Here is a 144,179-nt window from a genome sequence, read left to right as displayed (position 1 = left end):
GACTCGGAGTTGTTCATGTCATCCATAGCCCTGAACTGTTCCTCACATCTAGAGCTCTGAGATTACAACCTTCAGTCATTCATGTTATCCACAGTCTAGAGCGATTCATAACATCTAAAGCCCTAACCTCACAACCTAGACTCGTTCATGTCATCCACAACCCTTAGCTATTCATAGCATTTAAAGGCCTAAGCTCACAGGATCCTAAGTCATTTATATCATCCAGAACTCCGAGTTGTTCACAAAATCTAGAGCCCTGAGCTATTCATAGCATCTTGAGCCCTAAGCTCATGATCTTTAGTCATTCATGTCATCCAAAGCCCTGAGTTACTCATGACCAAGAATCGTTCATATCATCCACATCCTTGAACTCATAGGATCCTGAGTCGTTCATATCATTCATAACGTCAAGCAGTTCATAGCATTCAAATCCATGAGCTCACAATGTGGAGCAACTCATTTCATCCATAGGTCTATGCTATTCATAGCATCTAGAGCCCTAAGCTCACAACCCGGAGTTTTTCATGTCAACCATATACTTGATCTGTTTATATCATCTAGAGCCCTAAGATCACAACTTTGAGTAGTTCATGTCCTCTACAACCCTGAGTTGTTCATACCATTTAGTGACTTGTGTTCAAAACCAAGAATCGTTCATATCATCCAAAGCCCTAAGTTGTTCATAGCGTCTAGAGGCCTGAGCTTATGGGATCCCGAATTGTTCATATCATCCACAACTTTGACTTATTCATAGCATCTAGAGGCCTGAGCTCACAACACGACATCGTTTATGTCATCCACATCCTTGAACTGTTCATAGCATTTAGAGTCTTAAACTCATGACTTGGAATCGTTTAGGTCATCCATAGCCTTGAGCTTTTTTATAGTATAGTTTATGCCATCTATAACCATAGCATGATTGAATCCGTAATATTGCATAAACGATTGAGTATAATATTGTAGTAAAATTAGTCATTATTCCTACGATCGAGAAAGGGCTTGTCAACTTGTGTGCCAAGTTGATCAAGAAAGGGCTTGTCAACTTGTTCAATATCGTACCAAATGGCCTCACATGAAAATTATGGATCTTAAAGTCTCATTGTTCATGCCATACCGGGTCTCCTCAAGGACTGTAAGTGTTGCCTCATTGTGTCCTTTGTCGATCTATAATTTATGTCACACTTACAAATGTGTATATAAGAGGTGGAAATGACTACAACTCATTTATAGTCGCAGGAAAGGTGGCTGATGGGAAAACTTTTGATATAAAATGCACGTACTCATATTAAAAAAGGTAAGTTGATTATATTCGTATAGTTAATATCAAGTTTTGTTCATTTTAATCAGAATAATTTACCTATATTTTTTTTGCTTATCTATGCTTGAACCCCCTTAAGCATCTAGAGCCCTAAGCTCATGACATTGAGTCATTCATGTCATCTACAACCCATAGTTTATGATATCAAGGTTTAAGAAAATGACTTTAGGTTTATGTGATTCTTGCATTCAACTATGATTCTTGTTACACTGTGCCCTTGCATTCCTCAACCACAGAAAGAGTCATTTTTGGAGTAGACTAACTGGTGATGAGACATTATTTTTAATAAAACATACAACTCAATTTTGGCTTTGGTGTAGACCAAACCTATACAAACTATCACGTCATTGTCTTGTCTAGTTTTAATCGTAGACCGCACCTGGTCCGATTGCCTATGATAACTTAGTTTCATTTTCGACGTAAATCGCACCTATACGACCAGTCACGTCATTGTCTTGTTAGTTTTCATCACAGACTACACCCTAATCAGATAGGTCCCGACAATTCAATTTTGGTTTCAACATAAACTAGACCTATACAATCGTTGTTCTATTTTGTTTTTGTCATAGACTGTACTCAGTCCGATCGATCAGACAACTTAATTTCATTTTTAGCATTGACCATACCTGTACGATCAGTCACATCATTATATTATCAGGTTTTGGTCATAAACTACACCTGGTTCGATCGGTCTTGATAGTTCAATATCATTTTCAATGTAGACTGCACTTGTACATCCAGTCACATCATTATCCTATCTAGTTTTTGTCACAGACAGCACCCAATTCAATCGATCACGACAACCTAGTTTCATTTTTAGCGTAGGTCGCACCCAATCTAATTGGTTGCAACAACCTAGTTTTGTTTTCAACATAGGTCACACCTGTACAATCGATCATGTCGTTTTCTTGTCTAGTTTTCGTAATAGACCATACCTGGTTTGTTAGGTCCCGACAACTCAATTTCAATTTCAGCATAAACACTACTATACGAATTGTCACATCATTGTCCTGTTTGATTTTAATCACAACTGCATCCGGTTCGATAAGTCACGATAGCTCTTTTTTTTTTTTGGCATAGACAACACATTTATGATCGATCATGCTATTGTCCTGTCTAGTTTTCCTCACAAATCACACCCGGTTAGATAGGTCTCAATAGTTTAGTTTTGGTTTTTGTGTAGATTAGACGTATATGATCGATCACATTGTTGTCTTGTCGTGTTTTTGTCACAGACCGTACCTGGTCCAATCGATCATGACAACTGCATTTTCGTCATAGACCGCATCTATACAATCAATCACGTAGTTGTCCTATCTGGTTTTCATCACAATTGACATTCGATCTGATTAGTCATGATAGATTGTACCTTTATGATCTATAACATCGTTGTCATGTCCAATTTTCATCATAAACAACATCTGATCAACTAGGTCCTGATAGTTTAGTTTCAGTTTTGGCATAGACCAAACCTATACAATAAGTCATATCATTCTCATGTCTGTTTTTCATCACAAACTATACTGGGTATGATTGGTCATGATAGCTCAATTTTGTTTTCGACATAGAATGCACCTATATGATCGATCACATCGATGTCTACTCTTGTTTTCATTATACACTACACCTAGTCCAATTGGTCACAATAGTTCATTATTGTTTTCAGCATAAATTGCACCTATACGATCAGTCATGTCATTGTCCTATCTATTTTTCATCATAGACAACACCTAATCAAATAGTTCCGACAGTTCAGTTTCGATTTTGGCATAGACCAAAGTTATACGATCAGATACGCCATTCTCTTGTCTGGTTTTTGTCATAGACCATACCTGGTCTGATCGGTAACAACAACTCAGTTTCATTTTCAGCTTAGACCGCATCTATAACATTAATCACGTAGTTAGCCTATCTTTTTTTTTTCGTAACTTTAAACACCCAATCCTATCGATCATGATAGTTCAGTATCATTTTCAATGTAGACCGCACTTATACAATTGGTCACATTGTTGTTCAGTCATGTTTTCGTCACAAATTGCACTTGGTCCCATCGGTCAAACAATTCATAATTGTTTTCAACGTAGATTGCACTTATACGATTGGTCACGTTGTTATCCTGTCCTATTTTCATCACATACCACATTCGGTCATATAGGTTTCTATAGTTTAGTTTCGTTTTTTACGTAGACCAAACCTATAGATTAGTTTCATCGTTGTCTTATATGGTTTTCATCACAAATCACACATGATCCGATCAAATACTATAACTCAGTTTCCTTTTCAGCGTAGATCGCACTTGTACAATCGACCATGTCGTTGTCCTATCTGGTCTTCGCAATAGACTGCACCCTATTTGATAGGTTTTGATAGTTTAGTTTTGATTTTGACATAGACCCTGTATGATTGGTCATGTCATTGTCTAGACCGATTTTTGTCATAGACCATACCCTATTTGATTGGTCACAATAGCTAAGTTTCATTTTCATCGTAGATTGCATTTGTACCATTAGTCACATTGTTGGCACATCTTATTTTTGTAACTGTTGACACTTGATTCGATCGGTCACGGTAGTTCAGTATTGTTTTCGACATAGACCACATCTATATGATTGATCACATTGTTGTCTTCTCTTATTTTCATCACAAACTACACTCGATCCCATCGGTCATGACTGTTCATTATTGTTTTTGGCGTAGATCGCACATGTACGATCAGTCATGTCATTGTCCTATCTGGTTTTCATCACAGACCGTACCCAGTCAGATAGGTCTTGATAGTTCAGTTTTGGTTTCAGCGTAAACTAGGCCTATACATTGGTCTCATCGTTGTCCTGTCTAATTTTCATCATAGACCGTACATAATATGATCAATCATGGAAATTGAGTTTCATTTTCATTGTAGATCACATCTATACCATCAATCACATTATTATCCTATCTGGTTTTGGTTATAGACTACACCTGATTCGATCAGTCATGATAGTTCATTATCATTTTCGATGTAGATTGCACCTGTATGATGGCCCACATTGTTGTCTTGTCTGGTTTTCATCACAGACTACACCTAGTCAGATAGGTCCCAACAGTTCAGTTTTGGTTTCGGCATAGACTAGACTTATACGATCGATCATGTCATTGTCCTATCTAGTTTTTGTCACAGGCCTTTCCCTGTTAGATCGAACACAACAACTCAGTTTCATTTTTGGGTGTACACTACACCTATACGATCGGTCATTTCATTGCGCTATCTAGTCTTCGTAATAGACCACACCCTGTTCGATAGGTCTTGATAGTTCTATTTTGATTTCAGCATTGACCAAACCTATATGATCAATCACATCGTTTTTCTAACTAGTTTCTATCATAGACCGCACCCGGTCCGACCAGTCATGAAAGCTCAATTTCGTTTTCAGCATAAATCGCATATATACAATCAGTCACATCATTGTTATGTTTGGTTTTCATCACAGACCGCACTTGATCCGATCGGTCACAACAATTCAATATCATTTTTTACGTAGACGACACTTATATGATCGGTCACGTCATTGTCCTTTCTAATTTTCATCACAAACTACACCTAGTTTGATCGGTCATGATGGTTCATTATCGTTTTCACTGCAGATCGCACGTGTATGATCAGGCACGTTGTAGTCCTAGTTTCATCACAAATCGCACTCGATCAAATAGGACATGACAGTTTAGTTTCGGTTTCGATATAGACCAAACTTATATGATCAGTCACGTTGTTGTCCAATCTGGTTTTCACCATAAACTACACCTATACGATTGATCATGTCATTGTCCTATCTGGTTTTCATAACAGACTACACCCAATTTGATAGGTCTCGACAGCTCAGTTTCAATTTCGACGTAGATCAGACTAGTATGATTAGTCACATTATTGTCTTGTCTTATTTTAATCAAAGATCGCACCTAGTCTGATGGGTCATGACAGTTTAATATTGTTTTTAGCGTAGACCACACCTATATAATTTGTTACATCATTGTCTTGTGTGGTTTTCCTTATAGACTACACTCGATCCAATCAGTCACGATAGTTCATTATCGTTTATGACATAGATTGTACCTGTACGATCAGTCACATCTTTGTCCTGTTTGGCTTTTATCATAAACCGCACTCAGTTCAACAGGTCCCAAGAGTTTAGTTTTGGTCTCGACATAGACCAGACCTATATGATCGATCATATTGTTGTCCTGTCTTATTTTTGTCACAAATTGCACTCAGTTTGATTGGACACAGCAACTCAGTTACATTTTCGGCATAGATCGCACTTGTATGTTTGGTCATGTCATTGTCCTGTCTAGTTTTCATCATAGTCAATGCCTGATTACTGCTCAAAAAGTGTTATTTGATAGCTTATAATTAATCCTTTTAAACACTTTTGAGTAGTAGTTTTGGCCTTTTAACTCAATTGGCATGTTAAGGACCCTTGAAAGCAATTTTAATCACTTTGTGTAAGTTTTGGTGTTTTTTTTTAGTAATTTGATCACCAAAGCAATTCAAGTTTGAGGAGAATTTTGAGGAATCTTGGGCAAAGCTTGGAAGTCATTTGCCAAGAGTAAATCCGGAATGCAAGGAGAAAAAGTAAAGAGAATCTGCCATGAAGCATATTCTTGATGACAGTCGTAGTAGCCACTTTTGGAGCACTTTCTGGAGTCTAATTGATGCATGCTATATACCATTTCAAATCTCAAAGAAGTCAACAATCCAATGCTTTAAACGGTGCACAATTCGGAGTTGAAACAAAGAAGTTGCAGCCATTGCAAGCCAATCACTCCAAGCTGAAGGAAGCATTTTGCAAAGTGTTGCGAAATCACCCTTTTGTTGCGAAGTGATTTCGTAGCCTTTTTGTACAGTAGGGTGTATTTCCTTCTGAAGTTGCCCGATATATGCCGCAAGCTGGGAGCTGAGAACCTTAAGATGGAAGTCAACTTCGCAGCCTTGCGAGAATAGCTTTTTGTTGCGAAGTGATTTCACAGCCCTTCTTGAGTGTCTGCGAAATCTCGCAGACACCATTTTCTCTTGCGAAATGGTTCTTGGAGCATCCCGATATTTGCTACCGACATTTGGAGATATTTTCTATTAGATTTTTGTTGTCTAAATCCCAAAATACTCCTTGTAAGCCACCAATTACAAGATTCCTTAGCTTTTAAGTTAGTAAAAAGAGAAAATATCTATGTAATAATTAGTTTTATATTATGTTCATATAAATACCTCTCGGGAGCCTGTTCTCAGAGAGGAGATCCTTTTGTAAAGTTTTGGGTAAGCAAGTAAAGTTCAGTTCTTTGTATTGCCTTACCTTCTCACTTTGTATTTTTATTTTCTTACTAAGTTATGAACTCTCTGAGGAGTTTTTCCTAGAGAATGAGTAACTAAACCTCTAATTCCTTGGAGCTAAGGTTGCCGGGGAAGGTTCCAAGTGCAAGAATGCAAAGCTTTGTGGTTTTAGCCAGTAATGAAGAGGAAGTGAAATCCTTTAGTGATTTCTATGTTTTTAGTTAACTTAAAACACCTTAGAGTCACCTGGGCCAACACTTGGTAAGGCAAGTGATTTCCAACCATGGAAATGCACTAGTTTACCCCTTGCGAGCCTCTGGGAGGTGACTTTAAGGTAGGATTTTCTGGAATTGCCAACACTTGGTAAGCTTTTGGACTCCAAGGAGACATCCATTAGTTATCTCTTGCGAGCTTGAGAAGGGAAGTCCAAGGTTAAAGATCACCTTGAATGGTTAAGGCTTAGTGAGAGGCTTGAACCATTGCAAGTTGCATTAGTGAGAGAATTAAAGTTGAAATCTAATTAAAGGATGTATCTGTACAAAACCGGTTAGAGAATTGACTATATGTTGAATCTCTAACGCGAGGAAATGAACCATCTGACCGGAGCTATGTCTTTTGCATGAGGAACCACCCCAGTGAACCTAACTCTCCAAGGAATGTTTTTCTTCCTAAGTTATTCCGATTACTTGTTGTGTTAGTTAGTTTAAGTCTAAATCTTTACCAATCAAAGTTTGTGTTTTATTTCTTAAGCTAACCTTGAAATGAAACAAGACCAATTCACTTTGAATTGGTATCATTGATAGCTTGTTAATCCTTCCCAGTGAACGATCCTAGAGCCACTATACTATAGTAGCTTTTTCTTTGCTACCCTAGTATATGGTGTTATAGGTTATAAATTTTGTTGATTACTCCCTCAATCAAGGAGTACCAGTTGGACACGAATCAGCTGAGACACCAATTGGGCACGAATCAAATGGCGCAGTTGCCAGGAAAGGTGTCAAGTTTATAGTGATACCATTTTTGAGCACTTGTGGTTTTCATCACAAGTTGGTAACGTTTCTTTCACTTTACTAATTCTCATTCTTTATTTATTTATTCATAATCCAAGTTTATCTTTTAAAATTTAGCCTAGTTTAATTTTGTTGTTGTAGCCCTGTTTCTGTTGTTGTCCTTTATTTTCATTTAAGTTGCAGATAGATACTAGTTGTGTATGCTAAGGTGGATACGAGACAGTGGAGGAAGGCTTGTTAAGTGTGATACACCTCATAACAAAGAATTCGAATTAAGCTTGAATATCATGGAAGCTACACCTGAAGATCAGTATAGTCACCAAGGTCGTCAAGACAACCTTAATGAATTCAGATCAATGAGGGACCGCATGCATCCACCTCATATGAGTGCACCATCATGTATAGTGCCCCCTACAGAGCAGCTAGTGATTAGACCGTATCTTGTTCCACTTCTACCAACTTTCCATGGGATCGAAAGTGAGAATCCGTATGCACACATGAAGGAATTTGAAGATGTTTGTAATACATTCTAAGAGGGAAGAACTTCAATTGATTTGATGAGGCTTAAGTTATTTCCTTTTACTTTAAAGGATAAGGCCAAAATTTGGCTTAATTCTTTAAGGCCAAGGAGTATCCGTTCTTGGACTGACTTACAAGCTGAATTCCTCAAGAAATTTTTTCCCACTCATAGAACAAATGGCTTGAAAAGGCAAATTTCAAACTTCTCAGCTAAAGAGAATGAAAAATTCTATGAGTGTTGGGAAAGATATATGGAAGCTATAAATTCTTGCCCTCACCATGGCTTTGATACTTGGCTATTGGTGAGCTATTTTTATGATGGTATGTCCTCCTCAATGAAGCAACTCCTCGAGACAATGTGTGGAGGAGATTTCATGAGCAAAAATCCAGAGGAAGCTATGGATTTCTTGAGCTATGTGGCTGAAGTTTCAAGGGGATGGGATGAACCAACCAAAGGAGAAGTGGGTAAGATGAAGTCTCAACTGAATGCTTTCAATGCAAAGGCTAGGATGTATACCTTGAAAGAAGATGATGATATGAAAGCAAAGTTGGCAGCTATGACAAGAAGATTGGAGGAGCTGGAGCTGAAAAGAATTCATGAAGTGCAAGCTATTGCTGAAGCACCAGTGCAAGTGAAGCTGTGTCCTAATTGTCAATCATATGAACATTTGGTGGAGGAATGCCCTGCAATTTCAGTTGAAAGGGAAATGTTTATAGATCAAGCAAATGTTGTTGGACAATTTAAGCCCAATAACAATGCGCCTTATGGAAATACCTACAACTCAAGTTGGAGGAATCATCCAAATTTCTCATGGAAGGCCAGAGCAACTCAATACCAACAGCCAGATCCACCATCTCAACAATCTTCAAGTCTTGAACAAGCAATGACTAATCTCAGCAAGGTAGTGGGAGATTTTGTTGGAAACCAAGAAGCCACCAATGCTCAAATCAATCAAAGAATTGACAGAGTGGAGAGTACTTTGAATAAAAGGATGGATGGAATGCAAAATGATATGAACCAAAAGTTTGATAACATCCAATATTCAATTTCAAGGCTTACAAATTTGAATACATTGCAAGAAAAGGGAAGATTTCCTTCTCAACCCCACCAGAACCCCAAAGGTGTCCATGAAGTGGAAAGCCAAGAGGGAGAATCATCACAGACGAAAGATGTCAAAGCCTTGATCACTCTAAAGAGTGGTAAAAAAATTGAGAAGCCAACACCCGAGCCACATGTTGAGAAAGAAGAAGAGATAAAGGAAGGGAAGGAAATGGAAGATAAAGAGAGTGAGATCAGTGAAGAAATGAAGGACTCTGATTCAACAATGAATGCAATTCCAGATAAGGAACTTATGAAGGAAGAAATGGTGAAGAAATCAACTTCTCCACCTTTTCCTCAAGCATTACATGGGAAAAAGGGGATTAGAAATGCAGCTGAAATCCTTGAAGTATTGAGACAAGTGAAAGTCAATATTCCACTGCTGGATATGATTAAACAAGTTCCAACGTATGCAAAATTCCTAAAGGACTTATGTATTATCAAAAGAGGGTTGACTGTAAACAAGAAAGCCTTCTTGACTGAGCAAGTAAGTGCAATCTTACAATGTAAGTCTCCTTTGAAGTACAAAGACCCGGAAAGTCCTACCATTTCAATCATGATTGGAGGAAAGGTAGTGGAGAAAGCCTTGTTAGACTTGGGAGCAAGTGTGAATTTGCTTCCATATTCCGTCTACAAGCAATTGGGACTTGGGGAATTGAAGCCAACAACAATCACTCTATCTCTAGCAGATAGATCAGTAAAAATTCCAAGGGGGGTAGTTGAGGATGTCTTGGTTCAAGTGGATAATTTCTACTATCCAGTAGATTTTATTGTTCTTGATACAGATCCTACTGTAAAGGAAGCTAATTTAGTTCCTATCATCCTTGGAAGGCCATTTCTTGCTACCTCAAATGCAATCATCAATTGTAGGAATGGGCTGATGCAACTCACTTTTGGCAAAATGACACTGGATCTCAATATTTTCTATATGTCTAAAAAGCAAATCACTCCGAAAGAAGAAGAAGGTCCAGAAGAGCTGTGCATTATTGATACTTTGGTGGAGGAGCACTGTAATCAAAATATGCAAGACAGGTTGAATGAAAGTCTTGTGGATTTTGAGGAAGGTTTGTCTAAATCTCCTACTGTGCTTGCTACTCTACAAAGTTGGAGAAAGATAGAAGAAATTCTACCTTTGTTCAATAAAGAAGAAGAGGTAGCTGCTGAAAAAGAAATTCCAAAACTCAATCTGAAACCTCTACCTATGGAGCTGAAATATACATATCTTGAAGAAAATAATCAATGTCCTGTTGTGATATCTTCATCTCTGACCAGTCATCAAGAGAATTGTTTAATAGAAGTTCTCAAGAGGTGTAAGAAGGCAATAGGATGGCAAATATCCGACTTGAAAGGCATTAGTCCTTTAGTTTGTACTCATCATATATATATGGAGGAGGAAGCAAAGCCAATTCATCAACTTCAAAGAAGATTGAATCCTCATCTACAAGAGGTGGTGCGAGCTAAGGTGCTGAAGCTACTTCAAGCAGGAATCATTTACCCTATATCTGATAGCCCTTGGGTGAGTCCTACTCAAGTGGTACCAAAGAAGTCAGGGATCACAGTGGTTCAGAATGAAAAAGGAGAAGAAATTACTACACGCCTCATTTCAGGTTGGAGGGTGTGTATTGATTATAGAAAGTTGAATGCTGTAACCAGGAAAGATCATTTTCCATTGCCATTTATTGACCAAGTGCTGGAGAAAGTCTCTGGACATCCGTTCTATTGCTTCTTGGATGGGTATTCAGGGTATTTTCAGATTGAAATTGATGTGGCAGATCAGGAAAAGACCACTTTTACATGTCCATTTGGAACATATGCTTATAGGAGAATGCCTTTTGGTTTATGCAATGCACCGGCTACATTTCAAAGATGTATGTTGAGTATTTTCAGTGATATGGTGGAGCGAATTATGGAGGTTTTCATGGATGACATCACCGTATATGGAGGTACATTTGAGGAATGCTTAGTTAATTTGGAAGCAGTTCTTCACAGATGCATTGAAAAAGACCTGGTGCTCAACTGGGAGAAATGTCATTTTATGATACGTCAAGGAATTGTCCTTGGCCATATCATCTCTAAAAAAGGCATTGAAGTTGATAAAGCAAAGGTGGAGCTTATTGTCAAATTGCCATTCCCAACAACTATAAAAGGAGTAAGGTAGTTCCTTGGCCATGCAGGGTTCTATAGGAGATTTATAAAAGGTTTTTCAAGTCTTTCAAAACCTCTTTGTGAGCTGTTAGCTAAGGATGCTAAATTTATATGGGATGAAAGGTGTCAAAATAGCTTTGATCAACTGAAGAAATTTTTAACAACAACTCCAATAGTGAGAGCCCTTAACTGGCAATTACCTTTTGAACTGATGTGTGATGCTAGTGACTTTGCTATAGGAGCTGTGCTTGGCCAAAGGGAAGATGGGAAGCCCTATGTGATTTACTATGCAAGTAAAACACTGAATGAAGCTCAAAGGAACTACACAACTACAGAGAAAGAATTGTTAGCTGTGGTATTTGCTTTGGACAAATTTCGTGCTTATTTAGCGGGGTCTTTCATCATTGTCTTCACTGACCATTCAGCCTTGAAGTATTTATTGACAAAGCAAGATGCAAAAGCAAGGTTGATTAGATGGATTCTTTTGTTACAAGAATTCGATCTCCAAATCAAAGATAAGAAAGAAGTGGAGAATGTGGTAGCTGACCACATTTCAAGGTTAGTTATAGCACATAATTCCCATCCCTTGCCTATTAATGATGATTTTCCTGAAGAATCACTCATGTTCCTAGTGAAAACTCCTTGGTATGCTCATATTGCTAATTATTTAGTAACTGGTGAAATTCCAAGTGAGTGGAATGCACAGGACAGGAAACACTTCTTTGCCAAAATTCATGCTTATTATTGGGAAGAGCCCTTTCTTTTTAAGTATTGTACAGATCAGATCATAAGGAAATGTGTCCCTGAAGATGAGCAGCAAGGGATTCTATCTCATTGTCATGAGAATGCATGTGGAGGCCACTTTGCCTCTCAGAAAACAGCTATGAAGGTGTTGCAATCAGGGTTTACCTGGCCATCTCTTTTCAAAGATGCCCACATCATGTGTAGGAGTTGTGATAGATGCCAACGGCTTGGAAAGTTAACAAAAAGAAATCAAATGCCTATGAACCCCATTCTAATAGTTGAGCTATTTGATGTATGGGGCATTGACTTCATGGGACCTTTCCCAATGTCTTTTGGTAATTCTTACATCTTGGTGAGGGTGGATTATGTTTCTAAATGGGTTGAGGCAATCCCCTGTAAACAAAATGATCACAGGGTGGTTCTCAAGTTTCTTAAAGAGAACATTTTCTCAAGATTTGGGGTGCCCAAAGCCATAATCAGTGATGGAGGTGCTCACTTTTGCAACAAACCTTTTGAAGCTCTGTTATCTAAGTATGGAGTGAAGCATAAGGTGGCTACACCTTATCATCCTTAAACTTCCGGGCAAGTTGAGCTAGCTAACAGGGAAATAAAGAATATATTGATGAAAGTAGTGAACTCTAGCAGAAAGGATTGGTCTATTAAGCTTCATGATTCATTGTAGGCATATAGAACAGCTTATAAGACTATTCTTGGCATGTCTCCCTATCGTCTAGTCTATGGTAAAGCATGTCATCTCCCTGTGGAAGTTGAATACAAAGCTTGGTAGGCAATAAAGAAGCTGAACATGGACTTGATCAGAGCCGAAGAAAAGAGATATCTAGACCTTAATGAGATGGAGGAATTAAGAAATAATGCTTATATCAATTCCAAAGTTGCAAAACAGAGGATGAAGAAGTGGCATGATCAACTCATCTCCAACAAGGAATTTCAGGAAGGGCAAAGAGTTTTACTGTATGACAGAAGACTCCATATCTTTCCTGGGAAGCTCAAGTCAAGGTGGATAGGCCCGTTCATTATTCACCGAGTATATTCCAATGGAGTGGTGGAATTATTGAATTCAAATGGCAAGGATAGCTTTAGAGTCAATGGATATCGTCTCAAGCCATTCATGGAGCCATTCAAACCAGAAAAGGAGGAAATCAACCTCCTTGAGCCTCAAAAAGCCTAAGCAAAGAAGGGTTTGATGGACGTGGTTTTACCACAGTCCAAAATTTTTGTAAATTTTGTAAATTTTCAAGTTTTTTCCATACTTTTGATCTTAGTTTTTGATCTTAAATCATGTTTTTATATGTGTTTTAATCTTTTTGAATGATCCCAGGTGGAAGAAATTACAAAGAAATTGAAAGAAAAAAAAATCGGATCGAAATCAGAGCGAGAACAGAGTAAAAACAGAGCTCTGCGAGATTTCACAGCCTAAAGAAAACTTCTGCGAAATGAGCATTTTGTTGCCAAACCAGTCCGCAATACTTTGGGTTTCTCTGCGAGAATTTTCGCAGCTGCGAAGGCGAGTTTGGCACACGAGTGCCACTTCGCAGCACAGGAGCCCTCATTTCGCAGCTGCGAAACGGCTGCGAAGCGGTAAAGCCCAGATTTCTCAACAAAAGTCCCATTCCGCAGGGTATTTCGCAATTGCGAAAGCGATTTTGGCACACGTGTGCCACTTCGCAGAACAGTTACATTCATTTCGCAGCTGCGAAACGCATTGCGAAGTGGCTGCGAAAATGGGGTTTTGCTGAGAAATTGGCATTTTTCTGCGAAACTCAAATTGACCCTTAGTCTTCCGTTATTACTATATATACCGGTCATTTGAGCTGTGAAAAGGGTTTCAAAATCAGAACACGCCATTCTCGCAAGCTGTTCATCTCCTTCCTCAAGCCTCACCGCGCAAGCCTCCGGTCATCTTCTCCGACCATCCGTTCCGGCCAAATTTCGGCAACCCGAAATGGCGCGAACCAGAGGGGCCAAGTCTTCCTCTCCTTCAAGCCGCAAGAAAAGCCTGCGAAAGGAGTCAGTTCCAGATCCCGTTTCTGAGCCTCCGCAGCCAAGAGCAATTTCTCCTCCAGTGAAGCCCGCGCCGCCAAAGCCTCCGGCGAGGCGTTACCTTACCAGGTCAGGGGGTTGGCCGCTGCAGAAGAGACCAAGGGTTGAAAGCTCAGAACCCATTGACTTGACGGAGCAATCTCCAAAGCCATCGTCGGTTCCAACTCCAGTTCTCTCACCAGTTCTCTCGCCAGTTCCATCTTAGGTGCCATCTCCGGCGCCGCAAGCAAAACCACAGGAGCCTCAGCCGCCACTTCCCGAGCCCCAAATTCCAGCTGAAATAGCTTCGGAAGAAGTAATCAGGCTGCCAATGCTAACTCAACCCCCAATTGAGGGAAATTTGGATTGTAGAGCTCGGCCATTCCACTCCGAGCTATGCTTTGACATAGCCACATTCCGATTGCAGCCAGAGCTTGCACAGTCATTCAACCTGCTGAGGAGATACCACATGGAGCACCTATTGACTCCGAGAGACTTTTTCTACCCCAGGATAGCCATGGATTTCTATCAATCCATGACAACCAAACAAGTCAGGGATCCAACTTTAATTCATTTCACTATTGATGGGAGGCATGGCATATTGGGAGCATGCCATATAGCTGAAGCCTTGCAAATTCCCTACGAGCCAAGCCAATTCGATAATTTTAAAGCTTGGACCAGTCATACTGAGCTGGAGATGGTGCACACCCTGTCCAGAGGAGCTGCCACGCGATCACATCTGTTGAGGGGGGAGCTTCCTCCAATCATGTTTCTGATTGATGCATTTTTGCGTCATAACCTCTACCCATTGCATCATTGGACTCAAATAAGAGGAGTCCTCTTAGAAGCCCTGTACAAGATGTCTGAGGGATTTTTCTTTGGGCCTCATCATCTAATTCTGGCAGCCCTTCTCTATTTCGAAGAGAAGGTACACAAAAAGAAGCTTCAGAGGGCTGATACCATTCCCCTCCTCTTTCCAAGGCTGCTTTGCCACATTCTGGAGCACTTGGGGTATCCTTCTGAGCCTCAGCTGGAGCGCAAACGCATTTGCCGTGAGCTATTTACTCTCAAAAAATGGAACAACATGACAGCTTATAGAGTTGACCAGCCTGAGCGCCCACAGCCAGCTGCTAGGAGAGCATCCCCACGACACATACTTGAGGGTATAACAGTTGCTGCTCCTGCCATTCCCAAAGCTCCACCAGCTGCTCCAGCTTCATCTCAGCCATCCACTTCAGCTGAACCGAGGATGGCCATTCCCATTTCTGAATACAGAGAGTTGTGTCGTTCATTGGAGACCCTCATAGCATCTCAGAGCAGTCTTGCTCAAGAGATGGCAACCATTAGAGCATGCCAAGAGCAGATGTTGGCCACTCAGGCTCAACACACTGCCATCTTAAGGCAGCTCCAGCTTCATTTCGACCTGCCACCAGCTGTTAAGCCCTCCACTTCTACCACAACAGTGCCACACTCTCATCAGCAGAGCCTCAGGCCCCATCTGAAGCACCAGCTGAAGAGGCAGACCCATCTGCCTAGCCCCAGCACCACCCACTCATCAGAATATATATATATATATATATATATATATATATATATATATATATATATATATATATATATATTGCTTTTCTTTTATGTATTTCATTTTTTTTAGTTGGAAAGAAATCCCATTATTTTGGTACTATATTTGGGATTGCTTGTATTGCTTTTCTTTTACATTGTACTCAAATGGATTCAAAGTAATACAAGTTTAATATTTCTTGTTAACCTTTAGCATTAAGTTATCCTTATTTCCTTTTCTCACATATTCTATTCTTTTTGAAACATGTGGTTTCTCCAATCAGTATTCGAATTTGATATCACTCAGGAGGTACCACTTTCTCCCTTTAATTACAATCACTCATATCACATTGAGGACAATGCTCAGTTCAGTTGGGGGGGGATGAGGAAGGAAGTATGCTAAGTTAAAGGAAGTGTGCTAAGCCTTTTTAGTAATGCAATTATTTTGGTAAATTAGTTGTAGTTTTTGTTTTTTACTCTTTTTTACTCTATTCTCCATGAATCTTGAGGAAAAATTTCAAATTAAAACAGGAGAAATTGAACTGTTGTTTTTCACTTGACTTAGAGTATGGATTATGCTCACTAAAGTGGTTCAATTGTTGAAGCTTCTATTGAAATTGAATTTAGTTCTCCCACTTTAAGCTATTCACACACTGTGCACATTAGATTCCGTTTATAAGATGAAAAGCTATTTCCTTCTTGACTTAGGATAATTTTGGGACTTGGTACATTTGACCTCATTTGATAAAGTTGAAACACCCTGCAAAAGGCCAATGAGCCTTTGAAATAAAGAAAGTTGTTTGCTTGCCTTAAAACCCGAGCAAGGTCTGAGGGGTATATGGTGAAAATCTTTGAAGCCTGGTGCCCTAAGCCTTAATTGGTTGGGAGTCACCAACCTCAATGCTTGTTACAAGGGTGGATAGGTGGAGTTAGCATGTGATAGGTGCTTGGGTATTAGAAATTCATTCTCAAAAGTCCGGGGAAAAATCTGAGGAGTTAGTGGTTGAAAGATCCTTAAAACTTGATGCCCTAAACCTTAATTGGTTGGGAGTCATCGATGGACCCCCATTACATGGACAATACAGAAAGAGTACCCCATAAACCTTCTAAAAAAAAAAAAAAAAGAAAGTGTGTTCTTTCTTTATTGATTTTGGTCAGTTTGCTAAGTGTTGAAAAGAGATAGGTTGGGGGGAGAGATTAGTTTAGCATATTATTTTCGGAAGCTAAGGAACCTATACACATAGATTTTTGAGGAAGAATAAAGTTTAGTTCTTTGAAAGTGGAAATGATTTTAAAACTTTAGTTTGCATAATGCATTCCCTTGATTGACAGTGTTTAGCATAGTTTGTTATAACTCTTGTTGAAATTTGTTTTTATATTTCTTTAATGTTTCATGAGAGAATTAGATCATCATGCTATTTGAAAATTGTTTTTCAGCATGATGTTGTAAATTATAGGTTAGTTTGCTTTTTATTTTCAATTTTTCTCTCCTATATTGCTAAGGGACTAGTAATATGTCGGTTGGGGGGAGTGATTACTACTCAAAAAGTGCTACTTGATAGTTTATAATTAATCCTTTTAAACACTTTTGAGTAGTAGTTTTGGCCTTTTAACTCAATTGGCATGTTAAGGACCCTTGAAAGCAATTTTAATCACTTTGTGTAAGTTTTGGTGTTTTTGTTAGTAATTTGATCACCAAAGCAATTCAAGTTTGAGGAGAATTTTGAGGAATCTTGGGCAAAGCTTGGAAGTCATTTTCCAAGAGTAAATCCGGAATGCAAGGAGAAAAAGTAAAGAGAATTTGCCATGAAGCATATTCTTGATGACAGTCGTAGCAGCCACTTTTGGAGCACTTTATGGAGTCCAATTGATGCATGCTATATACCATTTCAAAGCTCAAGAAGTCAACAATCCAATGCTTTAAACAGTGCACAATTCGGAGTTGAAATGAAGAAGTTTCAGCCATTGCAAGCCAATCACTCCAAGCTGAAGGAAGCATTTTGCAAAGTGTTGCGAAATCAACCTTTTGTTGCGAAGTGATTTCGCAGCCTTTTTGTACAGTAGGGTGTATTTCCTTCTGAAGTTGCCCGATATATGCCGCAAGCTGGGAGCTGAGAACCTCAAGATGGAAGCCAACTTCGCAGCCCTGCGAGAATAGCTTTTTGTTGCGAAGTGATTTCCCAGCCCTTCTTGAGTGTCTGCGAAATCTCGCAGACACCATTTTCTCTTGCGAAATGGTTCCTGGAGCATCCCGATATTTGCTACCGACATTTGGAGATATTTTCTATTAGATTTTTGTTGTCTAAATCCCAAAATACTCCTTGTAAGCCACCAATTACAAGATTCCTTAGCTTTTAAGTTAGTAAAAAGAGAAAATATCTATGTAATAATTAGTTTTATATTATATTCATATAAATACCTCTCGGGAGCCTGTTCTCAGAGAGAAGATCCTTTTGTAAAGTTTTGGGTAAGCAAGTAAAGTTCAGTTCTTTGTATTGCCTTACCTTCTTACTTTGTATTTTTATTTTCTTACTAAGTTATGAAATCTCTGAGGAGTTTTTCCTAGAGAATGAGTAACTAAACCTCTAATTCCTTGGAGCTAAGGTTGCCGGGGAAGGTTCCAAGTGCAAGAATGCAAAGCTTTGTGGTTTCATCCAGTAATGAAGAGGAAGTGAAATCCTTTAGTGATTTCTATGTTTTTAGTTAACTTAAAACACCTTAGAGTCACCTGGGCCAACACTTGGTAAGGCAAGTGATTTCCAACCATGGAAATCCACTAGTTTACCCCTTGCGAGCCTCTGGGAGGTGACTTTAAGGTAGGATTTTCTGGAATTGCCAACACTTGGTAAGCTTTTGGACTCCAAGGAGACATCCGTTAGTTATCTCTTGCGAGCTTGAGAAGGGAAGTCCAAGGTTAAAGATCACCTTGAATGGTTAAGGCTTAGTGAGAGGCTTGAACCATTGCAAGTTGCATCAGTGAGAGAATTAAAGTTGAAATCTAATTAAAGGATGTATCTGTACAAAACCGGTTAGAGAATTGACTATATGTTGAATCTCTAACGCGAGGAAATGAACCATCTGACCGGAGCTATGTCTTTTGCATGAGGAACCACCCCAGTGAACCTAACTCTCCAAGGAATGTTTTTCTTCCTAAGTTATTCCGATTACTTATTGTGTTAGTTAGTTTAAGTCTAAATCTTTACCAATCAAAGTTTGTGTTTTATTTCTTAAGCTAACCTTGAAATGAAACAAGACCAATTCACTTTGAATTGGTATCATTGATAGCTTGTTAATCCTTCCCAGTGAACGATCCTAGAGCCACTATACTATAGTAGCTTTTTCTTTGCTACCCTAGTATATGGTGTTATAGGTTATAAATTTTGTTGATTACTCCCTCAATCAAGGAGCACCAGCTGGACACGAATCAGCTGAGACACCAATTGGGCACGAATCAATGCCTGATCCAATCGAACACGAAAGTTCAATATCATTTTTGGAGTAAATTGTACCTAAATGATCAACCACATCGTTGTCCTATCTGGTTTTCATCACAAACCATACCCGATTAGATAGGTCACAATAGTTTAGTATATGTTTTCATAATATACCAAGCCTATACGATCTGTCACGTCGTTGTTCTATCTGATTTTCATCATTGACCAAACCTATGTTTCATTTTCGGTGTAGATCTTACTTGTGTGATCAGCCATATTATTGTCTTGTTTGTTTTCATCACAGACAACACCCGGTCAGATAGGTTCCAATAGTTCAATTTTGGTTTCGGTGTAGACTAGACCTTGGTCTCGTCGTTGTCTTGTCTATATTTCATCATAGACTCTTCTCGGGTACTCACCTGGACAATTTTTCGATATTCGCACAGATTCAACCTTTTTTTGATACTCGCTCGGATTCTATCATTTTTCTGTACTCACACTTATTCGACCATTTTCCAGTACTCGCCCGGACAATTTTTCGATGCTCACACAGATTCTGCCTTTTTCCAATACTCGCTCAGATTATATTATTTTTCGGTACTCACACTTATTCAACTCTTTTCGGGTACTCGCCTGGACAGTTTTTCGATGCTCGAACGGATTCTACCTTTTTCCGATACTGGCTCAGATTATATCATTTTTCGTTATTCAAACTTATTCGACTCTTTTCGGGTACTCGCCCGGACAGTTTTTCGATATTCGCAAGGATTCTGCCTTTTTTCGATACTCGCCCGGATTCTATCATTTTTCAGTACTCACACTTATTCAACCCTATTCCGGTACTCACCGGGACAGTTTTTCGATCCTCGCACGGATTCTGTATTTTTCCGATACTCGCTAGGATTATATCATTTTTCGGTACTCACACTTATTCGACTTTTTTCGGGTACTCACTCTGACTGTTTTTTGATACTCACACGGATTTCGCCATTTTTCGGTACTCGCCATGATTCTATCATTTTTAAGTAGTCACACAAATTCGCCCTTTTCCTGTACTGGCCCAGACAGCTTTTTGATACTCACACGGATTCTGCCTTTTTTCGATACTCGCTCGGATTATATCATTTTTCGGTACTCACACTTATTCGACTCTTTTCGGGTACTCGCTCGAACTGTTTTTTGATAATCACACGGATTCTGCCATTTTTCGGTACTCGTCAGGATTCTATCATTTTTCAGTACTCACACTTATTCGACCCTTTTCCTGTACTCGCTCGGACAGTTTTTCGATGCTCGCACTGATTCTGCCTTTTTCCGATACTCGCTCGGATTATATCTTTTTTCGGTACTCACACTTATTCGACTCTTCTCGGGTACTCACCTGGACAGTGTTTCGATATTCGCACAGATTCAACCTTTTTTTTATACTCGCTCGGATTCTATCATTTTTCCGTACTCACACTTATTCGACCATTTTCCAGTACTCGCCCGGACAATTTTTCGATGCTCACACAGATTCTGCCTTTTTCCAATACTCGCTCAGATTATATTATTTTTCGGTACTCACACTTATTCAACTCTTTTCGGGTACTCGCTCGGACAGTTTTTCGATGCTCGAACGGATTCTGCCTTTTTCCGATACTGTCTCGGATTATATCATTTTTCGGTATTCAAACTTATTCGACTCTTTTCGGGTACTCGCCCGGACAGTTTTTCGATATTCGCAAGGATTCTGCCTTTTTTCGGTACTCGCCCGGATTTTATCATTTTTCAGTACTCACACTTATTCGACCCTATTCCGGTACTCGCCTGGATAGTTTTTCGATCCTCGCACGAATTCTGTATTTTTCCAATAATCGCTAGGATTATATCATTTTCCGGTACTCACACTTATTTGACTTTTTTCGGGGACTCGCTCGGACTGTTTTTTGATACTCACACGGATTCTGCCATTTTTCGGTACTCGCCATGATTCTATCATTTTTCAGTACTCAAACTTATTCGCCCTTTTCCGGTACTGGCCCAGACAGCTTTTCGATACTCGCACGGATTCTGCCTTTTTCCGATACTCGCTCAGATTTTATCATTTTTCGGTACTCACACTTATTCGACTCTTTTCGGGTACTCGCCCGGACAATTTTTCGATACTCACACGGATTCTGCCATTTTTCGGTACTCGCCCGGATTCCATCATTTTTCGGTACTCACACTTATTCGACTGTATTCGGGTACTCGCCCGGACAGTTTTTCGATACTCACACGTATTCTGCCATTTTTTGGTGCTCACCCGGATTCTATCCTTTTTCAGTACTCACACTTATTCGACCCTTTTCCGGTACTCGCCTGGACAGTTTTTCGATGCTCACACGGATTCTGGCTTTTTCCGATACTCGCTCGGATTATATCATTTTTCAATACTCACACTTATTCGACTCTTTTCATGTACTCGCCCGGACAGTTTTTCGATACTCACACGGATTCTTTCATTTTTCGGTACTGACCCGGATTCTATCATTTTTCAGTACTCACACTTATTCGACCCTTTTCCGGTACTCGCCTGGACAGTTTTTCGATGCTCACACGGATTCTGGCTTTTTCCGATACTCGCTCGGATTATATCATTTTTCAATACTCACACTTATTCGACTCTTTTCATGTACTCGCCCATACAGTTTTTCGATACTCGCACGGATTCTGACTTTTTCCAATACTCTCTCGAATTATATCAATTTTCGGTACTCACACTTATTCGACTCTTTTCGGGCACTCGCTCGGACAGTTTTTCGACATTCACACGGATTCTGTCTTTTTTCGGTACTCGCCCGGATTCTATCATTTTTCAGTACTCACACTTATTCAATGCTTTTCCGGTACTCGCCCGGACAGTTTTTCGATACTCGCACAGATTCTGCCTTTTTTCGATACTCCCTCGGATTATATCTTTTTGCGGTAGTCACACTGATTCGACTCTTTTCTGGTACTCGCCCGGACAGTTTTTCGATAATCACACGGATTATGCCAATTTTCGGTACTCACCGAGATTCTATCATTTTTTAGTACTCACACTTATTCGACCCTTTTCCGATAGTCGCTCCGACAGTTTTTCGATACTCGCACGGATTCTGCCTTTTTCCTGTACTCGTTTGGATTATATCATTTTTCAGTACTCACACTTATGCGACTCTTTTCGGGTACTCGCCCGGACAGTTTTTCAATGCTCTCATGGATTCTGCCTTTTTCGAATAATCGCTCGGATTATATCATTTTACGGTACTCAAACTTATTCGACTTTTTTCAGGCACTCGCCCGAACAGTTTTTCGGCATTCGCACGGATTCTGCCTTTTTTCGGTACTTGCCATGATTCTGTCATTTTTCAGTACTCACACTTATTCGACGCTTTTCCAGTACTCGCCCGGACAGTTTTTCGATACTCGCACGGATTCTCCCTTTTTTCGATAGTCGCTCAGATTATATCATTTTTCGGTACTCACACAGATTCGACTCTTTTCTGGTACTTGCCAGGACAGTTTTTCGATAATCACACGGATTCTGCCATTTTTCGGTACTCGCCCAGATTCTATCATTTTTCAATACTCACACTTATTCGACCCTTTTCCGGTAGTCCCTCGGAAAGTTTTTTGATAATCACACATATCTGCCATTTTTCCGGTACTCGCCTGGACAGTTTTTCGATACTCACACATATTCCGCCATTTTCGGTACTCGCCCGAATTCTATCTTTTTTCCATAGTCAAACTTATTCGACACTTTTCCGGTACTCGCCCGGATAGTTTTTCATACTCGCACAGATTCTGCCTTTTTCCGATACTCGCTCGGATTATATCATTTTTCAGTACTCACACTTATTCGATGCTTTTCCGATACTCGCCCGGACAGTTTTTTGATGCTCGCACGGATTCTAACTTTTTATGATACTCGTTCGGATTATATCATTTTTCGGTACTCACACTTATTCCACTCTTTTCGAGTACTCGCCCGGACAGTTTTTCGATGCTCGCACGGATTCTGCCTTTTTCCGATAATCGCTCGGATTCTATCATTTTTCGGTACTCACACTTATTCGAATCTTTTGGGGTACTCGCCCGGACAGTTTTTCGATGCTCTCATGGATTCTGCCTTTTTCCGAAACTCGCTCGGATTATATCATTTTTCGGTACTCACACTTCTTCGACTCTTTTGGGGTACTTTCCCGGACAGTTTTTCATACTCGCACAGATTCTGCCTTTTTCCAATCCTCGCTCGGATTATATCATTTTTCGGTACTCATACTTATTCGACTCTTTTCGGGTACTCGCCCGAACAGTTTTTCGATACTCACACGTGTTCTGCCATATGTCGGTACTCACCCGGATTCCATCATTTTTCAGTACTCACACTTATTCGAAGCTTTTCCGGTGCTTGCCCGGACAGTTTTTCGATGCTCTCATGGATTCTGCCTTTGTCCGATACTCGCTCGGATTATATCATTTTTCGGTACTCGCACTTATTCGACTCTTTTAGGGTACTCGCCCGGACAGTTTTTCGATACTCACAAGGATTCTGCCATTTTTCGGTACGCGCCTGGATTCTATCATTTTTCAGTACTCACACTTATTCGACGCTTTTCCCGTACTCGCCCGGACAGTTTTTCCATACTCTAACGGATTCTCCCTTTTTACGATACTCGCTCGGATTATATCATTTTTCAGTACTCACACTTATTCGACTCTTTTGGGGTACTCGCCCGAACAGTTGTTCGATACTCGCACGGATTCTGACTCTTTTCGAAACTCGCTTGGATTATATCATTTTTCGGTACTCACACCTATTCGATTTTTTTCGGGTACTCGCCCGGAAAGTTTTTCGATACTCACACGTATTCTGCCATTTTTCGGTACTCGCCCGTATTCCATCATTTTTCAGTACTCACAATTATTCGACGCTTTTCCGGTGCTTGCTCGGACAGTTTTTCCATACTCGCACGGATTCTGCCTTTTTCCGATCCTCGCTCGGATTATATCATTTTTCGGTATTCGAACTTATTCGACTCTTTTGGGGTACTCCCCCGAACAGTTTTTCGATACTCGCATGGATTCTGACTTTTTCCGATACTCGCTTGGATTATATCATTTTTCGGTACTCACAGTTATTCGACTCTTTTCAGGTACTCGCCCGGACAGTTTTTCGATACTCACACGGATTCTGCCATTTTTCGGTACTCGCCTGGATTCTATCATTTTTCAGTACTCACACTTATTCGACGCTTTTCCCGTACTCGCCCGGATAGTTTTTCCATACTCTAACGGATTCTGCCTTTTTACGATACTCGGTCGGATTATATCATTTTTCAGTACTCACACTTATTCGACGCTTTTCCGGTGCTTGCCCGGACAGTTTTTCCATACTCGCACGGATTCTGCCTTTTTCCGATCCTCGCTTGGATTATATCATTTTTCGGTACTCACACTTATTCGACTCTTTTAGGGTACTCGCCGGAACAGTTGTTCGATACTCACATGGATTCTGATTCTTTCCGAAACTCGCTTGGATTATATCATTTTTCGGTACTCACACTTATTCGACTTTTTTCGGGTACTCGCCCGGAAAGTTTTTCGATACTCACACGTATTCTGCCATTTTTCGGTACTCGCCCGTATTCCATCATTTTTCCGTACTCACACTTATTCGACGCTTTTCCGGTGCTTGCCCGTACAATTTTTCCATAGTCGCACGGATTCTGCCTTTTTCCGATCCTTGCTCGGACTATATCATTTTTCGGTACTCACACTTATTCGACTCTTTTCGGGTTTTCGCCCGGACAGTTTTTCGATATTCACACGTATTCTACCATCTTTCGATACTCGCCCGGATTCTATCATTTTTCAGTACTCACACTTATTCGACCCTTTTCCGGTACTCGCCCGGACAGTTTTTCGATGCTCTCATGGATTCTGCCTTTTTCCGAAACTCGCTCGGATTATATCATTTTTCGGTACTCACACTTATTCGACTCTTTTGGGGTACTTTCCCGGACAGTTTTTCATACTCGCACAGATTCTGCCTTTTTCCAATCCTCGCTCGGATTATATCATTTTTCGGTACTCATACTTATTCGACTCTTTTCGGGTACTCGCCCGGACAATTTTTCGATACTCACACGTGTTCTGCCATATGTCGGTACTCGCCCGGATTCCATCATTTTTCAGTACTCACACTTATTCGAAGCTTTTCCGGTGCTTGCCCGGACAATTTTTCGATGCTCTCATGGATTCTGCCTTTGTCCGATACTCGCTCGGATTATATCATTTTTCGGTACTCGCACTTATTCGACTCTTTTAGGGTACTCGCCCGGACAGTTTTTCGATACTCACAAGTATTCTGCCATTTTTCGGTACGCGCCTGGATTCTATCATTTTTCAGTACTCACACTTATTCGACGCTTTTCCCGTACTCGCCCGGACAGTTTTTCCATACTCTAACGGATTCTCCATTTTTACGATACTCGCTCGGATTATATCATTTTTCAGTACTCACACTTATTCGACTCTTTTGGGGTACTCGCCCGAACAGTTGTTCGATACTCGCACGGATTCTGACTCTTTTCGAAACTCGCTTGGATTATATCATTTTTCGGTACTCACACTTATTCGACTTTTTTCGGGTACTCGCCCGGAAAGTTTTTCGATACTCACACGTATTCTGCCATTTTTCGGTACTCGCCCGTATTCCATCATTTTTCAGTACTCACACTTATTCGACGCTTTTCCGGTGCTTGCTCGGACAGTTTTTCCATACTCGCACGGATTCTGCCTTTTTCCGATACTCGCTCGGATTATATCATTTTTCGGTACTCACACTTATTCGACTCTTTTGTGGTACTCTCCCGAACAGTTTTTCGATACTCACAAGGATTCTTACTTTTTCTGATACTCGCTCGAATTATATCATTTTTTGGTACTCACACTTATTCGACTCTTTTCGGGTACTCTCCCGGACAGTGTTTCCATAGTAGCACGAATTGTGCCTTTTTCCTATACTCGCTCGGATTATATAATTTTTCGGTACTCACACATATTCGACTCTTTTCGGGTACTCGCCCGGACAGTTTTTCGATACTCACACGTATTTTGCCATATTTCGGTACTCGCCCGGATTCTATCCTTTGTCAGTACTTACACTTATTTGAACCTTTTCCGGTACTCACCCGGACAATTTCTCGATGCTCTCACGGATTCTGCCTTTTTCCGATACTAGCTCGGATTATATCATTTTTCGGTACTCACACTTATTCGACTCTTTTGTGGTACTCTCCCAAACAGTTTTTCGATACTCGCAAGGATTCTGACTTTTTCTGATACTCGCTCGAATTATATCATTTTTCGGTACTCACACTTATTCGACTCTTTTCGGGTACTCTCCCGGATAGTTTTTCCATAGTCGCACGAATTGTGCCTTTTTCCGATACTCGCTCGGATTATATAATTTTTCGGTACTCACACATATTCGACTCTTTTCGGGTACTCGCCCGGACAGTTTTTCGATACTCACACGTATTTTGCCATATTTCGGTACTCGCCCGGATTCTATCATTTGTCAGTACTTACACTTATTTGAACCTTTTCCGGTACTCACCCGGACAATTTCTCGATGCTCTCACGAATTCTACCTTTTTCCCATACTCGCTCGGATTATATCATTTTTCGGTACTCACACTTATTCGACTCTTTTGGGGTACTCGCCCGAACAGTTTTTCGATACTCGCACGGATTCTGACTTTTTTCGATACTCGCTTGGATTATATCATTTTTCGGTACTCACAGTTATTCGACTCTTTTCGGGTACTCACCCGGACAGTTTTTCAATACTCACACGGATTCTACCATTTTCCGGTACTCGCCCGGATTCCATCATTTTTCAGTACTCACACTTATTCGATGCTTTTTCGGTGCTTGCCCGGACAGTTTTTCCATACTCGCACGGATTCTGCCTATTTCCGATCCTCGCTCGGATTATATCATTTTTCCGTACTCACACTTATTCGACTTTTTTCGGGTACTCGCCCAGACAGTTTTTCGATACACACACGTATTTTGCCATATTTCGGTACTCGCCCGGATTCTATCATTTTTCAGTACTTACACTTATTTGACCCTTTTCCGGTACTCGTCCGGACAGTTTTTCGATTGTCTCACGGATTCTGCCTTTCTCCGATACTCGCTCGGATTATATCATTTTTCGGTACTCACACTTATTCGACTCTTTTAGGGTGCTCGCCCGGACAGTTGTTCGATACTCACACGGATTCTGCCATTTTTCGATACTCGCCTGGATTCTATCATTTTTCTGTACTCACACTTATTCGACGCTTTTCCCGTACTGGCCCGGACAATTTTTCTATACTCTCACGGATTCTGCCTTTTTCCGATCCTCGCTCGGATTATATCATTTTTCAGTACTCACACTTATTCGACTCTTTCGGGGTACTCGCCCGAACAGTTTTTCGATACTCGCACGGATTCTGACTTTTTCCGATACTCGCTTGGATTATATCATTTTTCGGTACTCACAGTTATTCGACTCTTTTCGGGTACTCGCCCGGACAGTTTTTCCATACTCACACGGATTCTACCATTTTCCGGTACTCGCCCGGATTCCATCATTTTTCAGTACTCACACTTATTCGATGCTTTTCCGGTGCTTGCCCGGACAGTTTTTCCATACTCGCACGGATTCTGCCTATTTCCGATCCTCGCTCGGATTATATCATTTTTCCGTACTCACACTTATTCGACTTTTTTCGGGTACTCGCCCAGACAGTATTTCGATACACACACGTATTTTGCCATATTTCGGTACTCACCCGGATTCTATCATTTTTCAGTACATACACTTATTTGACCCTTTTCCGGTACTCGTCCGGACAGTTTTTCGATTGTCTCACGGGTTCTGCCTTTTTCCGATACTCGCTCGGATTATATCATTTTTCGGTACTCACACTTATTCGACTCTTTTAGGGTGCTCGCCCGGACAGTTTTTCGATACTCACACGGATTCTGCCATTTTTCGATACTCGCCTGGATTCTATCATTTTTCTGTACTCACACTTATTCGATGCTTTTCATGTACTGGCCCGGACAGTTTTTCTATACTCTCACGGATTCTGCCTTTTTCCGATCCTCGCTCGGATTATATCATTTTTCAGTACTCACACTTATTCGACTCTTTCGGGGTACTCGCCCGAACAGTTTTTCGATACTCGCACGGATTCTGACTTTTTCCGATACTCGCTTGGATTATATCATTTTTCGGTACTCAGAGTTATTCGACTCTTTTCGGGTACTCGCCCGGACAATTTTTCCATACTCACACGGATTCTACCATTTTCCGGTACTCGCCCGGATTCCATCATTTTTCAGTACTCACACTTATTCGATGCTTTTCCGGTGCTTGCCCGGACAGTTTTTCCATACTCGCACGGATTCTGCCTATTTCCGATCCTCGCTCGGATTATATCATTTTTCCGTACTCACACTTATTCGACTTTTTTCGGGTACTTGACCAGACAGTTTTTCGATACACACACGTATTTTGCCATATTTCAGTACTCGCCCGGATTCTATCATTTTTCAGTACTTACACTTATTTGACCCTTTTCCGGTACTCGTCCGGACAGTTTTTCGATTGTCTCACGGATTCTGCCTTTTTCCGATACTCGCTCGGATTATATCATTTTTCGGTACTCACACTTATTCGACTCTTTTAGGGTGCTCGCCCGGACAGTTTTTCGATACTCACACGGATTCTGCCATTTTTCGATACTCGCCTGGATTCTATCATTTTTCTGTACTCACACTTATTCGACGCTTTTCCCGTACTGGCCCGGACAATTTTTCTATACTCTCACGGATTCTGCCTATTTCCGATCCTCGCTCGGATTATATCATTTTTCCGTACTCACACTTATTCGACTTTTTTCGGGTACTCGCCCAGACAGTTTTTCGATACACACACGTATTTTGCCATATTTCGGTACTCGCCCGGATTCTATCATTTTTCAGTACTTACACTTATTTGACCCTTTTCCGGTACTCGTCCGGACAGTTTTTCGATTGTCTCACGGATTCTGCCTTTTTCCGATACTCGCTCGGATTATATCATTTTTCGTTACTCACACTTATTCGACTCTTTTAGGGTGCTCGCCCGGACAGTTTTTCGATACTCACACGGATTCTGCCATTTTTCGATACTCGCCTGGATTCTATCATTTTTCTGTACTCACACTTATTCGACGCTTTTCCCGTACTGGCCCGGACAATTTTTCTATACTCTCACGGATTCTGCCTATTTCCGATCCTCGCTCGGATTATATCATTTTTCCGTACTCACACTTATTCGACTTTTTTCGGGTACTCGCCCAGACAGTTTTTCGATACACACACGTATTTTGCCATATTTCGGTACTCGCCCGGATTCTATCATTTTTCAGTACTTACACTTATTTGACCCTTTTCCGGTACTCGTCCGGACAGTTTTTCGATTGTCTCACGGATTCTGCCTTTTTCCGATACTCGCTCGGATTATATCATTTTTCGTTACTCACACTTATTCGACTCTTTTAGGGTGCTCGCCCGGACAGTTTTTCGATACTCACACGGATTCTGCCATTTTTCGATACTCGCCTGGATTCTATCATTTTTCTGTACTCACACTTATTCGACGCTTTTCCCGTACTGGCCCGGACAATTTTTCTATACTCTCACGGATTCTGCCTTTTTCCGATACTCGCTCGGATTATATCATTTTTCGGTACTCACACTTATTCGACTCTTTTAGGGTGCTCGCCCGGACAGTTGTTCGATACTCACACGGATTCTGCCATTTTTCGATACTCGCCTGGATTCTATCATTTTTCTGTACTCACACTTATTCGACGCTTTTCCCGTACTGGCCCGGACAATTTTTCTATACTCTCACGGATTCTGCCTTTTTCCGATCCTCGCTCGGATTATATCATTTTTCAGTACTCACACTTATTCGACTCTTTCGGGGTACTCGCCCGAACAGTTTTTCGATACTCGCACGGATTCTGACTTTTTCCGATACTCGCTTGGATTATATCATTTTTCGGTACTCACAGTTATTCGACTCTTTTCGGGTACTCGCCCGGACAGTTTTTCCATACTCACACGGATTCTACCATTTTCCGGTACTCGCCCGGATTCCATCATTTTTCAGTACTCACACTTATTCGATGCTTTTCCGGTGCTTGCCCGGACAGTTTTTCCATACTCGCACGGATTCTGCCTATTTCCGATCCTCGCTCGGATTATATCATTTTTCCGTACTCACACTTATTCGACTTTTTTCGGGTACTTGACCAGACAGTTTTTCGATACACACACGTATTTTGCCATATTTCGGTACTCGCCCGGATTCTATCATTTTTCAGTACATACACTTATTTGACCCTTTTCCGGTACTCGTCCGGACAGTTTTTCGATTGTCTCACGGGTTCTGCCTTTTTCCGATACTCGCTCGGATTATATCATTTTTCGGTACTCACACTTATTCGACTCTTTTAGGGTGCTCGCCCGGACAGTTTTTCGATACTCACACGGATTCTGCCATTTTTCGATACTCGCCTGGATTCTATCATTTTTCTGTACTCACACTTATTCGATGCTTTTCATGTACTGGCCCGGACAGTTTTTCTATACTCTCACGGATTCTGCCTTTTTCCGATCCTCGCTCGGATTATATCATTTTTCAGTACTCACACTTATTCGACTCTTTCGGGGTACTCGCCCGAACAGTTTTTCGATACTCGCACGGATTCTGACTTTTTCCGATACTCGCTTGGATTATATCATTTTTCGGTACTCAGAGTTATTCGACTCTTTTCGGGTACTCGCCCGGACAATTTTTCCATACTCACACGGATTCTACCATTTTCCGGTACTCGCCCGGATTCCATCATTTTTCAGTACTCACACTTATTCGATGCTTTTCCGGTGCTTGCCCGGACAGTTTTTCCATACTCGCACGGATTCTGCCTATTTCCGATCCTCGCTCGGATTATATCATTTTTCCGTACTCACACTTATTCGACTTTTTTCGGGTACTTGACCAGACAGTTTTTCGATACACACACGTATTTTGCCATATTTCAGTACTCGCCCGGATTCTATCATTTTTCAGTACATACACTTATTTGACCCTTTTCCGGTACTCGTCCGGACAGTTTTTCGATTGTCTCACGGATTCTGCCTTTTTCCGATACTCGCTCGGATTATATCATTTTTCGGTACTCACACTTATTCGACTCTTTTAGGGTGCTCGCCCGAACAGTTTTTCGATACTCACACGGATTCTGCCATTTTTCGATACTCGCCTGGATTCTATCATTTTTCTGTACTCACACTTATTCGACGCTTTTCCCGTACTGGCCCGGACAATTTTTCTATACTCTCACGGATTCTGCCTATTTCCGATCCTCGCTCGGATTATATCATTTTTCCGTACTCACACTTATTCGACTTTTTTCGGGTACTCGCCCAGACAGTTTTTCGATACACACACGTATTTTGCCATATTTCGGTACTCGCCCGGATTCTATCATTTTTCAGTACTTACACTTATTTGACCCTTTTCCGGTACTCGTCCGGACAGTTTTTCGATTGTCTCACGGATTCTGCCTTTTTCCGATACTCGCTCGGATTATATCATTTTTCGTTACTCACACTTATTCGACTCTTTTAGGGTGCTCGCCCGGACAGTTTTTCGATACTCACACGGATTCTGCCATTTTTCGATACTCGCCTGGATTCTATCATTTTTCTGTACTCACACTTATTCGACGCTTTTCCCGTACTGGCCCGGACAATTTTTCTATACTCTCACGGATTCTGCCTATTTCCGATCCTCGCTCGGATTATATCATTTTTCCGTACTCACACTTATTCGACTTTTTTCGGGTACTCGCCCAGACAGTTTTTCGATACACACACGTATTTTGCCATATTTCGGTACTCGCCCGGATTCTATCATTTTTCAGTACTTACACTTATTTGACCCTTTTCCGGTACTCGTCCGGACAGTTTTTCGACTGTCTCACGGATTCTGCCTTTTTTCGATACTCGCTCGGATTATATCATTTTTCGTTACTCACACTTATTCGACTCTTTTAAGGTGCTCGCCCGGACAGTTTTTCGATACTCACACGGATTCTGCCATTTTTCGATACTCGCCTGGATTCTATCATTTTTCTGTACTCACACTTATTCGACGCTTTTCCCGTACTGGCCCGGACAATTTTTCTATACTCTCACGGATTCTGCCTTTTTCCGATACTCGCTCGGATTATATCATTTTTCGGTACTCACACTTATTCGACTCTTTTAGGGTGCTCGCCCGGACAGTTGTTCGATACTCACACGGATTCTGCCATTTTTCGATACTCGCCTGGATTCTATCATTTTTCTATACTCACACTTATTCGACGCTTTTCCCGTACTGGCCCGGACAATTTTTCTATACTCTCACGGATTCTGCCTTTTTCCGATCCTCGCTCGGATTATATCATTTTTCAGTACTCACACTTATTCGACTCTTTCGGGGTACTCGCCCGAACAGTTTTTCGATACTCGCACGGATTCTGACTTTTTCCGATACTCGCTTGGATTATATCATTTTTCGGTACTCACAGTTATTCGACTCTTTTCGGGTACTCGCCCGGACAGTTTTTCCATACTCACACGGATTCTACCATTTTCCGGTACTCGCCCGGATTCCATCATTTTTCAGTACTCACACTTATTCGATGCTTTTCCGGTGCTTGCCCGGACAGTTTTTCCATACTCGCACGGATTCTGCCTATTTCCGATCCTCGCTCGGATTATATCATTTTTCCGTACTCACACTTATTCGACTTTTTTCGGGTACTTGACCAGACAGTTTTTCGATACACACACGTATTTTGCCATATTTCGGTACTCGCCCGGATTCTATCATTTTTCAGTACATACACTTATTTGACCCTTTTCCGGTACTCGTCCGGACAGTTTTTCGATTGTCTCACGGATTCTGCCTTTTTCCGATACTCGCTCGGATTATATCATTTTTCGGTACTCACACTTATTCGACTCTTTTAGGGTGCTCGCCCGGACAGTTTTTCGATACTCACACGGATTCTGCCATTTTTCGATACTCGCCTGGATTCTATCATTTTTCTGTACTCACACTTATTCGAGGCTTTTCATGTACTGGCCCGGACAGTTTTTCTATACTCTCACGGATTCTGCCTTTTTCCGATCCTCGCTCGGATTATATCATTTTTCAGTACTCACACTTATTCGACTCTTTCGGGGTACTCGCCCGAACAGTTTTTCGATACTCGCACGGATTCTGACTTTTTCCGATACTCGCTTGGATTATATCATTTTTCGGTACTCAGAGTTATTCGACTCTTTTCGGGTACTCGCCCGGACAATTTTTCCATACTCACACGGATTCTACCATTTTCCGGTACTCGCCCGGATTCCATCATTTTTCAGTACTCACACTTATTCGATGCTTTTCCGGTGCTTGCCCGGACAGTTTTTCCATACTCGCACGGATTCTGCCTATTTCCGATCCTCGCTCGGATTATATCATTTTTCCGTACTCACACTTATTCGACTTTTTTCGGGTACTTGACCAGACAGTTTTTCGATACACACACGTATTTTGCCATATTTCGGTACTCACCCGGATTCTATCATTTTTCAGTACATACACTTATTTGACCCTTTTCCGGTACTCGTCCGGACAGTTTTTCGATTGTCTCACGGATTCTGCCTTTTTCCGATACTCGCTCGGATTATATCATTTTTCGGTACTCACACTTATTCGACTCTTTTAGGGTGCTCGCCCGGACAGTTTTTCGATAGTCACACGGATTCTGCCATTTTTCGATACTCGCCTGGATTCTATCATTTTTCTGTACTCACACTTATTCGACGCTTTTCCCGTACTGGCCCGGACAATTTTTCTATACTCTCACGGATTCTGCCTTTTTCCGATCCTCGCTCGGATTATATCATTTTTCAGTACTCACACTTATTCGACTCTTTCGGGGTACTCGTCCGGACAGTTTTTCGATTGTCTCACGGATTCTGCCTTTTTCCGATACTCGCTCGGATTATATCATTTTTCGGTACTCACACTTATTCGACTCTTTTAAGGTGCTCGCCCGGACAGTTTTTCGATACTCACACGGATTCTGCCATTTTTCGATACTCGCCTGGATTCTATCATTTTTCTGTACTCACACTTATTCGACGCTTTTCCCGTACTGGCCCGGACAATTTTTCTATACTCTCACGGATTCTGCCTATTTCCGATCCTCGCTCGGATTATATCATTTTTCCGTACTCACACTTATTCGACTTTTTTCGGGTACTCGCCCAGACAGTATTTCGATACACACACGTATTTTGCCATATTTCGGTACTCACCCGGATTCTATCATTTTTCAGTACATACACTTATTTGACCCTTTTCCGGTACTCGTCCGGACAGTTTTTCGATTGTCTCACGGGTTCTGCCTTTTTCCGATACTCGCTCGGATTATATCATTTTTCGGTACTCACACTTATTCGACTCTTTTAGGGTGCTCGCCCGGACAGTTTTTCGATACTCACACGGATTCTGCCATTTTTCGATACTCGCCTGGATTCTATCATTTTTCTGTACTCACACTTATTCGACGCTTTTCCCGTACTGGCCCGGACAATTTTTCTATACTCTCACGGATTCTGCCTATTTCCGATCCTCGCTCGGATTATATCATTTTTCCGTACTCACACTTATTCGACTTTTTTCGGGTACTCGCCCAGACAGTTTTTCGATACACACACGTATTTTGCCATATTTCGGTACTCGCCCGGATTCTATCATTTTTCAGTACTTACACTTATTTGACCCTTAACCGGTACTCGTCCGGACAGTTTTTCGATTGTCTCACGGATTCTGCCTTTTTCCGATACTCGCTCGGATTATATCATTTTTCGTTACTCACACTTATTCGACTCTTTTAGGGTGCTCGCCCGGACAGTTTTTCGATACTCACACGGATTCTGCCATTTTTCGATACTCGCCTGGATTCTATCATTTTTCTGTACTCACACTTATTCGACGCTTTTCCCGTACTGGCCCGGACAATTTTTCTATACTCTCACGGATTCTGCCTTTTTCCGATCCTCGCTCGGATTATATCATTTTTCAGTACTCACACTTATTCGACTCTTTCGGGGTACTCGTCCGGACAGTTTTTCGATTGTCTCACGGATTCTGCCTTTTTCCGATACTCGCTCGGATTATATCATTTTTCAGTACTCACACTTATTCGACTCTTTTAGGGTGCTCGCCCGGACAGTTTTTCAATACTCACACGGATATTGCCATTTTTCGATACTCGCCTGGATTCTATCATTTTTCTGTACTCACACTTATTCGACGCTTTTCCCGTACTGGCCCGGACAATTTTTCTATACTCTCACGGATTCTGCCTTTTTCCGATCCTCGCTCGGATTATATCATTTTTCTGTACTCACACTTATTCGACTCTTTCGGGGTACTCGCCCGAACAGTTTTTCGATACTCGCACGGATTCTGACTTTTTCCGATACTCGCTTGGATTATATCATTTTTCGGTACTCAGAGTTATTCGACTCTTTTCGGGTACTCGCCCGGACAATTTTTCCATACTCACACGGATTCTACCATTTTCCGGTACTCGCCCGGATTCCATCATTTTTCAGTACTCACACTTATTCGATGCTTTTCCGGTGCTTGCCCGGACAGTTTTTCCATACTCGCACGGATTCTGCCTATTTCCGATCCTCGCTCGGATTATATCATTTTTCCGTACTCACACTTATTCGACTTTTTTGGGTACTCGCCCAGACAGTATTTCGATACACACACGTATTTTGCCATATTTCGGTACTCCCCCGGATTCTATCATTTTTCAGTACATACACTTATTTGACCCTTTTCCGGTACTCGTCCGGACAGTTTTTCGATTGTCTCACGGGTTCTGCCTTTTTCCGATACTCGCTCGGATTATATCATTTTTCGGTACTCACACTTATTCGACTCTTTTAGGGTACTCGCCCGGACAGTTTTTCGATACTCACACGGATTCTGCCATTTTTCGATACTCGCCTGGATTATATCATTTTTCAGTACTCACACTTATTCGACTCTTTCAGGGTACTCGCCCGAACAGTTTTTCGATACTCGCACGGATTCTGACTTTTTCCGATACTCGCTTGGATTATATCATTTTTCGGTACTCACAGTTATTCGACTCTTTTCGGGTACTCGCCCGGACAATTTTTCCATACTCACACGGATTCTACCATTTTCCGGTACTCGCCCGGATTCCATCATTTTTCAGTACTCACACTTATTCGATGCTTTTCCGGTACTTGCCCGGACAGTTTTTCTATACTCGCACGGATTTTGCCTATTTCCGATCCTCGCTCGGATTATATCATTTTTCCGTACTCACACTTATTCGACTTTTTTCGGGTACTTGCCTAGACAGTTTTTCGATACACACACGTATTTTGCCATATTTCGGTACTCGCCCGGATTCTATCATTTTTCAGTACATACACTTATTTGACCCTTTTCCGGTACTCGTCCGGACAGTTTTTCGATTGTCTCACGGATTCTGCCTTTTTTCCGATACTCGCTCGGATTATATCATTTTTCGGTACTCACACTTATTCGACTCTTTTAGGGTGCTCGCCCGGACAGTTTTTCGATACTCACACGGATTCTGCCATTTTTCGATACTCGCCTGGATTCTATCATTTTTCTGTACTCACACTTATTCGACGCTTTTCCCGTACTGGCCCGGACAATTTTTCTATACTCTCACGGATTCTGCCTATTTCCGATCCTCGCTCGGATTATATCATTTTTCCGTACTCACACTTATTCGACTTTTTTCGGGTACTCGCCCAGACAGTTTTTCGATACACACACGTATTTTGCCATATTTCGGTACTCGCCCGGATTCTATCATTTTTCAGTACTTACACTTATTTGACCCTTAACCGGTACTCGTCCGGACAGTTTTTCGATTGTCTCACGGATTCTGCCTTTTTCCGATACTCGCTCGGATTATATCATTTTTCGTTACTCACACTTATTCGACTCTTTTAGGGTGCTCGCCCGGACAGTTTTTCGATACTCACACGGATTCTGCCATTTTTCGATACTCGCCTGGATTCTATCATTTTTCTGTACTCACACTTATTCGACGCTTTTCCCGTACTGGCCCGGACAATTTTTCTATACTCTCACGGATTCTGCCTTTTTCCGATCCTCGCTCGGATTATATCATTTTTCAGTACTCACACTTATTCGACTCTTTCGGGGTACTCGTCCGGACAGTTTTTCGATTGTCTCACGGATTCTGCCTTTTTCCGATACTCGCTCGGATTATATCATTTTTCGGTACTCACACTTATTCGACTCTTTTAAGGTGCTCGCCCGGACAGTTTTTCGATACTCACACGGATTCTGCCATTTTTCGATACTCGCCTGGATTCTATCATTTTTCTGTACTCACACTTATTCGACGCTTTTCCCGTACTGGCCCGGACAATTTTTCTATACTCTCACGGATTCTGCCTATTTCCGATCCTCGCTCGGATTATATCATTTTTCCGTACTCACACTTATTCGACTTTTTTCGGGTACTCGCCCAGACAGTATTTCGATACACACACGTATTTTGCCATATTTCGGTACTCACCCGGATTCTATCATTTTTCAGTACATACACTTATTTGACCCTTTTCCGGTACTCGTCCGGACAGTTTTTCGATTGTCTCACGGGTTCTGCCTTTTTCCGATACTCGCTCGGATTATATCATTTTTCGGTACTCACACTTATTCGACTCTTTTAGGGTGCTCGCCCGGACAGTTTTTCGATACTCACACGGATTCTGCCATTTTTCGATACTCGCCTGGATTCTATCATTTTTCTGTACTCACACTTATTCGACGCTTTTCCCGTACTGGCCCGGACAATTTTTCTATACTCTCACGGATTCTGCCTATTTCCGATCCTCGCTCGGATTATATCATTTTTCCGTACTCACACTTATTCGACTTTTTTCGGGTACTCGCCCAGACAGTTTTTCGATACACACACGTATTTTGCCATATTTCGGTACTCGCCCGGATTCTATCATTTTTCAGTACTTACACTTATTTGACCCTTAACCGGTACTCGTCCGGACAGTTTTTCGATTGTCTCACGGATTCTGCCTTTTTCCGATACTCGCTCGGATTATATCATTTTTCGTTACTCACACTTATTCGACTCTTTTAGGGTGCTCGCCCGGACAGTTTTTCGATACTCACACGGATTCTGCCATTTTTCGATACTCGCCTGGATTCTATCATTTTTCTGTACTCACACTTATTCGACGCTTTTCCCGTACTGGCCCGGACAATTTTTCTATACTCTCACGGATTCTGCCTTTTTCCGATCCTCGCTCGGATTATATCATTTTTCAGTACTCACACTTATTCGACTCTTTCGGGGTACTCGTCCGGACAGTTTTTCGATTGTCTCACGGATTCTGCCTTTTTCCGATACTCGCTCGGATTATATCATTTTTCAGTACTCACACTTATTCGACTCTTTTAGGGTGCTCGCCCGGACAGTTTTTCAATACTCACACGGATATTGCCATTTTTCGATACTCGCCTGGATTCTATCATTTTTCTGTACTCACACTTATTCGACGCTTTTCCCGTACTGGCCCGGACAATTTTTCTATACTCTCACGGATTCTGCCTTTTTCCGATCCTCGCTCGGATTATATCATTTTTCTGTACTCACACTTATTCGACTCTTTCGGGGTACTCGCCCGAACAGTTTTTCGATACTCGCACGGATTCTGACTTTTTCCGATACTCGCTTGGATTATATCATTTTTCGGTACTCAGAGTTATTCGACTCTTTTCGGGTACTCGCCCGGACAATTTTTCCATACTCACACGGATTCTACCATTTTCCGGTACTCGCCCGGATTCCATCATTTTTCAGTACTCACACTTATTCGATGCTTTTCCGGTGCTTGCCCGGACAGTTTTTCCATACTCGCACGGATTCTGCCTATTTCCGATCCTCGCTCGGATTATATCATTTTTCCGTACTCACACTTATTCGACTTTTTTGGGTACTCGCCCAGACAGTATTTCGATACACACACGTATTTTGCCATATTTCGGTACTCCCCCGGATTCTATCATTTTTCAGTACATACACTTATTTGACCCTTTTCCGGTACTCGTCCGGACAGTTTTTCGATTGTCTCACGGGTTCTGCCTTTTTCCGATACTCGCTCGGATTATATCATTTTTCGGTACTCACACTTATTCGACTCTTTTAGGGTACTCGCCCGGACAGTTTTTCGATACTCACACGGATTCTGCCATTTTTCGATACTCGCCTGGATTATATCATTTTTCAGTACTCACACTTATTCGACTCTTTCAGGGTACTCGCCCGAACAGTTTTTCGATACTCGCACGGATTCTGACTTTTTCCGATACTCGCTTGGATTATATCATTTTTCGGTACTCACAGTTATTCGACTCTTTTCGGGTACTCGCCCGGACAATTTTTCCATACTCACACGGATTCTACCATTTTCCGGTACTCGCCCGGATTCCATCATTTTTCAGTACTCACACTTATTCGATGCTTTTCCGGTACTTGCCCGGACAGTTTTTCTATACTCGCACGGATTTTGCCTATTTCCGATCCTCGCTCGGATTATATCATTTTTCCGTACTCACACTTATTCGACTTTTTTCGGGTACTTGCCTAGACAGTTTTTCGATACACACACGTATTTTGCCATATTTCGGTACTCGCCCGGATTCTATCATTTTTCAGTACATACACTTATTTGACCCTTTTCCGGTACTCGTCCGGACAGTTTTTCGATTGTCTCACGGATTCTGCCTTTTTTCCGATACTCGCTCGGATTATATCATTTTTCGGTACTCACACTTATTCGACTCTTTTAGGGTGCTCGCCCGGACAGTTTTTCGATACTCACACGGATTCTGCCATTTTTCGATACTCGCCTGGATTCTATCATTTTTCTGTACTCACACTTATTCGACGCTTTTCCCGTACTGGCCCGGACAATTTTTCTATACTCTCACGGATTCTGCCTATTTCCGATCCTCGCTCGGATTATATCATTTTTCCGTACTCACACTTATTCGACTTTTTTCGGGTACTCGCCCAGACAGTTTTTCGATACACACACGTATTTTGCCATATTTCGGTACTCGCCCGGATTCTATCATTTTTCAGTACTTACACTTATTTGACCCTTAACCGGTACTCGTCCGGACAGTTTTTCGATTGTCTCACGGATTCTGCCTTTTTCCGATACTCGCTCGGATTATATCATTTTTCGTTACTCACACTTATTCGACTCTTTTAGGGTGCTCGCCCGGACAGTTTTTCGATACTCACACGGATTCTGCCATTTTTCGATACTCGCCTGGATTCTATCATTTTTCTGTACTCACACTTATTCGACGCTTTTCCCGTACTGGCCCGGACAATTTTTCTATACTCTCACGGATTCTGCCTTTTTCCGATCCTCGCTCGGATTATATCATTTTTCAGTACTCACACTTATTCGACTCTTTCGGGGTACTCGTCCGGACAGTTTTTCGATTGTCTCACGGATTCTGCCTTTTTCCGATACTCGCTCGGATTATATCATTTTTCGGTACTCACACTTATTCGACTCTTTTAAGGTGCTCGCCCGGACAGTTTTTCGATACTCACACGGATTCTGCCATTTTTCGATACTCGCCTGGATTCTATCATTTTTCTGTACTCACACTTATTCGACGCTTTTCCCGTACTGGCCCGGACAATTTTTCTATACTCTCACGGATTCTGCCTATTTCCGATCCTCGCTCGGATTATATCATTTTTCCGTACTCACACTTATTCGACTTTTTTCGGGTACTCGCCCAGACAGTATTTCGATACACACACGTATTTTGCCATATTTCGGTACTCACCCGGATTCTATCATTTTTCAGTACATACACTTATTTGACCCTTTTCCGGTACTCGTCCGGACAGTTTTTCGATTGTCTCACGGGTTCTGCCTTTTTCCGATACTCGCTCGGATTATATCATTTTTCGGTACTCACACTTATTCGACTCTTTTAGGGTGCTCGCCCGGACAGTTTTTCGATACTCACACGGATTCTGCCATTTTTCGATACTCGCCTGGATTCTATCATTTTTCTGTACTCACACTTATTCGACGCTTTTCCCGTACTGGCCCGGACAATTTTTCTATACTCTCACGGATTCTGCCTATTTCCGATCCTCGCTCGGATTATATCATTTTTCCGTACTCACACTTATTCGACTTTTTTCGGGTACTCGCCCAGACAGTTTTTCGATACACACACGTATTTTGCCATATTTCGGTACTCGCCCGGATTCTATCATTTTTCAGTACTTACACTTATTTGACCCTTTTCCGGTACTCGTCCGGACAGTTTTTCGATTGTCTCACGGATTCTGCCTTTTTCCGATACTCGCTCGGATTATATCATTTTTCGTTACTCACACTTATTCGACTCTTTTAGGGTGCTCGCCCGGACAGTTTTTCGATACTCACACGGATTCTGCCATTTTTCGATACTCGCCTGGATTCTATCATTTTTCTGTACTCACACTTATTCGACGCTTTTCCCGTACTGGCCCGGACAATTTTTCTATACTCTCACGGATTCTGCCTTTTTCCGATCCTCGCTCGGATTATATCATTTTTCAGTACTCACACTTATTCGACTCTTTCGGGGTACTCGTCCGGACAGTTTTTCGATTGTCTCACGGATTCTGCCTTTTTCCGATACTCGCTCGGATTATATCATTTTTCAGTACTCACACTTATTCGACTCTTTTAGGGTGCTCGCCCGGACAGTTTTTCAATACTCACACGGATATTGCCATTTTTCGATACTCGCCTGGATTCTATCATTTTTCTGTACTCACACTTATTCGACGCTTTTCCCGTACTGGCCCGGACAATTTTTCTATACTCTCACGGATTCTGCCTTTTTCCGATCCTCGCTCGGATTATATCATTTTTCTGTACTCACACTTATTCGACTCTTTCGGGGTACTCGCCCGAACAGTTTTTCGATACTCGCACGGATTCTGACTTTTTCCGATACTCGCTTGGATTATATCATTTTTCGGTACTCAGAGTTATTCGACTCTTTTCGGGTACTCGCCCGGACAATTTTTCCATACTCACACGGATTCTACCATTTTCCGGTACTCGCCCGGATTCCATCATTTTTCAGTACTCACACTTATTCGATGCTTTTCCGGTGCTTGCCCGGACAGTTTTTCCATACTCGCACGGATTCTGCCTATTTCCGATCCTCGCTCGGATTATATCATTTTTCCGTACTCACACTTATTCGACTTTTTTGGGTACTCGCCCAGACAGTATTTCGATACACACACGTATTTTGCCATATTTCGGTACTCCCCCGGATTCTATCATTTTTCAGTACATACACTTATTTGACCCTTTTCCGGTACTCGTCCGGACAGTTTTTCGATTGTCTCACGGGTTCTGCCTTTTTCCGATACTCGCTCGGATTATATCATTTTTCGGTACTCACACTTATTCGACTCTTTTAGGGTACTCGCCCGGACAGTTTTTCGATACTCACACGGATTCTGCCATTTTTCGATACTCGCCTGGATTATATCATTTTTCAGTACTCACACTTATTCGACTCTTTCAGGGTACTCGCCCGAACAGTTTTTCGATACTCGCACGGATTCTGACTTTTTCCGATACTCGCTTGGATTATATCATTTTTCGGTACTCACAGTTATTCGACTCTTTTCGGGTACTCGCCCGGACAATTTTTCCATACTCACACGGATTCTACCATTTTCCGGTACTCGCCCGGATTCCATCATTTTTCAGTACTCACACTTATTCGATGCTTTTCCGGTACTTGCCCGGACAGTTTTTCTATACTCGCACGGATTTTGCCTATTTCCGATCCTCGCTCGGATTATATCATTTTTCCGTACTCACACTTATTCGACTTTTTTCGGGTACTTGCCTAGACAGTTTTTCGATACACACACGTATTTTGCCATATTTCGGTACTCGCCCGGATTCTATCATTTTTCAGTACATACACTTATTTGACCCTTTTCCGGTACTCGTCCGGACAGTTTTTCGATTGTCTCACGGATTCTGCCTTTTTTCCGATACTCGCTCGGATTATATCATTTTTCGGTACTCACACTTATTCGACTCTTTTAGGGTGCTCGCCTGGACAGTTTTTCGATACTCACACGGATTCTGCCATTTTTCGATACTCGCCTGGATTCTATCATTTTTCTGTACTCACACTTATTCGACGCTTTTCCCGTACTGGCCCGGACAATTTTTCTATACTCTCACGGATTCTGCCTATTTCCGATCCTCGCTCGGATTATATCATTTTTCCGTACTCACACTTATTCGACTTTTTTCGGGTACTCGCCCAGACAGTTTTTCGATACACACACGTATTTTGCCATATTTCGGTACTCGCCCGGATTCTATCATTTTTCAGTACTTACACTTATTTGACCCTTTTCCGGTACTCGTCCGGACAGTTTTTCGATTGTCTCACGGATTCTGCCTTTTTCCGATACTCGCTCGGATTATATCATTTTTCGGTACTCACACTTATTCGACTCTTTTAGGGTGCTCGCCCGGACAGTTTTTCGATACTCACACGGATTCTGCCATTTTTCAATACTCGCCTGGATTCTCTCATTTTTCATTACTCACACTTATTCGACGCTTTTCCCGTACTGGCCCGGACAATTTTTCTATACTCTCACGGATTCTGCCTTTTTCCGATCCTCGCTCGGATTATATCATTTTTCAGTACTCACACTTATTCGACTCTTTCGGGGTACTCGCCCGAACAGTTTTTCGATACTCGCACGGATTCTGACTTTTTCCGATACTCGCTTGGATTATATCATTTTTCGGTACTCACAGTTATTCGACTCTTTTCGGGTACTCGCCCGGACAGTTTTTCCATACTCACACGGATTCTACCATTTTCCGGTACTCGCCCGGATTCCATCATTTTTCAGTACTCACACTTATTCGATGCTTTTCCGGTGCTTGCCCGGACAGTTTTTCCATACTCGCACGGATTCTGCCTATTTCCGATCCTCGCTCGGATTATATCATTTTTCCGTACTCACACTTATTCGACTTTTTTCGGGAACTCGCCCAGACAGTTTTTCGATACACACACGTATTTTGCCATATTTCGGTACTCACCCGGATTCTATCATTTTTCAGTACTTACACTTATTTGACCCTTTTCCGGTACTCGTCCGGACAGTTTTTCGATTGTCTCACGGGTTCTGCCTTTTTCCGATACTTGCTCGGATTATATCATTTTTCGGTACTCACACTTATTCGACTCTTTTAGGGTACTCGCCCGGACAGTTTTTCGATACTCACACGGATTCTGCCATTTTTCGATACTCGCCTGGATTCTATCATTTTTCTGTACTCACACTTATTCGACGCTTTTCCCGTACTGGCCCGGACAGTTTTTCTATACTCTCACGGATTCTGCCTTTTTCCGATCCTCGCTCGGATTATATCATTTTTCAGTACTCACACTTATTCGACTCTTTCGGGGTACTCGCCCGAACAGTTTTTCGATACTCGCACGGATTCTGACTTTTTCCGATACTCGCTTGGATTATATCATTTTTCGGTACTCACAGTTATTCGACTCTTTTCGGGTACTCGCCCGGACAGTTTTTCGATATTTACACGGATTCTACCATTTTCCGGTACTCACCCGGATTCCATCATTTTTCAGTACACACACTTATTCGACACTTTTCCGGTGCTTGCACGGACAGTTTATCCATACTCGCACGGATTCTGCCTTTTACCGATCCTCTCTCGGATTATATTATTTTTCGGTACTCACACATATTCGACTCTTTTCGGGTACTCGCCCGGACAAATTTTCGATACTCACACGGATTCTGTCATTTTTCGGTACTCGCCTGGATTCTATCATTTTTCAGTACTCACACTTATTCGACGCTTTTCCCGTACTCGTCCGGACAGTTTTTCCATACTCTAACGGATTCTGCGTTTTTCCGATCCTCGCTCGGATTATCTCATTTTTCGGTACTCACAGTTATTCGACTCTTTTCGAGTACTCGCCCGGACAGTTTTTCGATACTCACACGTATTTTGCCATATTTCGGTACTCGCCCGGATTCCATCATTTTCAGTACACACACTTATTCGACGTTTTTCCGGTGCTTGCACGGACAGTTTTTCCATGCTCGCACGGGTTCTGCCTTTTTCCGATACTCGCTCGGATTATATCATTTTTCGGTACTCACACTTATTCGACTCTTTTGTGGTACTCTCCCGAACAGTTTTTCGATACTTGCAAGGATTCTGACTTTTTCTAATACTCGCTCGAATTATATCATTTTTTGGTACTCACACTTATTCGACTCTTTTCGGGTACTCTCCCGGACAGTTTTTCCATAGTCGCAAGAATTGTGCCTTTTTCCTATACTCGCTCGGATTATATAATTTTTCGGTACTCATACATATTCGACTCTTTTCAGGTACTCGCCCGGACAGTTTTTAGATACTCACACGTATCTTGCCATATTTCGGTACTCGCCCGGATTCTATCATTTGTCAGTACTTAAACTTATTTGAACCTTTTCCGGTACTCACCCGGACAATTTCTGGATGCTCTCACGGATTCTGCCTTTTTCCGATACTCGCTCGGATTATATCATTTTTCGGTACTCACACTTATTCGACTCTTTTGTGGTACTCTCCCGAACAGTTTTTCGATACTCGCAAGGATTCTGATTTTTTCTGATACTCGCTCGAATTATATCATTTTTCGGTACTCACACTTATTCGACTCTTTTCGGGTACTCTCCCGGACAGTTTTTCCATAGTCGCACGAATTGTGCCTTTTTCCGATACTCGCTCGGATGATATCATTTTTCGGTACTCACACTTATTCGACTCTTTTCGGGTACTCTCCCGGACAGTTTTTCCATAGTCGCACGAATTGTGCCTTTTTCCGATACTCGCTCGAATTATATCATTTTTCGGTACTCACACTTATTCGACTCTTTTCGGGTACTCGCCCGGACAGTTTTTCTATACTCACACGTATTTTGCCATATTTCGGTACTAGCCCGAATTCCATCATTTTTCAGTACTCACACTTATTCGACGCTTTTCCGATGCTTGCCCGGACAGTTTTTCAATACTCGCACGGATTCTGCCTTTTTCCGATACTCGCTCGAATTATTTCATTTTTCGGTACTCACACTTATTCGACTCTTTTGTGGTACTCGCCTGAATAGTTTTTCGATACTCGCAAGAATTCTAACTTTTTCCGATACTCGCTCGAATTATATCATTTTTCGGTACTCACACTTATTCGACTCTTTTCGGATACTCGCCCGGACAGTTTTTCGATAGTCACACGGATTTTCCCATTTTTTGGTACTTGCCCGGATTCCATCATTTTTCAGTACTCACACTTATTCGACGCTTCTCCGGTGCTTGCCCGAACAGTTTTTCGATTCTCGCACGGATTCTTCCTTTTTCGGATACTCGCTCGGATTATATCATTTTTCGGTACTCTTACTTATTCGACTCTTTTGTGGTACACTCCCGAACTATTTTTCGATACTCGCACGGATTCTGTCTTTTTCCGATACTCGCTCGGATTATATCATTTTTCAGTACTCACACTGATTCGACTCTTTTCGGGTACTGGCCCGGACAGTTTTTCGATACTCACGCGGATTCTGCCATTTTTCGGTACTCACCCGGATTCTATCATTTTTCAGTACTCACACTTATTCGACGCTTTTCCGGTACTCGACCGGAAAGTTTTTCCATACTCACACGGATTCTACCTTTTTCCAATACACGCTCGGTTTATATCATTTTTCGGTACTCACACTTATTCGACTTTTTTGTGGTACTCGCCCGAAATGTTTTTCGATACTCGCATGGATTCTGACTTTTTCCGATACTCGCTCGAATTATATCATTTTTCGGTACTCACACTTATTCGACTCTTTTCGGGTACTCGCCCGGACAGTTTTTCTATACTCACACGTATTTTGCCATATTTCGGTACTAGCCCGGATTCCATCATTTTTCAGTACTCACACTTATTCGACGCTTTTCCGGTGCTTGCCCGGACAGTTTTTCCATACTCGCACGGATTCTGCCTTTTTCCGATACTCGCTCGAATTATTTCATTTTTCGGTACTCACACTTATTCGACTCTTTTGTGGTACTCGCCTGAACAATTTTTCGATACTCGCACGAATTCTATCTTTTTCCGATACTCGCTCGAATTATATCATTTTTCGGTACTCACACTTATTCGACTCTTTTCGGGTACTAGCCCGGACAGTTTTTCGATACTCGCACGGATTCTGCCATTTTTCAGTACTCGCCCGGATTCCATCATTTTTCGGTACTCAGACTTATTCGACTCTTTTGTGGTACTCGCCCGACTAGTTTTTCGATACTCGCACGGATTCTGACTTTTTTCGATACTTGCTCGAATTATATCTATTTTCGGTACTCACACTTATTCGACTGTATTCGGGTACTCGCCCGGATAGTTTTTCGATACTTGCACGGATTCTGACTTTTTCCGATACTCACACGGAGTCTACCATTTTTCGGTACTCGCCCGGATTACATCATTTTTCAGTACTCACACTTATTCGACGCTTTTCCGGTACTCGCCCGGACAGTTTTTCCATACTCGCACGGATTCTGCCTTTTTCCGATACTCGCTCGGATTATATCATTTTTCGGTACTCACACTTATTCGACACTTTTGTGGTACTCGCCCGAACAGTTTTTCGATACTCGCATGGATTCTGACTTTTTTCGATACTCGCTCGAATTATATCTATTTTCGGTACTCACACTTATTCGACTGTATTCGGGTACTCGCCCGGATAGTTTTTCGATACTTGCACGGATTCTGACTTTTTCCGATACTCACACGGAGTCTACCATTTTTCGGTACTCGCCCGGATTACATCATTTTTCAGTACTCACACTTATTCGACGCTTTTCCGGTACTCGCCCGGACAGTTTTTCCATACTCGCACGGATTCTGCCTTTTTCCGATACTCGCTCGGATTATATCATTTTTCGGTACTCACACTTATTCGACACTTTTGTGGTACTCGCCCGAACAGTTTTTCGATACTCGCACGGATTCTGCCTTTTTCCGATCCTCGCTCGTATTATATCCTTTTTCGGTACTCACACTTATTCGACTCTTTTCGGGTACTCGCCCGAGAAGTTTTTCGATACTCGCACGGATTCTGACTTTTTTCGATACTCACACGGATTCTGCCTTTTTTTGGTACTCGCCCGGATTCTATCATTTTTCAGTACTCACACTTATTCGACGCTTTTCCGGTGCTTGCCCGGACAGTTTTTCCATACTCACACGGATTCTACCTTTTTATGATACTCGCTCGGATTATATCATTTTTCGGTACTCACACTTATTCGACACTTTTGTGGTACTCGCCCGAACAGTTTTTCCATACTCGCACGGATTCTGCCTTTTTCCGATCCTCGCTCGGATTATATCATTTTTCAGTACTCACACTTATTCGACTCTTTCGGGGTACTCGCCCGAACAGTTTTTCGATACTCACACGGATTCTGCCTTTTTCCGATACTCGCTCGGATTAGATCATTTTTCGGTACTCACACTTATTCGACTGTTTTCGCGTACTCGCCCGGACAGTTTTTCGATACTCACACGGATTCTACCATTTTTCGGTATTCGCCCGGATTGTATCATATTTCAGTACTCCCACTTATTCGACGCTTTTCTGGTACTTTTTCGAACAGTTTTTCGATACTCGCACGGATTCTGACTTTTTCCGATACTCGATTGGATTATATCATTTTTCGGTATGCGCACTTATTCGACTCTTTTCGGGTACTCGCCCGGATAGTTTTTCGAAACTCACACGGATTCTATCATTTTTCGGTACTCGCCCGGATTCCATCATTTTTCAGTACTCACACTTATTCGACGCTTTTCCGGTGCTTGCCCGGACAGTTTTTCCATACTCACACGGATTCTGCCTTTTTCCGATACTCGCTCGGATTAGATCATTTTTCGGTACTCACACTTATTCGACTGTTTTCGCGTACTCGCCCGGACAGTTTTTCGATACTCACACGGATTCTACCATTTTTCGGTATTCGCCCGGATTGTATCATATTTCAGTCATCCCACTTATTCGACGCTTTTGTGGTACTTTCCCGAACAGTTTTTCGATACTCGCACGGATTCTGACTTTTTCCGATACTCGATTGGATTATATCATTTTTCGGTATGCGCACTTATTCGACCCTTTTCGGGTACTCGCCCGGATAGTTTTTCGAAACTCACACGGATTCTATCATTTTTCGGTACTCGCTCGGATTCCATCATTTTTCAGTACTCACACTTATTCGACGCTTTTCCGGTGCTTGCCCGGACAGTTTTTCCATACTCACACGGATTCTGCCTTTTTCCGATACTCGCTCGGATTAGATCATTTTTCGGTACTCACACTTATTCGACTGTTTTCGCGTACTCGCCCGGACAGTTTTTCGATACTCACACGGATTCTACCATTTTTCGGAATTCGCCCGGATTGTATCATATTTCAGTACTCCCACTTATTCGACGCTTTTGTGGTACTTTCACGAACAGTTTTTCGATACTCGCACGGATTCTGACTTTTTCCGATACTCGATTGGATTATATCATTTTTCTTTTTGCGCACTTATTCGACTCTTTTCTGGTACTTGCCCGGATAGTTTTTCGAAACTCACACGGATTCTATCCTTTTTCGGTACTCGCCCGGATTCCATCATATTTCAGTACTCACACTTATTCGACGCTTTTCCGGTGCTTGCCCGGACAGTTTTTCCATACTCGCACGGATTCTACCTTTTTCCAATACTCGCTCGGATTATATCATTTTTCGGTACTCACACTTATTCGACTGTTTTCGCGTACTCGCCCGGACAGTTTTTCGATACTCACACGGATTCTACCATTTTTCGGTATTCGACCGGATTGTATCATATTTCAGTACTCCCACTTATTCGACGCTTTTGTGGTACTTTTCCGAACAGTTTTTCGATACTCGCACGGATTCTGACTTTTTCCGATACTCGATTGGATTATATCATTTTTCGGTATGCGCACTTATTCGAGTCTTTTCGGGTACTCGCCCGGATAGTTTTTCGAAACTCACACGGATTCTATCATTTTTCGGTACTCGCCCGGATTCCATCATATTTCAGTACTCACACTTATTCGACGCTTTTCCGGTGCTTGCCCGGACAGTTTTTCCATACTCGCACGGATTCTACCTTTTTCCAATACTCGCTCGGATTATATCATTTTTCGGTACTCACACTTATTCGACTCTTTTCGGGTACTCGCCCGAACAGTTTTTCGAAACTCACACGGAGTCTGCCATTTTTCGGTACTCGCCCGGATTGTATCATTTTTCTGTACTCACACTAATTCGACGCTTTGCCGGTACTCGCCCAGACAGTTTTTCTATACTCGCACGGATTCTGCCTTTTTCCGATCCTCGCTCGGATTATATCATTTTTCGGTACTCACACTTATTCGACTCTTTTCGGGTACTCGCCCGAGAAGTTTTTCGATACTCGCACGGATTCTGACTTTTTTCGATACCCACACGGATTCTGCCTTTTTTTGGTGCTCGCCCGGATTCTATCATTTTTCAGTACTCACACTTATTCGACGCTTTTCCGGTGCTTGCCCGGACAGTTTTTCCATACTCACACGGATTCTACCTTTTTATGATACTCGCTCGGATTATATCATTTTTCGGTACTCACACTTATTCGACACTTTTGTGGTACTCGCCCGAACAGTTTTTCGATACTCACACGGATTCTACCATTTTTCGGTATTCGCCCGGATTGTATCATATTTCAGTACTCCCACTTATTCGACGCTTTTGTGGTACTTTCACGAACAGTTTTTCGATACTCGCACGGATTCTGACTTTTTCCGATACTCGATTGGATTATATCATTTTTCTTTTTGCGCACTTATTCGACTCTTTTCTGGTACTTGCCCGGATAGTTTTTCGAAACTCACACGGATTCTATCCTTTTTCGGTACTCGCCCGGATTCCATCATATTTCAGTACTCACACTTATTCGACGCTTTTCCGGTGCTTGCCCGGACAGTTTTTCCATACTCGCACGGATTCTACCTTTTTCCAATACTCGCTCGGATTATATCATTTTTCGGTACTCACACTTATTCGACTGTTTTCGCGTACTCGCTCGGACAGTTTTTCGATACTCACACGGATTCTACCATTTTTCGGTATTCGCCCGGATTGTATCATATTTCAGTACTCCCACTTATTCGACGCTTTTGTGGTACTTTTCCGAACAGTTTTTCGATACTCGCACGGATTCTGACTTTTTCCGATACTCGATTGGATTATATCATTTTTCGGTATGCGCACTTATTCGAGTCTTTTCGGGTACTCGCCCGGATAGTTTTTCGAAACTCACACGGATTCTATCATTTTTCGGTACTCGCCCGGATTCCATCATATTTCAGTACTCACACTTATTCGACGCTTTTCCGGTGCTTGCCCGGACAGTTTTTCCATACTCGCACGGATTCTACCTTTTTCCAATACTCGCTCGGATTATATCATTTTTCGGTACTCACACTTATTCGACTCTTTTCGGGTACTCGCCCGAATAGTTTTTCGAAACTCACACGGAGTCTGCCATTTTTCGGTACTCGCCCGGATTGTATCATTTTTCTGTACTCACACTAATTCGACGCTTTGCCGGTACTCGCCCAGACAGTTTTTCTATACTCGCACGGATTCTGCCTTTTTCCGATCCTCGCTCGGATTATATCATTTTTCGGTACTCACACTTATTCGACTCTTTTCGGGTACTCGCCCGAGAAGTTTTTCGATACTCGCACGGATTCTGACTTTTTTCGATACCCACACGGATTCTGCCTTTTTTTGGTGCACGCCCGGATTCTATCATTTTTCAGTACTCACACTTATTCGACGCTTTTCCGGTGCTTGCCCGGACAGTTTTTCCATACTCACACGGATTCTACCTTTTTATGATACTCGCTCGGATTATATCATTTTTCGGTACTCACACTTATTCGACACTTTTGTGGTACTCGCCCGGACAGTTTTTCGATACTCACACGGATTCTACCATTTTTCGGTATTCGCCCGGATTGTATCATATTTCAGTACTCCCACTTATTCGACGCTTTTGTGGTACTTTCCCGAACAGTTTTTCGATACTCGCACGGATTCTGACTTTTTCCGATACTCGATTGGATTATATCATTTTTCGGTATGCGCACTTATTCGACTCTTTTCGGGTACTCGCCCGGATAGTTTTTCGAAATTCACACGGATTCTATCATTTTTCGGTACTCGCCCGGATTCCATCATTTTTCAGTACTCACACTTATTCGACGCTTTTCCGGTGCTTGCCCGGACAGTTTTTCCATACTCACACGGATTCTGCCTTTTTCCGATACTCGCTCGGATTAGATCATTTTTCGGTACTCACACTTATTCGACTGTTTTCGCGTACTCGCCCGGACAGTTTTTCGATACTCACACGGATTCTACCATTTTTCGGTATTCGCCCGGATTGTATCATATTTCAGTCATCCCACTTATTCGACGCTTTTGTGGTACTTTCCCGAACAGTTTTTCGATACTCGCACAAATTCTGACTTTTTCCGATACTCGATTGGATTATATCATTTTTCGGTATGCGCACTTATTCGACTCTTTTCGGGTACTCGCCCGGATAGTTTTTCGAAACTCACACGGATTCTATCATTTTTCGGTACTCGCCCGGATTCCATCATTTTTCAGTACTCACACTTATTCGACGCTTTTCCGGTGCTTGCCCGGACAGTTTTTCCATACTCGCACGGATTCTACCTTTTTCCAATACTCGCTCGGATTATATCATTTTTCGGTACTCACACTTATTCGACTCTTTTCGGGTACTCGCCCGAACAGTTTTTCGAAACTCACACCGAGTCTGCCATTTTTCGGTACTCGCCCGGATTGTATCATTTTTCAGTACTCACACTAATTCGACGCTTTGCCGGTACTCACCCAGACAGTTTTTCTATACTCGCACGGATTCTGCCTTTTTCCGATCCTCGCTCGGATTATATCATTTTTCGGTACTCACACTTATTCGACTCTTTTCGGGTACTCGCCCGAGAAGTTTTTCGATACTCGCACGGATTCTGACTTTTTTCGATACCCACACGGATTCTGCCTTTTTTTGGTGCACGCCCGGATTCTATCATTTTTCAGTACTCACACTTATTCGACGCTTTTCCGGTGCTTGCCCGGACAGTTTTTCCATACTCACACGGATTCTACCTTTTTATGATACTCGCTCGGATTATATCATTTTTCGGTACTCACACTTATTCGACACTTTTGTGGTACTCGCCCGGACAGTTTTTCGATACTCACACGGATTCTACCATTTTTCGGTATTCGCCCGGATTGTATCATATTTCAGTACTCCCACTTATTCGACGCTTTTGTGGTACTTTCCCGAACAGTTTTTCGATACTCGCACGGATTCTGACTTTTTCCGATACTCGATTGGATTATATCATTTTTCGGTATGCGCACTTATTCGACGCTTTTCCCGTACTGGCCCGGACAGTTTTTCTATACTCTCACGGATTCTGCCTTTTTCCGATCCTCGCTCGGATTATATCATTTTTCAGTACTCACACTTATTCGACTCTTTCGGGGTACTCGCCCGAACAGTTTTTCGATACTCGCACGGATTCTGACTTTTTCCGATACTCGCTTGGATTATATCATTTTTCGGTACTCACAGTTATTCGACTCTTTTCGGGTACTCGCCCGGACAGTTTTTCGATATTTACACGGATTCTACCATTTTCCGGTACTCACCCGGATTCCATCATTTTTCAGTACACACACTTATTCGACACTTTTCCGGTGCTTGCACGGACAGTTTATCCATACTCGCACGGATTCTGCCTTTTACCGATCCTCTCTCGGATTATATTATTTTTCGGTACTCACACATATTCGACTCTTTTCGGGTACTCGCCCGGACAAATTTTCGATACTCACACGGATTCTGTCATTTTTCGGTACTCGCCTGGATTCTATCATTTTTCAGTACTCACACTTATTCGACGCTTTTCCCGTACTCGTCCGGACAGTTTTTCCATACTCTAACGGATTCTGCGTTTTTCCGATCCTCGCTCGGATTATCTCATTTTTCGGTACTCACAGTTATTCGACTCTTTTCGAGTACTCGCCCGGACAGTTTTTCGATACTCACACGTATTTTGCCATATTTCGGTACTCGCCCGGATTCCATCATTTTCAGTACACACACTTATTCGACGTTTTTCCGGTGCTTGCACGGACAGTTTTTCCATGCTCGCACGGGTTCTGCCTTTTTCCGAGACTCGCTCGGATTATATCATTTTTCGGTACTCACACTTATTCGACTCTTTTGTGGTACTCTCCCGAACAGTTTTTCGATACTTGCAAGGATTCTGACTTTTTCTAATACTCGCTCGAATTATATCATTTTTTGGTACTCACACTTATTCGACTCTTTTCGGGTACTCTCCCGGACAGTTTTTCCATAGTCGCAAGAATTGTGCCTTTTTCCTATACTCGCTCGGATTATATAATTTTTCGGTACTCATACATATTCGACTCTTTTCAGGTACTCGCCCGGACAGTTTTTAGATACTCACACGTATCTTGCCATATTTCGGTACTCGCCCGGATTCTATCATTTGTCAGTACTTAAACTTATTTGAACCTTTTCCGGTACTCACCCGGACAATTTCTGGATGCTCTCACGGATTCTGCCTTTTTCCGATACTCGCTCGGATTATATCATTTTTCGGTACTCACACTTATTCGACTCTTTTGTGGTACTCTCCCGAACAGTTTTTCGATACTCGCAAGGATTCTGATTTTTTCTGATACTCGCTCGAATTATATCATTTTTCGGTACTCACACTTATTCGACTCTTTTCGGGTACTCTCCCGGACAGTTTTTCCATAGTCGCACGAATTGTGCCTTTTTCCGATACTCGCTCGGATGATATCATTTTTCGGTACTCACACTTATTCGACTCTTTTCGGGTACTCTCCCGGACAGTTTTTCCATAGTCGCACGAATTGTGCCTTTTTCCGATACTCGCTCGAATTATATCATTTTTCGGTACTCACACTTATTCGACTCTTTTCGGGTACTCGCCCGGACAGTTTTTCTATACTCACACGTATTTTGCCATATTTCGGTACTAGCCCGAATTCCATCATTTTTCAGTACTCACACTTATTCGACGCTTTTCCGATGCTTGCCCGGACAGTTTTTCAATACTCGCACGGATTCTGCCTTTTTCCGATACTCGCTCGAATTATTTCATTTTTCGGTACTCACACTTATTCGACTCTTTTGTGGTACTCGCCTGAATAGTTTTTCGATACTCGCAAGAATTCTAACTTTTTCCGATACTCGCTCGAATTATATCATTTTTCGGTACTCACACTTATTCGACTCTTTTCGGATACTCGCCCGGACAGTTTTTCGATAGTCACACGGATTTTCCCATTTTTTGGTACTTGCCCGGATTCCATCATTTTTCAGTACTCACACTTATTCGACGCTTCTCCGGTGCTTGCCCGAACAGTTTTTCGATTCTCGCACGGATTCTTCCTTTTTCGGATACTCGCTCGGATTATATCATTTTTCGGTACTCTTACTTATTCGACTCTTTTGTGGTACACTCCCGAACTATTTTTCGATACTCGCACGGATTCTGTCTTTTTCCGATACTCGCTCGGATTATATCATTTTTCAGTACTCACACTGATTCGACTCTTTTCGGGTACTGGCCCGGACAGTTTTTCGATACTCACGCGGATTCTGCCATTTTTCGGTACTCACCCGGATTCTATCATTTTTCAGTACTCACACTTATTCGACGCTTTTCCGGTACTCGACCGGAAAGTTTTTCCATACTCACACGGATTCTACCTTTTTCCAATACACGCTCGGTTTATATCATTTTTCGGTACTCACACTTATTCGACTTTTTTGTGGTACTCGCCCGAAATGTTTTTCGATACTCGCATGGATTCTGACTTTTTCCGATACTCGCTCGAATTATATCATTTTTCGGTACTCACACTTATTCGACTCTTTTCGGGTACTCGCCCGGACAGTTTTTCTATACTCACACGTATTTTGCCATATTTCGGTACTAGCCCGGATTCCATCATTTTTCAGTACTCACACTTATTCGACGCTTTTCCGGTGCTTGCCCGGACAGTTTTTCCATACTCGCACGGATTCTGCCTTTTTCCGATACTCGCTCGAATTATTTCATTTTTCGGTACTCACACTTATTCGACTCTTTTGTGGTACTCGCCTGAACAATTTTTCGATACTCGCACGAATTCTATCTTTTTCCGATACTCGCTCGAATTATATCATTTTTCGGTACTCACACTTATTCGACTCTTTTCGGGTACTAGCCCGGACAGTTTTTCGATACTCGCACGGATTCTGCCATTTTTCAGTACTCGCCCGGATTCCATCATTTTTCGGTACTCAGACTTATTCGACTCTTTTGTGGTACTCGCCCGACTAGTTTTTCGATACTCGCACGGATTCTGACTTTTTTCGATACTTGCTCGAATTATATCTATTTTCGGTACTCACACTTATTCGACTGTATTCGGGTACTCGCCCGGATAGTTTTTCGATACTTGCACGGATTCTGACTTTTTCCGATACTCACACGGAGTCTACCATTTTTCGGTACTCGCCCGGATTACATCATTTTTCAGTACTCACACTTATTCGACGCTTTTCCGGTACTCGCCCGGACAGTTTTTCCATACTCGCACGGATTCTGCCTTTTTCCGATACTCGCTCGGATTATATCATTTTTCGGTACTCACACTTATTCGACACTTTTGTGGTACTCGCCCGAACAGTTTTTCGATACTCGCATGGATTCTGACTTTTTTCGATACTCGCTCGAATTATATCTATTTTCGGTACTCACACTTATTCGACTGTATTCGGGTACTCGCCCGGATAGTTTTTCGATACTTGCACGGATTCTGACTTTTTCCGATACTCACACGGAGTCTACCATTTTTCGGTACTCGCCCGGATTACATCATTTTTCAGTACTCACACTTATTCGACGCTTTTCCGGTACTCGCCCGGACAGTTTTTCCATACTCGCACGGATTCTGCCTTTTTCCGATACTCGCTCGGATTATATCATTTTTCGGTACTCACACTTATTCGACACTTTTGTGGTACTCGCCCGAACAGTTTTTCGATACTCGCACGGATTCTGCCTTTTTCCGATCCTCGCTCGTATTATATCCTTTTTCGGTACTCACACTTATTCGACTCTTTTCGGGTACTCGCCCGAGAAGTTTTTCGATACTCGCACGGATTCTGACTTTTTTCGATACTCACACGGATTCTGCCTTTTTTTGGTACTCGCCCGGATTCTATCATTTTTCAGTACTCACACTTATTCGACGCTTTTCCGGTGCTTGCCCGGACAGTTTTTCCATACTCACACGGATTCTACCTTTTTATGATACTCGCTCGGATTATATCATTTTTCGGTACTCACACTTATTCGACACTTTTGTGGTACTCGCCCGAACAGTTTTTCCATACTCGCACGGATTCTGCCTTTTTCCGATCCTCGCTCGGATTATATCATTTTTCAGTACTCACACTTATTCGACTCTTTCGGGGTACTCGCCCGAACAGTTTTTCGATACTCACACGGATTCTGCCTTTTTCCGATACTCGCTCGGATTAGATCATTTTTCGGTACTCACACTTATTCGACTGTTTTCGCGTACTCGCCCGGACAGTTTTTCGATACTCACACGGATTCTACCATTTTTCGGTATTCGCCCGGATTGTATCATATTTCAGTACTCCCACTTATTCGACGCTTTTCTGGTACTTTTTCGAACAGTTTTTCGATACTCGCACGGATTCTGACTTTTTCCGATACTCGATTGGATTATATCATTTTTCGGTATGCGCACTTATTCGACTCTTTTCGGGTACTCGCCCGGATAGTTTTTCGAAACTCACACGGATTCTATCATTTTTCGGTACTCGCCCGGATTCCATCATTTTTCAGTACTCACACTTATTCGACGCTTTTCCGGTGCTTGCCCGGACAGTTTTTCCATACTCACACGGATTCTGCCTTTTTCCGATACTCGCTCGGATTAGATCATTTTTCGGTACTCACACTTATTCGACTGTTTTCGCGTACTCGCCCGGACAGTTTTTCGATACTCACACGGATTCTACCATTTTTCGGTATTCGCCCGGATTGTATCATATTTCAGTCATCCCACTTATTCGACGCTTTTGTGGTACTTTCCCGAACAGTTTTTCGATACTCGCACGGATTCTGACTTTTTCCGATACTCGATTGGATTATATCATTTTTCGGTATGCGCACTTATTCGACCCTTTTCGGGTACTCGCCCGGATAGTTTTTCGAAACTCACACGGATTCTATCATTTTTCGGTACTCGCTCGGATTCCATCATTTTTCAGTACTCACACTTATTCGACGCTTTTCCGGTGCTTGCCCGGACAGTTTTTCCATACTCACACGGATTCTGCCTTTTTCCGATACTCGCTCGGATTAGATCATTTTTCGGTACTCACACTTATTCGACTGTTTTCGCGTACTCGCCCGGACAGTTTTTCGATACTCACACGGATTCTACCATTTTTCGGAATTCGCCCGGATTGTATCATATTTCAGTACTCCCACTTATTCGACGCTTTTGTGGTACTTTCACGAACAGTTTTTCGATACTCGCACGGATTCTGACTTTTTCCGATACTCGATTGGATTATATCATTTTTCTTTTTGCGCACTTATTCGACTCTTTTCTGGTACTTGCCCGGATAGTTTTTCGAAACTCACACGGATTCTATCCTTTTTCGGTACTCGCCCGGATTCCATCATATTTCAGTACTCACACTTATTCGACGCTTTTCCGGTGCTTGCCCGGACAGTTTTTCCATACTCGCACGGATTCTACCTTTTTCCAATACTCGCTCGGATTATATCATTTTTCGGTACTCACACTTATTCGACTGTTTTCGCGTACTCGCCCGGACAGTTTTTCGATACTCACACGGATTCTACCATTTTTCGGTATTCGACCGGATTGTATCATATTTCAGTACTCCCACTTATTCGACGCTTTTGTGGTACTTTTCCGAACAGTTTTTCGATACTCGCACGGATTCTGACTTTTTCCGATACTCGATTGGATTATATCATTTTTCGGTATGCGCACTTATTCGAGTCTTTTCGGGTACTCGCCCGGATAGTTTTTCGAAACTCACACGGATTCTATCATTTTTCGGTACTCGCCCGGATTCCATCATATTTCAGTACTCACACTTATTCGACGCTTTTCCGGTGCTTGCCCGGACAGTTTTTCCATACTCGCACGGATTCTACCTTTTTCCAATACTCGCTCGGATTATATCATTTTTCGGTACTCACACTTATTCGACTCTTTTCGGGTACTCGCCCGAACAGTTTTTCGAAACTCACACGGAGTCTGCCATTTTTCGGTACTCGCCCGGATTGTATCATTTTTCTGTACTCACACTAATTCGACGCTTTGCCGGTACTCGCCCAGACAGTTTTTCTATACTCGCACGGATTCTGCCTTTTTCCGATCCTCGCTCGGATTATATCATTTTTCGGTACTCACACTTATTCGACTCTTTTCGGGTACTCGCCCGAGAAGTTTTTCGATACTCGCACGGATTCTGACTTTTTTCGATACCCACACGGATTCTGCCTTTTTTTGGTGCTCGCCCGGATTCTATCATTTTTCAGTACTCACACTTATTCGACGCTTTTCCGGTGCTTGCCCGGACAGTTTTTCCATACTCACACGGATTCTACCTTTTTATGATACTCGCTCGGATTATATCATTTTTCGGTACTCACACTTATTCGACACTTTTGTGGTACTCGCCCGAACAGTTTTTCGATACTCACACGGATTCTACCATTTTTCGGTATTCGCCCGGATTGTATCATATTTCAGTACTCCCACTTATTCGACGCTTTTGTGGTACTTTCACGAACAGTTTTTCGATACTCGCACGGATTCTGACTTTTTCCGATACTCGATTGGATTATATCATTTTTCTTTTTGCGCACTTATTCGACTCTTTTCTGGTACTTGCCCGGATAGTTTTTCGAAACTCACACGGATTCTATCCTTTTTCGGTACTCGCCCGGATTCCATCATATTTCAGTACTCACACTTATTCGACGCTTTTCCGGTGCTTGCCCGGACAGTTTTTCCATACTCGCACGGATTCTACCTTTTTCCAATACTCGCTCGGATTATATCATTTTTCGGTACTCACACTTATTCGACTGTTTTCGCGTACTCGCTCGGACAGTTTTTCGATACTCACACGGATTCTACCATTTTTCGGTATTCGCCCGGATTGTATCATATTTCAGTACTCCCACTTATTCGACGCTTTTGTGGTACTTTTCCGAACAGTTTTTCGATACTCGCACGGATTCTGACTTTTTCCGATACTCGATTGGATTATATCATTTTTCGGTATGCGCACTTATTCGAGTCTTTTCGGGTACTCGCCCGGATAGTTTTTCGAAACTCACACGGATTCTATCATTTTTCGGTACTCGCCCGGATTCCATCATATTTCAGTACTCACACTTATTCGACGCTTTTCCGGTGCTTGCCCGGACAGTTTTTCCATACTCGCACGGATTCTACCTTTTTCCAATACTCGCTCGGATTATATCATTTTTCGGTACTCACACTTATTCGACTCTTTTCGGGTACTCGCCCGAATAGTTTTTCGAAACTCACACGGAGTCTGCCATTTTTCGGTACTCGCCCGGATTGTATCATTTTTCTGTACTCACACTAATTCGACGCTTTGCCGGTACTCGCCCAGACAGTTTTTCTATACTCGCACGGATTCTGCCTTTTTCCGATCCTCGCTCGGATTATATCATTTTTCGGTACTCACACTTATTCGACTCTTTTCGGGTACTCGCCCGAGAAGTTTTTCGATACTCGCACGGATTCTGACTTTTTTCGATACCCACACGGATTCTGCCTTTTTTTGGTGCACGCCCGGATTCTATCATTTTTCAGTACTCACACTTATTCGACGCTTTTCCGGTGCTTGCCCGGACAGTTTTTCCATACTCACACGGATTCTACCTTTTTATGATACTCGCTCGGATTATATCATTTTTCGGTACTCACACTTATTCGACACTTTTGTGGTACTCGCCCGGACAGTTTTTCGATACTCACACGGATTCTACCATTTTTCGGTATTCGCCCGGATTGTATCATATTTCAGTACTCCCACTTATTCGACGCTTTTGTGGTACTTTCCCGAACAGTTTTTCGATACTCGCACGGATTCTGACTTTTTCCGATACTCGATTGGATTATATCATTTTTCGGTATGCGCACTTATTCGACTCTTTTCGGGTACTCGCCCGGATAGTTTTTCGAAATTCACACGGATTCTATCATTTTTCGGTACTCGCCCGGATTCCATCATTTTTCAGTACTCACACTTATTCGACGCTTTTCCGGTGCTTGCCCGGACAGTTTTTCCATACTCACACGGATTCTGCCTTTTTCCGATACTCGCTCGGATTAGATCATTTTTCGGTACTCACACTTATTCGACTGTTTTCGCGTACTCGCCCGGACAGTTTTTCGATACTCACACGGATTCTACCATTTTTCGGTATTCGCCCGGATTGTATCATATTTCAGTCATCCCACTTATTCGACGCTTTTGTGGTACTTTCCCGAACAGTTTTTCGATACTCGCACAAATTCTGACTTTTTCCGATACTCGATTGGATTATATCATTTTTCGGTATGCGCACTTATTCGACTCTTTTCGGGTACTCGCCCGGATAGTTTTTCGAAACTCACACGGATTCTATCATTTTTCGGTACTCGCCCGGATTCCATCATTTTTCAGTACTCACACTTATTCGACGCTTTTCCGGTGCTTGCCCGGACAGTTTTTCCATACTCGCACGGATTCTACCTTTTTCCAATACTCGCTCGGATTATATCATTTTTCGGTACTCACACTTATTCGACTCTTTTCGGGTACTCGCCCGAACAGTTTTTCGAAACTCACACCGAGTCTGCCATTTTTCGGTACTCGCCCGGATTGTATCATTTTTCAGTACTCACACTAATTCGACGCTTTGCCGGTACTCGCCCAGACAGTTTTTCTATACTCGCACGGATTCTGCCTTTTTCCGATCCTCGCTCGGATTATATCATTTTTCGGTACTCACACTTATTCGACTCTTTTCGGGTACTCGCCCGAGAAGTTTTTCGATACTCGCACGGATTCTGACTTTTTTCGATACCCACACGGATTCTGCCTTTTTTTGGTGCACGCCCGGATTCTATCATTTTTCAGTACTCACACTTATTCGACGCTTTTCCGGTGCTTGCCCGGACAGTTTTTCCATACTCACACGGATTCTACCTTTTTATGATACTCGCTCGGATTATATCATTTTTCGGTACTCACACTTATTCGACACTTTTGTGGTACTCGCCCGGACAGTTTTTCGATACTCACACGGATTCTACCATTTTTCGGTATTCGCCCGGATTGTATCATATTTCAGTACTCCCACTTATTCGACGCTTTTGTGGTACTTTCCCGAACAGTTTTTCGATACTCGCACGGATTCTGACTTTTTCCGATACTCGATTGGATTATATCATTTTTCGGTATGCGCACTTATTCGACTCTTTTCGGGTACTCGCCCGGATAGTTTTTCGAAATTCACACGGATTCTATCATTTTTCGGTACTCGCCCGGATTCCATCATTTTTCAGTACTCACACTTATTCGACGCTTTTCCGGTGCTTGCCCGGACAGTTTTTCCATACTCACACGGATTCTGCCTTTTTCCGATACTCGCTCGGATTAGATCATTTTTCGGTACTCACACTTATTCGACTGTTTTCGCGTACTCGCCCGGACAGTTTTTCGATACTCACACGGATTCTACCATTTTTCGGTATTCGCCCGGATTGTATCATATTTCAGTCATCCCACTTATTCGACGCTTTTGTGGTACTTTCCCGAACAGTTTTTCGATACTCGCACAAATTCTGACTTTTTCCGATACTCGATTGGATTATATCATTTTTCGGTATGCGCACTTATTCGACTCTTTTCGGGTACTCGCCCGGATAGTTTTTCGAAACTCACACGGATTCTATCATTTTTCGGTACTCGCTCGGATTCCATCATTTTTCAGTACTCACACTTATTCGACGCTTTTCCGGTGCTTGCCCGGACAGTTTTTCCATACTCACACGGATTCTGCCTTTTTCCGATACTCGCTCGGATTAGATCATTTTTCGGTACTCACACTTATTCGACTGTTTTCGCGTACTCGCCCGGACAGTTTTTCGATACTCACACGGATTCTACCATTTTTCGGTATTCGCCCGGATTGTATCATATTTCAGTACTCCCACTTATTCGACGCTTTTGTGGTACTTTTCCGAACAGTTTTTCGATACTCGCACGGATTCTGACTTTTTCCGATACTCGATTGGATTATATCATTTTTCGATATGCGCACTTATTCGAGTCTTTTCGGGTACTCGCCCGGATAGTTTTTCGAAACTCACACGGATTCTATCATTTTTCGGTACTCGCCCGGATTCCATCATTTTTCAGTACTCACACTTATTCGACGCTTTTCCGGTGCTTGCCCGGACAGTTTTTCCATACTCGCACGGATTCTACCTTTTTCCAATACTCGCTCGGATTATATCATTTTTCGGTACTCACACTTATTCGACTCTTTTCGGGTACTCGCCCGAACAGTTTTTCGAAACTCACACGGAGTCTGCCATTTTTCGGTACTCGCCCGGATTGTATCATTTTTCAGTACTCACACTAATTCGACGCTTTGCCGGTACTCGCCCAGACAGTTTTTCTATACTCGCACGGATTCTGCCTTTTTCAGATCCTCGCTCGGATTATATCATTTTTCGGTACTCACACTTATTCGACTCTTTTCGGGTACTCGCCCGAGAAGTTTTTCGATACTCGCACGGATTCTGACTTTTTTCGATACCCACACGGATTCTGCCTTTTTTTGGTGCTCGCCCGGATTCTATCATTTTTCAGTACTCACACTTATTCGACGCTTTTCCGGTGCTTGCCCGGACAGTTTTTCCATACTCACACGGATTCTACCTTTTTATGATACTCGCTCGGATTATATCATTTTACGGTACTCACACTTATTCGACACTTTTGTGGTAATCGCCCGAACAGTTTTTCGATACTCACACGGATTCTACCATTTTTCGGTATTCGCCCGGATTGTATCATATTTCAGTACTCCCACTTATTCGACGCTTTTGTGGTACTTTCCCGAACAGTTTTTCGATACTCGCACGGATTCTGACTTTTTTCGATACTCGATTGGATTATATCATTTTTCGGTATGCGAACTTATTCGATTCTTTTCGGGTACTCGCCCGGATAGTTTTTCGTAACTCACACGGATTCTATCATTTTTCGGTACTCGCTCGGATTCCATCATTTTTCAGTACTCACACTTATTCGACGCTTTTCCGGTGCTTGCCCGGACAGTTTTTCCATACTCACACGGATTCTGCCTTTTTCCGATACTCGCTCGGATTAGATCATTTTTCGGTACTCACACTTATTCGACTGTTTTCGCGTACTCGCCCGGACAGTTTTTCGATACTCACACGGATTCTACCATTTTTCGGTATTCGCCCGGATTGTATCATATTTCAGTCATCCCACTTATTCGACGCTTTTGTGGTACTTTCCCGAACAGTTTTTCGATACTCGCACAAATTCTGACTTTTTCCGATACTCGATTGGATTATATCATTTTTCGGTATGCGCACTTATTCGACTCTTTTCGGGTACTCGCCCGGATAGTTTTTCGAAACTCACACGGATTCTATCATTTTTCGGTACTCGCCCGGATTCCATCATTTTTCAGTACTCACACTTATTCGACGCTTTTCCGGTGCTTGCCCGGACAGTTTTTCCATACTCGCACGAATTCTACCTTTTTCCAATACTCGCTCGGATTATATCATTTTTCGGTACTCACACTTATTCGACTCTTTTCGGGTACTCGCCCGAACAGTTTTTCGAAACTCACACGGAGTCTGCCATTTTTCGGTACTCGCCCGGATTGTATCATTTTTCAGTACTCACACTAATTCGACGCTTTGCCGGTACTCGCCCAGACAGTTTTTCTATACTCGCACGGATTCTGCCTTTTTCCGATCCTCGCTCGGATTATATCATTTTTCGGTACTCACACTTATTCGACTCTTTTCGGGTACTCGCCCGGACTGTCTTTCAATACTCACCCGGATTCTGCCTTTTTTTTGTACTCGCCCGGATTCTATCATTTTTCAGTACTCACACTTATTCGACGCTTTTCCGGAGCTTGCCCGGACAGTTTTTCTATACTCACACGGATTCTGCCTTTTTATGATACTTGCTCGGATTATATCATTTTTCGGTACTCACACATATTCGACTGTTTTCGCGTACTCGCCCGGACAGTTTTTCGATACTCACACGGATTCTACCATTTTTCGGTATTCGCCCGGATTGTATCATATTTCAGTACTCCTACCTATTCGACGCTTTTGTGGTACTTTCCCGAACAGTTTTTCGATACTCGCACGGATTCTGACTTTTTCCGATACTCGATTGGATTATATCATTTTTCGGTATGCTCACTTATTCGACTCTTTTCGGGTACTCGCCCGGATAGTTTTTCGAAACTCACACGGATTCTATCATTTTTCGGTACTCGCCCGGATTCCATCATTTTTCAGTACTCACACTTATTCGACGCTTTTCCGGTGCTTGCCCGGACAGTTTTTCCATACTCGCACAAATTCTACCTTTTTCCAATACTCGCTCGGATTATATCATTTTTCGGTACTCACACTTATTCGACTCCTTTCGGGTACTCGCCCGAACAGTTTTTCGAAACTCACACGGAGTCTGCCATTTTTCGGTACTCGCCCGGATTGTATCATTTTTCAGTACTCACACTAATTCGACGCTTTGCCGGTACTCGCCCAGACAGTTTTTCTATACTCGCACGGATTCTGCCTTTTTCCGATACTCGCTCGGATTAGATCATTTTTCGGTACTCACACTTATTCGACTCTTTTCGGGTACTCGCCTAGACAGTTTTTCGATACTCACCCGGATTCTGCCTTTTTTTGGTACTCGCCCAGATTCTATCATTTTTCAGTACTCACACTTATTCGACGCTTTTCTGGTGCTTGCCCGGACTGTTTTTCCATACTCGCACGGATTCTGCCTTTTTCCGATACCCGCTCGGATTATTTCATTTTTCGGTACTCACACTTATTCGACTCTTTTGTGGTACTCGCCTGAACAGTTTTTCGATACTCGCACGAATTTTGACTTTTTCTGATAGTCGCCCGGATTCCATCATATTTCGGTACTCACACTTATTCGACTGTATTCGGGTACTCGCCCGGACAGTTTTTCGATACTCGCACGGATTCTGACTTTTTCCGATACTTGCTCGAATTATATATATTTTCGGTACTCACACTTATTCGACTGTTTTCTGGTACTCGCCCGGACAAATTTTCACTACTCACACGGATTCTACCATTTTTCGGTACTCGCCCGAATTACATCATTTTTCAGTACTCACACTTATTTGACGCTTTTCCAGTACTCGCCTGGACAGTTTTTCCATACTCGCACGGATTCTACCTTTTTTCGATACTCGCTCGGATTAGATCATTTCTCAGTACTCACTCTTATTTGACTGTTTTCGCTTACTCGCCCGGACAGTTTGTTCGATACTCACACGGATTCTACCATTTTTCGGTACTCGCCCAGATTCCATCATTTTTCAGTACTCACACTTATTCGATGTTTTTCCGGTGCTTGCCCGGACAGTTTTTCCATACTCGCACGGATTCTGCCTTTTTCCGATACTTGCTCGGATTATTTCATTTTTCGGTACTCACACTTATTCGACTCTTTTGTGGTACTCGCCTGAACAGTTTTTCGATACTCGCACGAATTCTAACTTTTTCCGATACTCGCTCGAATTATATCATTTTTCGGTACTCACACTTATTCGACTGTTTTCGGGTACTCGCCCGGACAAATTTTCGATACTCACACGGATTCTATCGTTTTTCAGTACTCACACTTATTCGACGCTTTTCCAGTACTCGCCGGGACAGTTTTTCCATACTCGCACGGATTCTGCCATTTTTCGGTACTCGCCCGGATTCTATGATTTTTTAGTACTCACACTTATTCGACGCTTTTCCGGTAGTCGCCCGGACAGTTTTTCGATACTCGCACGGATTCTACCTTTTTCCGATACTCGCTCGGATTATATCATTTTTCGGTACTCACACTTATTCGACTCTTTTCGGGTACTCGCCCGGACAGTTTTTCGATAGTCACACGGATTCTGCCATTTTTTGGTACTCGCCCGGATTCCATCATTTTTCAGTACTCACACTTATTCGACGCTTTTCCAGTACTCGCCGGGACAGTTTTTCCATACTCGCACGGATTCTGCCTTTTTCCGATACTCGCTCGGATTAGATCATTTTTCGGTACTCACATTTATTCGACTGTTTTTGCGTACTCGCCCGGACAGTTTTTCGATACTCACACGGATTCTACCATTTTTCGGTACTCGCTCGGATTCCATCATTTTTCAGTACTCACACTTATTCGACGCTTTTCCGGTGCTTGCCCGGACAGTTTTTCCATACTCACACGGATTCTGCCTTTTTATGATACTCGCTCGGATTATATCATTTTTCGGTGCTCACACTTATTCGACTCTTTTCGGGTACTCGCCCTGACAGTTTTTCGATACTCACACGGATTTTGCCATTTTTCGGTACTCGCCCGGATTCTATAATTTTTTAGTACTCACACTTATTCGACGCTTTTCCGGTACTCGCCCGGACAGTTTTTCGATACTCGCACGGATTCTCACTTTTTCCGATACTCGCTCGAATTATATCATTTTTCGGTACTCACACTTATTCGATTCTTTTCGGGCACTCGCCCGGAAAGTTTTTCGATAGTCACCCGGATTCTATCGTTTTTCAGTACTCACACTTATTCGACGCTTTTCTGGTACTCACCTGGACAGTTTTTCCATACTCGCACGGATTCTGCCTTTTTCCGATACTCACTCGGATTATTTCATTTTTCGGTACTCACACTTATTCGACTCTTTTGTGGTACTCGCCTAAACAGTTTTTCGATACTCGCAAGAATTCTGATTTTTTCCGATACTCGCTCGAATTATATCATTTTTCGGTACTCAAACTTATTCGACTCTTTTCGGGTACTCGCCCTGACAAATTTTCGATACTCACACGGATTCTGCCATTTTTCGGTACTCACCCGGATTCTATGATTTTTTAGTACTCACACTTATTCTACGCTTTTCCGGTACTCGCCCGGACAGTTTTTCGATACTCGCACGGATTCTACCTTTTTCCGATACTCGCTTGAATTATATCATTTTTCGGTACTCACACTTATTCGACTCTTTTCGGGTACTCGCCCGGACAGTTTTTCGATACTCACACGGATTCTACCATTTTTCGGTACTCGCCCGGATTCCATCATTTTTCAGTAGTTACACTTATTCGACATTTTTCCGGTGCTTGCCCGGACAGTTTTTCCATACTCGCACGGATTCTGCCTTTTTCCGATACTCGCTCGGATTATTTCATTTTTCGGTACTCACACTTATTCGACTCTTTTGTGGTACTCGCCTGAGCAGTTTTTCGATACTCGCACGAATTCTAACTTTTTCCGATACTCGCTCGAATTATATCATTTTTCGGTACTCACACTTATTCGACTCTTTTCGGGTACTCGCCCGGACAGTTTTTCGATAGTCACACGGATTCTGCCATTTTTTGGTACTCGCCCGGATTCCATCATTTTTCAGTACTCACACTTATTCGACGCTTTTCTGGTACTCACCTGAACAGTTTTTCCATACTCGCACGGATTCTGCCTTTTTCCGATACTCGCCCGGATTCCATCATTTTTCGGTACTCACACTTATTCGACTGTATTCGGGTACTCGACCGGACAGTTTTTCGATACTCGCACGGATTCTGACTTTTTCCGATACTCGCTCGAATTATATCATTTTTCGGTACTCACACTTATTCGACTCTTTTCGGGTACTCGCCCCGGCAAATTTTCGATACTCACACGGATTCTGCCATTTTTCGGTACTCGCCCGGATTCTATGATTTTTTAGTACTCACACTTATTCGACGCTTTTCCGGTAGTCGCCCGGACAGTTTTTCGATACTCGCACGGATTCTACCTTTTTCCGATACTCGCTCGGATTATATCATTTTTCGGTACTCACACTTATTCGACTCTTTTCGGGTACTCGCCCGGACAGTTTTTCGATAGTCACACGGATTCTGCCATTTTTTGGTACTCGCCCGGATTCCATCATTTTTCAGTACTCACACTTATTCGACGCTTTTCTGGTACTCACCTGAACAGTTTTTCCATACTCGCACGGATTCTGCCTTTTTCCGATACTCGCCCGGATTCCATCATTTTTCGGTACTCACACTTATTCGACTGTATTCGGGTACTCGACCGGACAGTTTTTCGATACTCGCACGGATTCTGACTTTTTCCGATACTCGCTCGAATTATATCATTTTTCGGTACTCACACTTATTCGACTCTTTTCGGGTACTCGCCCCGGCAAATTTTCGATACTCACACGGATTCTGCCATTTTTCGGTACTCGCCCGGATTCTATGATTTTTTAGTACTCACACTTATTCGACGCTTTTCCGGTAGTCGCCCGGACAGTTTTTCGATACTCGCACGGATTCTACCTTTTTCCGATACTCGCTCGGATTATATCATTTTTCGGTACTCACACTTATTCGACTCTTTTCGGGTACTCGCCCGGACAGTTTTTCGATACTCACACGGATTCTACCTTTTTTCGGTACTCGCCTGGATTCCATCATTTTTCAGTACTCACACTTATTCAACATTTTTCCGGTGCTTGCCCGGACAGTTTTTCCATACTCGCACGGATTCTACCTTTTTCCAATACTCGCTCGGATTATTTCATTTTTCGGTACTCACACTTATTCGACTCTTTTGTGGTACTCGCCTGAATAGTTTTTCGATACTCGCACGAATTCTAACTTTTTCCGATACTCGCTCGAATTATATCATTTTTCGGTACTCACACTTATTCGATTCTTTTCGGGCACTCGCCCGGAAAGTTTTTCGATAGTCACCCGGATTCTATCGTTTTTCAGTACTCACACTTATTCGACGCTTTTCTGGTACTCACCTGGACAGTTTTTCCATACTCGCACGGATTCTGCCTTTTTCCGATACTCACTCGGATTATTTCATTTTTCGGTACTCACACTTATTCGACTCTTTTGTGGTACTCGCCTAAACAGTTTTTCGATACTCGCAAGAATTCTGATTTTTTCCGATACTCGCTCGAATTATATCATTTTTCGGTACTCAAACTTATTCGACTCTTTTCGGGTACTCGCCCTGACAAATTTTCGATACTCACACGGATTCTGCCATTTTTCGGTACTCACCCGGATTCTATGATTTTTTAGTACTCACACTTATTCTACGCTTTTCCGGTACTCGCCCGGACAGTTTTTCGATACTCGCACGGATTCTACCTTTTTCCGATACTCGCTTGAATTATATCATTTTTCGGTACTCACACTTATTCGACTCTTTTCGGGTACTCGCCCGGACAGTTTTTCGATACTCACACGGATTCTACCATTTTTCGGTACTCGCCCGGATTCCATCATTTTTCAGTAGTTACACTTATTCGACATTTTTCCGGTGCTTGCCCGGACAGTTTTTCCATACTCGCACGGATTCTGCCTTTTTCCGATACTCGCTCGGATTATTTCATTTTTCGGTACTCACACTTATTCGACTCTTTTGTGGTACTCGCCTGAGCAGTTTTTCGATACTCGCACGAATTCTAACTTTTTCCGATACTCGCTCGAATTATATCATTTTTCGGTACTCACACTTATTCGACTCTTTTCGGGTACTCGCCCGGACAGTTTTTCGATAGTCACACGGATTCTGCCATTTTTTGGTACTCGCCCGGATTCCATCATTTTTCAGTACTCACACTTATTCGACGCTTTTCTGGTACTCACCTGAACAGTTTTTCCATACTCGCACGGATTCTGCCTTTTTCCGATACTCGCCCGGATTCCATCATTTTTCGGTACTCACACTTATTCGACTGTATTCGGGTGCTCGACCGGACAGTTTTTCGATACTCGCACGGATTCTGACTTTTTCCGATACTCGCTCGAATTATATCATTTTTCGGTACTCACACTTATTCGACTCTTTTCGGGTACTCGCCCCGGCAAATTTTCGATACTCACACGGATTCTGCCATTTTTCGGTACTCGCCCGGATTCTATGATTTTTTAGTACTCACACTTATTCGACGCTTTTCCGGTAGTCGCCCGGACAGTTTTTCGATACTCGCACGGATTCTACCTTTTTCCGATACTCGCTCGGATTATATCATTTTTCGGTACTCACACTTATTCGACTCTTTTCGGGTACTCGCCCGGACAGTTTTTCGATACTCACACGGATTCTACCTTTTTTCGGTACTCGCCTGGATTCCATCATTTTTCAGTACTCACACTTATTCAACATTTTTCCGGTGCTTGCCCGGACAGTTTTTCCATACTCGCACGGATTCTACCTTTTTCCAATACTCGCTCGGATTATTTCATTTTTCGGTACTCACACTTATTCGACTCTTTTGTGGTACTCGCCTGAATAGTTTTTCGATACTCGCACGAATTCTAACTTTTTCCGATACTCGCTCGAATTATATCATTTTTCGGTACTCACACTTATTCGACTCTTTTCGGGTACTCGCCCAGACAGTTTTTCGATAGTCACACGGATTTTCCCATTTTTTGGTACTTGCCCGGATTCCATCATTTTTCAGTACTCACACTTATTCGACGCTTTTCTGGTACTCACCTGAACAGTTTTTCCATACTCGCACGGATTCTGCCTTTTTCCGATACTCGCCCGGATTCCATCATTTTTCGGTACTCACACTTATTCAACTGTATTCGGGTACTCGCCCGGACAGTTTGTCGATACTCGCACGGATTCTGACTTTTTCCGATACTTGCTCGAATTATATATATTTTCGGTACTCACACTTATTCGACTGTTTTCGGGTACTCGCCCGGACAAATTTTCACTACTGACAGGGATTCTACCATTTTTCGGTACTTGCCCGGATTATATCATTTTGCAGTACTCACACTTATTCGACGCTTTTCCGGTACTCGCCCGGACAGTTTTTCCATACTCGCACGGATTCTACCTTTTTTCGATACTCGCTCGGATTAGATCATTTTTCGGTACTCACACTTATTCGACTGTTTTCGCGTACTCGCCAGGACAGTTTTTCGATACTCACACGGATTCTACCATTTTTCGGTACTTGCCCGGATTCCATCATTTTTCAGTACGCACACTTATTCGACGTTTTTCCGGTGCTTGCCCGGACAGTTTTTCCATACTCGCACGGATTCTGCCTTTTTCCGATACTCGCTCGGATTATTTCATTTTTCGGTACTCACACTTATTCGACTCTTTTGTGGTACTCGCCTGAACAGTTTTTCGATACTCGCACGAATTCTAACTTTTTTTAATACTCGCTCGGATTATATCATTTTTCGGTACTGACACTTATTCGACTCTTTTCGGGTACTCGCCCGAACAGTTTTTCGATACTCACACGGATTGTATCATTTTTCAGTACTCACACTTATTCGACGCTTTTCCCGTACTCGCCCAGACAGTTTTTCTATACCCGCATGGATTCTGCCTTTTTCCGATCCTGGCTCGGATTATATCATTTTTCGGTACTCACAGTTATTCGACTCTTTTTCGGGTACTCGCCCGGACAGTTTTTCGATACTCACACGTGTTCTTCCATAATTCGGTACTCGCCCGGATTCTATCATTTTTCAGTACTCACACTTATTCGACCCGTTTTCGGAACTCGCCTGGACAGTTTTTCAATGCTCTCACGGATTCTGGCTTTTTCCGATACTCGCTCGAATTATATAATTTTTCAGTACTCACACTTATTCGACTCTTTTGTGGTACTCGCCCGACTAGTTTTTCGATACTCGCACGGATTCTGACTTTTTCCGATACTCGCTCGAATTATATCTATTTTCGGTACTAACACTTATTCGACTGTTTTCTGGTACTCGCCCGGACAATTTTTTGATACTCACACGGATTCCACCATTTTTCGGTACTCGCCCGGATTCCATCATTTTTCAGTACTCACACTTATTCGACGCTTTTCCGGTGCTTGCCCGGACAGTTTTTCCATACTCGCACGGATTCTGCCTTTTTATGATACTCTCTCGGATTAGATCATTTTTCGGTACTCACACTTATTCGACTCTTTTGTGGTACTCGCCCGAACAGTTTTTAGATTCTCGCAAGGATTCTGCCTTTTTCCGATACTCGCTCGGATTATATCATTTTTCGGTAGTCTTACTTATTCGACCCTTTTTTGGTACACGCCCGAACTGTTTTTCGATACTCGCACGGATTCTGTCTTTTTCCGATACACGCTCGGATTAGATCATTTTTCGGTACACACACTTATTCGACAGTATTCGGGTACTCGCCCAGACAGTTTTTCGATACTCGCACGGATTCTGAATTTTTTTTATACTCGCTCGAATTATATCTATTTTCGGTACTCACAGTTATTCGACTGTTTTTGGGTACTCGCCTGGACAGTTTTTCGATACTCACACGGATTCTACCATTTTTCGGTACTCGCCCGGATTCCATCATTTTTCAGTACTCACACTTATTCGACATTTTTCCGGTGCTTGCCCGGACAGTTTTTCCATACTCGCTCGGATTCTGCCTTTTTCCGATACTCGCTCGGATTATTTCATTTTTCGGTACTCACACTTATTCGACTCTTTTGTGGTACTCGCCTGAACTGTTTTTCGATACTCGCACGAATTCTAACTTTTTCCAATACTCGCTCGGATTATATCATTTTTCGGTACTCACACTTATTCGACTCTTTTCGGGTACTCGCCCGAACAGTTTTTCGATACTCACACGGATTGTATCATTTTTCAGTGCTCACACTTATTCGACGCTTTTCCCGTACTCGCCCGGACAGTTTTTCTATACCCGCACGAATTCTGCCTTTTTCCGATCCTGGCTCGGATTATATCATTTTTCGGTACTCACAGTTATTCGACTCTTTTTCGGGTACTCGCCCGGACAATTTTTCGATACTCACACGTGTTCTTCCATAATTCGGTACTCGCCCGGATTCTATCATTTTTCAGTACTCACACTTATTCGACCCGTTTTCGGAACTCGCCTGGACAGTTTTTCGATGCTCTCACGGATTCTGGCTTTTTCCGATACTCGCTCGGATTATATAATTTTTCAGTACTCACACTTATTCGACTCTTTTGTGGTACTCGCCCGACTAGTTTTTCGATACTCGCACGAATTCTTACTTTTTCCGATACTCGCTCGAATTATATCTATTTTCGGTGCTCACACTTATTCGACTGTATTCGGGTACTTGCCCGGACAGTGTTTCGATACTCGCATGGATTCTGACTTTTTCCGATACTCGCTCGAATTATATCTATTTTCGGTACTAACACTTATTCGACTGTTTTTGGGTACTGGCCCGGACAATTTTTTGATACTCACACGGATTCCACCATTTTTCGGTACTCGCCCGGATTCCATCATTTTTCAGTACTCACACTTATTCGACGCTTTTCCGGTGCTTGCCCGGACAGTTTTTCCATACTCGCACGGATTCTGCCTTTTTATGATACTCTCTCGGATTAGATCATTTTTCGGTACTCACACTTATTCGACTCTTTTGTGGTACTCGCCCGAACAGTTTTTCGATTCTCGCACGGATTCTGCCTTTTTCCGATACTCGCTCGGATTATATCATTTTTCGGTAGTCTTACTTATTCGACTCTTTTTTGGTACACGCCCGAACTGTTTTTCGATACTCGCACGGATTCTGTCTTTTTCCGATACACGCTCGGATTAGATCATTTTTCGGTACACACACTTATTCGACAGTATTCGGGTACTCGCACGGACAGTTTTTCGATACTCGCACGGATTCTGAATTTTTTTTATACTCGCTCGAATTATATCTATTTTCGGTACTCACAGTTATTCGACTGTTTTTGGGTACTCGCCTGGACAGTTTTTCGATACTCACACGGATTCTACCATTTTTCGGTACTCGCCCGGATTCCATCATTTTTCAGTACTCACACTTATTCGACATTTTTCCGGTGCTTGCCCGGACAGTTTTTCCATACTCGCACGGATTCTACCTTTTTTCGATACTCGCTCGGATTATTTCATTTTTCGGTACTCACACTTATTCGACTCTTTTGTGGTACTCGCCTAAACAGTTTTTCGATACTCGCACGAATTCTAACTTTTTCCAATACTCGCTCGGATTATATCATTTTTCGGTACTCACACTTATTCGACTCTTTTCGGGTACTCGCCCGAACAGTTTTTCGATACTCACACGGATTGTATCATTTTTCAGTACTGACACTTATTCGACGCTTTTCCCGTACTCGCCCGGACAGTTTTTCTATACCCGCACGGATTCTGCCTTTTTCCGATCCTGGCTCGGATTATATCATTTTTCGGTACTCATAGTTATTCGACTCTTTTTCGGGTAATCGCCCGGACAGTTTTTCGATACTCACACGTGTTCTTCCATAATTCGGTACTCGCCCGGATTCTATCATTTTTCAGTACTCACACTTATTCGACCCGTTTTCGGAACTCGCCTGGACAGTTTTTCGATGCTCTCACGGATTCTGGCTTTTTCCGATACTCGCTCGGATTATATAATTTTTCAGTACTCACACTTATTCGACTCTTTTGTGGTACTCGCCCGACTAGTTTTTCGATACTCGCACGGATTCTTACTTTTTCCGATACTCGCTCGAATTATATCTATTTTCGGTGCTCACACTTATTCGACTGTATTCGGGTACTTGCCCGGACAGTGTTTCGATACTCGCATGCATTCTGACTTTTTCCGATACTCGCTCGAATTATATCTATTTTCGGTACTAACACTTATTCGACTGTTTTCGGGTACTGGCCCGGACAATTTTTTGATACTCACACGGATTCCACCATTTTTCGGTACTCGCCCGGATTCCATCATTTTTCAGTACTCACACTTATTCGACGCTTTTCCGGTGCTTGCTCGGACAGTTTTTCCATACTCGCACGGATTCTGCCTTTTTATGATACTCTCTCGGATTAGATCATTTTTCGGTACTCACACTTATTCGACTCTTTTGTGGTACTCGCCCGAACAGTTTTTCGATTCTCGCACGGATTCTGCCTTTTTCCGATACTCGCTCGGATTATATCATTTTTCGGTAGTCTTACTTATTCGACTCTTTTTTGGTACAGGCCCGAACTGTTTTTCGATACTCGCACGGATTCTGTCTTTTTCCGATACACGCTCGGATTAGATCATTTTTCGGTACACACACTTATTCGACAGTATTCGGGTACTCGCCCGGACAGTTTTTCGATACTCGCACGGATTCTGAATTTTTTTGATACTCGCTCGAATTATATCTATTTTCGGTACTCACAGTTATTCGACTGTTTTTGGCTACTCGCCTGGACAGTTTTTCGATACTCACACGGATTCTACCATTTTTCGGTACTCGCCCGGATTCCAACATTTTTCAGTACTCACACTTATTCCACGTTTTTTCGGTGATTGCCCGGACAGTTTTTCCATACACGTACGGATTTTGCCTTTTTCCAATACTCGCTTGGATTATATCATTTTTCGGTACTCACACTTATTCGACCGTTTTCGGGTACTCGCCCGCACAGTTTTTCGATACTCACACGGATTCTACCATTTTTCGGTACTCGCCCGGATTCCATCATTTTTCAGTACTCACACTTATTCGACGCTTTTCCGGTGCTTGCCCGGACAGTTTTTCCATACTCGCACGGATTCTGCCTTTTTATGATACTCTCTCGGATTAGATCATTTTTCGGTACTCACACTTATTCGACTCTTTTGTGGTACTCGCCCGAACAGTTTTTCGATTCTCGCACGGATTCTGCCTTTTTCCGATACTCGCTCGGATTATATCATTTTTCGGTAGTCTTACTTATTCGACTCTTTTTTGGTACAGGCCCGAACTGTTTTTCGATACTCGCACGGATTCTGTCTTTTTCCGATACACGCTCGGATTAGATCATTTTTCGGTACACACACTTATTCGACAGTATTCGGGTACTCGCCCGGACAGTTTTTCGATACTCGCACGGATTCTGAATTTTTTTGATACTCGCTCGAATTATATCTATTTTCGGTACTCACAGTTATTCGACTGTTTTTGGCTACTCGCCTGGACAGTTTTTCGATACTCACACGGATTCTACCATTTTTCGGTACTCGCCCGGATTCCAACATTTTTCAGTACTCACACTTATTCCACGTTTTTTCGGTGATTGCCCGGACAGTTTTTCCATACACGTACGGATTTTGCCTTTTTCCAATACTCGCTTGGATTATATCATTTTTCGGTACTCACACTTATTCGACCGTTTTCGGGTACTCGCCCGCACAGTTTTTCGATACTCACACGGATTCTACCATTTTTCGGTACTCGCCCGGATTCCATCATTTTTCAGTACTCACACTTATTCGACGCTTTTCCGGTGCTTGCCCGAACAGTTTTTCCATACTCGCACGGATTCTGCCTTTTTATGATACTCTCTCGGATTAGATCATTTTTCGGTACTCACACTTATTCGACTCTTTTGTGGTACTCGCCCGAACAGTTTTTTGATTCTCGCACGGATTCTGCCTTTTTCCGATACTCGCTCGGATTATATCATTTTTCGGTAGTCTTACTTATTCGACTCTTTTTTGGTACACGCCCGAACTGTTTTTCGATACTCGCACGGATTCTGTCTTTTTCCGATACACGCTCGGATTAGATCATTTTTCGGTACACACACTTATTCGACAGTATTCGGGTACTCGCACGGACAGTTTTTCGATACTCGCACGGATTCTGAATTTTTTTTATACTCGCTCGAATTATATCTATTTTCGGTACTCACAGTTATTCGACTGTTTTTGGGTACTCGCCTGGACATTTTTTCGATACTCACACGGATTCTACCATTTTTCGGTACTCGCCCGGATTCCATCATTTTTCAGTACTCACACTTATTCGACATTTTTCCGGTGCTTGCCCGGACAGTTTTTCCATACTCGCACGGATTCTACCTTTTTTCGATACTCGCTCGGATTATTTCATTTTTCGGTACTCACACTTATTCAACTCTTTTGTGGTACTCGCCTGAACAGTTTTTCGATACTCGCACGAATTCTAACTTTTTCCAATACTCGCTCGGATTATATCATTTTTCGGTACTCACACTTATTCGACTCTTTTCGGGTACTCGCCCGAACAGTTTTTCGATACTCACACGGATTGTATCATTTTTCAGTACTGACACTTATTCGACGCTTTTCCCGTACTCGCCCGGACAGTTTTTCTATACCCGCACGGATTCTGCCTTTTTCCGATCCTGGCTCGGATTATATCATTTTTCGGTACTCATAGTTATTCGACTCTTTTTCGGGTAATCGCCCGGACAGTTTTTCGATACTCACACGTGTTCTTCCATAATTCGGTACTCGCCCGGATTCTATCATTTTTCAGTACTCACACTTATTCGACCCGTTTTCGGAACTCGCCTGGACAGTTTTTCGATGCTCTCACGGATTCTGGCTTTTTCCGATACTCGCTCGGATTATATAATTTTTCAGTACTCACACTTATTCGACTCTTTTGTGGTACTCGCCCGACTAGTTTTTCGATACTCGCACGGATTCTTACTTTTTCCGATACTCGCTCGAATTATATCTATTTTCGGTGCTCACACTTATTCGACTGTATTCGGGTACTTGCCCGGACAGTGTTTCGATACTCGCATGCATTCTGACTTTTTCCGATACTCGCTCGAATTATATCTATTTTCGGTACTAACACTTATTCGACTGTTTTCGGGTACTGGCCCGGACAATTTTTTGATACTCACACGGATTCCACCATTTTTCGGTACTCGCCCGGATTCCATCATTTTTCAGTACTCACACTTATTCGACGCTTTTCCGGTGCTTGCTCGGACAGTTTTTCCATACTCGCACGGATTCTGCCTTTTTATGATACTCTCTCGGATTAGATCATTTTTCGGTACTCACACTTATTCGACTCTTTTGTGGTACTCGCCCGAACAGTTTTTCGATTCTCGCACGGATTCTGCCTTTTTCCGATACTCGCTCGGATTATATCATTTTTCGGTAGTCTTACTTATTCGACTCTTTTTTGGTACAGGCCCGAACTGTTTTTCGATACTCGCACGGATTCTGTCTTTTTCCGATACACGCTCGGATTAGATCATTTTTCGGTACACACACTTATTCGACAGTATTCGGGTACTCGCCCGGACAGTTTTTCGATACTCGCACGGATTCTGAATTTTTTTGATACTCGCTCGAATTATATCTATTTTCGGTACTCACAGTTATTCGACTGTTTTTGGCTACTCGCCTGGACAGTTTTTCGATACTCACACGGATTCTACCATTTTTCGGTACTCGCCCGGATTCCAACATTTTTCAGTACTCACACTTATTCCACGTTTTTTCGGTGATTGCCCGGACAGTTTTTCCATACACGTACGGATTTTGCCTTTTTCCAATACTCGCTTGGATTATATCATTTTTCGGTACTCACACTTATTCGACCGTTTTCGGGTACTCGCCCGCACAGTTTTTCGATACTCACACGGATTCTACCATTTTTCGGTACTCGCCCGGATTCCATCATTTTTCAGTACTCACACTTATTCGACGCTTTTCCGGTGCTTGCCCGGACAGTTTTTCCATACTCGCACGGATTCTGCCTTTTTATGATACTCTCTCGGATTAGATCATTTTTCGGTACTCACACTTATTCGACTCTTTTGTGGTACTCGCCCGAACAGTTTTTCGATTCTCGCACGGATTCTGCCTTTTTCCGATACTCGCTCGGATTATATCATTTTTCGGTAGTCTTACTTATTCGACTCTTTTTTGGTACAGGCCCGAACTGTTTTTCGATACTCGCACGGATTCTGTCTTTTTCCGATACACGCTCGGATTAGATCATTTTTCGGTACACACACTTATTCGACAGTATTCGGGTACTCGCCCGGACAGTTTTTCGATACTCGCACGGATTCTGAATTTTTTTGATACTCGCTCGAATTATATCTATTTTCGGTACTCACAGTTATTCGACTGTTTTTGGCTACTCGCCTGGACAGTTTTTCGATACTCACACGGATTCTACCATTTTTCGGTACTCGCCCGGATTCCAACATTTTTCAGTACTCACACTTATTCCACGTTTTTTCGGTGATTGCCCGGACAGTTTTTCCATACACGTACGGATTTTGCCTTTTTCCAATACTCGCTTGGATTATATCATTTTTCGGTACTCACACTTATTCGACCGTTTTCGGGTACTCGCCCGCACAGTTTTTCGATACTCACACGGATTCTACCATTTTTCGGTACTCGCCCGGATTCCATCATTTTTCAGTACTCACACTTATTCGACGCTTTTCCGGTGCTTGCCCGAACAGTTTTTCCATACTCGCACGGATTCTGCCTTTTTATGATACTCTCTCGGATTAGATCATTTTTCGGTACTCACACTTATTCGACTCTTTTGTGGTACTCGCCCGAACAGTTTTTTGATTCTCGCACGGATTCTGCCTTTTTCCGATACTCGCTCGGATTATATCATTTTTCGGTAGTCTTACTTATTCGACTCTTTTTTGGTACACGCCCGAACTGTTTTTCGATACTCGCACGGATTCTGTCTTTTTCCGATACACGCTCGGATTAGATCATTTTTCGGTACACACACTTATTCGACAGTATTCGGGTACTCGCACGGACAGTTTTTCGATACTCGCACGGATTCTGAATTTTTTTTATACTCGCTCGAATTATATCTATTTTCGGTACTCACAGTTATTCGACTGTTTTTGGGTACTCGCCTGGACAGTTTTTCGATACTCACACGGATTCTACCATTTTTCGGTACTCGCCCGGATTCCATCATTTTTCAGTACTCACACTTATTCGACATTTTTCCGGTGCTTGCCCGGACAGTTTTTCCATACTCGCACGGATTCTACCTTTTTTCGATACTCGCTCGGATTATTTCATTTTTCGGTACTCACACTTATTCAACTCTTTTGTGGTACTCGCCTGAACAGTTTTTCGATACTCGCACGAATTCTAACTTTTTCCAATACTCGCTCGGATTATATCATTTTTCGGTACTCACACTTATTCGACTCTTTTCGGGTACTCGCCCGAACAGTTTTTCGATACTCACATGGATTGTATCATTTTTCAGTACTGACACTTATTCGACGCTTTTCCCGTACTCGCCCGGACAGTTTTTCTATACCCGCACGGATTCTGCCTTTTTCCGATCCTGGCTCGGATTATATCATTTTTCGGTACTCATAGTTATTCGACTCTTTTTCGGGTAATCGCCCGGACAGTTTTTCGATACTCGCACGGATTCTGAATTTTTTTTATACTCGCTCGAATTATATCTATTTTCGGTACTCACAGTTATTCGACTGTTTTTGGGTACTCGCCTGGACAGTTTTTCGATACTCACACGGATTCTACCATTTTTCGGTACTCGCCCGGATTCCATCATTTTTCAGTACTCACACTTATTCGACATTTTTCCGGTGCTTGCCCGAACAGTTTTTCCATACTCGCACGGATTCTGCCTTTTTATGATACTCTCTCGGATTAGATCATTTTTCGGTACTCACACTTATTCGACTCTTTTGTGGTACTCGCCCGAACAGTTTTTTGATTCTCGCACGGATTCTGCCTTTTTCCGATACTCGCTCGGATTATATCATTTTTCGGTAGTCTTACTTATTCGACTCTTTTTTGGTACACGCCCGAACTGTTTTTCGATACTCGCACGGATTCTGTCTTTTTCCGATACACGCTCGGATTAGATCATTTTTCGGTACACACACTTATTCGACAGTATTCGGGTACTCGCACGGACAGTTTTTCGATACTCGCACGGATTCTGAATTTTTTTTATACTCGCTCGAATTATATCTATTTTCGGTACTCACAGTTATTCGACTGTTTTTGGGTACTCGCCTGGACAGTTTTTCGATACTCACACGGATTCTACCATTTTTCGGTACTCGCCCGGATTCCATCATTTTTCAGTACTCACACTTATTCGACATTTTTCCGGTGCTTGCCCGGACAGTTTTTCCATACTCGCACGGATTCTACCTTTTTTCGATACTCGCTCGGATTATTTCATTTTTCGGTACTCACACTTATTCAACTCTTTTGTGGTACTCGCCTGAACAGTTTTTCGATACTCGCACGAATTCTAACTTTTTCCAATACTCGCTCGGATTATATCATTTTTCGGTACTCACACTTATTCGACTCTTTTCGGGTACTCGCCCGAACAGTTTTTCGATACTCACACGGATTGTATCATTTTTCAGTACTGACACTTATTCGACGCTTTTCCCGTACTCGCCCGGACAGTTTTTCTATACCCGCACGGATTCTGCCTTTTTCCGATCCTGGCTCGGATTATATCATTTTTCGGTACTCATAGTTATTCGACTCTTTTTCGGGTAATCGCCCGGACAGTTTTTCGATACTCACACGTGTTCTTCTATAATTCGGTACTCGCCCGGATTCTATCATTTTTCAGTACTCACACTTATTCGACCCGTTTTCGGAACTCGCCTGGACAGTTTTTCGATGCTCTCACGGATTCTGGCTTTTTCCGATACTCGCTCGGATTATATAATTTTTCAGTACTCACACTTATTCGACTCTTTTGTGGTACTCGCCCGACTAGTTTTTCGATACTCGCACGGATTCTTACTTTTTCCGATACTCGCTCGAATTATATCTATTTTCTGTGCTCACACTTATTCGACAGTATTCGGGTACTCGCTCGGACAGTTTTTCGATACTCGCACGGATTCTGAATTTTTTTGATACTCGCTCGAATTATATCTATTTTCGGTACTCACAGTTATTCGACTGTTTTTGGGTACTCGCCTGGACAGTTTTTCGATACTCACACGGATTCTACCATTTTTCGGTACTCGCCCGGATTCCAACATTTTTCAGTACTCACACTTATTCCACGTTTTTCCGGTGATTGCCCTGACAGTTTTTCCATACTCGTACGGATTTTGCCTTTTTTCGATACTCGCTTGGATGATATCATTTTTCGGTACTCACACTTATTCGATCGTTTTCGGGTACTCGCCCGTACAGTTTTTCGATACTCACACGGATTCTGACTTTTTCGGATACTCGCTCGAATTATATCTATTTTCGGTACTCACACTTATTCGACTGTATTCAGGTACTCGCCCGGACAGTTTTTCGATACTCGCACGGATTCTGACTTTTTCCGATACTTGCTCGAATTATATCTATTTTCAGTACTCACACTTATTCGACTGTTTTCGGGTACTCGCCCGGACAGTTTTTCGATACTCACACGGATTCTACCATTTTTCGGTACTCGCCGGATTCCATCATTTTTCAGTACTCACACTTATTCCACGTTTTTTCGGTGATTGCCCGGACAGTTTTTCCATACTCGTACGGATTTTGCCTTTTTCCAATACTCGCTTGGATTATATCATTTTTCGGTACTCACACTTATTCGACCGTTTTCGGGTACTCGCCCGTACAGTTTTTCGATACTCACACGGATTCTACCATTTTTCGGTACTCGCCCGGATTCCATCATTTTTCAGTACTCACACTTATTCGACGCTTTTCCGGTGCTTGCCCGAACAGTTTTTCCATACTCGCACGGATTCTGCCTTTTTATGATACTCTCTCGGATTAGATCATTTTTCGGTACTCACACTTATTCGACTCTTTTGTGGTACTCGCCCGAACAGTTTTTCGATACTCGCACGCATTCTGTCTTTTTCCGATACACGCTCGGATTAGATCATTTTTCAGTACACACACTTATTCGACAGTATTCGGGTACTCGCTCGGACAGTTTTTCGATACTCGCATGGATTCTGAATTTTTTTCATACTCGCCCGGATTCCATCATTTTTCAGTACTCACACTTATTCGACGCTTTTCCGGTGCTTGCCCGGACAGTTTTTCCATACTCGCACGGATTCTGCCTCTTTCCGATACTCGCTCGGATTATATCATTTTTCGGTACTCACACTTATTCGACTCTTTTGTGGTACTCGCCCGACTAGTTTTTCGATACTCGCACGGATTCTGACTTTTTCGGATACTCGCTCGAATTATATCTATTTTCGGTACTCACACTTATTCGACTGTATTCAGGTACTCGCCCGGACAGTTTTTCGATACTCACACGGATTCTGACTTTTTCCGATACTCTCTCGAATTATATCTATTTTCAGTACTCACACTTATTCGACTGTTTTCGGGTACTCGCCCGGACAGTTTTTTGATACTCACACGGATTCTACCATTTTTCGGTACTCGCCCGGATTCCATCATTTTTCAGTACTCACACTTATTCCACGTTTTTTCGGTGATTGCCCGGACAGTTTTTCCATACTCGTACGGATTTTGCCTTTTTCCAATACTCGCTTGGATTATATCATTTTTCGGTACTCACACTTATTCGACCGTTTTCGGGTACTCGCCCGTACAGTTTTTCGATACTCACACGGATTCTACCATTTTTCGGTACTCGCCCGGATTCCATCATTTTTCAGTACTCACACTTATTCGACGCTTTTCCGGTGCTTGCCCGAACAGTTTTTCCATACTCGCACGGATTCTGCCTTTTTATGATACTCTCTCGGATTAGATCATTTTTCGGTACTCACACTTATTCGACTCTTTTGTGGTACTCGCCCGAACAGTTTTTCGATACTCGCACGCATTCTGTCTTTTTCCGATACACGCTCGGATTAGATCATTTTTCAGTACACACACTTATTCGACAGTATTCGGGTACTCGCTCGGACAGTTTTTCGATACTCGCATGGATTCTGAATTTTTTTGATACTCGCCCGGATTCCATCATTTTTCAGTACTCACACTTATTCGACGCTTTTCCGGTGCTTGCCCGGACAGTTTTTCCATACTCGCACGGATTCTGCCTCTTTCCGATACTCGCTCGGATTATATCATTTTTCGGTACTCACACTTATTCGACTCTTTTGTGGTACTCGCCCGACTAGTTTTTCGATACTCGCACGGATTCTGACTTTTTCGGATACTCGCTCGAATTATATCTATTTTCGGTACTCACACTTATTCGACTGTATTCAGGTACTCGCCCGGACAGTTTTTCGATACTCACACGGATTCTGACTTTTTCCGATACTCGCTCGAATTATATCTATTTTCAGTACTCACACTTATTCGACTGTTTTCGGGTACTCGCCCGGACAGTTTTTCGATACTCACACGGATTCTACCATTTTTCGGTACTCGCCCGGATTCCATCATTTTTCAGTACTCACACTTATTCGACGCTTTTCCGGTGCTTGCCCGGACAGTTTTTCCATACTCGCACGGATTCTGCCTCTTTCCGATACTCGCTCGGATTATATCATTTTTCGGTACTCACACTTATTCGACTCTTTTGTGGTACTCGCCCGAACAGTTTTTCGATACTCGCACGGATTCTGTCTTTTTCCGATACACGCTCGGATTAGATCATTTTTCAGTACACACACTTATTCGACAGTATTCGGGTACTCGCTCGGACAGTTTTTCGATACTCGCACGGATTCTGAATTTTTTTGATACTCGCTCGAATTATATCTATTTTCGGTACTCACAGTTATTCGACAGTTGTTGGGTACTCGCCTGGACAGTTTTTCGATACTCACACGGATTCTACCATTTTTTTGATATTCGCCCGGATTCGAACATTTTTCAGTACTCACACTTATTCGACGCTTTTCCGGTGCTTGCTCGGACAGTTTTTCCATACTCGCACGGATTCTGCCTCTTTCCGATACTCGCTCGGATTATATCATTTTTCGGTACTCACACTTATTCGACTCTTTTGTGGTACTCGCCCGACTAGTTTTTCGATACTCGCACGGATTCTGACTTTTTCGGATACTCGCTCGAATTATATCTATTTTCGGTACTCACACTTATTCGACTGTATTCAGGTACTCGCCCGGACAGTTTTTCGATACTCACACGGATTCTGACTTTTTCCGATACTCGCTTGGATTATATCATTTTTCGGTACTCACACTTATTCGACCGTTTTCGGGTACTCGCCCGGACAGTTTTTCGATACTCACACGGATTCTACCATTTTTCGGTACTCGCCCGGATTCCATCATTTTTCAGTACTCACACTTATTCGACGCTTTTCCGGTGCTTGCCCGAACAGTTTTTCCATACTCGCACGGATTCTGCCTTTTTATGATACTCTCTCGGATTAGATCATTTTTCGGTACTCACACTTATTCGACTCTTTTGTGGTACTCGCCCGAACAGTTTTTCGATACTCGCACGCATTCTGTCTTTTTCCGATACACGCTCGGATTAGATCATTTTTCAGTACACACACTTATTCGACAGTATTCGGGTACTCGCTCGGACAGTTTTTCGATACTCGCATGGATTCTGAATTTTTTTCATACTCGCCCGGATTCCATCATTTTTCAGTACTCACACTTATTCGACGCTTTTCCGGTGCTTGCCCGGACAGTTTTTCCATACTCGCACGGATTCTGCCTCTTTCCGATACTCGCTCGGATTATATCATTTTTCGGTACTCACACTTATTCGACTCTTTTGTGGTACTCGCCCGACTAGTTTTTCGATACTCGCACGGATTCTGACTTTTTCGGATACTCGCTCGAATTATATCTATTTTCGGTACTCACACTTATTCGACTGTATTCAGGTACTCGCCCGGACAGTTTTTCGATACTCACACGGATTCTGACTTTTTCCGATACTCTCTCGAATTATATCTATTTTCAGTACTCACACTTATTCGACTGTTTTCGGGTACTCGCCCGGACAGTTTTTTGATACTCACACGGATTCTACCATTTTTCGGTACTCGCCCGGATTCCATCATTTTTCAGTACTCACACTTATTCCACGTTTTTTCGGTGATTGCCCGGACAGTTTTTCCATACTCGTACGGATTTTGCCTTTTTCCAATACTCGCTTGGATTATATCATTTTTCGGTACTCACACTTATTCGACCGTTTTCGGGTACTCGCCCGTACAGTTTTTCGATACTCACACGGATTCTACCATTTTTCGGTACTCGCCCGGATTCCATCATTTTTCAGTACTCACACTTATTCGACGCTTTTCCGGTGCTTGCCCGAACAGTTTTTCCATACTCGCACGGATTCTGCCTTTTTATGATACTCTCTCGGATTAGATCATTTTTCGGTACTCACACTTATTCGACTCTTTTGTGGTACTCGCCCGAACAGTTTTTCGATACTCGCACGCATTCTGTCTTTTTCCGATACACGCTCGGATTAGATCATTTTTCAGTACACACACTTATTCGACAGTATTCGGGTACTCGCTCGGACAGTTTTCCGATACTCGCATGGATTCTGAATTTTTTTGATACTCGCCCGGATTCCATCATTTTTCAGTACTCACACTTATTCGACGCTTTTCCGGTGCTTGCCCGGACAGTTTTTCCATACTCGCACGGATTCTGCCTCTTTCCGATACTCGCTCGGATTATATCATTTTTCGGTACTCACACTTATTCGACTCTTTTGTGGTACTCGCCCGACTAGTTTTTCGATACTCGCACGGATTCTGACTTTTTCGGATACTCGCTCGAATTATATCTATTTTCGGTACTCACACTTATTCGACTGTATTCAGGTACTCGCCCGGACAGTTTTTCGATACTCACACGGATTCTGACTTTTTCCGATACTCGCTCGAATTATATCTATTTTCAGTACTCACACTTATTCGACTGTTTTCGGGTACTCGCCCGGACAGTTTTTCGATACTCACACGGATTCTACCATTTTTCGGTACTCGCCCGGATTCCATCATTTTTCAGTACTCACACTTATTCGACGCTTTTCCGGTGCTTGCCCGGACAGTTTTTCCATACTCGCACGGATTCTGCCTCTTTCCGATACTCGCTCGGATTATATCATTTTTCGGTACTCACACTTATTCGACTCTTTTGTGGTACTCGCCCGAACAGTTTTTCGATACTCGCACGGATTCTGTCTTTTTCCGATACACGCTCGGATTAGATCATTTTTCAGTACACACACTTATTCGACAGTATTCGGGTACTCGCTCGGACAGTTTTTCGATACTCGCACGGATTCTGAATTTTTTTGATACTCGCTCGAATTATATCTATTTTCGGTACTCACAGTTATTCGACAGTTGTTGGGTACTCGCCTGGACAGTTTTTCGATACTCACACGGATTCTACCATTTTTTTGATATTCGCCCGGATTCGAACATTTTTCAGTACTCACACTTATTCGACGCTTTTCCGGTGCTTGCTCGGACAGTTTTTCCATACTCGCACGGATTCTGCCTCTTTCCGATACTCGCTCGGATTATATCATTTTTCGGTACTCACACTTATTCGACTCTTTTGTGGTACTCGCCCGACTAGTTTTTCGATACTCGCACGGATTCTGACTTTTTCGGATACTCGCTCGAATTATATCTATTTTCGGTACTCACACTTATTCGACTGTATTCAGGTACTCGCCCGGACAGTTTTTCGATACTCACACGGATTCTGACTTTTTCCGATACTCGCTTGGATTATATCATTTTTCGGTACTCACACTTATTCGACCGTTTTCGGGTACTCGCCCGGACAGTTTTTCGATACTCACACGGATTCTACCATTTTTCGGTACTCGCCCGGATTCCATCATTTTTCAGTACTCACACTTATTCGACGCTTTTCCGGTGCTTGCCCGAACAGTTTTTCCATACTCGCACGGATTCTGCCTTTTTATGATACTCTCTCGGATTAGATCATTTTTCGGTACTCACACTTATTCGACTCTTTTGTGGTACTCGCCCGAACAGTTTTTCGATACTCGCACGCATTCTGTCTTTTTCCGATACACGCTCGGATTAGATCATTTTTCAGTACACACACTTATTCGACAGTATTCGGGTACTCGCTCGGACAGTTTTTCGATACTCGCATGGATTCTGAATTTTTTTCATACTCGCCCGGATTCCATCATTTTTCAGTACTCACACTTATTCGACGCTTTTCCGGTGCTTGCCCGGACAGTTTTTCCATACTCGCACGGATTCTGCCTCTTTCCGATACTCGCTCGGATTATATCATTTTTCGGTACTCACACTTATTCGACTCTTTTGTGGTACTCGCCCGACTAGTTTTTCGATACTCGCACGGATTCTGACTTTTTCGGATACTCGCTCGAATTATATCTATTTTCGGTACTCACACTTATTCGACTGTATTCAGGTACTCGCCCGGACAGTTTTTCGATACTCACACGGATTCTGACTTTTTCCGATACTCGCTCGAATTATATCTATTTTCAGTACTCACACTTATTCGACTGTTTTCGGGTACTCGCCCGGACAGTTTTTCGATACTCACACGGATTCTACCATTTTTCGGTACTCGCCCGGATTCCATCATTTTTCAGTACTCACACTTATTCGACGCTTTTCCGGTGCTTGCCCGGACAGTTTTTCCATACTCGCACGGATTCTGCCTCTTTCCGATACTCGCTCGGATTATATCATTTTTCGGTACTCACACTTATTCGACTCTTTTGTGGTACTCGCCCGAACAGTTTTTCGATACTCGCACGGATTCTGTCTTTTTCCGATACACGCTCGGATTAGATCATTTTTCAGTACACACACTTATTCGACAGTATTCGGGTACTCGCTCGGACAGTTTTTCGATACTCGCACGGATTCTGAATTTTTTTGATACTCGCTCGAATTATATCTATTTTCGGTACTCACAGTTATTCGACAGTTGTTGGGTACTCGCCTGGACAGTTTTTCGATACTCACACGGATTCTACCATTTTTTTGATATTCGCCCGGATTCGAACATTTTTCAGTACTCACACTTATTCGACGCTTTTCCGGTGCTTGCTCGGACAGTTTTTCCATACTCGCACGGATTCTGCCTCTTTCCGATACTCGCTCGGATTATATCATTTTTCGGTACTCACACTTATTCGACTCTTTTGTGGTACTCGCCCGACTAGTTTTTCGATACTCGCACGGATTCTGACTTTTTCGGATACTCGCTCGAATTATATCTATTTTCGGTACTCACACTTATTCGACTGTATTCAGGTACTCGCCCGGACAGTTTTTCGATACTCACACGGATTCTGACTTTTTCCGATACTCTCTCGAATTATATCTATTTTCAGTACTCACACTTATTCGACTGTTTTCGGGTACTCGCCCGGACAGTTTTTTGATACTCACACGGATTCTACCATTTTTCGGTACTCGCCCGGATTCCATCATTTTTCAGTACTCACACTTATTCCACGTTTTTTCGGTGATTGCCCGGACAGTTTTTCCATACTCGTACGGATTTTGCCTTTTTCCAATACTCGCTTGGATTATATCATTTTTCGGTACTCACACTTATTCGACCGTTTTCGGGTACTCGCCCGTACAGTTTTTCGATACTCACACGGATTCTACCATTTTTCGGTACTCGCCCGGATTCCATCATTTTTCAGTACTCACACTTATTCGACGCTTTTCCGGTGCTTGCCCGAACAGTTTTTCCATACTCGCACGGATTCTGCCTTTTTATGATACTCTCTCGGATTAGATCATTTTTCGGTACTCACACTTATTCGACTCTTTTGTGGTACTCGCCCGAACAGTTTTTCGATACTCGCACGCATTCTGTCTTTTTCCGATACACGCTCGGATTAGATCATTTTTCAGTACACACACTTATTCGACAGTATTCGGGTACTCGCTCGGACAGTTTTTCGATACTCGCATGGATTCTGAATTTTTTTGATACTCGCCCGGATTCCATCATTTTTCAGTACTCACACTTATTCGACGCTTTTCCGGTGCTTGCCCGGACAGTTTTTCCATACTCGCACGGATTCTGCCTCTTTCCGATACTCGCTCGGATTATATCATTTTTCGGTACTCACACTTATTCGACTCTTTTGTGGTACTCGCCCGACTAGTTTTTCGATACTCGCACGGATTCTGACTTTTTCGGATACTCGCTCGAATTATATCTATTTTCGGTACTCACACTTATTCGACTGTATTCAGGTACTCGCCCGGACAGTTTTTCGATACTCACACGGATTCTGACTTTTTCCGATACTCGCTCGAATTATATCTATTTTCAGTACTCACACTTATTCGACTGTTTTCGGGTACTCGCCCGGACAGTTTTTCGATACTCACACGGATTCTACCATTTTTCGGTACTCGCCCGGATTCCATCATTTTTCAGTACTCACACTTATTCGACGCTTTTCCGGTGCTTGCCCGGACAGTTTTTCCATACTCGCACGGATTCTGCCTCTTTCCGATACTCGCTCGGATTATATCATTTTTCGGTACTCACACTTATTCGACTCTTTTGTGGTACTCGCCCGAACAGTTTTTCGATACTCGCACGGATTCTGTCTTTTTCCGATACACGCTCGGATTAGATCATTTTTCAGTACACACACTTATTCGACAGTATTCGGGTACTCGCTCGGACAGTTTTTCGATACTCGCACGGATTCTGAATTTTTTTGATACTCGCTCGAATTATATCTATTTTCGGTACTCACAGTTATTCGACAGTTGTTGGGTACTCGCCTGGACAGTTTTTCGATACTCACACGGATTCTACCATTTTTTTGATATTCGCCCGGATTCGAACATTTTTCAGTACTCACACTTATTCGACGCTTTTCCGGTGCTTGCTCGGACAGTTTTTCCATACTCGCACGGATTCTGCCTCTTTCCGATACTCGCTCGGATTATATCATTTTTCGGTACTCACACTTATTCGACTCTTTTGTGGTACTCGCCCGACTAGTTTTTCGATACTCGCACGGATTCTGACTTTTTCGGATACTCGCTCGAATTATATCTATTTTCGGTACTCACACTTATTCGACTGTATTCAGGTACTCGCCCGGACAGTTTTTCGATACTCACACGGATTCTGACTTTTTCCGATACTCGCTTGGATTATATCATTTTTCGGTACTCACACTTATTCGACCGTTTTCGGGTACTCGCCCGTACAGTTTTTCGATACTCACACGGATTCTACCATTTTTCGGTACTCGCCCGGATTCCATCATTTTTCAGTACTCACACTTATTCGACGCTTTTCCGGTGCTTGCCCGAACAGTTTTTCCATACTCGCACGGATTCTGCCTTTTTATGATACTCTCTCGGATTAGATCATTTTTCGGTACTCACACTTATTCGACTCTTTTGTGGTACTCGCCCGAACAGTTTTTCGATACTCGCACGCATTCTGTCTTTTTCCGATACACGCTCGGATTAGATCATTTTTCAGTACACACACTTATTCGACAGTATTCGGGTACTCGCTCGGACAGTTTTTCGATACTCGCATGGATTCTGAATTTTTTTCATACTCGCCCGGATTCCATCATTTTTCAGTACTCACACTTATTCGACGCTTTTCCGGTGCTTGCCCGGACAGTTTTTCCATACTCGCACGGATTCTGCCTCTTTCCGATACTCGCTCGGATTATATCATTTTTCGGTACTCACACTTATTCGACTCTTTTGTGGTACTCGCCCGACTAGTTTTTCGATACTCGCACGGATTCTGACTTTTTCGGATACTCGCTCGAATTATATCTATTTTCGGTACTCACACTTATTCGACTGTATTCAGGTACTCGCCCGGACAGTTTTTCGATACTCACACGGATTCTGACTTTTTCCGATACTCTCTCGAATTATATCTATTTTCAGTACTCACACTTATTCGACTGTTTTCGGGTACTCGCCCGGACAGTTTTTTGATACTCACACGGATTCTACCATTTTTCGGTACTCGCCCGGATTCCATCATTTTTCAGTACTCACACTTATTCCACGTTTTTTCGGTGATTGCCCGGACAGTTTTTCCATACTCGTACGGATTTTGCCTTTTTCCAATACTCGCTTGGATTATATCATTTTTCGGTACTCACACTTATTCGACCGTTTTCGGGTACTCGCCCGTACAGTTTTTCGATACTCACACGGATTCTACCATTTTTCGGTACTCGCCCGGATTCCATCATTTTTCAGTACTCACACTTATTCGACGCTTTTCCGGTGCTTGCCCGAACAGTTTTTCCATACTCGCACGGATTCTGCCTTTTTATGATACTCTCTCGGATTAGATCATTTTTCGGTACTCACACTTATTCGACTCTTTTGTGGTACTCGCCCGAACAGTTTTTCGATACTCGCACGCATTCTGTCTTTTTCCGATACACGCTCGGATTAGATCATTTTTCAGTACACACACTTATTCGACAGTATTCGGGTACTCGCTCGGACAGTTTTTCGATACTCGCATGGATTCTGAATTTTTTTCATACTCGCCCGGATTCCATCATTTTTCAGTACTCACACTTATTCGACGCTTTTCCGGTGCTTGCCCGGACAGTTTTTCCATACTCGCACGGATTCTGCCTCTTTCCGATACTCGCTCGGATTATATCATTTTTCGGTACTCACACTTATTCGACTCTTTTGTGGTACTCGCCCGACTAGTTTTTCGATACTCGCACGGATTCTGACTTTTTCGGATACTCGCTCGAATTATATCTATTTTCGGTACTCACACTTATTCGACTGTATTCAGGTACTCGCCCGGACAGTTTTTCGATACTCACACGGATTCTGACTTTTTCCGATACTCTCTCGAATTATATCTATTTTCAGTACTCACACTTATTCGACTGTTTTCGGGTACTCGCCCGGACAGTTTTTTGATACTCACACGGATTCTACCATTTTTCGGTACTCGCCCGGATTCCATCATTTTTCAGTACTCACACTTATTCCACGTTTTTTCGGTGATTGCCCGGACAGTTTTTCCATACTCGTACGGATTTTGCCTTGTTCCAATACTCGCTTGGATTATATCATTTTTCGGTACTCACACTTATTCGACCGTTTTCGGGTACTCGCCCGTACAGTTTTTCGATACTCACACGGATTCTACCATTTTTCGGTACTCGCCCGGATTCCATCATTTTTCAGTACTCACACTTATTCGACGCTTTTCCGGTGCTTGCCCGAACAGTTTTTCCATACTCGCACGGATTCTGCCTTTTTATGATACTCTCTCGGATTAGATCATTTTTCGGTACTCACACTTATTCGACTCTTTTGTGGTACTCGCCCGAACAGTTTTTCGATACTCGCACGCATTCTGTCTTTTTCCGATACACGCTCGGATTAGATCATTTTTCAGTACACACACTTATTCGACAGTATTCGGGTACTCGCTCGGACAGTTTTTCGATACTCGCATGGATTCTGAATTTTTTTGATACTCGCCCGGATTCCATCATTTTTCAGTACTCACACTTATTCGACGCTTTTCCGGTGCTTGCCCGGACAGTTTTTCCATACTCGCACGGATTCTGCCTCTTTCCGATACTCGCTCGGATTATATCATTTTTCGGTACTCACACTTATTCGACTCTTTTGTGGTACTCGCCCGACTAGTTTTTCGATACTCGCACGGATTCTGACTTTTTCGGATACTCGCTCGAATTATATCTATTTTCGGTACTCACACTTATTCGACTGTATTCAGGTACTCGCCCGGACAGTTTTTCGATACTCACACGGATTCTGACTTTTTCCGATACTCGCTCGAATTATATCTATTTTCAGTACTCACACTTATTCGACTGTTTTCGGGTACTCGCCCGGACAGTTTTTCGATACTCACACGGATTCTACCATTTTTCGGTACTCGCCCGGATTCCATCATTTTTCAGTACTCACACTTATTCGACGCTTTTCCGGTGCTTGCCCGGACAGTTTTTCCATACTCGCACGGATTCTGCCTCTTTCCGATACTCGCTCGGATTATATCATTTTTCGGTACTCACACTTATTCGACTCTTTTGTGGTACTCGCCCGAACAGTTTTTCGATACTCGCACGGATTCTGTCTTTTTCCGATACACGCTCGGATTAGATCATTTTTCAGTACACACACTTATTCGACAGTATTCGGGTACTCGCTCGGACAGTTTTTCGATACTCGCACGGATTCTGAATTTTTTTGATACTCGCTCGAATTATATCTATTTTCGGTACTCACAGTTATTCGACAGTTGTTGGGTACTCGCCTGGACAGTTTTTCGATACTCACACGGATTCTACCATTTTTTTGATACTCGCCCGGATTCGAACATTTTTCAGTACTCACACTTATTCGACGCTTTTCCGGTGCTTGCTCGGACAGTTTTTCCATACTCGCACGGATTCTGCCTCTTTCCGATACTCGCTCGGATTATATCATTTTTCGGTACTCACACTTATTCGACTCTTTTGTGGTACTCGCCCGACTAGTTTTTCGATACTCGCACGGATTCTGACTTTTTCGGATACTCGCTCGAATTATATCTATTTTCGGTACTCACACTTATTCGACTGTATTCAGGTACTCGCCCGTACAGTTTTTCGATACTCACACGGATTCTGACTTTTTCGGATACTCGCACGAATTATATCTATTTTCGGTACTCACACTTATTCGACTGTATTCAGGTACTCGCCCGGACAGTTTTTCCATACTCACACGGATTCTGACTTTTTCCGATACTCGCTCGAATTATATCTATTTTCAGTACTCACACTTATTCGACTGTTTTCGGGTACTCGCCCGGACAATTTTTCGATACTCACACGGATTCTACCATTTTTCGGTACTCGCCCGGATTCCATCATTTTTCAGTACTCACACTTATTCGACCCTTTTTCGGTGCTTGCCCGGACAGTTTTTCCATACTCGCACGGATTCTGCCTCTTTCCGATACTCGCTCGGATTATATCATTTTTCGGTACTCACACTTATTCGACTCTTTTGTGGTACTCGCCCGAACAGTTTTTCGATACTCGCACGGATTCTGTCTTTTTCCGATACACGCTCGAATTAGATCATTTTTCAGTACACACACTTATTCGACAGTATTCGGGTACTCGCTCGGACAGTTTTTCGATACTCGCACGGATTCTGAATTTTTTTGATACTCGCTCGAATTATATCTATTTTCGGTACTCACAGTTATTCGACAGTTGTTGGGTACTCGCCTGGACAGTTTTTCGATACTCACACGGATTCTACCATTTTTTTGATACTCGCCCGGATTCGAACATTTTTCAGTACTCACACTTATTCGACGCTTTTCCGGTGCTTGCTCGGACAGTTTTTCCATACTCGCACGGATTCTGCCTCTTTCCGATACTCGCTCGGATTATATCATTTTTCGGTACTCACACTTATTCGACTCTTTTGTGGTACTCGCCCGACTAGTTTTTCGATACTCGCACGGATTCTGACTTTTTCGGATACTCGCTCGAATTATATCTATTTTCGGTACTCACACTTATTCGACTGTATTCAGGTACTCGCCCGTACAGTTTTTCGATACTCACACGGATTCTAACTTTTTCGGATACTCGCACGAATTATATCTATTTTCGGTACTCACACTTATTCGACTGTATTCAGGTACTCGCCCGGACAGTTTTTCGATACTCACACGGATTCTGACTTTTTCCGATACTCGCTCGAATTATATCTATTTTCCGTACTCACACTTATTCGACTGTTTTCGGGTACTCGCCCGGACAGTTTTTCGATACTCACACGGATTCTACCATTTTTCGGTACTCGCCCGGATTCCATCATTTTTCAGTACTCACACTTATTCGACCCTTTTTCGGTGCTTGCCCGGACAGTTTTTCCATACTCGCACGGATTCTGCCTCTTTCCGATACTCGCTCGGATTATATCATTTTTCGGTACTCACACTTATTCGACTCTTTTGTGGTACTCGCCCGAACAGTTTTTCGATACTCGCACGGATTCTGTCTTTTTCCGATACACGCTCGGATTAGATCATTTTTCAGTACACACACTTATTCGACAGTATTCGGGTACTCGCTCGGACAGTTTTTCGATACTCGCACGGATTCTGAATTTTTTTGATACTCGCTCGAATTATATCTATTTTCGGTACTCACAGTTATTCGACAGTTGTTGGGTACTCGCCTGGACAGTTTTTCGATACTCACACGGATTCTACCATTTTTTTGATACTCGCCCGGATTCGAACATTTTTCAGTACTCACACTTATTCGACGCTTTTCCGGTGCTTGCTCGGACAGTTTTTCCATACTCGCACGGATTCTGCCTCTTTCCGATACTCGCTCGGATTATATCATTTTTCGGTACTCACACTTATTCGACTCTTTTGTGGTACTCGCCCGACTAGTTTTTCGATACTCGCACGGATTCTGACTTTTTCGGATACTCGCTCGAATTATATCTATTTTCGGTACTCACACTTATTCGACTGTATTCAGGTACTCGCCCGTACAGTTTTTCGATACTCACACGGATTCTGACTTTTTCGGATACTCGCACGAATTATATCTATTTTCGGTACTCACACTTATTCGACTGTATTCAGGTACTCGCCCGGACAGTTTTTCCATACTCACACGGATTCTGACTTTTTCCGATACTCGCTCGAATTATATCTATTTTCAGTACTCACACTTATTCGACTGTTTTCGGGTACTCGCCCGGACAATTTTTCGATACTCACACGGATTCTACCATTTTTCGGTACTCGCCCGGATTCCATCATTTTTCAGTACTCACACTTATTCGACCCTTTTTCGGTGCTTGCCCGGACAGTTTTTCCATACTCGCACGGATTCTGCCTCTTTCCGATACTCGCTCGGATTATATCATTTTTCGGTACTCACACTTATTCGACTCTTTTGTGGTACTCGCCCGAACAGTTTTTCGATACTCGCACGGATTCTGTCTTTTTCCGATACACGCTCGAATTAGATCATTTTTCTGTACACACACTTATTCGACAGTATTCGGGTACTCGCTCGGACAGTTTTTCGATACTCGCACGGATTCTGAATTTTTTTGATACTCGCTCGAATTATATCTATTTTCGGTACTCACAGTTATTCGACAGTTGTTGGGTACTCGCCTGGACAGTTTTTCGATACTCACACGGATTCTACCATTTTTTTGATACTCGCCCGGATTCGAACATTTTTCAGTACTCACACTTATTCGACGCTTTTCCGGTGCTTGCTCGGACAGTTTTTCCATACTCGCACGGATTCTGCCTCTTTCCGATACTCGCTCGGATTATATCATTTTTCGGTACTCACACTTATTCGACTCTTTTGTGGTAGTCGCCCGACTAGTTTTTCGATACTCGCACGGATTCTGACTTTTTCGGATACTCGCTCGAATTATATCTATTTTCGGTACTCACACTTATTCGACTGTATTCAGGTACTCGCCCGTACAGTTTTTCGATACTCACACGGATTCTGACTTTTTCGGATACTCGCACGAATTATATCTATTTTCGGTACTCACACTTATTCGACTGTATTCAGGTACTCGCCCGGACAGTTTTTCCATACTCACACGGATTCTGACTTTTTCCGATACTCGCTCGAATTATATCTATTTTCAGTACTCACACTTATTCGACTGTTTTCGGGTACTCGCCCGGACAGTTTTTCGATACTCACACGGATTCTACCATTTTTCGGTACTCGCCCGGATTCCATCATTTTTCAGTACTCACACTTATTCGACCCTTTTTCGGTGCTTACCCGGACAGTTTTTCCATACTCGCACGGATTCTGCCTCTTTCCGATACTCGCTCGGATTATATCATTTTTCGGTACTCACACTTATTCGACTCTTTTGTGGTACTCGCCCGAACAGTTATTCGATACTCGCACGGATTCTGTCTTTTTCCGATACACGCTCGGATTAGATCATTTTTCAGTACACACACTTATTCGACAGTATTCGGGTACTCGCTCGGACAGTTTTTCGATACTCGCACGGATTCTGAATTTTTTTGATACTCGCCCGGATTCCATCATTTTTCAGTACTCACACTTATTCGACGCTTTTCCGGTGCTTGCCCGGACAGTTTTTCCATACTCGCACGGATTCTGCCTCTTTCCGATACTCGCTCGGATTATATCATTTTTCGGTACTCACACTTATTCGACTCTTTTGTGGTACTCGCCCGACTAGTTTTTCGATACTCGCACGGATTCTGACTTTTTCGGATACTCGCTCGAATTATATCTATTTTCGGTACTCACACTTATTCGACTGTATTCAGGTACTCGCCCGGACAGTTTTTCGTTACTCGCACGGATTCTGACTTTTTCCGATACTTGCTCGAATTATATCTATTTTCAGTACTCACACTTATTCGACTGTTTTCGGGTACTCGCCCGGACAGTTTTTCGATACTCACACGGATTCTACCATTTTTCGGTACTCGCCCGGATTCCATCATTTTTCAGTACTCACACTTATTCGACGCTTTTCCGGTGCTTGCTCGGACAGTTTTTCCATACTCGCACGGATTCTGCCTCTTTCCGATACTCGCTCGGATTATATCATTTTTCGGTACTCACACTTATTCGACTCTTTTGTGGTACTCGCCCGACTAGTTTTTCGATACTCGCACGGATTCTGACTTTTTCGTATACTCGCTCGAATTATATCTATTTTCGGTACTCACACTTATTCGACTGTATTCAGGTACTCGCCCGTACAGTTTTTCGATACTCACACGGATTCTGACTTTTTCGGATACTCGCACGAATTATATCTATTTTCGGTACTCACACTTATTCGACTGTATTCAGGTACTCGCCCGGACAGTTTTTCCATACTCACACGGATTCTGACTTTTTCCGATACTCGCTCGAATTATATCTATTTTCAGTACTCACACTTATTCGACTGTTTTCGGGTACTCGCCCGGACAGTTTTTCGATACTCACACGGATTCTACCATTTTTCGGTACTCGCCCGGATTCCATCATTTTTCAGTACTCACACTTATTCGACCCTTTTTCGGTGCTTGCCCGGACAGTTTTTCCATACTCGCACGGATTCTGCCTCTTTCCGATACTCGCTCGGATTATATCATTTTTCGGTACTCACACTTATTCGACTCTTTTGTGGTACTCGCCCGAACAGTTTTTCGATACTCGCACGGATTCTGTCTTTTTCCGATACACGCTCGGATTAGATCATTTTTCAGTACACACACTTATTCGACAGTATTCGGGTACTCGCTCGGACAGTTTTTCGATACTCGCACGGATTCTGAATTTTTTTGATACTCGCCCGGATTCCATCATTTTTCAGTACTCACACTTATTCGACGCTTTTCCGGTGCTTGCCCGGACAGTTTTTCCATACTCGCACGGATTCTGCCTCTTTCCGATACTCGCTCGGATTATATCATTTTTCGGTACTCACACTTATTCGACTCTTTTGTGGTACTCGCCCGACTAGTTTTTCAATACTCGCACGGATTCTGACTTTTTCGGATACTCGCACGAATTATATCTATTTTCGGGACTCACACTTATTCGACTGTATTCAGGTACTCGCCCGGACAGTTTTTCGTTACTCGCACGGATTCTGACTTTTTCCGATACTCGCTCGAATTATATCTATTTTCAGTACTCACACTTATTCGACTGTTTTCGGGTACTCGCCCGGACAGTTTTTCGATACTCACACGGATTCTACCATTTTTCGGTACTCGCCCGGATTCCATCATTTTTCAGTACTCACACTTATTCGACGCTTTTCCGGTGCTTGCCCGGACAGTTTTTCCATACTCGCACAGATTCTGCCTCTTTCCGATACTCGCTCGGATTATATCATTTTTCGGTACTCACACTTATTCGACTCTTTTGTGGTACTCGCCCGAACAGTTTTTCGATACTCGCACGGATTCTGTCTTTTTCCGATACACGCTCGGATTCGATCATTTTTCAGTACACACACTTATTCGACAGTATTCGGGTACTCGCTCGGACAGTTTTACGATACTCGCACGGATTCTGAATTTTTTTGATACTCGCTCGAATTATATCCATTTTCGGTACTCACAGTTATTCGACTGTTGTTGGGTACTCGCCTGGACAGTTTTTCGATACTCACACGGATTCTACCATTTTTTTTATACTCGCCCGGATTCCAACATTTTTCAGTACTCACACTTATTCGACGCTTTTCCGGTGCTTGCCCGGACAGTTTTTCCATACTCGCACGGATTCTGCCTCTTTCCGATACTCGCTCGGATTATATCATTTTTCGGTACTCACACTTATTCGACTCTTTTGTGGTACTCGCCCGTACAGTTTTTCGATACTCACACGGATTCTACCATTTTTCGGTACTCGCCCGGATTCCATCATTTTTCAGTACTCACACTTATTCGACGCTTTTCCGGTGCTTGCCCGGACAGTTTTTCCATACTCGCACGGATTCTGCCTTTTTATGATACTCTCTCGGATTAGATCATTTTTCGGTACTCACACTTATTCGACTCTTTTGTGGTACTCGCCCGAACAGTTTTTCGATTCTCGCACGGATTCTGCCTTTTTCCGATACTCGCTCGGATTATATCATTTTTCGGTACTCTTACTTATTCGACTCTTTTTTGGTACACGCCCGAACTGTTTTTCGATACTCGCACGGATTCTGTCTTTTTCCGATACTCGCTCGGATTATATCATTTTTCGGTACTCACACTTATTCGACTGCATTCGGGTACTCGCCCGGACAGTTTTTCGAAACTCGCACGGATTCTGAATTTTTTTGTTACTCGCTCGAATTATATCTATTTTCGATACTCACTGTTATTCGACTGTTTTTGGGTACTCGCCTGGACCGTTTTTCGATACTCACACGGATTCTACCATTTTTCGGTACTCGCCCGGATTCCAACCTTTTTCAGTACTCACACTTATTCCACGTTTTTCCGGTGATTGCCCGGACAGTTTTTCCATACTCGTACGGATGTTGCCTTTTTCCGATACTCGCTTGGATTATATCATTTTTTGGTACTCACATTTATTCCACTCTTTTCGGGTACTCGCCCGGAAAGTTTTTCGATACTCACACGGATTCTGCCTCTGCCATTTTTCGGTACTCGCCCGGATTCTATCGTTTTTCAGTACTCACACGTATTCGATACTTTTCCGATACTCGCTCGGTTTATATCATTTTTCGGTACTCTTACTTATTCGACTCTTTTGTGGTACAGGCCCGAACTGTTTTTCGATACTCGCACGGATTCTGTCTTTTTCGGTACTCACACTTATTCGACTCTTTTCGGGTACTGGCCCGGACAGTTTTTCGATACTCACACGGATTCTGCCATTTTTCGGTACTCGCCCGGATTCTATCATTTTTCAGTACTCACAAGATTCGACGCTTTTCCGGTACTCGCCCGGAAAGTTTTTCCATACTCGCACGGATTCTACCTTGTTCCGATACACGCTCGGTTTATATCATTTTTCGGTACTCGCACTTATTCGACTCTTTTGTGATACTCGCCCGAACAGTTTTTCGATTCTCGCACGGATTCTGCCTTTTTCCTATACTCGCTCGGATTATATCATTTTTCGGTACTCTTACTTATTCGACTCTTTTGTGGTACACGCCCGAACTGTTTTTCGATACTCGCACGGATTTTGTCTTTTTCCGATACTCGCTGGGATTATATCATTTTTCGGTACTCACACTTATTCGACTGTATTCGGGTAGTCGCCCGGACAGTTTTTCGATACTCGCACGGATTCTAACTTTTTCCGATACTCGCTCGAATTATATATATTTTCGGTACTCACACTTATTTGACTGTTTTCGGGTACTCGCCCGGACAAATTTTCGATACTCACACGGATTCTACCATTTTTCGATATTCGCCCGGATTACATCATTTTTCAGTACTCACACTTATTCGACGCTTTTTCGGTACTCGACCGGACAGTTTTTCCATAGTCGCACGGATTCTGCCTTTTTCCGATACTCGCTCGGATTATATCATTTTTTGGTACTCACACTTATTCGACTCTTTTCGGGTACTCGCCCGGACAGTTTTTCCATACTCGCACGGATTCTGCCTCTTTCCGATACTCGCTCGGATTATATCATTTTTCGTACTCACACTTATTCGACTCTTTTGTGGTACTCGCCCGACTAGTTTTTCGATACTCGCACGGATTCTGACTTTTTCGGATACTCGCTCGAATTATATCTATTTTCGGTACTCACACTTATTCGACTGTATTCAGGTACTCGCCCGGACAGTTTTTCGATACTCGCACGGATTCTGACTTTTTCCGATACTCGCTCGAATTATATCTATTTTCAGTACTCACACTTATTCGACTGTTTTCGGGTACTCGCCCGGACAGTTTTTCGATACTCACACGGATTCTACCATTTTTCGGTACTCGCCCGGATTCCATCATTTTTCAGTACTCACACTTATTCGACGCTTTTCCGGTGCTTGCCCGGACAGTTTTTCCATACTCGCACGGATTCTGCCTCTTTCCGATACTCGCTCGGATTATATCATTTTTCGGTACTCACACTTATTCGACTCTTTTGTGGTACTCGCCCGAACAGTTTTTCGATACTCGCACAGATTCTGACTTTTTTCGATACTCGTTCCAATTATATCATTTTTCGGTACTCACACTTATTCGACTATTTTCGGGTACTCGCCCGGACAGTTTTTTGATACTCACACGAATTCTGCCATTTTTCAGTACTCGCCCGGATTCCATCATTTTTCTGTACTCACACTTATTCGACGTTTTTCCGGTGCTTGCCCGGACAGTTTTTCCATACTCGTACGGATTTTGCCTTTTTTCGATACTCGCTCAGATTATATCATTTTTCGGTACTCACACTTATTCGACCGTTTTCGGGTACTCGCTCGTAGAGTTTTTCGATACTTAGACGGATTCTACCATTTTTCGGTACTCGCCCGGATTCCATCATTTTTCAGTACTCACACTTATTCGACGTTTTTCCAGTGCTTGCCCGGACAGTTTTTCCATACTCGCACGGATTCTGCCTTTTTCCGATACTCGCTCGGATTATATCATTTTTCGGTACTCTTACTTATTCGACTCTTTTGTGGTACACGCCCGAACTGTTTTTCGATACTCGCACGGATTCTGTCTTTTTCCGATACTCGCTCGGATTATATCATTTTTCGGTACTCACACTTATTCGACTGTATTCAGGTACTCGCCCGGACAGTTTTTCGATACTCGCACGGATTCTGACTTTTTCCGATACTCGCTCGAATTATATCTATTTTCAGTACTCACACTTATTCGACTGTTTTCGGGTACTCGCCCGGACAGTTTTTCGATACTCACACGGATTCTACCATTTTTCGGTACTCGCCCGGATTCCATCATTTTTCAGTACTCACACTTATTCGACGCTTTTCCGGTGCTTGCCCGGACAGTTTTCCCATACTCGCACGGATTCTGCCTCTTTCCGATACTCGCTCGGATTATATCATTTTTCGGTACTCACACTTATTCGACTGTATTCGGGTACTCGCCCAAACAGTTTTTCGATACTCACACGTGTTCTGGCATAATTCGATACTCGCCCGGATTCTATCATTTTTCAGTACTCACACTTATTCGTCCCGTTTCCGGAACTCGCCTGGACAGTTTGTCGATGCTCTCACGGATTCTGGCTTTTTCCGATACTCGCTCGGATTATATAATTTTTCAGTACTCACACTTATTCGACCCGTTTCCGGAACTCCCCTGGACAGTTTTTCGATGCTCTCACGGATTCTGGCTTTTTCCGATACTCGCTCGGATTATATAATTTTTCAGTACTCACTTATTCGACCCGTTTCCGGAACTCACCTGGACAGTTTTTCGATGCTCTCACGGATTCTGGCTTTTTCCGATACTCGCCCGACTAGTTTTTCGATACTCGCACGGATTCTTACTTTTTCTGATACTCGCTCGAATTATATCTATTTTTCGGTACTCACATTTATTCCACTCTTTTCTGGTACTCGCCCGGAAAGTTCTTCGGTACTCACACGGATTCTGCCATTTTTCGGTACTCGCCCGGATTCTATCGTTTTTCAGTACTCACTAATATTCAATGCTTTTCCGGTACTCGCCCGGACAGTTTTTCCATACTCGCACGGATTCTGCCTTTTTCCGATACTCGCTCGGATTATATCATTTTTCGGTACTCACACTTATTCGACTGTATTCGGGTACTCGCCCAAACAGTTTTTCGATACTCACACGTGTTCTGCCATAATTCGATACTCGCCCGGATTCTATCATTTTTCAGTACTCACACTTATTCGTCCCGTTTCCGGAACTCGCCTGGACAGTTTGTCGATGCTCTCACGGATTCTGGCATTTTCCGATACTCGCTCGGATTATATAATTTTTCAGTACTCACCCTTATTCGACCCGTATCCGGAACTCGCCTGGACAGTTTTTCGATGCTCTCACGGATTCTGGCTTTTTCCGATACTCGCCCGACTAGTTTTTCGATACTCGCACAGATTCTTACTTTTTCCGATACTCGCTCGAATTATATCTATTTTTCGATACTCACATTTTTTCCACTCTTTTCGGGTACTCGCCCGGACAGTTTTTCGATACTCACACGGATTCATCCATTTTTCGGTACTCGCCCGGATTCTATCGTTTTTCAGTACTCACACGTATTCGATGCTTTTTCGGTACTCGCCCGGACAGTTTTTCCATACTCGCACGGATTCTGTCTTTTTCCGATACTCGCTCGGATTATATCATTTTTCGGTACTCTTACTTATTCGACTCTTTTGTGGTACACGCCCGAACTGTTTTTCGATACTCGCACGGATTCTGTCTTTTTCCGATACTCGCTCGGATTATATCATTTTTCGGTACTCACACTTATTCGACTCTTTTGTGGTACTCGCCCGAAATGTTTTTCGATACTCGCACGGATTCTGTCTTTTTCCGATACTCGCTCGGATTATATCATTTTTCGGTACTCTTACTTATTCGACTCTTTTGTGGTACACGCCAAAACTGGTTTTCGATACTCGCACGGATTCTGTCTTTTTCCGATACACGGTCGGTTTATATCATTTTTCGATACTCACACTTATTCGACTCTTTTGTGGTACTCTCCCGAACAGTTTTTCGATTCTCGCACGGATTCTGCCTTTTTCCTATACTCGCTCGGATTATATAATTTTTCAGTACTCACACTTATTCGACCCGTTTTCGGAACTCACCTGGACAGTTTTTCGATGCTCTCACGGATTCTGGCTTTTTCCGATACTCGCCCGGCTAGTTTTCGATACTCGCACAGATTCTTACTTTTTCCGATACTCGCTCGAATTATATCTATTTTTCGGTACTCACATTTATTCCACTCTTTTCGGGTACTCGCCCGGACAGTTTTTCGGTACTCACACGGATTCATCCATTTTTCGGTACTCGCCCGGATTCTATCGTTTTTCAGTACTCACACTTATTCGACTCTTTTGTGGTACTCGCCCGAACAGTTTTTCCATTCTCGCACGGATTCTGCCTTTTTCCTATACTCGCTCGGATTATATCATTTTTCGGTACTCTTACTTATTCGACTCTTTTGTGGTACACGCCCAAACTGGTTTTCGATACTCGCACGGATTCTGTCTTTTTCCGATACTCGCTCGGATTATATCATTTTTCGGTACTCTTACTTATTCGACTCTTTTGTGGTACACGCCCGAACTATTTTTCGATACTCGCACGGATTCTGTCTTTTTCCGATACTAGCTCGGATTATATCATTTTTGGGTACTCTTACTTATTCGACTCTTTTGTGGTACACGCCCGAACTGGTTTACGATACTCGCACGGATTCTGTCTTTTTCCGATACTCGCTCGGATTATATCATTTTTCGGTACTCACACTTATTCGACTCTTTTCGGGTACTAACCCGGACAGTTTTTCGATACCCACACGGATTCTGCCATTTTTCGGCAATTGCCCGGATTCTATCATTTTTCAGTACTCACACTTATTCGACGCTTTTCCGGTACTCGCCCGAAAAGTTTTTCCATACTCGCACGGATTCTACCTTTTTCCGATACACTCTCGGTTTATATCATTTTTCGGTACTCTTACTTATTCGACTCTTTTGTGGTACACGCCCGAACTGTTTTTCGATACTCGCACGGATTCTGTCTTTTTCCGATACTCGCTCGGATTATATCATTTTTCGGTACTCACACTTATTCGACTCTTTTGTGGTACTCGCCCGAACAGTTTTTCGATTCTCGCACGGATTCTGCCTTTTTCCGATATTCGCTCGGATTATATCATTTTTCGGTACTCTTACTTATTCGACTCTTTTGTGGTACACGCCCGAACTGGTTTTCGATACTCGCACGGATTCTTTCTTTTTCCGATACTCGCTCGGATTATATCATTTTTCGGTACTCTTACTTATTCGACTCTTTTGTGGTACACGCCCGAACTGGTTTTCGATACTCGCACGGATTCTGTCTTTTTCCGATACTCGCTCGGATTATATCATTTTTCGGTACTCACACTTATTCGACTCTTTTCGAGTACTGGCCCGGACAGTTTTTCGATACTCACACGGATTCTGCCATTTTTCGGCAATCGCCCGGATTCTATCATTTTTCAGTACTCACACTTATTCGATGCTTTTTCGGTACTAGCCCGGAAAGTTTTTCCATACTCGCACGGATTCTACCTTTTTCCGATACACGGTCGGTTTATATCATTTTTCGATACTCACACTTATTCGACTCTTTTGTGGTACTCGCCCGAACTGTTTTTCGATACTCGCACGGATTCTGCCTTTTTCCGATACTCGCTTGGATTATATCATTTTTCGGTACTCTTACTTATTCGACTCTTTTGTGGTACTCGCCCGAACAGTTTTTCGATTCTCGCACGGATTCTGCCTTTTTCCGATACTCGATCGGATTATATCATTTTTCGGTACTCATACTTATTCGACTCTTTTCGGGTACTGGCCCGGACAGTTTTTCGATACTCACACGGATTCTGCCGTTTTTCGGCAATCGCCCGGATTCTATAATTTTTCAGTAGTCACACTTATTCGACGCTTTTCCGGTACTCGCCCGGAAAGTTTTTCCATACTCGCACGGATTCTACCTTTTTCCGATACACTCTCGGTTTATATCGTTTTTCGGTACTCTTACTTATTCGACTCTTTTGTGGTACACGCCTGAACTGTTTTTCGATACTCGCACGGATTCTGTCTTTTTCCGATACTCGCTCGGATTATATCATTTTTCGGTACTCACACTTATTCGACTCTTTTCGGGTACTGGCCCGGATAGTTTTTCGATACTCACACGGATTCTGCCATTTTTCGGCAATCGCCCGGATTCTATCATTTTTCAGTACTCACACTTATTCGATGCTTTTTCGGTACTAGCCCGGAAAGTTTTTCCATACTCGCACGGATTCTACCTTTTTCCGATACACGGTCGGTTTATATCATTTTTCGATACTCACACTTATTCGACTCTTTTGTGGTACTCGCCCGAACAGTTTTTCGATTCTCGCACGGATTCTGCCTTTTTCCTATACTCGCTCGGATTATATAATTTTTCAGTACTCACACTTATTCGACCCGTTTCCGGAACTCACCTGGACAGTTTTTCGATGCTCTCACGGATTCTGGCTTTTTCCGATACTCGCCCGACTAGTTTTTCGATACTCGCACGGATTCTTACTTTTTCCGATACTCGCTCGAATTATATCTATTTTTCGGTACTCACATTTATTCCACTCTTTTCTGGTACTCGCCCGGAAAGTTCTTCGGTACTCACACGGATTCTGCCATTTTTCGGTACTCGCCCGGATTCTATCGTTTTTCAGTACTCACTAATATTCAATGCTTTTCCGGTACTCGCCCGGACAGTTTTTCCATACTCGCACGGATTCTGCCTTTTTCCGATACTCGCTCGGATTATATCATTTTTCGGTACTCACACTTATTCGACTGTATTCGGGTACTCGCCCAAACAGTTTTTCGATACTCACACGTGTTCTGCCATAATTCGATACTCGCCCGGATTCTATCATTTTTCAGTACTCACACTTATTCGTCCCGTTTCCGGAACTCGCCTGGACAGTTTGTCGATGCTCTCACGGATTCTGGCATTTTCCGATACTCGCTCGGATTATATAATTTTTCAGTACTCACCCTTATTCGACCCGTATCCGGAACTCGCCTGGACAGTTTTTCGATGCTCTCACGGATTCTGGCTTTTTCCGATACTCGCCCGACTAGTTTTTCGATACTCGCACAGATTCTTACTTTTTCCGATACTCGCTCGAATTATATCTATTTTTCGATACTCACATTTATTCCACTCTTTTCGGGTACTCGCCCGGACAGTTTTTCGATACTCACACGTATTCATCCATTTTTCGGTACTCGCCCGGATTCTATCGTTTTTCAATACTCACACGTATTCGATGCTTTTTCGGTACTCGCCCGGACAGTTTTTCCATACTCGCACGGATTCTGTCTTTTTCCGATACTCGCTCGGATTATATCATTTTTCGGTACTCTTACTTATTCGACTCTTTTGTGGTACACGCCCGAACTGTTTTTCGATACTCGCACGGATTCTGTCTTTTTCCGATACTCGCTCGGATTATATCATTTTTCGGTACTCACACTTATTCGACTCTTTTGTGGTACTCGCCCGAAATGTTTTTCGATACTCGCACGGATTCTGTCTTTTTCAGATACTCGCTCGGATTATATCATTTTTCGGTACTCTTACTTATTCGACTCTTTTGTGGTACACGCCAAAACTGGTTTTCGATACTCGCACGGATTCTGTCTTTTTCCGATACACGGTCGGTTTATATCATTTTTCGATACTCACACTTATTCGACTCTTTTGTGGTACTCGCCCGAACAGTTTTTCGATTCTCGCACGGATTCTGCCTTTTTCCTATACTCGCTCGGATTATATCATTTTTCGGTACTCTTACTTATTCGACTCTTTTGTGGTACACGCCCGAACTGGTTTTCGATACTCGCACGGATTCTGTCTTTTTCCGATACTCGCTCGGATTATATCATTTTTCGGTACTCTTACTTATTCGACTCTTTTGTGGTACACGCCAAAACTGGTTTTCGATACTCGCACGGATTCTGTCTTTTTCCGATACACGGTCGGTTTATATCATTTTTCGATACTCACACTTATTCGACTCTTTTGTGGTACTCGCCCGAACAGTTTTTCGATTCTCGCACGGATTCTGCCTTTTTCCTATACTCGCTCGGATTATATCATTTTTCGGTACTCTTACTTATTCGACTCTTTTGTGGTACACGCCCGAACTGGTTTTCGATACTCGCACGGATTCTGTCTTTTTCCGATACTCGCTCGGATTATATCATTTTTCGGTACTCTTACTTATTCGACTCTTTTGTGGTACACGCCCGAACTATTTTTCGATACTCGCACGGATTCTGTCTTTTTCCGATACTAGCTCGGATTATATCATTTTTCGGTACTCTTACTTATTCGACTCTTTTGTGGTACACGCCCGAACTGGTTTACGATACTCGCACGGATTCTGTCTTTTTCCGATACTCGCTCGGATTATATCATTTTTCGGTACTCACACTTATTCGACTCTTTTCGGGTACTGACCCGGACAGTTTTTCGATACCCACACGGATTCTGCCATTTTTCGGCAATTGCCCGGATTCTATCATTTTTCAGTACTCACACTTATTCGACGCTTTTCCGGTACTCGCCCGAAAAGTTTTTCCATACTCGCACGGATTCTACCTTTTTCCGATACACTCTCGGTTTATATCGTTTTTCGGTACTCTTACTTATTCGACTCTTTTGTGGTACACGCCCGAACTGTTTTTCGATACTCGCACGGATTCTGTCTTTTTCCGATACTCGCTCGGATTATATCATTTTTCGGTACTCACACTTATTCGACTCTTTTGTGGTACTCGCCCGAACAGTTTTTCGATTCTCGCACGGATTCTGCCTTTTTCCGATATTCGCTCGGATTATATCATTTTTCGGTACTCTTACTTATTCGACTCTTTTGTGGTACACGCCCGAACTGGTTTTCGATACTCGCACGGATTCTTTCTTTTTCCGATACTCGCTCGGATTATATCATTTTTCGGTACTCTTACTTATTCGACTCTTTTGTGGTACACGCCCGAACTGGTTTTCGATACTCGCACGGATTCTGTCTTTTTCCGATACTCGCTCGGATTATATCATTTTTCGGTACTCACACTTATTCGACTCTTTTCGAGTACTGGCCCGGACAGTTTTTCGATACTCACACGGATTCTGCCATTTTTCGGCAATCGCCCGGATTCTATCATTTTTCAGTACTCACACTTATTCGATGCTTTTTCGGTACTAGCCCGGAAAGTTTTTCCATACTCGCACGGATTCTACCTTTTTCCGATACACGGTCGGTTTATATCATTTTTCGATACTCACACTTATTCGACTCTTTTGTGGTACTCGCCCGAACAGTTTTTCGATTCTCGCACGGATTCTGCCTTTTTCCTATACTCGCTCGGATTATATAATTTTTCAGTACTCACACTTATTCGACCCGTTTCCGGAACTCACCTGGACAGTTTTTCGATGCTCTCACGGATTCTGGCTTTTTCCGATACTCGCCCGACTAGTTTTTCGATACTCGCACGGATTCTTACTTTTTCCGATACTCGCTCGAATTATATCTATTTTTCGGTACTCACATTTATTCCACTCTTTTCTGGTACTCGCCCGGAAAGTTCTTCGGTACTCACACGGATTCTGCCATTTTTCGGTACTCGCCCGGATTCTATCGTTTTTCAGTACTCACTAATATTCAATGCTTTTCCGGTACTCGCCCGGACAGTTTTTCCATACTCGCACGGATTCTGCCTTTTTCCGATACTCGCTCGGATGATATCATTTTTCGGTACTCACACTTATTCGACTGTATTCGGGTACTCGCCCAAACAGTTTTTCGATACTCACACGTGTTCTGCCATAATTCGATACTCGCCCGGATTCTATCATTTTTCAGTACTCACACTTATTCGTCCCGTTTCCGGAACTCGCCTGGACAGTTTGTCGATGCTCTCACGGATTCTGGCTTTTTCCGATACTCGCTCGGATTCTATCATTTTTCAGTACTCACACTTATTCGATGCTTTTTCGGTACTAGCCCGGAAAGTTTTTCCATACTCGCACGGATTCTACCTTTTTCCGATACACGGTCGGTTTATATCATTTTTCGATACTCACACTTATTCGACTCTTTTGTGGTACTCGCCCGAACAGTTTTTCGATTCTCGCACGGATTCTGCCTTTTTCCTATACTCGCTCGGATTATATCATTTTTCGGTACTCTTACTTATTCGACTCTTTTGTGGTACACGCCCGAACTGGTTTTCGATACTCGCACGGATTCTGACTTTTTCCGATACTCGCTCGGATTATATCATTTTTCGGTACTCTTACTTATTCGACTCTTTTGTGGTACACGCCCGAACTGTTTTTCGATACTCGCACGGATTCTGTCTTTTTCCGATACTCGCTCGGATTATATCATTTTTCGGCACTCACACTTATTCCACTCTTTTGTGGTACTCGCCCGAACTGTTTTTCGATACTCGCACGGATTCTGTCTTTTTCCGATACTAGCTCGGATTATATCATTTTTCGGTACTCTTACTTATTCGACTCTTTTGTGGTACACGCCCGAACTGGTTTACGATACTCGCACGGATTCTGTCTTTTTCCGATACTCGCTCGGATTATATCATTTTTCGGTACTCACACTTATTCGACTCTTTTCGGGTACTGGCCCGGACAGTTTTTCGATACCCACACGGATTCTGCCATTTTTCGGCAATTGCCCGGATTCTATCATTTTTCAGTACTCACACTTATTCGACGCTTTTCCGGTACTCGCCCGGAAAGTTTTTCCATACTCGCACGGATTCTACCTTTTTCCGATACACTCTTGGTTTATATCGTTTTTCGGTACTCTTACTTATTCGACTCTTTTGTGGTACACGCCCGAACTGTTTTTCGATACTCGTACGGATTCTGTCTTTTTCCGATACTCGCTCGGATTATATCATTTTTCGGTACTCACACTTATTCGACTCTTTTGTGGTACTCGCCCGAACAGTTTTTCGATTCTCGCACGGATTCTGCCTTTTTCCGATACTCGCTCGGATTATATCATTTTTCGGTACTCTTACTTATTCGACTCTTTTGTGGTACTCGCCCGAACAGTTTTTCGATTCTCGCACGGATTCTGCCTTTTTCCTATACTCGCTCGGATTATATCATTTTTCGGTACTCTTACTTATTCGACTCTTTTGTGGTACACGCCCGAACTGGTTTTCGATACTCGCACGGATTCTGACTTTTTCCGATACTCGCTCGGATTATATCATTTTTCGGTACTCTTACTTATTCGACTCTTTTGTGGTACACGCCCGAACTGTTTTTCGATACTCGCACGGATTCTGTCTTTTTCCGATACTCGCTCGGATTATATCATTTTTCGGCACTCACACTTATTCCACTCTTTTGTGGTACTCGCCCGAACTGTTTTTCGATACTCGCACGGATTCTGTCTTTTTCCGATACTAGCTCGGATTATATCATTTTTCGGTACTCTTACTTATTCGACTCTTTTGTGGTACACGCCCGAACTGGTTTACGATACTCGCACGGATTCTGTCTTTTTCCGATACTCGCTCGGATTATATCATTTTTCGGTACTCACACTTATTCGACTCTTTTCGGGTACTGGCCCGGACAGTTTTTCGATACCCACACGGATTCTGCCATTTTTCGGCAATTGCCCGGATTCTATCATTTTTCAGTACTCACACTTATTCGACGCTTTTCCGGTACTCGCCCGGAAAGTTTTTCCATACTCGCACGGATTCTACCTTTTTCCGATACACTCTTGGTTTATATCGTTTTTCGGTACTCTTACTTATTCGACTCTTTTGTGGTACACGCCCGAACTGTTTTTCGATACTCGTACGGATTCTGTCTTTTTCCGATACTCGCTCGGATTATATCATTTTTCGGTACTCACACTTATTCGACTCTTTTGTGGTACTCGCCCGAACAGTTTTTCGATTCTCGCACGGATTCTGCCTTTTTCCGATACTCGCTCGGATTATATCATTTTTCGGTACTCTTACTTATTCGACTCTTTTGTGGTACTCGCCCGAACAGTTTTTCGATTCTCGCACGGATTCTGCCTTTTTCCTATACTCGCTCGGATTATATCATTTTTCGGTACTCTTACTTATTCGACTCTTTTGTGGTACACGCCCGAACTGGTTTTCGATACTCGCACGGATTCTGACTTTTTCCGATACTCGCTCGGATTATATCATTTTTCGGTACTCTTACTTATTCGACTCTTTTGTGGTACACGCCCGAACTGTTTTTCGATACTCGCACGGATTCTGTCTTTTTCCGATACTCGCTCGGATTATATCATTTTTCGGCACTCACACTTATTCCACTCTTTTGTGGTACTCGCCCGAACTGTTTTTCGATACTCGCACGGATTCTGTCTTTTTCCGATACTAGCTCGGATTATATCATTTTTCGGTACTCTTACTTATTCGACTCTTTTGTGGTACACGCCCGAACTGGTTTACGATACTCGCACGGATTCTGTCTTTTTCCGATACTCGCTCGGATTATATCATTTTTCGGTACTCACACTTATTCGACTCTTTTCGGGTACTGGCCCGGACAGTTTTTCGATACCCACACGGATTCTGCCATTTTTCGGCAATTGCCCGGATTCTATCATTTTTCAGTACTCACACTTATTCGACGCTTTTCCGGTACTCGCCCGGAAAGTTTTTCCATACTCGCACGGATTCTACCTTTTTCCGATACACTCTTGGTTTATATCGTTTTTCGGTACTGTTACTTATTCGACTCTTTTGTGGTACACGCCCGAACTGTTTTTCGATACTCGTACGGATTCTGTCTTTTTCCGATACTCGCTCGGATTATATCATTTTTCGGTACTCACACTTATTCGACTCTTTTGTGGTACTCGCCCGAACAGTTTTTCGATTCTCGCACGGATTCTGCCTTTTTCCGATACTCGCTCGGATTATATCATTTTTCGGTACTCTTACTTATTCGACTCTTTTGTGGTACTCGCCCGAACAGTTTTTCGATTCTCGCACGGATTCTGCCTTTTTCCGATACTCGCTCGGATTATATCATTTTTCGGTACTCTTCCTTATTCGACTCTTTTGTGGTACACGCCCGAACTGGTTTTCGATACTCGCACGGATTCTGTCTTTTTCCGATACTCGCTCGGATTATATCATTTTTCGGTACTCACACTTATTCGACTCTTTTGTGGTACTCGCCCGAACTGTTTTTCGATACTCGCACGGATTCTGCCTTTTTCCGATACTCGCTCGGATTATATCATTTTTCGGTACTCTTACTTATTCGACTCTTTTGTGGTACTCGCCCGAACAGTTTTTCGATTCTCGCACGGATTCTGCCTTTTTCCGATACTCGATCGGATTATATCATTTTTCGGTACTCATACTTATTCGACTCTTTTCGGGTACTGGCCCGGACAGTTTTTCGATACTCACACGGATTCTGCCGTTTTTCGGCAATCGCCCGGATTCTATAATTTTTCAGTAGTCACACTTATTCGACGCTTTTCCGGTACTCGCCCGGAAAGTTTTTCCATACTCGCACGGATTCTACCTTTTTCCGATACACGGTCGGTTTATATCATTTTTCGATACTCACACTTATTCGACTCTTTTGTGGTACTCGCCCGAACAGTTTTTCGATTCTCGCACGGATTCTGCCTTTTTCCGATACTCGCTCGGATTATATCATTTTTCGGTACTCTTACTTATTCGACTCTTTTGTGGTACACGCCCGAACTGGTTTTCGATACTCGCACGGATTCTGTCTTTTTCAGATACTCGCTCGGATTATATCATTTTTCGGTACTCACACTTATTCGACTCTTTTCGGGTACTGGCCCGGACAGTTTTTCGATACTCACACGGATTCTGCCATTTTTCGGCAATCGCCCGGATTCTATCATTTTTCAGTACTCACACTTATTCGACGCTTTTCCGGTACTCGCCCAGAAAGTTTTTCCATACTCGCACGGATTCTACCTTTTTCCGATACACGGTCGGTTTATATCATTTTTCGATACTCACACTTATTCGACTCTTTTGTGGTACTCGCCCGAACTGTTTTTCGATACTCGCACGGATTCTGTCTTTTTCCGATACTCGCTCGGATTATATCATTTTTCTGTACTCTTACTTATTCAACTCTTTTGTGGTACACGCCCGAACTGTTTTTCGATACTCGCATGGATTCTGTCTTTTTCCGATACTCGCTCGGATTATATCATTTTTCGGCACTCACACTTATTCGACTCTTTTGTTGTACTCGCCCGAACTGTTTTTCGATACACGCACGGATTCTGTCTTTTTCCGATACTCGCTCGGATTATATCATTTTTCGGTACTCTTACTTATTCGACTCTTTTGTGGTACACGCCCGAACTGGTTTTCGATACTCGCACGGATTCTGTCTTTTTCAGATACTCGCTCGGATTATATCATTTTTCGGTACTCACACTTATTCGACTCTTTTCGGGTACTGGCCTGGACAGTTTTTCGATACTCACACGGATTCTGCCATTTTTCGGCAATCGCCCGGATTCTATCATTTTTCAGTACTCACACTTATTCGACGCTTTTCCGGTACTCGCCCGGAAAGTTTTTCCATACTCGCACGGATTCTACCTTTTTCCGATACACGGTCGGTTTATATCATTTTTCGATACTCACACTTATTCGACTCTTTTGTGGTACTCGCCCGAACTGTTTTTCGATACTCGCATGGATTCTGTCTTTGTCCGATACTCGCTCGGATTATATCATTTTTCGGCACTCACACTTATTCGACTCTTTTGTGGTACTCGCCGGAACTGTTTTTCGATACTCGCACGGATTCTGTCTTTTTCCGATACTCGCTCGGATTATATCATTTTTCGGTACTCACACTTATTCGACTCTTTTGTGGTACTCGCCCGAACTGTTTTTCGATACTCGCACGGATTCTGCCTTTTTCCGATACTCGCTCGGATTATATCATTTTTCGGTACTCTTACTTATTCGACTCTTTTGTGGTACTCGCCCGAACAGTTTTTCGATTCTCGCACGGATTCTGCCTTTTTCCGATACTCGATCGGATTATATCATTTTTCGGTACTCATACTTATTCGACTCTTTTCGGGTACTGGCCCGGACAGTTTTTCGATACTCACACGGATTCTGCCGTTTTTCGGCAATCGCCCGGATTCTATAATTTTTCAGTAGTCACACTTATTCGACGCTTTTCCGGTACTCGCCCGGAAAGTTTTTCCATACTCGCACGGATTCTACCTTTTTCCGATACACGGTCGGTTTATATCATTTTTCGATACTCACACTTATTCGACTCTTTTGTGGTACTCGCCCGAACAGTTTTTCGATTCTCGCACGGATTCTGCCTTTTTCCGATACTCGCTCGGATTATATCATTTTTCGGTACTCTTACTTATTCGACTCTTTTGTGGTACACGCCCGAACTGGTTTTCGATACTCGCACGGATTCTGTCTTTTTCAGATACTCGCTCGGATTATATCATTTTTCGGTACTCACACTTATTCGACTCTTTTCGGGTACTGGCCCGGACAGTTTTTCGATACTCACACGGATTCTGCCATTTTTCGGCAATCGCCCGGATTCTATCATTTTTCAGTACTCACACTTATTCGACGCTTTTCCGGTACTCGCCCAGAAAGTTTTTCCATACTCGCACGGATTCTACCTTTTTCCGATACACGGTCGGTTTATATCATTTTTCGATACTCACACTTATTCGACTCTTTTGTGGTACTCGCCCGAACTGTTTTTCGATACTCGCACGGATTCTGTCTTTTTCCGATACTCGCTCGGATTATATCATTTTTCTGTACTCTTACTTATTCAACTCTTTTGTGGTACACGCCCGAACTGTTTTTCGATACTCGCATGGATTCTGTCTTTTTCCGATACTCGCTCGGATTATATCATTTTTCGGCACTCACACTTATTCGACTCTTTTGTGGTACTCGCCCGAACTGTTTTTCGATACACGCACGGATTCTGTCTTTTTCCGATACTCGCTCGGATTATATCATTTTTAGGTACTCTTACTAATTCGACTCTTTTGTGGTACACGCCCGAACTGGTTTTCGATACTCGCACGGATTCTGTCTTTTTCAGATACTCGCTCGGATTATATCATTTTTCGGTACTCACACTTATTCGACTCTTTTCGGGTACTGGCCTGGACAGTTTTTCGATACTCACACGGATTCTGCCATTTTTCGGCAATCGCCCGAATTCTATCATTTTTCAGTACTCACACTTATTCGACGCTTTTCCGGTACTCGCCCGGAAAGTTTTTCCATACTCGCACGGATTCTGTCTTTTTCCGATACTCGCTCGGATTATATCATTTTTCGGTACTCTTACTTATTCGACTCTTTTGTGGTACACGCTCGAACTGTTTTTCGATACTCGCACGGATTCTGTCTTTTTCCGATACTCGCTCGGATTATATCATTTTTCGGTACTCTTACTTATTCGACTCTTTTGTGGTACACGCCCGAACTGGTTTTCGATACTCGCACGGATTCTTTCTTTTTCCGATACTCGCTCGGATTATATCATTTTTCGGTACTCTTACTTATTCGACTCTTTTGTGGTACACGCTCGAACTGTTTTTCGATACTCGCACGGATTCTGTCTTTTTCCGATACTCGCTCGGATTATATCATTTTTCGGTACTCACACTTATTCGACTCTTTTGTGGTACTCGCCCGAACTGTTTTTCGATGCTCGCACGGATTCTGTCTTTTTCCGATACTCGCTCGGATTATATCATTTTTCGGTACTCTTACTTATTCAACTCTTTTGTGGTACACGCCCGAACTGTTTTTCGATACTCGCACGGATTCTGTCTTTTTCCGATACTCGCTCGGATTATATCATTTTTCGGTACTCACACTTATTCGACTCCTTTGTGGTACTCGCCCGAACTGTTTTTCGATTCTCGCACGGATTCTGCCATTTTCCGATACACGCTCGGATTATATCATTTTTCGGTACTCTTACTTATTCGACTCGTTTGTGGTACACGCCCGAACTGGTTTTCGATACTCGCACGGATTCTGTCTTTTTCCGATACTCGCTCGGATTATATCATTTTTCGGTACTCACACTTATTCGACTCTTTTGTGGTACTCGCCCGAACTGTTTTTCGATACTCGCACGGATTCTGCCTTTTTCCGATACTCGCTTGGATTATATCATTTTTCGGTACTCTTACTTATTCGACTCTTTTGTGGTACACGCCCGAACTGGTTTTCGATACTCGCACGGATTCTGTCTTTTTCAGATACTCGCTCGGATTATATCATTTTTCGGTACTCACACTTATTCGACTCTTTTCGGGTACTGGCCTGGACAGTTTTTCGATACTCACACGGCTTCTGCCATTTTTCGGCAATCGCCCGGATTCTATCATTTTTCAGTACTCACACTTATTCGACGCTTTTCCGGTACTCGCCCGGAAAGTTTTTCCATACTCGCACGGATTCTACCTTTTTCCGATACACGGTCGGTTTATATCATTTTTCGATACTCACACTTATTCGACTCTTTTGTGGTACTCGCCCGAACAGTTGTTGGATTCTCGCACGGATTCTGCCTTTTTCCTATACTCGCTCGGATTATATCATTTTTCGGTACTCTTACTTATTCGACTCTTTTGTGGTACACGCCCGAACTGGTTTTCGATACTCGCACGGATTCTGCCTTTTTCCGATACTCGCTCGGATTATATCATTTTTCGGTACTCACACTTATTCGACTCTTTTCGGGTATTGGCCCGGATAGTTTTTCGATACTCACACGGATTCTGCCATTTTTCGGTAATCGCCCGGATTCTATCATTTTTCAGTACTCACACTTATTCGACGCTTTTCCGGTACTCGCCCGGAAAGTTTTTTCATTCTCGCACGGATTCTACCTTTTTCCGATACACTCTCGGTTTATATCGTTTTTCGGTACTCTTACTTATTCGACTCTTTTGTGGTACACGGCCGAACTGTTTTTCGATACTCGCACGGATTCTGTCTTTTTCCGATACTTGCTCGGATTATATCATTTTTCGGTACTCACACTTATTCGACTCTTTTCGGGTACTGGCCCGGACAGTTTTTCGATACTCACACGGATTCTGCCATTTTTCGGCAATCGCCCGGATTCTATCATTTTTCAGTACTCACACTTATTCGACGCTTTTCCGGTACTCGCCCGGAAAGTTTTTCCATACTCGCACGGATTCTACCTTTTTCCGATACACGGTCGGTTTATATCATTTTTCGATACTCACACTTATTCGACTCTTTTGTGGTACTCGCCCGAACAGTTTTTGGATTCTCGCACGGATTCTGCCTTTTTCCTATACTCGCTCGGATTATATCATTTTTCGGTTCTCTTACTTATTCGACTCTTTTGTGGTACACGCCCGAACTGGTTTTCGATACTCGCACGGATTCTGTCTTTTTCCGATACTCGCTCGGATTATATCATTTTTCGGTACTCACACTTATTCGACTCTTTTCGAGTACTGGCCCGGACAGTTTTTCGATACTCACACGGATTCTGCCATTTTTCGGTAATCGCCGGGATTCTATCATTTTTCAGTACTCACACTTATTCGACGCTTTTCCGGTACTCGCCCGGAATGTTTTTCCATACTCGCACGGATTCTACCTTTTTCCGATACACTCTCGGTTTATATCGTTTTTCGGTACTCTTACTTATTCGACTCTTTTGTGGTACACGCCCGAACTGTTTTTCGATACTCGCACGAATTCTGTCTTTTTCCGATACTCGCTCGGATTATATCATATTTCGGTACTCTTACTTATTCGACTCTTTTGTGGTACACGCCCGAACTGTTTTTCGATACTCGCACGGATTCTGTCTTTTTCCGATACTCGCTCGGATTATATCATTTTTCGGTACTCTTACTTATTCGACTCTTTTGTGGTACACGCCCGAACTGGTTTTCGGTACTCGCACGGATTCTGTCTTTTTCCGATACTCGCTCGAATTATATCATTTTTCGGTACTCACACTTATTCGACTCTTTTGTGGTACTCGCCCGAACAGTTTTTCGATTCTCGCACGGATTCTGCCTTTTTCCTACACTCGCTCGGATTATATCATTTTTCGGTACACTTACTGATTCGACTCTTTTGTGGTACACGCCCGAACTGTTTTTCGATACTCGCACGGATTCTGTCTTTTTCCGATACTCGCTCAGATTATATCATTTTTCGGTACTCACACTTATTCGACTCTTTTCGGGTACTGGCCCGGACAGTTTTTCGATACTCACACGGATTCTTCCATTTTTCGGCAATCGCCCGGATTCTATCATTTTTCAGTACTCACACTTATTCGACACTTTTCCGGTACTCGCCCGGAAAGTTTTTCCATACTCGCACGGATTCTACCTTTTTCCGATACACGCTCGGTTTATATCATTTTTCGGTATTCACACTTATTCGACTCTTTTGTGGTACTCGCCCGAACAGTTTTTCGATTCTCACACGGATTCTGCCTTTTTCCTATACTCGCTCGGATTATATCATTTTTCGGTACTCTTACTTATTCGACACTTTTGTGGTACACGCTCGAACTGGTTTTCGATACTCGCACGGATTCTGTATTTTTCCGATACTCGCTCGGATTATATCATTTTTCGGTACTCACACTTATTCGACTCTTTTGTGGTACTCGCCCGAACTGTTTTTCGATACTCGCAAGGATTCTGTCTTTTTCCGATACTCGCTCGGATTATATCATTTTTCAGTACTCACACTTATTCGACGCTTTTCCGGTACTCGACCGGAAAGTTTTTCCATACTCGCACGGTTTCTACCTTTTTCCGATACACGCTCGGTTTATATCATTTTTCGGTATTCACACTTATTCGACTCTTTTGTGGTACTCGCCCGAACTGTTTTTCGATACTCGCACGGATTCTGCCTTTTTCCGATACTCGCTCGGATTATATCATTTTTCGGTACTCTTACTTATTCGACTCTTTTTTGATACACGCCCGAACTGGTTTTCGATACTCGCACGGATTCTGTCTTTTTCCGCTACTGGCTCGGATTATATCATTTTTCGGTACTCACACTTATTCGACTCTTTTGTGGTACTCGCCCGAACTGTTTCTCGATACACGCACGGATTCTGTCTTTTTCCGATACTCGCTCGGATTATATCATTTTTCGGCACTCACACTTATTCGACTCTTTTATGGTACTCGCCCGAACTGTTTTTCGATACACGCACGGATTCTGTCTTTTTCCGATACTCGCTCGGATTATATCATTTTTCGGTACTCTTACTTATTCGACTCTTTTGTGGTACACGCCCGAACTGGTTTTCGATACTCGCATGGATTCTGTCTTTTTCCGATACTCGCTCGGATTATATCATTTTTCGGTACTCTTACTTATTCGACTCTTTTGTGGTACACGCTCGAACTGTTTTTCGATACTCACACGGATTCTGCCATTTTTCGGGAATCGCCCGGATTCTATCATTTTTCAGTACTCACACTTATTCGACGCTTTTCCGGTACTCGCCCGGAATGTTTTTCCATACTCGCACGGATTCTACCTTTTTCCGATACACGCTCGGTTCATATCATTTTTCGGTATTCACACTTATTCGACTCTTTTGTGGTACTCGCCCGGACTGTTTTTCAATACTCGCACGGATTCTGCCTTTTTCCGATACTCGCTCGGATTATATCATTTTTCGGTACTCACACTTATTCGACTCTTTTGTGGTACTCGCACGGATTCTGTCTTTTTCCGATACTCGCTCGGATTATATCATTTTTCGGTACTCTTACTTATTCGACTCTTTTGTTGTACACGCCCGAACTGGTTTTCGATACTCGCACGGATTCTGTCTTTTTCCGATACTCGCTCGGATTATATCATTTTTCGGTACTCTTACTTATTCGACTCTTTTGTGGCACACGCCCGAACTGTTTTTCGATACTCGCAAGGATTCTGTCTTTTTCCGATACTCGCTCGGATTATATCATTTTTCGGTACCCACACTTATTCGACTCTTTTGTGGTACTCGCCCGAACTGTTTTTCGATACTCGCACGGATTCTGTCTTTTTCCGATACTCGCTCGGATTATATCATTTTTCGGTACTCTTACTTATTCGACTCTTTTGTGGTACACGCCCGAACTGGTTTTCGATACTCGCACGGATTCTGTCTTTTTCCGATACTAGCTCGGATTATATCATTTTTCGGTACTCTTACTTATTCGACTCTTTTGTGGTACACGCCCGAACTGTTTTTCGATACTCGCAAGGATTCTGTCTTTTTCCGATACTCGCTCGGATTATATCATTTTTCGGTACCCACACTTATTCGACTCTTTTGTGGTACTCGCCCGAACTGCTTTTCGATACTCGCACGGATTCTGTCTTTTTCCGATACTCGCTCGGATTATATCATTTTTCGGTACTCTTACTTATTCGACTCTTTTGTGGTACACGCCCGAACTGGTTTTCGATACTCGCACGGATTCTTTCATTTTCCGATACTCGCTCGGATTATATCATTTTTCGGTACTCTTACTTATTCGACTCTTTTGTGGTACACGCCCGAACTGTTTTTCGATACTCACACGGATTCTGCCATTTTTCGGCAATCGCCCGGATTCTATCATTTTTCAGTACTCACACTTATTCGACGCTTTTCCGGTACTCGCCCGGAAAGTTTTTCCATACTCGCACGGATTCTACCTTTTTCCGATACACGCTCGGTTTATATCATTTTTCGGTATTCACACTTATTCGACTCTTTTGTGGTACTCGCCCGAACTGTTTTTCGATACTCGCACGGATTCTGCCTTTTTCCGATACTCGCTCGGATTATATCATTTTTCGGTACTCTTACTTATTCGACTCTTTTGTGGTACACGCCCGAACAGGTTTTCGATACTCGCACGGATTCTGTCTTTTTCCGAAACTCGCTCGGATTATATCATTTTTCGGTACTCTTACTTATTCGACTCTTTTGTGGTACACGCCCGAACTGGTTTTCGATACTCGCACGGATTCTGTCTTTTTCCGATACTCGCTCGGATTATATCATTTTTCGGTACTCTTACTTATTCGACTCTTTTGTGGTACACGCCCGAACTGTTTTTCGATACTCGCAAGGATTCTGTCTTTTTCCGATACTCGCTCGGATTATATCATTTTTCGGTACCCACACTTATTCGACTCTTTTGTGGTACTCGCTCGAACTGTTTTTCGATACTCGCACGGATTCTGTCTTTTTCCGATAGTCGCTCGGATTATATCATTTTTCGGTACTCACACTTATTCGACTCTTTTGTGGTACTCGCCCGAACTGTTTCTCGATACTCGCACGGATTCTGTCTTTTTCCGATACTCGCTCGGATTATATCATTTTTCGGTACTCTTACTTATTCGACTCTTTTGTGGTACACGCCCGAACTGGTTTTCGATACTCGCACGGATTCTGTCTTTTTCCGATACTCGCTCGGATTATATCATTTTTCGGTACTCTTACTTATTCGACTCTTTTGTGGTACACGCCCGAACTGTTTTTCGATACTCACACGGATTCTGCCATTTTTCGGGAATCGCCCGGATTCTATCATTTTTCAGTACTCACACTTATTCGACGCTTTTCCGGTACTCGCCCGGAACGTTTTTCCATACTCGCACGGATTCTACCTTTTTCCGATACACGCTCGGTTTATATCATTTTTTGGTATTCACACTTATTCGACTCTTTTGTGGTACTCGCCCGAACTGTTTTTCGATACTCGCACGGATTCTCCCTTTTTCCGATACTCGCTCGGATTATATCATTTTTCGGTACTCTTACTTATTCGACTCTTTTGTGGTACACGCCCGAACTGGTTTTCGATACTCGCACGGATTCTGTCTTTTTCCGATACTCGCTCGGATTATATCATTTTTCGGTACTCTTACTTATTCGACTCTTTTGTGGTACACGCCCGAACTGGTTTTCGATACTCGCACGGATTCTGTCTTTTTCCGATACTCGCTCGGATTATATCATTTTTCGGTACTCTTACTTATTCGACTCTTTTGTGGTACACGCCCGAACTGTTTTTCGATACTCGCAAGGATTCTGTCTTTTTCCGATACTCGCTCGGATTATATCATTTTTCGGTACCCACACTTATTCGACTCTTTTGTGGTACTCGCACGGATTCTGTCTTTTTCCGATACTCGCTCGGATTATATCATTTTTCGGTACTCACACTTATTCGACTCTTTTCGGGTACTGGCCCGGACAGTTTTTCGATACTCACACGGATTCTGCCATTTTTCGGCAATCGCCCGGATTCTATCATTTTTCAGTACTCACACTTATTCGACGCTTTTCCGGTACTCGCCCGGAAAGTTTTTCCATACTCGCACGGATTCTACCTTTTTCCGATACACGCTCGGTTTATATCATTTTTCGGTATTCCCACTTATTCGACTCTTTTGTGGTACTCGCCCGAACTGTTTTTCGATACTCGCACGGATTCTGCCTTTTTCCGATACTCGCTCGGATTATATCATTTTTCGGTACTCTTACTTATTCGACTCTTTTGTGGTACATGCCCGAACTGGTTTTCGATACTCGCACGGATTCTGTCTTTTTTCGATACTCGCTCGGATTATATCATTTTTCGGTACTCTTACTTATTCGACTCTTTTGTGGTACACGCCCGAACTGTTTTTCGATACTCGCAAGGATTCTGTCTTTTTCCGATACTCGCTCGGATTATATCATTTTTCGGTACCCACACTTATTCGACTCTTTTGTGGTACTCGCGCGAACTGTTTTTCGATACTCGCACGGATTCTGTCTTTTTCCGATAGTCGCTCGGATTATATCATTTTTCGGTACTCACACTTATTCGACTCTTTTGTGGTACTCGCCCGAACTGTTTCTCGATACTCGCACGGATTCTGTCTTTTTCCGATACTCGCTCGGATTATATCATTTTTCGGTACTCTTACTTATTCGACTCTTTTGTGGTACACGCCCGAACTGGTTTTCGATACTCGCAAGGATTCTGTCTTTTTCCGATACTCGCTCGGATTATATCATTTTTCGGTACTCTTACTTATTCGACTCTTTTGTGGTACACGCCCGAACTGTTTTTCGATACTCACACGGATTCTGCCATTTTTCGGGAATCGCCCGGATTCTATCATTTTTCAGTACTCACACTTATTCGACGCTTTTCCGGTACTCGCCCGGAACGTTTTTCCATACTCGCACGGATTCTACCTTTTTCCGATACACGCTCGGTTTATATCATTTTTTGGTATTCACACTTATTCGACTCTTTTGTGGTACTCGCCCGAACTGTTTTTCGATACTCGCACGGATTCTCCCTTTTTCCGATACTCGCTCGGATTATATCATTTTTCGGTACTCTTACTTATTCGACTCTTTTGTGGTACACGCCCGAACTGGTTTTCGATACTCGCACGGATTCTGTCTTTTTCCGATACTCGCTCGGATTATATCATTTTTCGGTACTCTTACTTATTCGACTCTTTTGTGGTACACGCCCGAACTGGTTTTCGATACTCGCACGGATTCTGTCTTTTTCCGATACTAGCTCGGATTATATCATTTTTCGGTACTCTTACTTATTCGACTCTTTTGTGGTACACGCCCGAACTGTTTTTCGATACTCGCAAGGATTCTGTCTTTTTCCGATACTCGCTCGGATTATATCATTTTTCGGTACCCACACTTATTCGACTCTTTTGTGGTACTCGCCCGAACTGCTTTTCGATACTCGCACGGATTCTGTCTTTTTCCGATACTCGCTCGGATTATATCATTTTTCGGTACTCTTACTTATTCGACTCTTTTGTGGTACACGCCCGAACTGGTTTTCGATACTCGCACGGATTCTTTCATTTTCCGATACTCGCTCGGATTATATCATTTTTCGGTACTCTTACTTATTCGACTCTTTTGTGGTACACGCCCGAACTGTTTTTCGATACTCACACGGATTCTGCCATTTTTCGGCAATCGCCCGGATTCTATCATTTTTCAGTACTCACACTTATTCGACGCTTTTCCGGTACTCGCCCGGAAAGTTTTTCCATACTCGCACGGATTCTACCTTTTTCCGATACACGCTCGGTTTATATCATTTTTCGGTATTCACACTTATTCGACTCTTTTGTGGTACTCGCCCGAACTGTTTTTCGATACTCGCACGGATTCTGCCTTTTTCCGATACTCGCTCGGATTATATCATTTTTCGGTACTCTTACTTATTCGACTCTTTTGTGGTACACGCCCGAACAGGTTTTCGATACTCGCACGGATTCTGTCTTTTTCCGAAACTCGCTCGGATTATATCATTTTTCGGTACTCTTACTTATTCGACTCTTTTGTGGTACACGCCCGAACTGGTTTTCGATACTCGCACGGATTCTGTCTTTTTCCGATACTCGCTCGGATTATATCATTTTTCGGTACTCTTACTTATTCGACTCTTTTGTGGTACACGCCCGAACTGTTTTTCGATACTCGCAAGGATTCTGTCTTTTTCCGATACTCGCTCGGATTATATCATTTTTCGGTACCCACACTTATTCGACTCTTTTGTGGTACTCGCTCGAACTGTTTTTCGATACTCGCACGGATTCTGTCTTTTTCCGATAGTCGCTCGGATTATATCATTTTTCGGTACTCACACTTATTCGACTCTTTTGTGGTACTCGCCCGAACTGTTTCTCGATACTCGCACGGATTCTGTCTTTTTCCGATACTCGCTCGGATTATATCATTTTTCGGTACTCTTACTTATTCGACTCTTTTGTGGTACACGCCCGAACTGGTTTTCGATACTCGCACGGATTCTGCCTTTTTCCGATACTCGCTCGGATTATATCATTTTTCGGTACTCTTACTTATTCGACTCTTTTGTGGTACACGCCCGAACTGTTTTTCGATACTCACACGGATTCTGCCATTTTTCGGGAATCGCCCGGATTCTATCATTTTTCAGTACTCACACTTATTCGACGCTTTTCCGGTACTCGCCCGGAACGTTTTTCCATACTCGCACGGATTCTACCTTTTTCCGATACACGCTCGGTTTATATCATTTTTTGGTATTCACACTTATTCGACTCTTTTGTGGTACTCGCCCGAACTGTTTTTCGATACTCGCACGGATTCTCCCTTTTTCCGATACTCGCTCGGATTATATCATTTTTCGGTACTCTTACTTATTCGACTCTTTTGTGGTACACGCCCGAACTGGTTTTCGATACTCGCACGGATTCTGTCTTTTTCCGATACTCGCTCGGATTATATCATTTTTCGGTACTCTTACTTATTCGACTCTTTTGTGGTACACGCCCGAACTGGTTTTCGATACTCGCACGGATTCTGTCTTTTTCCGATACTCGCTCGGATTATATCATTTTTCGGTACTCTTACTTATTCGACTCTTTTGTGGTACACGCCCGAACTGTTTTTCGATACTCGCAAGGATTCTGTCTTTTTCCGATACTCGCTCGGATTATATCATTTTTCGGTACCCACACTTATTCGACTCTTTTGTGGTACTCGCACGGATTCTGTCTTTTTCCGATACTCGCTCGGATTATATCATTTTTCGGTACTCACACTTATTCGACTCTTTTCGGGTACTGGCCCGGACAGTTTTTCGATACTCACACGGATTCTGCCATTTTTCGGCAATCGCCCGGATTCTATCATTTTTCAGTACTCACACTTATTCGACGCTTTTCCGGTACTCGCCCGGAAAGTTTTTCCATACTCGCACGGATTCTACCTTTTTCCGATACACGCTCGGTTTATATCATTTTTCGGTATTCCCACTTATTCGACTCTTTTGTGGTACTCGCCCGAACTGTTTTTCGATACTCGCACGGATTCTGCCTTTTTCCGATACTCGCTCGGATTATATCATTTTTCGGTACTCTTACTTATTCGACTCTTTTGTGGTACATGCCCGAACTGGTTTTCGATACTCGCACGGATTCTGTCTTTTTTCGATACTCGCTCGGATTATATCATTTTTCGGTACTCTTACTTATTCGACTCTTTTGTGGTACACGCCCGAACTGTTTTTCGATACTCGCAAGGATTCTGTCTTTTTCCGATACTCGCTCGGATTATATCATTTTTCGGTACCCACACTTATTCGACTCTTTTGTGGTACTCGCGCGAACTGTTTTTCGATACTCGCACGGATTCTGTCTTTTTCCGATAGTCGCTCGGATTATATCATTTTTCGGTACTCACACTTATTCGACTCTTTTGTGGTACTCGCCCGAACTGTTTCTCGATACTCGCACGGATTCTGTCTTTTTCCGATACTCGCTCGGATTATATCATTTTTCGGTACTCTTACTTATTCGACTCTTTTGTGGTACACGCCCGAACTGGTTTTCGATACTCGCACGGATTCTGTCTTTTTCCGATACTCGCTCGGATTATATCATTTTTCGGTACTCTTACTTATTCGACTCTTTTGTGGTACACGCCCGAACTGTTTTTCGATACTCACACGGATTCTGCCATTTTTCGGGAATCGCCCGGATTCTATCATTTTTCAGTACTCACACTTATTCGACGCTTTTCCGGTACTCGCCCGGAACGTTTTTCCATACTCGCACGGATTCTACCTTTTTCCGATACACGCTCGGTTTATATCATTTTTTGGTATTCACACTTATTCGACTCTTTTGTGGTACTCGCCCGAACTGTTTTTCGATACTCGCACGGATTCTCCCTTTTTCCGATACTCGCTCGGATTATATCATTTTTCGGTACTCTTACTTATTCGACTCTTTTGTGGTACACGCCCGAACTGGTTTTCGATACTCGCACGGATTCTGTCTTTTTCCGATACTCGCTCGGATTATATCATTTTTCGGTACTCTTACTTATTCGACTCTTTTGTGGTACACGCCCGAACTGGTTTTCGATACTCGCACGGATTCTGTCTTTTTCCGATACTCGCTCGGATTATATCATTTTTCGGTACTCTTACTTATTCGACTCTTTTGTGGTACACGCCCGAACTGTTTTTCGATACTCGCAAGGATTCTGTCTTTTTCCGATACTCGCTCGGATTATATCATTTTTCGGTACCCACACTTATTCGACTCTTTTGTGGTACTCGCACGGATTCTGTCTTTTTCCGATACTCGCTCGGATTATATCATTTTTCGGTACTCACACTTATTCGACTCTTTTCGGGTACTGGCCCGGACAGTTTTTCGATACTCACACGGATTCTGCCATTTTTCGGCAATCGCCCGGATTCTATCATTTTTCAGTACTCACACTTATTCGACGCTTTTCCGGTACTCGCCCGGAAAGTTTTTCCATACTCGCACGGATTCTACCTTTTTCCGATACACGCTCGGTTTATATCATTTTTCGGTATTCCCACTTATTCGACTCTTTTGTGGTACTCGCCCGAACTGTTTTTCGATACTCGCACGGATTCTGCCTTTTTCCGATACTCGCTCGGATTATATCATTTTTCGGTACTCTTACTTATTCGACTCTTTTGTGGTACATGCCCGAACTGGTTTTCGATACTCGCACGGATTCTGTCTTTTTTCGATACTCGCTCGGATTATATCATTTTTCGGTACTCTTACTTATTCGACTCTTTTGTGGTACACGCCCGAACTGTTTTTCGATACTCGCAAGGATTCTGTCTTTTTCCGATACTCGCTCGGATTATATCATTTTTCGGTACCCACACTTATTCGACTCTTTTGTGGTACTCGCGCGAACTGTTTTTCGATACTCGCACGGATTCTGTCTTTTTCCGATAGTCGCTCGGATTATATCATTTTTCGGTACTCACACTTATTCGACTCTTTTGTGGTACTCGCCCGAACTGTTTCTCGATACTCGCACGGATTCTGTCTTTTTCCGATACTCGCTCGGATTATATCATTTTTCGGTACTCTTACTTATTCGACTCTTTTGTGGTACACGCCCGAACTGGTTTTCGATACTCGCACGGATTCTGTCTTTTTCCGATACTCGCTCGGATTATATCATTTTTCGGTACTCTTACTTATTCGACTCTTTTGTGGTACACGCCCGAACTGTTTTTCGATACTCACACGGATTCTGCCATTTTTCGGGAATCGCCCGGATTCTATCATTTTTCAGTACTCACACTTATTCGACGCTTTTCCGGTACTCGCCCGGAACGTTTTTCCATACTCGCACGGATTCTACCTTTTTCCGATACACGCTCGGTTTATATCATTTTTTGGTATTCACACTTATTCGACTCTTTTGTGGTACTCGCCCGAACTGTTTTTCGATACTCGCACGGATTCTCCCTTTTTCCGATACTCGCTCGGATTATATCATTTTTCGGTACTCTTACTTATTCGACTCTTTTGTGGTACACGCCCGAACTGGTTTTCGATACTCGCACGGATTCTGTCTTTTTCCGATACTCGCTCGGATTATATCATTTTTCGGTACTCTTACTTATTCGACTCTTTTGTGGTACACGCCCGAACTGGTTTTCGATACTCGCACGGATTCTGTCTTTTTCCGATACTCGCTCGGATTATATCATTTTTCGGTACTCTTACTTATTCGACTCTTTTGTGGTACACGCCCGAACTGTTTTTCGATACTCGCAAGGATTCTGTCTTTTTCCGATACTCGCTCGGATTATATCATTTTTCGGTACCCACACTTATTCGACTCTTTTGTGGTACTCGCACGGATTCTGTCTTTTTCCGATACTCGCTCGGATTATATCATTTTTCGGTACTCACACTTATTCGACTCTTTTCGGGTAATGGCCCGGACAGTTTTTCGATACTCACACGGATTCTGCCATTTTTCGGCAATCGCCCGGATTCTATCATTTTTCAGTACTCACACTTATTCGACGCTTTTCCGGTACTCGCCCGGAAAGTTTTTCCATACTCGCACGGATTCTACCTTTTTCCGATACACGCTCGGTTTATATCATTTTTCGGTATTCCCACTTATTCGACTCTTTTGTGGTACTCGCCCGAACTGTTTTTCGATACTCGCACGGATTCTGCCTTTTTCCGATACTCGCTCGGATTATATCATTTTTCGGTACTCTTACTTATTCGACTCTTTTGTGGTACATGCCCGAACTGGTTTTCGATACTCGCACGGATTCTGTCTTTTTTCGATACTCGCTCGGATTATATCATTTTTCGGTACTCTTACTTATTCGACTCTTTTGTGGTACACGCCCGAACTGTTTTTCGATACTCGCAAGGATTCTGTCTTTTTCCGATACTCGCTCGGATTATATCATTTTTCGGTACCCACACTTATTCGACTCTTTTGTGGTACTCGCCCGAACTGTTTTTCGATACTCGCACGGATTCTGTCTTTTTCCGATACTCGCTCGGATTATATGATTTTTCGGTACTCTTACTTATTCGACTCTTTTGTGGTACACGCCCGAACTGGTTTTCGATACTCGCATTGATTCTGTCTTTTTCCGATACTCGCTCGGATTATATCATTTTTCGGTACTCACACTTATTCGACTCTTTTCGGGTACTGGCCGGGACAGTTTTTCGATACTCGCAAGGATTCTGTCTTTTTCCGATACTCGCTCGGATTATATCATTTTTCGGTACCCACACTTATTCGACTCTTTTGTGGTACTCGCTCGAACTGTTTTTCGATACTCGCACGGATTCTGTCTTTTTCCGATAGTCGCTCGGATTATATCATTTTTCGGTACTCTCACTTATTCGACTCTTTTGTGGTACTCGCCCGAACTGTTTCTCGATACTCGCACGGATTCTGTCTTTTTCCGATACTCGCTCGGATTATATCATTTTTCGGTACTCTTACTTATTCGACTCTTTTGTGGTACACGCCCGAACTGGTTTTCGATACTCGCACGGATTCTGTCTTTTTCCGATACTCGCTCGGATTATATCATTTTTCGGTACTCTTACTTATTCGACTCTTTTGTGGTACACGCCCGAACTGTTTTTCGATACTCGCAAGGATTCTGTCTTTTTCCGATACTCGCTCGGATTATATCATTTTTCGGTACTCACACTTATTCGACTCTTTTGTGGTACTCGCCCGAACTGTTTCTCGATACTCGCACGGATTCTGTCTTTTTCCGATACTCGCTCGGATTATATCATTTTTCGGTACTCTTACTTATTCGACTCTTTTGTGGTACACGCCCGAACTGGTTTTCGATACTCGCACGGATTCTGTCTTTTTCCGATACTCGCTCGGATTATATCATTTTTCGGTACTCTTACTTATTCGACTCTTTTGTGGTACACGCCCGAACTGTTTTTCGATAGTCACACGGATTCTGCCATTTTTCGGGAATCGCCCGGATTCTATCATTTTTCAGTACTCACACTTATTCGACGCTTTTCCGGTACTCGCCCGGAAAGTTTTTCCATACTCGCACGGATTCTACCTTTTTCCGATACACGCTCGGTTTATATCATTTTTCGGTATTCACACTTATTCGACTCTTTTGTGGTACTCGCCCGAACTGTTTTTCCATACTCGCACGGATTCTGCCTTTTTCCGATACTCGCTCGGATTATATCATTTTTCGGTACTCACACTTATTCGACTCTTTTGTGGTACTCGCACGGATTCTGTCTTTTTCCGATACTCGCTCGGATTATATCATTTTTCGGTACTCTTACTTATTCGACTCTTTTGTGGTACACGCCCGAACTGGTTTTCGATACTCGCACGGATTCTGTCTTTTTCCGATACTCGCTCGGATTATATCATTTTTCGGTACTCTTACTTATTCGACTCTTTTGTGGTACACGCCCGAACTGTTTTTCGATACTCGCAAGGATTCTGTCTTTTTCCGATACTCGCTCGGATTATATCATTTTTCGGTACCCACACTTATTCGACTCTTTTGTGGTACTCGCCCGAACTGTTTCTCGATACTCGCACGGATTCTGTCTTTTTCCGATACTCGCTCGGATTATATGATTTTTCGGTACTCTTACTTATTCGACTCTTTTGTGGTACACGCCCGAACTGGTTTTCGATACTCGCATTGATTCTGTCTTTTTCCGATACTCGCTCGGATTATATCATTTTTCGGTACTCACACTTATTCGACTCTTTTCGGGTACTGGCCGGGACAGTTTTTCGATACTCGCAAGGATTCTGTCTTTTTCCGATACTCGCTCGGATTATATCATTTTTCGGTACCCACACTTATTCGACTCTTTTGTGGTACTCGCTCGAACTGTTTTTCGATACTCGCACGGATTCTGTCTTTTTCCGATAGTCGCTCGGATTATATCATTTTTCGGTACTCTCACTTATTCGACTCTTTTGTGGTACTCGCCCGAACTGTTTCTCGATACTCGCACGGATTCTGTCTTTTTCCGATACTCGCTCGGATTATATCATTTTTCGGTACTCTTACTTATTCGACTCTTTTGTGGTACACGCCCGAACTGGTTTTCGATACTCGCACGGATTCTGTCTTTTTCCGATACTCGCTCGGATTATATCATTTTTCGGTACTCTTACTTATTCGACTCTTTTGTGGTACACGCCCGAACTGTTTTTCGATACTCACACGGATTCTGCCATTTTTCGGGAATCGCCCGGATTCTATCATTTTTCAGTACTCACAATTATTCGACGCTTTTCCGGTACTCGCCCGGAAAGTTTTTCCATACTCGCACGGATTCTACCTTTTTCCGATACACGCTCGGTTTATATCATTTTTCGGTATTCACACTTATTCGACTCTTTTGTGGTACTCGCCCGAACTGTTTTTCAATACTCGCACGGATTCTGCCTTTTTCCGATACTCGCTCGGATTATATCATTTTTCGGTACTCACACTTATTCGACTCTTTTGTGGTACTCGCACGGATTCTGTCTTTTTCCGATACTCGCTCGGATTATATCATTTTTCGGTACTCTTACTTATTCGACTCTTTTGTGGTACACGCCCGAACTGGTTTTCGATACTCGCACGGATTCTGTCTTTTTCCGATACTCGCTCGGATTATATCATTTTTCGGTACTCTTACTTATTCGACTCTTTTGTGGTACACGCCCGAACTGTTTTTCGATACTCGCAAGGATTCTGTCTTTTTCCGATACTCGCTCGGATTATATCATTTTTCGGTACCCACACTTATTCGACTCTTTTGTGGTACTCGCTCGAACTGTTTTTCGATACTCGCACGGATTCTGTCTTTTTCCGATAGTCGCTCGGATTATATCATTTTTCGGTACTCACACTTATTCGACTCTTTTGTGGTACTCGCCCGAACTGTTTCTCGATACTCGCACGGATTCTGTCTTTTTCCGATACTCGCTCGGATTATATCATTTTTCGGTACTCTTACTTATTCGACTCTTTTGTGGTACACGCCCGAACTGGTTTTCGATACTCGCACGGATTCTGTCTTTTTCCGATACTCGCTCGGATTATATCATTTTTCGGTACTCTTACTTATTCGACTCTTTTGTGGTACACGCCCGAACTGTTTTTCGATACTCGCAAGGATTCTGTCTTTTTCCGATACTCGCTCGGATTATATCATTTTTCGGTACCCACACTTATTCGACTCTTTTGTGGTACTCGCTCGAACTGTTTTTCGATACTCGCACGGATTCTGTCTTTTTCCGATAGTCGCTCGGATTATATCATTTTTCGGTACTAACACTTATTCGACTCTTTTGTGGTACTCGCCCGAACTGTTTCTCGATACTCGCACGGATTCTGTCTTTTTCCGATACTCGCTCGGATTATATCATTTTTCGGTACTCTTACTTATTCGACTCTTTTGTGGTACACGCCCGAACTGGTTTTCGATACTCGCACGGATTCTGTCTTTTTCCGATACTCGCTCGGATTATATCATTTTTCGGTACTCTTACTTATTCGACTCTTTTGTGGTACACGCCTGAACTGTTTTTCGATAGTCACACGGATTCTGCCATTTTTCGGGAATCGCCCGGATTCTATCATTTTTCAGTACTCACACTTATTCGACGCTTTTCCGGTACTCGCCCGGAAAGTTTTTCCATACTCGCACGGATTCTACCTTTTTCCGATACACGCTCGGTTTATATCATTTTTCGGTATTCACACTTATTCGACTCTTTTGTGGTACTCGCCCGAACTGTTTTTCCATACTCGCACGGATTCTGCCTTTTTCCGATACTCGCTCGGATTATATCATTTTTCGGTACTCACACTTATTCGACTCTTTTGTGGTACTCGCACGGATTCTGTCTTTTTCCGATACTCGCTCGGATTATATAATTTTTCGGTACTCTTACTTATTCGACTCTTTTGTGGTACACGCCCGAACTGGTTTTCGATACTCGCACGGATTCTATCTTTTTCCGATACTCGCTCGGATTATATCATTTTTCGGTACTCTTACTTATTCGACTCTTTTGTGGTACACGCCCGAACTGTTTTTCGATACTCGCAAGGATTCTGTCTTTTTCCGATACTCGCTCGGATTATATCATTTTTCGGTACCCACACTTATTCGACTCTTTTGTGGTACTCGCCCGAACTGTTTCTCGATACTCGCACGGATTCTGTCTTTTTCCGATACTCGCTCGGATTATATGATTTTTCGGTACTCTTACTTATTCGACTCTTTTGTGGTACACGCCCGAACTGGTTTTCGATACTCGCATTGATTCTGTCTTTTTCCGATACTCGCTCGGATTATATCATTTTTCGGTACTCACACTTATTCGACTCTTTTCGGGTACTGGCCGGGACAGTTTTTCGATACTCGCAAGGATTCTGTCTTTTTCCGATACTCGCTCGGATTATATCATTTTTCGGTACCCACACTTATTCGACTCTTTTGTGGTACTCGCTCGAACTGTTTTTATATACTCGCACGGATTCTGTCTTTTTCCGATAGTCGCTCGGATTATATCATTTTTCGGTACTCTCACTTATTCGACTCTTTTGTGGTACTCGCCCGAACTGATTCTCGATACTCGCACGGATTCTGTCTTTTTCCGATACTCGCTCGGATTATATCATTTTTCGGTACTCTTACTTATTCGACTCTTTTGTGGTACACGCCCGAACTGGTTTTCGATACTCGCACGGATTCTGTCTTTTTCCGATACTCGCTCGGATTATATCATTTTTCGGTACTCTTACTTATTCGACTCTTTTGTGGTACACGCCCGAACTGTTTTTCGATACTCACACGGATTCTGCCATTTTTCGGGAATCGCCCGGATTCTATCATTTTTCAGTACTCACACTTATTCGACGCTTTTCCGGTACTCGCCCGGAAAGTTTTTCCATACTCGCACGGATTCTACCTTTTTCCGATACACGCTCGGTTTATATCATTTTTCGGTATTCACACTTATTCGACTCTTTTGTGGTACTCGCCCGAACTGTTTTTCAATACTCGCACGGATTCTGCCTTTTTCCGATACTCGCTCGGATTATATCATTTTTCGGTACTCACACTTATTCGACTCTTTTGTGGTACTCGCACGGATTCTGTCTTTTTCCGATACTCGCTCGGATTATATCATTTTTCGGTACTCTTACTTATTCGACTCTTTTGTGGTACACGCCCGAACTGGTTTTCGATACTCGCACGGATTCTGTCTTTTTCCGATACTCGCTCGGATTATATCATTTTTCGGTACTCTTACTTATTCGACTCTTTTGTGGTACACGCCCGAACTGTTTTTCGATACTCGCAAGGATTCTGTCTTTTTCCGATACTCGCTCGGATTATCTCATTTTTCGGTACCCACACTTATTCGACTCTTTTGTGGTACTCGCTCGAACTGTTTGTCGATACTCGCACGGATTCTGTCTTTTTCCGATAGTCGCTCGGATTATATCATTTTTCGGTACTCACACTTATTCGACTCTTTTGTGGTACTCGCCCGAACTGTTTCTCGATACTCGCACGGATTCTGTCTTTTTCCGATACTCGCTCGGATTATATCATTTTTCGGTACTCTTACTTATTCGACTCTTTTGTGGTACACGCCCGAACTGGTTTTCGATACTCGCACGGATTCTGTCTTTTTCCGATACTCGCTCGGATTATATCATTTTTCGGTACTCTTACTTATTCGACTCTTTTGTGGTACACGCCCGAACTGTTTTTCGATAGTCACACGGATTCTGCCATTTTTCGGGAATCGCCCGGATTCTATCATTTTTCAGTACTCACACTTATTCGACGCTTTTCCGGTACTCGCCCGGAAAGTTTTTCCATACTCGCACGGATTCTACCTTTTTCCGATACACGCTCGGTTTATATCATTTTTCGGTATTCACACTTATTCGACTCTTTTGTGGTACTCGCCCGAACTGTTTTTCCATACTCGCACGGATTCTGCCTTTTTCCGATACTCGCTCGGATTATATCATTTTTCGGTACTCACACTTATTCGACTCTTTTGTGGTACTCGCACGGATTCTGTCTTTTTCCGATACTCGCTCGGATTATATAATTTTTCGGTACTCTTACTTATTCGACTCTTTTGTGGTACACGCCCGAACTGGTTTTCGATACTCGCACGGATTCTATCTTTTTCCGATACTCGCTCGGATTATATCATTTTTCGGTACTCTTACTTATTCGACTCTTTTGTGGTACACGCCCGAACTGTTTTTCGATACTCGCAAGGATTCTGTCTTTTTCCGATACTCGCTCGGATTATATCATTTTTCGGTACCCACACTTATTCGACTCTTTTGTGGTACTCGCCCGAACTGTTTCTCGATACTCGCACGGATTCTGTCTTTTTCCGATACTCGCTCGGATTATATGATTTTTCGGTACTCTTACTTATTCGACTCTTTTGTGGTACACGCCCGAACTGGTTTTCGATACTCGCATTGATTCTGTCTTTTTCCGATACTCGCTCGGATTATATCATTTTTCGGTACTCACACTTATTCGACTCTTTTCGGGTACTGGCCGGGACAGTTTTTCGATACTCGCAAGGATTCTGTCTTTTTCCGATACTCGCTCGGATTATATCATTTTTCGGTACCCACACTTATTCGACTCTTTTGTGGTACTCGCTCGAACTGTTTTTCGATACTCGCACGGATTCTGTCTTTTTCCGATAGTCGCTCGGATTATATCATTTTTCGGTACTCTCACTTATTCGACTCTTTTGTGGTACTCGCCCGAACTGTTTCTCGATACTCGCACGGATTCTGTCTTTTTCCAATACTCGCTCGGATTATATCATTTTTCGGTACTCTTACTTATTCGACTCTTTTGTGGTACACGCCCGAACTGGTTTTCGATACTCGCACGGATTCTGTCTTTTTCCAATACTCGCTCGGATTATATCATTTTTCGGTACTCTTACTTATTCGACTCTTTTGTGGTACACGCCCGAACTGTTTTTCGATACTCACACGGATTCTGCCATTTTTCGGGAATCGCCCGGATTCTATCATTTTTCAGTACTCACACTTATTCGACGCTTTTCCGGTACTCGCCCGGAAAGTTTTTCCATACTCGCACGGATTCTACCTTTTTCCGATACACGCTCGGTTTATATCATTTTTCGGTATTCACACTTATTCGACTCTTTTGTGGTACTCGCCCGAACTGTTTTTCAATACTCGCACGGATTCTGCCTTTTTCCGATACTCGCTCGGATTATATCATTTTTCGGTACTCACACTTATTCGACTCTTTTGTGGTACTCGCACGGATTCTGTCTTTTTCCGATACTCGCTCGGATTATATCATTTTTCGGTACTCTTACTTATTCGACTCTTTTGTGGTACACGCCCGAACTGGTTTTCGATACTCGCACGGATTCTGTCTTTTTCCGATACTCGCTCGGATTATATCATTTTTCGGTACTCTTACTTATTCGACTCTTTTGTGGTACACGCCCGAACTGGTTTTCGATACTCGCACGGATTCTGTCTTTTTCCGATACTCGCTCGGATTATATCATTTTTCGGTACTCTTACTTATTCGACTCTTTTGTGGTACACGCCCGAACTGTTTTTCGATACTCGCAAGGATTCTGTCTTTTTCCGATACTCGCTCGGATTATATCATTTTTCGGTACCCACACTTATTCGACTCTTTTGTGGTACTCGCCCGAACTGTTTTTCGATACTCGCACGGATTCTGTCTTTTTCCGATACTCGCTCGGATTATATCATTTTTCGGTACTCTTACTTATTCGACTCTTTTGTGGTACACGCCCGAACTGGTTTTCGATACTCGCACGGATTCTGTCTTTTTCCGATACTAGCTCGGATTATATCATTTTTCGGTACTCTTACTTATTCGACTCTTTTGTGGTACACGCCCGAACTGTTTTTCGATACTCGCAAGGATTCTGTCTTTTTCCGATACTCGCTCGGATTATATCATTTTTCGGTACCCACACTTATTCGACTCTTTTGTGGTACTCGCCCGAACTGTTTTTCGATACTCGCACGGATTCTGTCTTTTTCCGATACTCGCTCGGATTATATCATTTTTCGGTACTCTTACTTATTCGACTCTTTTGTGGTACACGCCCGAACTGGTTTTCGATACTCGCACGGATTCTTTCTTTTTCCGATACTCGCTCGGATTATATCATTTTTCGGTACTCTTACTTATTCGACTCTTTTGTGGTACACGCCCGAACTGTTTTTCGATACTCACACGGATTCTGCCATTTTTCGGCAATCGCCCGGATTCTATCATTTTTCAGTACTCACACTTATTCGACGCTTTTCCGGTACTCGCCCGGAAAGTTTTTCCATACTCGCACGGATTCTACCTTTTTCCGATACACGCTCGGTTTATATCATTTTTCGGTATTCACACTTATTCGACTCTTTTGTGGTACTCGCCCGAACTGTTTTTCGATACTCGCACGGATTCTGCCTTTTTCCGATACTCGCTCGGATTATATCATTTTTCGGTACTCTTACTTATTCGACTCTTTTGTGGTACACGCCCGAACAGGTTTTCGATACTCGCACGGATTCTGTCTTTTTCCGAAACTCGCTCGGATTATATCATTTTTCGGTACTCTTACTTATTCGACTCTTTTGTGGTACACGCCCGAACTGGTTTTCGATACTCGCACAGATTCTTTCTTTTTCCGATACTCGCTCGGATTATATCATTTTTCGGTACTCTTACTTATTCGACTCTTTTGTGGTACACGCCCGAACTGTTTTTCGATACTCACACGGATTCTGCCATTTTTCGGGAATCGCCCGGATTCTATCATTTTTCAGTACTCACACTTATTCGACGCTTTTCCGGTACTCGCCCGGAAAGTTTTTCCATACTCGCACGGATTCTACCTTTTTCCGATACACGCTCGGTTTATATCATTTTTCGGTATTCACACTTATTCGACTCTTTTGTGGTACTCGCCCGAACTGTTTTTCAATACTCGCACGGATTCTGCCTTTTTCCGATACTCGCTCGGATTATATCATTTTTCGGTACTCACACTTATTCGACTCTTTTGTGGTACTCGCACGGATTCTGTCTTTTTCCGATACTCGCTCGGATTATATCATTTTTCGGTACTCTTACTTATTCGACTCTTTTGTGGTACACGCCCGAACTGGTTTTCGATACTCGCACGGATTCTGTCTTTTTCCGATACTCGCTCGGATTATATCATTTTTCGGTACTCTTACTTATTCGACTCTTTTGTGGTACACGCCCGAACTGTTTTTCGATACTCGCAAGGATTCTGTCTTTTTCCGATACTCGCTCGGATTATATCATTTTTCGGTACCCACACTTATTCGACTCTTTTGTGGTACTCGCTCGAACTGTTTTTCGATACTCGCACGGATTCTGTCTTTTTCCGATAGTCGCTCGGATTATATCATTTTTCGGTACTCACACTTATTCGACTCTTTTGTGGTACTCGCCCGAACTGTTTCTCGATACTCGCACGGATTCTGTCTTTTTCCGATACTCGCTCGGATTATATCATTTTTCGGTACTCTTACTTATTCGACTCTTTTGTGGTACACGCCCGAACTGGTTTTCGATACTCGCACGGATTCTGTCTTTTTCCGATACTCGCTCGGATTATATCATTTTTCGGTACTCTTACTTATTCGACTCTTTTGTGGTACACGCCCGAACTGTTTTTCGATAGTCACACGGATTCTGCCATTTTTCGGGAATCGCCCGGATTCTATCATTTTTCAGTACTCACACTTATTCGACGCTTTTCCGGTACTCGCCCGGAAAGTTTTTCCATACTCGCACGGATTCTACCTTTTTCCGATACACGCTCGGTTTATATCATTTTTCGGTATTCACACTTATTCGACTCTTTTGTGGTACTCGCCCGAACTGTTTTTCCATACTCGCACGGATTCTGCCTTTTTCCGATACTCGCTCGGATTATATCATTTTTCGGTACTCACACTTATTCGACTCTTTTGTGGTACTCGCACGGATTCTGTCTTTTTCCGATACTCGCTCGGATTATATCATTTTTCGGTACTCTTACTTATTCGACTCTTTTGTGGTACACGCCCGAACTGGTTTTCGATACTCGCACGGATTCTGTCTTTTTCCGATACTCGCTCGGATTATATCATTTTTCGGTACTCTTACTTATTCGACTCTTTTGTGGTACACGCCCGAACTGTTTTTTGATTTTTGCAAGGATTCTGTCTTTTTCCGA

This window comes from Vitis vinifera, chromosome 19 (assembly GCF_030704535.1).
Source record: "Vitis vinifera cultivar Pinot Noir 40024 chromosome 19, ASM3070453v1".
Classification (NCBI taxonomy): Eukaryota; Viridiplantae; Streptophyta; class Magnoliopsida; order Vitales; family Vitaceae; genus Vitis; species Vitis vinifera.
Note: the sequence above shows the minus strand (reverse complement) of the source record.